This window comes from Malus sylvestris, chromosome 1 (genome assembly GCF_916048215.2).
Source record: "Malus sylvestris chromosome 1, drMalSylv7.2, whole genome shotgun sequence".
NCBI lineage: Eukaryota > Viridiplantae > Streptophyta > Magnoliopsida > Rosales > Rosaceae > Malus > Malus sylvestris.
Window position 1 is genome coordinate 22,879,638 of NC_062260.1, and position 117,255 is coordinate 22,996,892.

Genomic DNA, 117,255 nt, shown 5'->3' on the forward strand with positions numbered 1-117,255 from the left:
GTGTGCTGTTACGCTTGTCTCCACATGCTTCCTTGTATCCTTCTCACTTGCCCTATCTGTTCCTCAGGCAGATGCGGTATCTTCCCTGGAAGCATAAGATGTTGAAGATGAGTACTCGAGAGCAATGCCAGGTAAGTAATCAGGTAAGGGGTTCCAGACAGTCAGTTCCTGGCTGGAAGCTTGATTCCAAGTGCTGACTGATTGCTCTCTTTCTCCTTGTCTTGCAGGTAAGAACAAGGCCAAAGGAAAAGACAGGGAAAAAGCATGATATGGGATACTCTTGCTTTTAACCCTGATGATATGAGATATTCTTGCTCTAGTATAGCTTGTTTGCAGAGGTATTATCGGGGGGAAAGAAAGCTGAATATTTTGAAAGGCTTCGTTGGGAGTGCCCTCTCAGATAAGAGGAAGGGTTAAGCATTTTTGCAGGTCTGCCTGTCTGTTGGGGATGGAGGTCGACATATATAGGAGTCTCCCTAACATCAAGTAATAATGCTATTCTTTTACCCTGCTTGGTCATAGCACGGTAGTGGGAGCTGCCAGCTTCACATGTTTTAACTCTGTCAGAGCACTTTGAAAAAGTGGTTTGCCTCTTCGGTTTTCGAACAAGCAATCCTGTCGGGCATCTGGCTCTCGAGATTCGGAGAACGATGCCTCTTCGATTTTTGAGAAAGCAATCCTGCTAGGGGTCTGGCTCTCGAGATTCGGAGAGCGGTGTCTCTTCGATTTTTGAGAAAGTAATCATGTTGGGAGTCTGGCTCTCGAAATTCGGAGGGCGGTGCCTCTTCGATTTTGGAGCAAGCAATCTTGTTGGGAGTGTTTTCTCGAATGGGAGTAAAGGTTGGGCATGTTTGCTAGTCTACCTTGCCACGAAGCACAGAGGTTGACACACAGGGACTTTCCAATTATCCAGCAGTGGTACTGTCCCTTTACCCTCTCTTCGATTTTTGAGAAAGTAATCATGTTGGGAGTCTGGCTCTCGAGATTCGGAGGGCGGTGCCTCTTCGATTTTGGAGCAAGCAATCTTGTTGGGAGTGTTTTCTCGAATGTGAGTAAAGGTTGGGCATGTTTGCTAGTCTACCTTGCCACGAAGCACAAAGGTTGACACACCGGGACTTTCCAATTATCCAACAGTGGTACTGTTCCTTTACCCTTGTGGGTAATAATATGGTAGCTAGACCTTCAAAATTTATGTGTCTAAACTTTGTTAGTGTTGTTTCTTTGTTATTCTTTTACCCTTCTTGGTCAGAGCGATGTAGTGGGAGCTGCAAGCTTCACGTGTCTCAACTTTGTCAGAGAACTTTGGCAAAGTTATCTGTGGTACCCATGAGCTACTGTTGCGTGTGGGAAGTGGGTGATTGAACAGTACGATTGATGTGCTTTCCACTTCACCAGAAATTTTCGACAGAATGCCCCTAATTTCCGCAAAGCTGAGTGTGTGTGTGTGACAAGTGATGACAAGGCTGAAAAATTAGGTGCCTCTTCGATTTCTGAGATCGGCCCTCGTGGTCTCTGAGCAGCCCAGCTTTTGAGAAAGCAAGCCTCTTCGATTTCTGAGATCGGCCTTCGTGGTCTTTGAGCAGCCCAGCTTTTGAGAAAGCAAACGCCTCTTCGATTTCTGAGATCGACCCTCATGGTCTCTGAGCAGCCCAGCTTTTGAGAAAGCAAACGCCTCTTCGATTTCTGAAGCTCCGTCGAGTGCAGATTTTTATAGAGGCTGGCATTAAGTTCCAAAGAACACTTGAATCTCCACTAGTAGAATCTTCATTCTTGCACTTCTAAGATCTTGATTTGTCCGACCTCTTCTCTCTTCAACACCTTTGAAAATGTTTGGCCCCTCCGACCGTCGTTTTGACTTGAACCTTGTTGAAGAGGCAGCCACGCCTTCTTCAGACAACATATGGCGTCCATCCTTCGTCTCCCTTACTGGTCCTCTTACCGTTGGGGATTCCGTGATGAAGAATGATATGACCGCTGCGGTAGTGGCTAGGAACCTTCTCACTCCCAAAGATAACAGACTACTTTCCAAACGGTCTGATGAGTTGGCTGTTAAGGATTCTCTGGCTCTCAGTGTTCAGTGTGCAGGTTCTGTGTCTAACATGGCCCAACGCCTATTTGCTCGAACCCGCCAAGTTGAATCATTGGCGGCTGAAGTGATGAGTCTCAAACAGGAGATTAGAGGGCTCAAGCATGAGAATAAACAGTTGCACCGGCTCGCACATGACTATGCTACAAACATGAAAAGGAAGCTTGACCAGATGAAGGAATCTGATGGTCAGGTTTTACTTGATCATCAGAGATTTGTGGGTTTGTTCCAAAAACATTTATTGCCTTCGTCTTCTGGGGCTGTACCGCGTAATGAAGCTCCAAATGATCAACCTCTGATGCCTCCTCCTTCTAGGGTTCTGTCCAGTACTGAGGCTCCGAATGATCCCCCTCTGGTGGCTTCTCTTTCTGGGGCTCTACCGACTGCTGAGACTTCTCCTAAGCAACCTTTGTGAAGGCTCCCTATTGTTTGTTTATTTTGACTCATGTATATGTACATATTTGTAACTTATCAGGGATATCAATAAATAAGCTTTCCTTCATTTCAACGTATTGTGTTAAATACACCAAAGCCTTCTTCGCTAAGTTATTTGAATTTTCTTTTGTTGAAGCTTGTATGTTGAAGCTTGTATCCGAACGCCAGATTGATGATTTATGATGGAAGATGATCCTCTCGAAAATACTAATGCCTTATTTGATGCATTATTTTGGGATGCCCTTGAAGTTTTTTTTTTTATCTTGAAGGCATTTTTGTTCAAAATTTTTTGTTAAAGCTTGGTAACACCAAAATCACTATTCACCTTTGTATTAGCGTTATATATAAAATGTTTAATAGAGGATGATTATCTACCCTCATAATCTCTCTACCCTTCCATGCCCTTTATTTGAACGGTCACAGTTAAATCACGTCAACATGTTATATTAATTTTTTTATAGAGATAATAAGATAAAAAATAATATGTAAGATGAGAGAATGAAAGGAGATGTGAATAAAAGGGTAAAGAATCCTCCTTCATGTTAATAGTCACAGTCAGTCAGTCAGTCATCACCCTCTCCTCTGCCTGCCTCCTGTCAACCCTTTTCATATAATCCGGCACAGGAGATCTCAAAGTTACAGCTAACGTTGGCGTGGCACCATTTGTCTAAAGTGTGAAGTCATAAAGTTGTGAAACGTGTCCTTTATTGCTTTTTGCTAAATGTGAATCATGACCTGAGGAAAAAAAAAAATTTCCACCGATCCAATAATACCACCACATGTATGAAATTAACTTACTAATGAAAACAAATATTACCAACTTTTTACTATTTTCTGGTCCCCAAAAGAACTATTCTTACATGAAAAGTCGTTGATAAGATGTATTGAGGAAAGCCTTTAGATTAGCTTAGAAGGAAGTACTTAGTCTAAAGTTCAATGTAGGTTAAGTCGGACTCTGCTGAATTTGCCATTAATACTGGGTACGGTGGTGTTTTTCTAGTAAAGAGTAATGGTGTTATTTTACTTGAACGATAGTAAAATGGAGTCATTGGTAGAAGCGTGGTCAATAAAAGTTGTTAACTACAGTTGGAAAGTCAAAAGTAATTAGGATTTGATACTCAGTAATTATATCCAACTTCTAAACTACAGTCGGAAAGTCAAGAGTAATTATTTTTTTTAATGATTTATTTTATATATTATTTCTTAATGGCACAAGTGGATTGCCACGTCAGCAAATATATGGACCCTCCATTTGCTAAATCATCACTTAATGGTCAGTTTGACATAATCACTATCGGATATATGACATTGCAACAAATTCATAAGTTAAGGTATAACATTGCAATGTTTAAAACATGATGTATGAAATTATGGTGCGACCCATATTTGAGGTAGTTTTGTGTAATTTACCCTTATATTTTTTGTGGTGTACGATTTTCTTCCTTCCACATTCCTCCCCCTCCCTCCCCTTCTCTCTCTTTCCTTTTTGTCTCTCTCTAAAAAAAAAGTCAACACAACGTGACTTAATTATGGTCATTCAAATAGGAGGTGAGGAAGGAGATGAGAGAATCTTATTCTATTTTTCATACCATATTTGTACTACCTCTCTAATAAAGGTAGGATCAACCAATACAAATGGTTCTCACCTCTATTAGAAGAATTATACTAATATGATATAAAAATCTACAATTTTTTATAAAATAATGTACACTCCTATCCTTGTTTTAATGTAAAATGACATACAACTACTCAAAATATCGATAACATTAATGATATAAACCCCTATTCTAGAGCTGGCCAATATTCTACACTCTAAAGGCGTCTCCATAACTATTATCCACACCCGTTCCAACTCCATCAACCTTTCAGCTCTAAACATAGAAAAATCCTACTTTTTCAACCACAAGTCACAACTAGTTATCCGAAATCACCAAACCCCAATTGGAGCACATAAGCCAAATTCAAAATCAATGCACCAATTTGTCTTCACTCTTAAAGGTTTAATGTTTAATAGTCACAGTCAGTCGGTCAGTCACCACCCTGTCCTTTGCCTACCTCCGATCGTTGGCGTGGCACCATTTGTTTAATGTGTACCATTTGTTTAATGTGTATTGAGAGCAACTCCACTGTGGGTTGCTGCTCGGGGGACAGTGGACCAAACAGGGCATGATAGCCTGGTTGAAGCCCTCCAGCGTGGGGAGCCCAAGGGACTAGGCCGGCCCGAGCAACAGGCTTGTGAGGAATCGCCAGCCCGCAAGCCCGAGGTGGACCTGACACAGGGCTGACGTTAGCCTAGCGTCAGTCTCATTTTTAATTTTTTTTCTGTCAGGCGCGTGGGGGCGAGTCAGCCGACAAATTTCAGACCCCAGGGGCCCGCGATGCAGTCTGCCTACCGTTGGGAAGCCACGTGGCTTCCCACGGTCCGTTCGATCTCAACGGCTCTTTAAAATAGGCCGTTCGATTTGCAACGGTAATAAAAATAAAATAAAAAAACTTATTTAATATCCACCATTGGATCTGAGATCGACGGTTGATATTATTCTGCTTTATAAATAAATAAATAAAAGAAAAATAGTTTTAAAATTTTAAAAAGTTACTGTTGTGACATGTGGCACAATCTGGAGTGTTGGAATTCAATTTTTTTTTAAATCCAACGACAGAGATTAATTAGTTCAATAAAAAATTTAAAAAATTGTAAAAAATCTGAATTTTTTTTTAAAAAATTGTTTTTACTTTTCTATAAATACTTCTCATTATCATCTACCTTACACCACAATTTCATATTTTCTTAACTACTTTCAATCAAATTCCTATCTTTCTCTCAAAGTTTCAATCCATTTTTTTTCAACAAAATGACTACTACTGCAGGTACGAATTGGTCGCTTCTTGAAGATGTTGCATTGTGTACTAACTGGGTTGAAGTTACTCATAGTTCGCTTATGGGTAATGAGATGCAGTTGCGAGAAATGTGGAGTCTTATTCATGCTACGTGGCATGCCGTCATTTGTTAAAAATCTGATGGAAATCTATCCTCAAATATTGTAAACAAATTATGACACGTGGCGCGACGTGATTGGTTAATAATCTTATCTGAAATCCATCACCAATAATTGTATTTTTGGATAATGACACGTGACGCAATGAGAACGATTAAAAATCTTATCGGAAATCCATCACCAATAATTGTCTTTTTCGGATTATGACACGTAGCGCAACGAGAACGATTAAAAATCTTATCCGAAATTACTAATAAAATTATTTTGTATTATTTTATTACCTATAGCCAAGGGGAGGGCTCCCACACTAGAGGTGCAAAAAGCAGTTACTGTTCATTAAGGGGAGTTACTGTTCACCTCCCACGCTGGAACTGCTAAGAGGAAAGCCTCTGAATTGGCTTAGAAGAAAGTATTTGGTCGAAATTTCAATGTAAGTCAAGTTAGATTTGATTGAATTCGCCATTAATATTAGGTACGGAAGGTATTTTCTTAGTAAAAAGTAATGTTGTCATTTTACTTGAACATTAGTAAAATGGAGTCATTGATAAAAACACGGTCGGTAAAAGTGGTCAAAGCGTGAGCACGTATAAGCCGAACCACAGATTAACAACAGTTTACAAATGTTTGTAAACTACGGTTGGAAAGTCATGAGTAATTAGGATTTGATACTCAGTAATGATCCAATCTGCATAGCCAACGAAATCTTACATCATCAAGATTAAGTAGGAATTGTTGGAATATAATCATGATGATGTTAGCTTTACTATATATGTATTTGATGTATGGAGGTGCACCATAAGAATGGTGTATAAGAGGTATGACTTAATAAGGGTTATACCATTCTATAAGTGAACTGTCTTATCAAAGGGATAAAACCATTCAGAGAAGTTTCACAACTCTCTAGAAATGGTACGATGAAGTCTATAAAGGGAGGATTCATTGCTCAAACAAATCAATCCAACGTGAAATGCATTTTCTCTTCTTCCCGTTGGTGTTCTATTTCTCCTTTGGCACTACCGCATAGTAATCAATAGTCTAACGACATTAGAGATTGATCTTGTGATCCATCAAATTGTACATTGAAAAGTATTAGTGAGGGGGTCCCTATGATTTGCACGTGATGTTTACTGACCAAATGGTGAATGCAAGAAATGTGAGTGATGTTTGGAAGGTAGGGCTGCAGTTGGAGCATGGAATTGAAGGTGAGGTTGAAAGAACAATTAGAAGACTGATGGTTGAGAAAGAAGGGGAAGAGATCAAAGGGATTGAATTAAAGTGGATGGAAAAAAGCAAATCATTGCCTCAAAGATAGGGGTGGGTTCAAAAAACCGAAAACCAAACCGAACCGAGGCCGAAAAAAACCGAACCGAAAAAAACCGAACCGAAACTGCCAAACCGAACCGAACCGAATCTGGTTGGTTCGGTTTCGGTTTTTGAGGTCCGGAAACCGAACCGGACCGAACCGAACAGAAAAAAAAAATCATTTATAAAAAAAAAAATATGTTGGCCGCGTCAAGGTTTGAACCCCTAACCTGCGGGTTGGGGTAAGATGCTGCTAGCCAACTTAACTGTAGGCTTTGTGTTGTTGTAATTGTACCAATAATATATTTATAGGTTTCTTATGTTTAATGCTTTATAAAATTTCTTAACTTTACAAACCCTAGCCGACGTCTCACTCCCATTTCATTTCAGATCTCACACTTCTTTCTTCCGTCCGCTGCTTCCTCAGTCTCTCTGTCTCCCTCTCTCTGTCTCCCTCTCCCTCTCCTTCCTCTCTTCCTCCAAATCACTTTCTCTCTAGTCTTTTCATGTCCTCCTCACGGATTCCTTCTTCCAAATCATGATTTTCGCTCGCCCCTTTCAAGACCCGACGAAAAGAGGAACTGTTAGAGCTTGCGATGATCATGGCAATTTTGCTGCAGCAAAGGTTGTGGGTTTTATTTATTTGTCAGTTCATGGGTTTTTAATTTTATGATCATGGCGATTTTATGGTTACCCATTTGAAATTTATGTAATTTAAGGTGAAAAAGTTTGTATTTTTCTTTGAATATGTTTCGGAATTTTCTAGATCTATTGTGGACTTGACTATGAATTTGAATGTGGGCACTGGGCATGCGATATTGGAGTCCGATTATGACATTTAGACGAACTTATTTGCTTTTTTTTTGTGTTTTCGATATGCATCTTAATTTGTTGAATTATTTCATGATTTTGTAAATTTTAAATTTTTAGAATTTTGAATCCTGGCGATGTACTTGAAGAATATATGTTTCTGTATTTGCTTAAGTTTTGAAAATTTGAACTCGATCTGCTTGATCATAAGTAGTTGAATTACTTGAATATATTCGGGATTTTGAGGTGAGAAAATGTATATGTTTGGTTAGTGAGAAAATGCATGAAGGTGAAAGGTTAGTACCTAAAATTGCTAAGTTCAAGTTTTTCGGTTTGTTGTAAAGTTTTAGCAAAGACCCATTGGGATTTTCATATGGTTCTTCCTCTGTGTAGTCTTAAAAAGGGAATTAAATTCTTTTGCGTCTCTTATTTTGTTTATGGCTTTGTATTTGTTTTCCATAGAGGAAAGGCTACTTTGAACAATGACCCAAATACTAGGCACTCTGTGAACCAAATAAAGAAATGGATGCTTGGCATATAACTCAAGTAATGTTGTGGTTGTTTTGCATTTTTTGGAGGAAAAAAAAAAAAAAAAAAAACCAGAAAAAAACCCGAAACCGAACCGAAAAAAAAACCGAACCGAAAAAAATTTGGGCCGAACCGAAATTTCGGTTTGGTTTCGGTTTTGGCAAAAAACCGAACCGATAAGAACCGAACCCAGCCCTACTCAAAGAGGTGGCTCTTCCTACCAATCTTTGGATGGCTTGGTTAAACACATCTTATCATTATAAATCGTTTGTTTAAGAAACTCAGTATGAATTATTCAATAAAATTAAAATTAAAATAAACCGACATATGGTTAATCAAAATATCAATAATATTAATGATATAAATAATAATTGTGGATCCATGAAATATTAATGTAATTATCAGTATCATTAGACATGTGACGTAACGAGATAACATAACCTAAATTGCACTCCTTTTTATAAAGTCATGAAGTTGTGAAACTTTTTTTTTTTTTTTTCTGTTAAAGGTTAAACGCTTAACTTGAGGTAAAACAACAGTTTCCACTGACCCAATAATCTATATATACATGAAATTCATAAGCAAAAACTAACATTCTTTGACCAAAAAAAAAAAAAAGCAAAAAGAAACATTCTCGATTCAAAAATGGAACAAAGCAAAGGCAGGAGAGTGATCATCTTCCCACTGCCGTTTCAAGGCCACATAAATTCTATGCTAGAACTGGCCAACGTTCTACACTCCAGAGGCTTCTCCATAACCATTATTCACACACGCTTCAACTCCCTCAACCCTTCTACCCTAAACCCACAGTTCACGTACCATTCAATCCCTGTCGACTTCTCCGAAACCGAGGCCGCCTCGAGGGATCCCAAAGGTTTTCTTTATCTTCTCAATGTTAGATGTGTCGAGCCTTTCAGAGAATGCTTGGCCGGATTGTTATCGGATGACGTTAAGTTGGAAGGCCCCGTTGCTTGCTTGATCTCGGACACTCTCCTTCACTTCACTCGACCCATTGCGGAGAGTTTTAAGCTTCCGAGGATCTTGTTGGATGTCTCGTGCGCCACTAATTTTGCTGTTTTGGCTGCGTTTCCGCTTCTCAAGGAAAAGGGTTACCTGCCAATACAAGGTACATCAGATATATGCTTCTTTCTTTCTATGTTGGTTACAACAAAATAACTCAATACCACTATTAGTTGCACAAAATAGAGTTGCTAAATTTATTTTTTTTTGACACAGATAGTGCTTTTATCGGAATAATTGTCAAATATTACAAAATGTCTTTTTACTCGCCATTGGTACCTAGTATTACTAATTCACTGGTTATAAACACGAGTGGACTGATGATAATATACAAATACTTGAACAACTTATATTTGGCTTTCTATTATATTGGCAATAATTAGATTCTCGACTAGAAGAGGTAATCACAGAACTATCACCTATCAAAGTTAAAGACCTGCCAAAGGCGCCCGGTTCCGATCCTGAGAATTATTATCAACTGGCCATCCAAGTGTCAAATGAACCAAAGTCTTCTTATGGACTCATCTTAAATACATTTGAAGATCTTGAAGGACATGCTCTGGCCAGAATCCGCCGACACCTGCCCAATGTTCCCATTTTCCCAATAGGTCCATTTCACAAGTGTTGCCGTACAATATCCTCTTCAAGTAGTTTATTGGCACAAGATCAGAGTTGCATTTCATGGCTGAACACTCAAGCGCCAAAATCTGTTGTTTATGTTAGCTTTGGGAGCATTATACAGATAGAGGAAGCTCAATTTTTGGAGATAGCTTGGGGGCTGACCAACAGCAATCAACCCTTTTTGTGGGTTGTTCGACCCGGGTTGGTTAACGGGTTTGATTGGCTCGAAGCGTTACCTAACGGATTTTTAGAAGCATTGAACGGGAGAGCTTACATTGTGAAATGGGCTCCACAAAAAGAAGTGTTGGCCCACCTAGCAGTTGGAGTCTTTTGGACTCACAATGGTTGGAATTCTACAATAGAGAGCATTTGTGAAGGGGTCCCTATGATTTGTACGCCAGGTTACATTGAGCAAATGCTGATTGCAAGAAATGTGAGTGATGTTTGGAAGGTAGGGCTGCAGTTGGAGCATGGGATTGAGAGAGGTGATGTTGAAAGAACAATTAGAAGACTGATGCTTGAAAAAGAAGGGGAAGAGATCAAAGAGAGATCCTTAAAGTTGATGGAAAAGGCAAATCGTTGCCTCAAAGAAGGTGGCTCTTCGTACCAATATTTGGATGGCTTGGCCAAGCACATTTTATCGTTATAAATCGTTTGTGTAAGAAATTAAGTGGTATTGCAAGTAGCCATTTACCATAGTGGTAAAAATGAGTTGAGCTCTTACATGAGGATGTGAGTTCGAACTTCATCGGTGACTAAATAAAAGAAAATCTATCGTTTAACAAAAAAACAAAAAGTACTAAGTGGTATTATTTATTCAATAAAATTGTTGGGTTGCATTATGTGTTTACATAAATAGAGGCTTTTAGCAATGTGTTAACTACAGTATGTGTATAAAATAAAATCTCGACAAAAGCCAGTCTTCACTTTACTACCAGATTTGCACGTTTCAACTTAATCTTCAACTCATTCGAACATGTGATGTAGGTCACAATACCAACAAACCAAAACAATAATGGTTCTAATTAGATCTGGTAAATTTTTAAACGACACGAAAATAAAAGGTTTAGGGTAGTTACTAAGTCACCCGTTAATAACGGGTTTACACAGAGGTAACCAATGGGTAACCCATTTCGACCCGTTAAGAAAAAAATATTTTGATGATTTTAAAATTAAGCTACTAAACAAACTTACTATAAAATATAGTATATTAAATATGTATTATTGTATTACTATTCTACATAAATTAAAAAAATAAAAAGTTTTATTTATTTTTATTATGAGAGTTTCTTATCATTACTAAGATAAATTTTACTTGACCTACTGTCTTAAATTCAAATCAACTTGTATAATGTTAGTATAAGCAAAATGATAGTCTTTCAATTTCAGAGTCAACGACGTAGCAAAGCTTTTACTCTCTCTCTCTCTCATACAATCATACTCACAAATGTTTTATCCTCTTAAACGTGAGATTAAAACATTATAAAACACATTAAAAAATTAAATATCAAAGTAATTTAAAAATACTAAACAAATTAAAAAATTATAATAATTAATTTACAAGTGCAAAAAATGTGAAAAAAGAATATGCAAATACTTGTGATCACACCCTCTATGCTTTGAGATGGGTACATCATTGTTTGAATTTTTAAAACCGTACAAAGCCTCATGAATAGTATTTTTAGGGGAGTTCAAAATAAATAAAATTTCATAATAATTAGTGTACAAGTGAAAAATGTGAAAGAATATATAAATGCTCGTGATTGCATCCTCCACGCATAGATGATGGATACATTGTCGTTTAGAATTTTAAAACCCTCCAAACCCTCATGAATAGTGTTTTTATTTGAGTTCAAAATTAATAAAATTCGTAATAATTATTTTATAAGTGTGAAAAATGTGAACAAAAAAAATATACAATCACTTATAATGATAAGCTTTACAACTTTCGTGAAGGGATCCAACTCCGAAATCTAACACCATAATCCATGAACCTTAGATTTATATTTAATCGTCGATTATCGTTTATGCTTTACTCTTTCACTAAATTTTGTTTTTCATATTTTCTCTTTTGAAAACATGATCTTTTAGCGGATATAGAAACATGAACGGTTCGGGTTGTTGATATTACGTTCCAATATGTACGGTTACCTGAATATGAGTCAATGTTATATAGTTTTTGGAGACTTTACAAACTCTGAGCAATATTTTCACTAACAGTGAAACTTTGAACGTAATATCAATGATCTGAATTGTTCATCTTCCTGCATCCTCTAAAAGATCATGTTTTCAAAAAAGAAAACTTAAAAAAAAATTGGTGAGAAGAATTGAGCGTAAATGTAAATGATAATCAATGGTTAAATTTCAATCTATAGTTTATGTGATTATAGTGGCAAATTTCGAAGTTAAACCCATCATGAAAGTTGTAAAGCTTGTCTGTACGAGCGTTTATATATATATTAATATCTTTCACACTTCTACATTAATTAATATTTATGTGATACGTGAAAGACAAATGTGACACACCCCGACCGAGGCCAAGGCATGTTGGCCGTCACGTGAGAGTGACGTAGCCATGTGCACAGTGTGGAAGCGATAAAGATAGCAAATATACGAATAACTAAAAACCACATTACTAGAGTACACTACTAAACAGAAAATGATAAGAGTTAGTTACAATAGTAAACACTCCTAATCAGAGCATAAAGTCTAGGTGCAGTCCAATAGGACAAGTACTAGTTACACAGTACCAGGAATGTCCTACTATTATTCAAATAGGTCAGAATTGCCGAAGATCCTGAGCCACCAACAGCAATCTTACTTAGAACCTGGAGTGGCGTAAAATAGAAAGCGTGAGTGGGCAAAAACAAATGTTTTAAAAACCATTTCATTATTCAGCATAACTAACCCCTCGCTGTAAAACATGTATAATTTTTCTAGAATCAAGATATGAGCATATACATACATATACATATACATATATCTATATAGATATATATATATATATATATATATCTGAAATCATATCAATTTAGTTCATGCTTCACATAATCATTTTCATATGTATGCCATGCCAAAATATAACAAAGTAAACAATCCGGGTAAGAATAATTTCATAGAAATGTGATATGTTAGCCGGAACTCCTGTGGTAGTCTGTACGGCTGAATTCCTAGCTCAAACTCAATCTAGCCGGAGTCACTTCTATGACCTATACGGCAATATACTGCACATAAGTCGGAACCACTGAAATGGTATGTACGACAAGGTTAGGTGTAATATAGTTATGCTTAATGCTACGCCCTTACGCTAGTTATGCGATAAATCGTTAGTCACCTACGAGTCAGAACCACCTATAGTGGTCTGTACGACAAGACTGTGCACCTCAATTGGATCCAATGTAAGCATATGGTGCGGGAGGTGACATAATATACAGGCTTGTGCCAACTCTCTTTGACTAAATCGCAATCACCTTGGTGCAGGTTATGAGTTCAATGTTCATCAATACATTTATAATCATTCTATTCATAACTAAGGCCTTTGTTTTAATCACATCTCATATAGACAATCAACATGTTCATCTCATTTATTGAATGGTTGCATCTAACCTCTCGTTAGACTGCCTATGTACCCTAAATAAGGATCAAGTCGTTCTTAGTTCACCTAATCAAACATAACTTACCCGAACTTACTTGTGCCTCCACAACACCACATTTATATATATATGCAACCATGGAAATGCATATTCAGAATATAAAGTCATTTAGCATATTGTTTCAAAGCATACTTTCATTTAAAACACATTTCTGGGAAATAAATCAAGTATATAAATATATACCGAAAACAAAAGCCCACTCACTGTTATGTCGACGGGTCGTAACCCCCGAGTCGCCCGTGGATACACTCGTCCTCGGAATAAGTCTCACCTATATGCGAATTAACTATAAAAACGTTATTTTAAAGCATATAGGCAAAACTAGCTAATAACTTCTCATACATAGCTCAAAATGGGTATATGAATATACCAACGTGACCTACACAACCTCACGAACATCTTGATATTTTTAGAAAAAATTTCCTATAGCTTACGCGCCCTCACGCGCCGGGGAAGGCACGGCATCACGCGCCCTCATGCACATCACCTTCAACCTCCAGACGCCGGAATAGTGCCACCGACGCCGGATTCTGGGCAGACCTGCAACTGCCCATTTCTCTCTCGTTTTTGCACCATTTTCTATGAAATTTTCACCCAAATGTCACAAATTTCAAGAGGAAGAAGGTTATACCTCTTTGGAGCCTCAAATCCTTCGAAAACACATCAGAAAAATCTCAACAAAATCGACCACCTTCGAACCTCGTGATCCCGACGTCAAAACCAAGCTAACGAAGCACTCCGAGCTTCATGAGAACCTCCTAGAGTTCGCTGAAGGCTTGGATTGTCCTAAAACATAACCATTCAAAAGTTCATGAATAGTGTTCAACTCGAAGCTTGAGTTTTCAACGTGAAATCGAACGAGTTCTTACCTGAAATTGGTACTTTTGAACTTGTAGGGTCCTCACGAACACAACGGTACCATTTTCTTCCTCGATATATGAAGATTTGGCTCAGTTTCAAGGTGGTCCGTACGAAGGAGAGTGAAGAGAGAGTCTGCGAGATGAGAGAGAGAGCACGGGAAAGAGAGAGAAGGGTATGTATTTGTGTGGTCCAAAAATGCACACCAATCCCAACTCTTTAATTTTTTAGTTCTAATTGGGTCCAATTAGTTAGGGATAGAACTAATTGACTCAATTCTTTAATTCCACACAAACATACATCCGACGCTCAAGGGTAAATCTATCTTTTCACAACCACAATGATAAAATAAAGTACATTTCTGGGACGGGCTGTGACAAATGTGTTTTTATGTTTTGAAGTAATATTTATATGATAATGTGGTATGTATATACTAATTTAGTATTATGTTTTTTATTTGATTATTTACTGGTTTAAAATAAATTTTCTTTAATGGGTAATGGGTCGGACCATATTATCTATTAATATTAACGAGTCGAGTTTCGACTTGGTCATATTACCTGTTCATTTTAACAGGTGTTACACGACACAACCCGTTAAAATATCGAGTATGACATGAAAACGACACAAATATGAAAAACACTACACGAATGCCAAATCTAGTTTTAATAACATGGAAGAAAGTTGTCTCAGAGCCTCCTATAGGGCATCCAATTCGTCACAGTGAATGCTTCCAATCAATATACATATATAGTAATCGTCATACTTACCTTGTCTACTTTTGTGGATCCAAATTATAGGCATACAGGAATTGTGGCAAAAAAACTCTTTCTGTGTGAGTTCTCTCTTCCTGAGAGTCGTTCTCACTATTGTGTGAGTGGTTTCCCTTCCGTCTGATTATGTCACTGTCGACCCTTGCTGCGGCGGAGATCAGTAACAGATCATTCCTTGTAAACTTTTATGGAAGGCTTTTTGAAAAACTTTGCAGTTGTAGCCCTGTTGGTAGGACTGGGGGATTATTCTTGTTCTGGAATTCTTGTAAGGTGGATGTTAATGTTATCTCTTCCTCTTCTTGTTTTTTACACTGTGTGGTTATTGATTTTTCTCAAAGGTTGAACATTATTTCACTTTTGTGTGTGCATAACCACGAAAACATTTACAATCTATCATGTTGGAGGACATTTTATTGCTTAGTCCTAAAGTTAAACCGGGGTGTTTAATGGCAGATTTTAACAACATTATGGACATTTCTGAAGAAAAAAAAAAGGAAGTTGCCAAGTTACTACAACTTTTATGAACAAATTCCTCCAATTTCTTAACAACGGTAACCTCTTATCTCTTAATGCTTCTGGGGTGCCTTTTACTTGGTGCAATAATCAGGAAGGTAGTAATAGAATTTATGAAAGACTTGATCGTGCCTTGGGTAATTCATATTGGTTAAATGAAAATCCTAATTATAATCTTCATAATTATCCTATTTTCGGGTAACTTTTAATTGAACAAACATTAGCAGTAGACATAATAATTCCTTCAAATTTGAAGCGATGTGGCTTTTGCATCCTGATTTCAAGGAGTTTGTGAATGATGCTTGGAAGTGTAATGGTGGTTTCAATCCTATGAATAATTTTAGAGCTTGTGCAAAAATATGTTTAATTACTTAGTAAAGAATTGGAATAAGACTACTTTTGGTAATTTGAAAGTTCACAAGGAATGCATCCTTGGTGAACTGGCTGTGATCCAAGAGACCATTATGAGAAATAAAAATGTTGATGTTGAATTGGAACTCGAAACTAAGATAAGTGAAGAACTAAATTCGATACTAAAGCAAGAGGAAATTATGTGGGCACAAAAAGCTAAAGTCAATTCTCTCCAGTTAGGTGATAAGAACACTAGGTTTTTTCAAACGGTAGCAACTATACGGAAGAAAAGACACGAAATTAAGAGGATGAAGGACAATAATGGATTTTGGTGGAATGCGGATGAAGGACTTGAACAAGTTTTTGTGCAGGAATTTAAACTGCGTTTTTCTTGTGATTGTCCTCCTTCACCCGTTGATATTTCTTCTTGTGCTAATATTATTACCCCTTGCATTGATAATAGTCAAAATGAAATGCTTCTCAAACCTATGGAGGACATTGAGGTTTGGGAGGCGATGAAAAGCATTGGTGCACTAAAGGCACCAGGGCCTGATGGTATTAATGCAAGTTTCTACCATGAATGCTGGGATACCATTAAAGATTTAGTTAGTGCAATGGTGAAGGATTTTTTCCTTAATAATTTCAGTCTAAAATTGATTAATCATACCAACATAGTTCTTATTCCCAAAGTGGAGAATCCGGAGGTGGTAAGTAACTACAAACCAATTAGCCTTTGTAATGTTAGTTACAAAATTATTATGAAAATCATTATCAAAAGGTTAAGACCTTTGCTTGATTTGTTCATATCTAACTGTCAAGGGGCTTTTGCCCCAGGGTGTTCTATTCATGATAATATCTTGATAGCTCATGAGATGTTCTCTAGCTTTAAAGTTAAAAAAAATGGAGTTTTAACGAAAAGCCCACGGTACTGTTCACTTTAACGAAAAACCATATTTTTACACTAAAAAGTCAAACTTGGTAGTATTCACTTTACCCTTTATTTTGTCCTTATCATTAAAACTCAAAGTTTTCAAGCCCTTTTCATTAGTTTTCCTTAAAAAAAAAGGAAGGATTGGAGCAACGGGAATTAAATTAGATCTTGAAAAGGCCTATGATTTCCTTATTGGGATTATATTGTTTAGGTGCTTTTGAGATTTGGTTTTGCGGTAAGGTGGGTCGATTTAGTTATGGTGTGCATTAAGTCCTCTTCATTCTCAGTTTTAATAAATGGTTCTACCCATGGATATTTCTACCCAAAAATGGGGATTAGGCAAGGGGACCCTTTATCGCCTTATATTTTTATGCTTTGCATGTAACATGTAATTAGACATTTTAACAGTATGGCCAATAACCCTAAGTCTCATATTGGTATTTTATCCTCTCCCAGGGGATTTAGAATTTCTAATCTAGTGTTTGCAGATGACTATCTTTGCCAAAGCAACTACTAAGGGTGCGCGGAATGTCCTCCAAATTTGTAATATGTTTGCTAAAGCTTCTGGTCAGCAGGTAAATTTTCACAAATCATCTTTATACTTTTCAAACAATACTAGTGCTCAAACTAGAAATGCAATTGTCAATATCCTACATATACAATACAAAACAACAATTGGTAAGTACCTGGAAATTCATAACATTGTGTTCTGGAGAGATCTAGTTAATGAACAAGAATTATTGAGAAGAGTGAAACAAAAATTAGTGGGGTGGAAGGCAAATACTCATTCTAAAGTAGGTAGATTAATTCTTATTAAGTCTAATCTAACTGGTATGCCTAACCATATCATGTCTTGTTTTAAGTGTCCTCGTGTAACAAAGAATTTAAACAAGGAATAGGAAATTTTATCCTTTAGCTTGGGATAAAGTTTGCATGGCTAAAGACCAAGGGGGTGGTTAGGAATTAGAAGTGTGGATCATTTCAATAATGCTTGTTTGGCTAAGTTAGGTTGGAAAGTTGTAAAAAATGAGAACAATTGGTGGGTGGAAGTGGTTAAAAGGAAATACTTAAGGAATAATATTTTTTTTAGTTGTAAGGTGACAAAACTATTCTATAGCCTAGAAAGGAATTTTAAATAGTAGACATGTTATCCACATGGGAATGAGATGGGTGGTGGGTAATGGTAGGGACACCTTTTTTGGACCCATCGTTAGGTTTTTCCTTATCCGCTTGCCCACCTCATTCAAGTTAATCAGCATCAGAATATTAATTGGGAAGCTAAAGTTTGTGCTTTATTGATAATGGGAACTGGGACAAAGTCCAACTTTCTCAAGTATTAGATTTAGATGTTGTGAAAAAATTTTGTTTGGTAACTATTCCCTTGCAGAATATGGAAGATTACTTCATTTGGGATCATTCATCAACTGGTGATTTCTCAATTAAATCAGCTACTTGGATTCAGAGTAATCAAAACCATGAAGTGAAGAGACAAAAGCTCCTTAAGAGGTTGTGGAGGTTAATCATTCCCCCTAAGGTAATTTTTTTTACAAGGTTGCTTATTCAAGGAAAATTGCATACTAAGGTAAGATTGAGTAAATTCATTAAAAATGCTAACAAAGATTTCCTGTTATGTGCCAAGGAGGAAGAAACACAAAGTCATCTTCTTCGGAATTGTGATTTTGCAAAAGAAGTCTGGAACAGATCCCCGTTAAATACACGACAAAGTAATGTTGGTCATACAAATGATTTTTTAGATTGGTTAGAATTAATTAACAATGATGAATGCAATGGTTTGAGTGAGCTTAGTAAGGCTCTTCTGAATTGTTGGTAAATTTGGAATGACAGGAATAATAAAGTTTTCAGAAGCATAAGTCCTCATCCTGTCAGAAGTATTGCCATTGCAGCTACAGTGGGTTTATATTATTTTGAGGCCAATTGCAAAAGGACTAACAAAAGCAACCTTTGTAATCAAGCAAACATTCGTTGGAAGCCTCCGCCCCGAGGAAGTTTGATCAGAAGTCTCCGGCTCGCGAGGGCACCAGTGAGGCCACCGTGCACTAAACGGCTGAACCGACACTGATGACGTTGATGAGACAAGCACCTGGGACGCCGTAGGAGTAGCCTCAGTAAGGGGTGTAGGCTCCCCAATCAATGGAGCACTCACGGCTAGAGCAATAGATGATAATAATGCGGGAGGCGCATTGGTCACACTCAGACGACGAGTGATCAACTGAGACATCTATACACTTTTTGAACCATAAAAATATAACATTATAAACTAATCCTTTCTTGCATTTGAAACTAGAAGAAAAAAGCAAAGAAAACTAAACAAATAAACCATGTGTGAAAAAAGCAAAGAAAACTGAACAAACATTAACCAAAGATTAAAAAGTGTAATGAATCCAAGGAAGCACGATTGATTAAAAAGAGTCAAACCTAAACCAAGAGACCTATCCTAATCTGTCAAACCCCAACCCAACTTTCTATAATTTGATCTCCCAGGCTTAGTGTGTTTAATCACAACAATTATTAATCGAAGGCAGCATGATGGACTGTTTTTTTACTGCGTATAATTTGATCTCCCAGGCTTAGTGTGTTTAATCACAACAATTACTAATCGAAACGACTAAAGAAAACAAATTACCAAATCCATAGTCCTTTGCAAACAGAGCCAGTCAAAGTTCGTACCTCTACTTATCAAGAACTCAATTCTGTGTACACACGAAGATCGACTTAAGACAATATCAGATCACTATCCAATGCTCAATTCACATCCAAATATCCAATTTCCTCAAACAAAAAAAATATACGATTTAAGCAAATAACCTGCAGACAAGATTCACTTTAATCAAAATCCACATCCGATTACTGGTTTTCTCATCAAAATTCAAGCATCAGCATATGACTTGCAGAAAACAAACAGAAACCAACACGTCAAAGAAAACTGATCCTTTCTTGCATTTGAAAGTAGAAGAAAAAAGCAAAGAAAACTGAACAAATAAACCAGGCCCTGTTTGCTTTGGAATTTTGGGAAAAACAAAAAGTACACACTGCCTGCAGTAACATGTAGCAATGGACCTTTGGGGATGAAAGGAAAGCATTTTCCTTCTGGTCTATGGTGAGATTAAATTGTTAGCATCTAATCAAACTGCTGTGAAAAAATACAACAATTGTGATTGACATATAAGTAGGAATGAATCTTCCCAAACTCCCTCAGTCCTAACATGAATTGTCAACAGACCTAAACCAAGAGACCTATCCTAATCTGTCAAACCCCCAACCCAACTTTCTATTTGTTAGTATGTATGTACATTTTGTGTGTGTGCATGTGTATGTGTGTGTGTTTGAGAGACAGAGGAGAGAGATGGAGGTGTTGCTTCCTGCAATTTAAAAATACAATATACACCAAAAAAAGCCAGATATGTTTTGATAGGTTAAAATTTCTAAATGACATCACCAGAGGAAGCCTTCGTTGCCAGGCTAGCATATCAGGACGCTTAACCATGCAAATTTTGTCAAAGCATACTACAAATATCCTTTTGTAGATGAAGCCCATTCATATTGGTAAAACCAAAAGACTGATAGATTTCTTGTTTTTGCCAACAAGTCCTCGACATCAACGTGTTCCCACAAGGCATTCTGTTGTTTTGTTGTTCGACATGAGAAGGAATGAAGGCAAAAGACAAAGTGATAAATGGGAGGTACACTAAAAAAGAATGACTATGACCTTGCATCTAATAATAATATCAAAGGATGAGAGGATGTCTCCCATTCCTCTCTATCTCATTCCAACTCATCTTGTAATCTCATGCATTCAGACAACACTCACAATACACACACACACATTCAATAAATTAAATATAATTAATTAACATAAGCATATGGACATTCTAATTGTAACATATATGTAATATGCACTATTTTAAGGGGTGTGCTATCCACACACCCTTTTTTACTTCTTACACATCCCTTGTTAATTTATGTCCGTTAATCTTCTTCATTTCATCCGATCTGACGGTCGAAAATTAAAAGGGTGTATGAGAAGTAAAAAGAAGTGTGTGGATATCACACCCCTATTTTAAATGCATTTTCTCGAACTAATAAGGAGACACATGCAGAGATAAGAAAGGAAATGTTCAGTTATTACGTAAATATATAGAGCTCTCATATAGCTTCAGCCTGAATTAGAAATATATAGAGCTAGTTGATTGCAATTAAAAGAGTGTAGACGATAAAAAATTGTGCCAAAAGCTTATTTGTTTTGTTCTGTTTGTATCTTTGTTAGTGTGAGAGAACTAAGATTTTGCTAGGCAAATGAGAATTTGATGATGTTAGAGAAAATTTAAACATTCATAGAACAAAATCAACAGACCCCCAAATCATATCCAAATCAAGAAAGCAAAATGATATCCATAATTCTCTAAACAACCGCAGCTTGTTCCTTCCAACAGACAAACTGGGTGCAGAGGCAAAATTTTCAAAGCATATCATAGGAAAGTACCATTTAAAGGCAGCAGAGACAGTCAAAATTTTAATTTCTATTCTGGAGATATATATTATGTATCTTCTCAGCTTTTTCATGCTATTTTATTTCCATTTTGTGGTGTTCTAATCTTGCAAAAGTACTGCACACATGCAGCGCTTCTTAAAAAATGGAAAGAAAAAAAAACAGGGAAACTATGCGCCCAATCTAATTTTAAAGTAAGTTTGAAAGTCATTATACCTTCTGTTAGTTTTTCCTGACAGTTCCTTCTATAAGTGTTCCCTCCTTAAGGTATAACAGTTCCTGAAACATTATATGGCAAACCAATGTCAATTCTTAAGAAAAATAAGATCACAGAATCTCAGAACAAACAATGAGAGAACATTGCAAGCAACAAAAAACAAGAATAAATTAAATGTCAAAATCCAACTGACCCAAGCTTCTTTCTCAGTCAATAAATTAAAATTTTCAAAGCATATATCTTTAGAATTAAAGAAATTTGAAAGGGAACAAAAGTTTAGTTCAATTGTTGCCGGCTTTGGAAAAGTTAAATACAGAAAGCATTTTCTGCAGAAGTTCGAATCCGGTCCATAGTTCAACCATGTTGCAACTGTATACTACTTTGGGAACAAACAGAAACCAACACGGCTGCACCCACCCTAATTCGAAACCCACATAACCTCAAACCCTCACAAATCCGAAACTCTATCAAATCAGAACCAACATCCAATTTTATCTGGAGATTTAGACAAAGTACTCAGAAATAAACATGCAATTTGACCTTAAACCCTAAATAACAAAAACCCATCGAAAATCAGAAATCCTTACCTTGATTTTGGGACTTGATTCGCGTCGGCTTCGAGAGTCGCGTGGCGGCCCGTTGTTTCGCATGGTGGTTGGATTTGGGTTCAAGATTTGGTGTTCACGGGAAAGAGAGAGGGAGAGATGAGCGAGAGGGAAGAAATAAATAGTTGGAGGTCCACGGGAAGAAAGACTTGGGGAAAGAAAGAGTTGGCGTCCAAACTCCAAACTCGGAAATTGAAAAAAACCACCTATTTTTACTATTGAACCGCCAACATTATCACAACTGACGCTTCCTAGGTATACAATTTGGCGTTGCGCAAAGTTGTTTTGCGCGACGATCACATTAAGGCGTTGTGCAAGGTTTTTTTTTTTTTTTTTTTAAATTATTATAAAAATTATTAAAAATGTGACTTTCTTTCTTTTAAATTCAATTTGTTTTTACATAAACCCCACAATAATATATTTTTCTAACAAAAACCCACAATAATTTTTGTTGCATATATATCATTCAATTTCTTAAGTGTTATAAGTACAAAATAAATAAATTAAAATCTACTTAGTAAATATATATATATATATATGTATATATATACCATTGAACTTGATGGGAAACGCATTGTACGAAACTAATTACAAATATCTAACCGTCAAACATGTTTATATATGCTTCGAGATCGCATACGCCAAAAATCACAAAAAACAAACATTCAGATATCAAGTAACGTTACAAACCTTTTCGACAGCTATAAACGATTAATCACGATTTAACGGTTATTTTAACACTGATTTTGATGATTTTTTACAGCTACGCTCTTTAACCCTATATGAATACAATGAACTAATTCAATCGTCAATTTAAAACATTTACACAAGTGAATACCACAAAATCTTATGTTATACTTAATGAAAGTATATATAAACTCCATGTGTTAGTGAATCTCTCGTTTTAATGGGAAACGCATTGTACGAGACTAGTTTCAACAATCAACCGTCAAACTTGTTTGTATATGCTTTGAGATCGCATACGCCATCGCAAAAAACAAACATTTAGATATCAAATAATGGGACAAACCTTTTCGACAGTTATAAATGAAAAATTACGATTTAACGGTTATTTTAACTCTAATTTTGATGATTTTTTACAGCTACACTCTTTAACCCTATATGAATACAATGAACTAATTCGATCGTCAATTTAAAACATTTACACAAGTAGATACCACAAAAGAAAAAGGCAATGCAAGAACCCCAAAAGAAAAGCAAAAAAAAAAAAAAAAACTTTGCGCGACATAGGTACAATTGCGTTGCACATAGGTAGCTTTGCATGACGCAATTGTACCTACGTCGCGCAAAGTTTTTTTTTACCATTGAACTTGATGGGAAACGCATTGTACGAAATTAGTTTCAACGATCCAGCCGTCAAACTTGTTTTATATACTTCGAGATCGCATATGCAAAAAATCGTAAAAAACAAACATTTAGAGATCAAGTAATGAGACAAAACTTTTCGACGGTTATAAACAAAAAATCACAATTTAATGGTTATTTTAACTCCAATTTTGATGATTTTTTACAGCTACACTTATTGACTCTATATGAATACAACGAACTGATTTAATCATCAATTTAAAATATTTATACAAGTGGATACCACAAAATCTTATATTATATTTTATGAAAGCCATCAAAGGAGACCACCTCCATCAGCCATCCAAGGAGGCGTTGCACTGTTATTACCCGTCTTTAATAATCTCGTTCAACCTAGCCTGCAGGGGAAGTATGTGAAAAAGAGAATCACATGATCACATATGTTAAAGAAGAAGCATTCTCATTTATGGGCTCCGCCACACCAAAAACTAAAACAAATCAACCTGTAAAATGACAAACCTTTGCTTCGTCCATCTCAACACTTGCACCTCAACATAGAGGAGTCCATCCCACATACAGGAGTCCTTGCTAACAAGGGAAACCTTAAGAAAGGGAATAAATTCAGTCATGCACCTCAACATCCTAAAGCAATCACAATCATGTAAAAAAATACTATAGACCAGGATTTGTGTTAGCTGCCCTCCGAGATAAAGTAGGCCCTTAGCAAAAGCAGCTGCAGACATCTGTAAACAGATATCTTGTAAACAATGTAACTTATAAATGATGAAAATTCCAGGGGCTAATGATCATAACAATAAGGCAATTTACTTCATTTAAATAGAGGTCAAATAAGACAAGAAGAAAAAGGGAGCAACATACAAAAAATATATAAACCCATGAGCACTAATGAGACTATAACTGCACACGGCCCTCATCAGAGTTGTAGATTTTAAGATCATGACGATAGGTGCTATGGAGGCGAAGCAGGCCAGTACCTTCACCTGCAGTTGTGTACAAATTCATTATGACAAGAAAATAATTCTGAAACAAAGTCGCACTGTGTGAGCAACCTTGTAGCTCAATCTGGGTCTGTTGAAATGCATGAATTAAAATCAGACATCACACCTTACATCCTTTAAGATCAGACTCAGTTATATCCACCACTTCAAACTTCTAGCCTTTCTTGTTTGAGAATCTGTCATACCTGTGGTTAATTGTTAGACACAGACTCTCGAGAGAAAATGCATACAAGAATTTACAAGTATTGATACAAACTTACATTTTAAATATGTCCATTGCAAACAAAGAAGCCTCGTCCCCACCAGTTCCCAATGAAATCTTTTGTCATATAAAAAATAAAAAGATAAAAGACTCGCAATGGAATAAAAATTTGTTGGGCAGGTGCTTAATACCTGCTCTGACCTCTTTCCTCGTGGATGGCTTGATCCTTAGGAAGCAGGGACTTGAGCAACAAATTGTGCTGCCCTCTTTCCTCGTGGATGGCTTGATCCAATTCGGTAGTTACCATATCAAGCATGTCTTTTCTTGAGAACATTCATCGATCAGAGTCCTCAAAGCATTAATCTCCTACAGAGCAGAGAAGCAAACAAATGATTTAGTTCGGTCTGCACAAGGATGAAGGTTTATGTTGAAGGTTTTGTTCTATGTTAGTACCTTGGTTGTGGCTCTTAGACGACTTATAAGGTCCATGGAAGTGCTGAGTTTCCGTAGCTCCTTGATCGCCCTTGCATACTCTTCTGCCGAGGCATCAGGCTGTCTTCAAGCAAAAGGTCCAACACCATTTCAATTCCAAAATTTGTTTTTTGTTCTTAGTCAAACACTACATTTAACTATAATTCAGCAAACACAGAATCAACGACATAGGTAAACCTGGTTAATGAGACTGAAGAAAACCACTCCTCTGCTCGATAAGTGATAACCTTTGCTCCATGATCTTGATAAGTTTTGGAGATAAATCAGGCTCCAATTCTAAATCAGCCGTTTCACTTTCTGTTGAGAATTGCAAGACAAAATGAATCGATAAGCAATAAACTCATATTAAAATTATACTACATGAATCTATAAAGCACAAAGGTAAATTCAATTCCTGATGGAAATAAAAGAAAAAGAAAGAGAAATTATAACTAAATACATTGAATTACAAAAAGCAGAAATTTCAAATAAAATAGATACCTCCTCAAGCACTGCTTTAACTTGACGAAGCTTTTCAGCCTCACTATCACTTTCTCGACCTGGTCTAGACAATGTAAAGCTTTTCAGCATGTGCAATCATATGAGAACCAGCTAAACAAAGATAATTAGGGTGTTTCCTGTTATGACTTTAAACATGAATTTCAAAGAATGGGAAAAGGGGTAGAAGGTGAGTTTCATACGATTACATCACCAATTATTTGTTATGACTTTAATGCACGAATAATAATGTAAATCCAAAAATCAGAAGCAAAATTAGCAAATGTATTGAATGCCAAAAAAAAAAAAAACAAATCAGAGAAATACCTAATCAAAGAATGGAGATGATCACATGATTTGTTGGGAATATTAGAGTTGGGTAGAAGAGAAGCGGTATTAAACCCTCAGCCTCCTGCTTTTTCCTTTACAAGTTTATATTAATCCTCATCCGAACTACAATAATAACTCTCGCTATCATCACTACTATCATTTCCGGATTCCCATTCATCATCATCTTCGTTTGCCTCTTCCGGTGCATTGTATTGAGGCAGATCACCAAGGTCAATTGATATTTCAAATTCGGGAACTCCAGGTACGTCAAACCGTTCTTGGGCAATATTAGTAACCCAGAGTGTTTCTTCACCAATTTCTATCGAAGATGATAACTGTTGGTCAGCGACATTGTCATCATGATCTAGTTCTGGAATATCATATAGCCCTCTTCGATCAATCTTCTGAACAACTTTCCAACCATTACCGGCTTTAGGGTAGTCTAGATAGAATATTGGTTTCGCCGTAGTTGCCAAAATGTATGGGTCTTCATCGTACCAATGTCTCGTAGTGTTTACTAATAGTAAACCATGGTCTCACTTAACACTTGTTCAGTTATGTGGGTTTGTATCAAACCAAAGACACTTAAACAGTATCACTTGACACCTGTCTTTGTAAAACAATTGTACCACACTAGTTAGTTTGCCATAAAAATCAATGTCTTCACCGTCGCCCGCACCCAGGACATGGAGATACTATTTTGAGTAGACAACTTTTCATCACGTGTTGCCCCCAAGAACTTGATCCCATTGACATGACAACCTGAGAACAATTCAACGTGAAGCGGTCCTCTTGCCAAGTTATATAATTCTTCATCGTAAGAGGGTGAATTCAATTCCTTCAATTTGTTCATCTAATATAACATATACAAAAAGTTAACATGTTAGTGTAACCAAATTTAAAAACAGGCATGAACAAGTTGGAAAATATGCTCAATTCAAACCACATACAACTTACATGTGCGTGAAACCACGAAGGAAACAAGTCACGGTGCTTCTTGGCATAGAAATGGGAAGGATGTTCCCGCTTTATCAACTGTTCATGCTCTTCAAGGTATGGCAAAGCCTCGTCACAATTGTTGAGTATGAACCAATGTGCTACCTCCATGTTCTTTTTTGTAAACGATTCGCCTTTCACAAGGTCGCGCAATTTGGGCAAAAACAGATAGTTTCTTTTTCTTGCGTTAAGGACGATTGAAAGTTGTCTCAACATCTTGAAGATACATTGCACAAAAAGTAAGTGACGCGTATGTGAGCCATGCCTCCACAACTGATCCTTCGGGCTTTGCCTTGTTTCGAACACACTTTTTCAACTCACCAAGATATCTGCACAAATAAAAGGTATGCTACAAATTATTCAAAGTGTTCGTTAATCATGAATTTGTTATATATATAGACGCTTAATTAAGTACCTTACTATTGGATACATTCATCAACAGTTCACTGGTCCGGCAAGCAATGCCTTATCTGGCAAGTGAATCATACTTGTAAAGAAAGCTGGGGGAAATATTTGTTCGAACTTGCATAAGACGTTCACAATGTTATCCTGCAATTGTTTAACATCCGACTTCCACAAACACCTTGCAGTCAACTGCGAAAAAAATCTCGATAACAACACAATTGGTTTCACCACATCAAGAGGCAATAAGTATCGAATACCAACCAGAAGAAGGCGTTAAAGTATCACATGACAGTCATGACTCTTCATGTTTGAAAATTTACACCCCTTCACGTTCACATGACAGTCATGACTCTCCATATGGAAACTTTACAGAAGAAATAAAGTTGAAAAATTCTTTCTTCCCATTCGGCTTAATTGTAAAAAAGGGATGGCATTTCTTCAATGTACCACCGACTCTCTTCATCCATAAGGATGACCTAATGCCCATTCGTTCCAAATCGAGGCAAGCTTCGATCGTGTCCTTCGTTTTTCCTTCAATGTCTAGAATTGTCCCGACCAAAGTATCAAACACATTTTTCTCAATATGCATAACGTCAAGGCTGTGTCTCAATTTTAACTTTGACCAGTATGAGAGCTCAAATAACATACTCTTATGCGTCCAGTTCAGATGTGTAGTTGGTTTGGGCTTACTGACCCCTTTGTCGAAATGACCAAATTCCATAAGGTTTAACTTATCCAAAATCTCATCTCCGGACCATTCTCTTGGTCTTGGGCGAGTCTCTTTTGTGCCATAGAAGGCTTTATCGTTCTGACGCCACTCGTTGTCCCAAGGGAACCATCTACGATGACCAAGATAACAAACTTTTCTCGCATGCCAAGACGATGTTACATTCTCCTTGCATATTGGACATGCCAAATAACCCTTAGTCATCCACCCAGAAACCATTGCATACGCGGGAAAATCGTTTACTGTCCACATCACATCACCACCGCTCACATGGTGAACATCTGCCTAGTATACTTATCATATGTACGAACACCATTTTCCCATAAATCTTTTAGCTCATCAACCAATGGCCCCAAATAAACATCAATGAACTTTCCTGGATCTTCGGTAATTAATAGAGTCAACATCATGTATTCTTTTTTCATGCACTTCCAAGACGGCAAATTATAAAGAAACATGACGACCGGCCAAGTGTTGTGGATTTGGTTTAAAACCCCGAACGGATTAAATCAGTCGGTGGCAAGTCCCAATCTGACGTTGTACGGGTTAGCTGCAAAATCAAGGTACATCTGATCGAATTCTTTCCACTCTTCATCTGCAGGATGCCTCATAACATCGTCATTTACCCGTTCCTTATGCCATCTCATGTCGGTTGTGGTATGCATCGACATGTACAATCGCTGCAACCTAGGCTTCAATGGAAGATAATGCATTATTTTTTGTGGAATCTTGGTCTTTCTATTCTGTGATGTCATTTTAAACCTCGACTCATTGCAGACATGGCATTTATCCAACTGTTTGTTCTCCTTATAGAACAAACTACAATTATTTACACATGCGTGAATTTTTTCATACCCCAATCTGAGACCCTTCAACACTTTTTGGGCACTTTTATGATCTTCAAGTAAACAATTCTCCTTTGGAAGCATCCTCTTGATAACTCCCAAAAAGTAATCAAAACACTTTTTTGACAAACGAAACTTGATCTAGCCATGCATCAACTCCACAATTGCTGTGAGCACTGAAAAGTTCTTGTAACCCGGATATAATTCTTGCTTGGCAATTTTCAACAGTTTTTCATAGTTTTTTAATGCCTCACTGTCCATGGTTGGACAACCATCATCTCCCTCTTCCTGATTGGTGTTGCTCAAGGCGTATGAATAAACGTCATTTAGAATATTCATAACTTGTTCACTAGGATCCACATTAGATTCAAAAATCTCCACTTGTGTCACATATGAAGACGAAGCTTGGTCTAATCGTTCTCCATGATGATACCAAGTACAGGTCTCCATCATCCCATTTCTTACTAAATGAAATCGAACATTTTCGAATGTCTCCCACATTGAGTTGTTACACCTCCTACACGGACATCGAATATGAGTTGAACCTAGGTTGTGTCTAGTTGCAGATTCAATGAACTCATCTATTCCATCCAAGTACTCAACAACACATCTATATGATTATGTATCCACTGTATGTCCATCTTGCCTACAATCCCAATAAAAGTATAAGAATTACAACTTGTCACCTTATTCCTCCGGTAAGGGCCCTATCTCATTCAGGAATACACAGTTATGTGCCGTAATTTACGATTCCAATGGATTAAATTTCGACGTGGGCTAATTTCGATAGCATCTCCTTACAGTTCTTCAAGTGCACGTCGTAGATACATAATATCCACTGTGTACTCGAAGAACATCAAGAAATGTTACCAAAATTTTCACAATCAAAACCTAATCTATGAACCACAAACTACAACACATAACTATACATTCCCAAACTGTCCAAAAAATGGGACAATTCAAGAATTAATTGGACCGCAGTCATGCTTTCACATCCATGCACGAAATCCAACTAATTCTCAAATGGGAAACTAAGCTTTTCTTGAAGAAAAAGTGTACAAAGTTAAGTAGTATTAACTTCGTACAACACAAAACAATTTTGTAGGTGATGTACAAAAATATGTGCATACAAATAAACTAAATCACAATAATTACTAAAACTAAATAAAATAGATAAAATTAATTTAGCGAAGAAAATAAAGATTTTAAAAGACTTTAAAATCCTAGTGTAGTCAATTAAAAGATTTTAAAGGATTTTAGAATCCATTCAAATCTAGGTGTAGTCAATTAAAGGATTTTAGAATCCTTTAAAATTTAGGTGTAGTCAATTAAAAGATTTTAAAGGATTTTAAAATCCATCAAAATCTAAGTGTATTAAAAAAATTAAGATTTTGGAGGATTTCAATAAATTGTGGATTTTGTGGGATTTGAGAGCCAAAAGTATATATAACCAAGACTAAAAAGAATACAACCTCACTCCTAGGATTTCAAATCCTTCCACCACAATCCATTCAAATTCTTTAAAAATCCATATGAATTTTGTAGGAGTCTTTAATCTTCTTTAATCCTATCAAATCTATCACTATTAAAATCCTTTAAAATCTTAGTTTGACTACACCCCTAAATTTCTCTTAGACTTCATTTTCATTGTAATATAAAGTGATTTATGCACCCTTTATTTCACTTTACGCATCTACACAAGAGAATCTGAAAAGGACTATTGCAACTAGAACTAAAAAGACCCAAAGAGGTCAGGTTTTAGTCACAAAAGAGTAACTGTGTCTAGAAATTGGCATCCAATAATCCACCAACTCAAACTTGGTATTGTCAGTAGGAACTTTTGGCATTTACAAGCAACTGGTTCTTGCAGCCAAATAGTCCAAATAGTTCATTCATTTTATAATCCTTCTAAAGTTACAAACTGAAAGTGCTTATTCATCATTATAATCAACCAGATAAACATTCATCTAATTAAAAAAAAATAACGCATTGTAGTTGGTTTGATAAGTTGTGTCCTAAAATTAGAAAAGTTCCCCAAGTGGTTTGACTGAGAGAGTGTGAGTCAGTTACCTGTTTAATGTAATTGGCTGGCCTAAAAGAGGAAGATATTGCTTTGGCATGCTGTCCTAGTACCACAAACATAACGAGAAAACATGATCATCTTATAGGACTGGAATGACAACCAAATCCATAGATGAAGGTGATGGGAATTTCTCTTAGACTTCATTTTCATTGTAATGTAAAGATGCAACAAATAGCAAGCATTCCCTCATCAAATTCAATTGATTCTATACCGTTATACAATAAACATTCAAAACAAATGATTGAAACTTCATATATATAAGCCATCAAAAGTATTCAATTCACGTTTCACAAAAAAAAAAATCAATTCTCAACAGCTAAATTAGATCTGCTTACTCCAAATCAAAGACCATCAAATAGCAAGGGAGGGATTGCATGATGAAAAGAGATGAAACATTTATATGTTGAATTTATGAGCAAGGAGGGATTAGAGAAGGTTTTGAAGAGAGATGGGGGAAGGAGGTAGCTGCTGCAACTGGGTTTACAGTTTTTGCCTCCCAAACTAATTAAGTGGAGCAGAAAAAGTCGTTGACTTTACGTGACGCTAGTCTTCGTTGCGCAAAACAGCTTTGCACGACGCAAGTGCACCTACGTCGCGCAAAGCTATTTTGCTCGACGCAAGTGCACATGCGTCGTGCAAAGTTGGCAAAAAAGCGGTAAAACATTCTTTGTTTAGTGCCAAGAACTTGCGCTATGCACAAAATGTCACGCAAACGGTATTTGCGCAACGACACTTTGCACGACGTATTGTGTTTTGGATCGCGTAAACATACTTTGCGCGACGAAATTTGCTCCGTTGCGCAAGGTTCCATCGGCCAAACATGTTTTTCTACTAGTGCCAATTGTGACCCTGAAGCTTTCTATCAATTGATAACCAATATGGCAAATGAACCCAAGACTTCTCATGGACTCATCTTCAATACTTTTGAAGATCTTGAAAGACAAGCACTTGGCACACTTCACCAAGAATATTACCCCAATATTCCAATTTTCTCACTAGGTCCATTTCACAAGTGCGGCCCTACAACCTCTTCTTCTTCAACTAGTTTGTTAGCACAAGACCAAAGTTGCATTTCATGGCTAAACACTCAAGCGCCAAAATCTGTTGCTTATGTTAGCTTTGGGAGCATTGCCAAGATAGATCAAGTTCAATTTTTAGAGGTTGCTTGGGGGTAATAGTGGCCAACCTTGTGGGTGGTTCGACCCGGATTAGTTACAAAGTCAGACTGGCTTGAAGTGTTGCCTAACAGGTTTCTAAAAGCGTTGAACGAAAGAGCCCATGTCATGAAATAGGCTCCACAAAAAGAAGTTTTGGCCCACCCAGTAGTCGGAGCCTTTTGGACTCACTGTGGTTGGAATTCTACATTGGAGAGGTGAAGGCGTACCTATAATTTGTACACCATGTTTCAATGATCAAATGTGCAAGATTTGTGAGCGATGTTTGGAAGGTAGGGTTGCAGTTGGAGCATGGGATTGAGAGAGATGAGGTTGAAGGAACAATTAGAATGATGGTTGAGAAAGAAGGGGAAGAGATCAAAGAGAGAGCCTTAAAGTTGATGGAAAAGGCAAATCTTTCCCTCAAAGAAGGTGGCTCTTCGTACCAATCTTTAGATGGCTTGGTTAATCATATTTTATCCTTATAAATCATTTGTTTTTGAAAATGGTAATCCATCATCTTTATCATATCCTTCAGAATTCTTCCATTTTTTTTTCTCTTGCCCGCTTACAAATGGTTGATTATCTTTTTCTTTATACAAAGCACCATTGATGAAATAAGAATCAAATACAGAACCTCGAGTAAAAGATTTATGCATACTAATAAACATGCTCAAGAGTAATGTACATACTAATAAACAGTAAACCACTGGGCTTAGCAATCCAATCCGCCACCTTTGCAAACGAACTCTTGGAATTTTTTTTAGTATAAATCTTCATTCTACATTGTCTCATATTGGTCACTACCAAAATGTTTCCTCACTTTATAAGACTTTGTCCCTATTAGAAAGTGATTGAAGTGTTGGACCTTGGAGAGTAACATTGGGCTCAAACATTGGTTTCAGTGGCGGAGCCAAAATTTTTTGTTAGAGAGAGGGTATTTCGAACTCATAGCATGAGCAATCGAAATGACCTTCACAAAACTGAAAGAGCCATTAAATTTAATAAAGAGAATCAAAAGAAGTGTATAATACAAGTAAGTGGGAGGTAGAGAGCAAGGTAACCACTAAAAAAATTGAAATTATAGGAAGAAAATAGACAGAAAAAAGTACGACAAAGAGGAAGGCTACAAATAATAGTTGATTAGGTTGCTTTAGAAATAAAGTGGATTTTAAAACCTCATCCCTGAGTTTAACTAATCCACAAAGACAAAGCAAACAAAATTGTTAGAAAAATATAAGATACGATGTCGTTCAACTCAACTTCTTCACGATGACAATTCATCTTCTTTCTTATGTCTCATGGTTCTACAACTGCAAGCTTAAGGCCGTTAGAAATTTCTTAAACAATGGTCAGGATGGGCCCGTGACCACTCTGGTCCCTTAGTGGCTCTGCCCATAATTGGGTTTTGAGCTTTGAGGTGTGCTAATTAATTGATAATTAATATATAATTAATTATCAACAGATGAAGTCTGAAGTGATGAAAGAACGCCAGAGAGCAAAACACTCATCTGAGAAGATGTCTCCCAATAGACGAATCTCATTCTCATACTTGTTACGAACATGCATAAACCTATTATATATACATTCATCTTTCATAGTTGGATTTAGATCTCGATCTCTTATTATTTTTAATTAAATAAATGTTTAAATCTAAGGAAAACTAATGAAAAAGGCTTGAAAACTTTGAGTTTTAACGATAAGGACAAAATAAAGGGTAAAGTGAATAGTACCATGTTTGACTTTTTAATGTAAAAATGTGGTTTTTTGTTAAAGTGAACAATACTGTAGGCTTTTCGTTAAAACTCCCTTAAATCTATGATCTAAATCTCCAATTATGTCATAAAATAATGAATGTCTATTATTTTTAAGTAATCTAACATATAGCAGTACAAATCATAATCATGAGACGTAGTTGTTAGTATTAATATTGGATAATCAAACGTGCTAACAACATAATGGTTTTTTAATCAAAGTGGTACCAGATATTGGCATAACTCCTCATTTTGATCTCTGAAATTTAAAATTCATAGAACTGGTTCTTGAGTTTGTCTACCGTCAATCATTTTGGTCATTCTATGAAAAATCTCCGTTAAATAAGGTAAAATGACAAAAGTATCCTCAAATTTTGTCAAATCACTAAGGTCCGCTACTTGGACATTTTGTGAATCAACGATTCGACCGTTAGATCGTCACCAAACCTTAATACATTATAATACGTAATATTTGAGGGCCATAGGAACTTATGGATTGGGAATTCGACATACGGATCTTTCCGAATTAAATTTGTAAGTTCGTAAAATAAAACGTCAGCCGTCACTTAATTTTAGCAATTGGCTGAGATCCGACATTTGGATCATTCCGAAACTTTAGGATGTTGTTCTAGAAGCTTATTGAAACTCTTGGGAAGTTACGGATTGGAAATCTAAGATGCGGATCTTCTGGATCGAGTTACGTAGGGCTGTGGATCCTACAGTCGGCCTTTGATCGACGTATGACTTTTGGTCAATGGGTTTCAAATCATTTTAGAACGTCATTGGGGATTTGTTTTATGTAAGTTGCGTGTTCTATCGATAAGAATTCTGAGACGTGATTTGATAATTGTTCTAGGCGACAATCGTTCGTGATGCCTTGATATTCGTGCTAGGGAGTTGTAGAGCAGACTCTAGGTGATTGGGTCTTTTCCTTTTTATAGTGTGTATATATATGATTGATAGTTTCCACAAATGCTTTTAAATTGATTTATGCATTTTACGTCATGTCTTATATATTTTTTTTTTAAATACTATGATATGGTTGAGTTTTAGATTGCATCATGGCATATCCATATGCATATTACCTGCATATAATTGTTGTGAATGCTTTGAAATGCTAAGGTGAACGCAGGATGCGCAGGTAAGTCTAGGTAAAGTTATGTGGTGGATTGAAATGGTTGAATCATTTTGGTATGCACATATTTATTTAGAGCTCATCAAGGCTGCATCCCGGTATTAGTCCTCCCGCCCGGGGTAGGGTCAGTCTTCACATGATTGTTCACCTCCCGCACCGCACGCTCACCTTGGATCTAAGTATGGTGTCAGCCTGTCGTACAGACCACAATAGGTGGTTCCGACTCGTAGATGACCCGTGATTTATCGCACAGCTTTCACATGATCGTAGCACTTAAGCGTACACATTTATACCCAGCCTGTCGTACAGGTCCACTAGGTAACTCCGACTCGTGTGTTAGCCTAGGTTGATGAGCTACAGGTCCAGTCGTACATGGCACGTCAGGTGACTCCGACTAGCATGCTAGTTTATACTGATTTCACATCTAGCTTACATTTATTATTGTTAAGATATTATGACATGGCATACTTTAATTTTCGCTGCTCTGGTGCATTGGTTTTCGTACCGATGTAGTATTATTTTCTGAAAACTATACAGGTTTTACGGTAAGGGGTTATAATGTTTTCAAAGGTTTTTATTAAAACTTTATTTTCAGGCCCACTTACCCTTGTATTTCGCCCCTCCAGGTTTTAGTAGCTGAGCTTTCGTATCGACGAGGATTCTTGGCAAATATTGGTATAGGCGATTACCTTCAATGGTATAATTCTCTATCCACTTTACTATACTTTACTTATGCTCTGTCATCACGTGTGAAATGAGTTCATTCCCGCTCACAGCGCACTCTTAAAGTTAGGCACTTTTAGGTTTAAATTTATTCACATTTTCCACATCACTACACTTTATGACTTCGTCACCTTCCAGATGTCGACCAGCACAACTCGATCCGGAGTCCTAGTGGACATCTCGGTCGGGATGTGTCATAATGTATCTACTGTTTTATTTTAATGGTGATAATTTTTCTTGGTTTAAGTTTTACGAAATAATTTAGGCAATGTTTAACTTTACCAAAATAATGTAACTACTATTTTAATTTACCTACAAAATAAATGCTATTTGATTTCAAATTAATTTACCTGCATTTTACATATAAATATAGATAAATTATTTTTAACACGCAAATATAATAACAAATAAGAAATGTCTATTGTATGTAATAAAATAATTTACCTACAACATAAAAGAATATTAATTGATTTTTTTTTTTTTGTATATATATTTGTGTTACTAATATTTGTGATACAAGAAAGGTAGAATTTCCATATGGGGTTAATTGCTAAACATAATTAGGGTTTTGTGGCATAAGTTGTAAATATTTTGTAATAATTGGTTATATATTTCTCTACATAGTAGTCTATTTGAAATTTGGGTTTTATTTGAATGTTTAACATTATGTGAGTTTTTGTTGGAAAAATAAGATTTCAAGAGCTTTTCTCTAAAGAACCCAAAAAATTACTGGCATATTGTTCCTTCGGTTGCTTGTACTTGCAAGCAAATGCTTTCCAATAGCCTTACCCCAACTCTCCATTAGCAGAAACTCCTCTGAATATTTTCTGATGTCTTGTTCGAGAAGTAAACTGCGAAGGGTTTTCAAGTGTTCCAATGCAAAGATCCATAACTTAGTAATTAGAGTTTTTCCATTTACATAATAACAAAATGGTCATTTGTAGAAATATGGTCAATAGACCTAAACTGATAAGAAAAACACATTGGAGTTTTGGTGCGGTGGGGGAGAGGGGTATTTATAGTGAAATTACGGGAGCATTTTCGTAATTGTGTGGCCGTGTTTTATGGTTCCGGTTGTTTCAAGAGGAGGACGGAGGAGGAGGGAAGTGTTCGGTAGTCTTTGGTTCGACGAGGAGATTTCCAGAGAGAAAAGAATAGACCATCTTGGAATATGGCACGTGGCGGAAGATCAACGGGGGCGCATATATTACTGATGGGACTGTGAAGGAATACGAGGGTACTGCCAATAGACAAAAGGAAAAATTTGAAATACATCTAATTTTATAGGTTTATTTTGAAATATGTTTAATTTTTAGTAATTTTTTATTTTTAAATTAGATCTAATTTTTAATTACTTTGAATCCATATCGAAATTTCTAGACAAAATGAAAGGCCCTACGGAAAAATAAGCGCAAAGCCCAATTGGTAAATATAAACAATGATTTTCCTTGTATATCTTTGTTAGCAACCACAGAGAAAAAAAAAAGGAACGACAAAAGGAGCTGGTGGTTGACATGTGGGGTGAGTAAAAACATCAACTTCAACAGAGCCATCAATAAGATAAGGTTCCAGGATTGCGTCATGCGTGAGCAAATTTCCCATATTATATATTTTTCTAACGCACGTTATATGATATTATATAAATTAAAGTAGTTTTTTCCCCTTGTTTTCTTCCACTTGTATAATAACGTGTGTCTGTACATTAAAAATCTCTTTTTCTCGAGCTCCGCCGCCTCATCAGTCAGCATTCACAATAAGTTCAGAGTCACAAGCTAAGCAAACGTAAACATTGTCGACTGGAAAATGGAACAAAGCAAAGGCAGGAGACTGGTCCTCTTCCCATTTCCCTTCCAAGGGCACATAAACCCTATGCTGGAACTAGCCGATATTCTGCATTCCAAAGGCTTCTCCATAGCCATCATCTACACCAACTTCAACTCCCTCAATCCTTCAACCCTAAATCCACACTTCACCTACCATTCAATCCCTGTTGACTTGACAGAAAACGAGGACTCCATGAAGGATTTAATCGCTTTTGTTTCTATTCTAAATGCTAAATGTGTTGAGCCTTTCAGAGAATGCTTGGCTGGGTTGTTATCCGATGACGTTAATTCGGAGGGCACCATTGCATGCTTGATCACCGACCTTCTCTTCGACTTCACTCGATCTGTTGCGGAGAGTTTTAAGCTGCCGAGGATAATGTTAAGGACCGGGGGTGCCGCTTCCTTCGTTGTTTATGCTGCAATTCCACTTCTCAAGGAAAAGGGTTACCTACCAATATCAAGTACAATCTCCAGCCAACAAAACTCTATTATCAAATGTCTTTCTTTTATCTCATATTTGGCTTCCTATTTTGACAATAATTAGACTCTCGACTAGAAAACTTACAATTGGCCTTCTATTTTGACAATAATTAGATTCTCGACTAGAAGAGCCGGTAACGGAGCTTTCACCTATCAAAGTTAAAGACCTACCCACGATGCCCAATTGCGATCCTGAGGATTTCTATCAACTGATAACCAACGCGACAAATGAATCCAAGGCCTCTTGTGGACTCATTTTCAATACTTTTGAAGATCTTGAAGGACATGAACTTGCCACAATTCGCCAAGAATATTACCCCAATATTCCAATTTTCCCAATAGGTCCATTTCACAAGTGTAGCCTTGCAACCTCTTCTTCTTCAAGTAGTTTATTAGCACAAGACCAAAGTTGCATTTCATGGCTAAACACTCGAGCGCCAAAATCTGTTGCTTATGTTAGCTTTGGGAGCCTTGCCAAGATAGATCAAGCTCAATTTTTGGAGATTGCTTGGGGGTTGGCCAATAGTGGCCAACCCTTTTTGTGGGTGGTTCGACCCGAATTAGTTCAAGAGTCAGATTGGTTTGAAGTGTTGCCCAACGGATTTCTAGAAGCATTGAACGACAGGGCCCATATTGTGAAATGGGCTCCACAAAAAGAAGTGTTGGCTCACCCAGCAGTTGGAGTCTTTTGGACTCATTGTGGTTGGAATTCTACATTGGAGAGCATTTCTGAAGGGGTCCCTATGATTTGTATGCCATGTTTCAGTGATCAAATGGTGGATGCAAGATTTGTGAGTGATGTTTGGAAGGTAGGGCTGCGATTGGAGCATGGGATTGAGAGAGGTGAGGTTGAAAGAATAATTAGAAGACTAATGGTTGAGAAAGAAGGGGAAGAGTTCAAAGAGAGAGCCTTAAAGTTGAAGGAAAAGGCAAAGCTTTGCCTCAAAGAAGGTGGCTCTTCGTACCAATCTTTGGATGGCTTGGTTAAACACATTTTATCGTTATAAATCGTTTGTTTTTGAAACTAAAATCTAGATATTGTTTTAAAATTCCTTTAATGTATGATGTATTATATCAATAATTATCATGATTCGTCTGTCTCATTATGTTTAAGGAAAATGGTTGTCCATCATCTTTATCATATCTTTCATAATTATCGTATCTTTTTTCCCTTGCGCCATTACAATTGTCCAACTACCTTTTTCTTTATACAAAAGACTAATTAAAAAAAAAAGAATCAAATACAGAACTTCGAATGAAAAATTTATGCATATTAATAAATAGTACACCATTGGGCTTAGCAAAGATACCTACAATTATAAGCATGATTTATCGTTCAAACACTTCATCACTTCCCCTCCAATCGAAACTATAGTTGTTGGATTGTGCCAGCCTGCAATGGTTGGTTAGGGGCGCACGGCCACACTTCTTCTCACACTCCACACTTTCTACATACGATCCAGACTCCCCATACTGTACACCCCACATCAATCTTGTGTATACCATTCGCCTGTTGTTTTCACATTAGAAGGTGACGATACTTTCTTTTGCACTATTAACCCCATCCTAAGAATGGTCTTTCTCTGGGGGTTGGTTTTTAGAAATGGGGTCAACACTGAAGCTTTGATGTACCATTTCTACGCTTTCCCGTCTCGTTTCTGCCGTTTTTCCTTAGTTTGTACGTCTTTGGGCGTAGTCCTTTTTATATTCTACTTATCAAGAAAAAAAAAAAAAAAAAAACTCGACGTGAATCTTCCATGACATAACCTAACAGCAAAAGCAAGTCCATGCTTAATATGGATAACGATGTCGTTGAATCACTCAAATAACAAAAAAATTTGAAATCTTATCTCATGTGAAGCCTACAAAACGTCAATTTATGTTTCATTTGTAAAAAAATTGTCTTTTTTCATCAACATGTGTTGTACTTTTATTGGTAGAATTCTGTTCTAGAATAGACAGTGGGAGTGCTTTTGAGAGCTTGAAAAATAAATTTGGAATACAGGTTGAACAAGATTTGGGGTGCATTCATAAATTTTGTTATTATTGTTAAAACTATGAGACCCAAAATAGTTATTTCATATTAGAGTATTATGTTATTTAATAATAAATTTTAATGTAAGGTGTTCAACAATATGTAAAATGCTATTTAGAGTGCTAATAACAGCTTTTGAGAAAAATAAAAATTAAATATAGCAATGTTATACCTTTGAATGGAAGCTCACAAGATTCAATGATTTTTAGGGACACAAAAATAAGCCCAGTAGGATGATGTAACTTTGGCCATCAATCAACCGCATGTTCAAGCCAAGCAACCACATATTCCTTATCCATACGATAGTAGCACACTAAATTATAAGACTCTAACGAACTATAATTGTGTTGAACTCTCTCATGATTGATATGGCACATGAACTTGTATGACTACTGATCTAATTGACTATGACTCAATATGATGAGGCCTTTTATGTAGATGTAAAAGTGACTCTTCATAATAATTGTGTCTTTTCTTGACGAGTCAAGAGTTGCATCTCTTCAATCCAAAGGCAAAGGTTACACTCTTTCTCTTTAATTGAACAATCACAACTTTATTCATGAATAATCACAACTCATCAAATATAATTTTCATTCACAAAAAATAATTGAATTCATTTTGAAATAAATTTTCCAAAGGACGAGTAAATGTTGTAATAAAATATACGAAATAAGTTCACAAGGTAAGCAAAACAGTCGCTCTTACAAATTCAAATGGAGCAAAGCAAAGGCCGGAGGGTGATACTTTTCCCACTGCCTATGCTAGACCTGGCCAACATTCTACGCTCCAAAGGCCTTCTCCACAACCATTACCAACACCTCAATATGTAGTCACAGTCACCACCCTGTCCTCCACACCTGCCTTCAATAATTGGCTTCGCACCGTGTGTGTGGTGTGTAAACAATCTATTGGCATTGTCGAACAAATATCGCGGCCCATCATGACTCACCACATCACATTATTGGCATTGTTGTGAATGTTACCACATATTAATAGTTGTGAAATTTTATTACAAAATGTCTCGATAATAATAGTAGTGAACCTCTTACATTTAAATTGTTTATTATTTGTTATTTTTTTTGATGTGATACTCTATTTTCTAACAAATTCTCTATTGTATATGCAAGTAAAAGTAATTAGCTATCATTTAAATTTGTCTTTAGTATTGGGAAGAGCTTAAGTCAGGGCTTTGAGTCATTCACCTCTCACTTAATAATGAAGACAAATATTACTAGATCATGGTCAATGCTAAGTAACTTTTTATGAACTATTTCTCAATGTCCCCACAAATACTTGATAAAGGATCGGCTCCATATAATGCTGGCCAGGTATATGTGTGTAACGTGTTTTAAACAATCACAATCCATATTATCATTCTCTAGGATTTTAAAGTAGTTTGATATTGCACTCAAAATTTCCAGCCTATTGTAGGAATGTGATTCTTATATGAGTTCAATATATTAGTATCACACTCACTTTTTTCAGCTTCATGTGGAAGGCCTTAGTGTAAGTGTAAGTTGTTCTAAATGTTGTGCGTTCAAATTTGGGACCCAATAAAATAAGAGTAATGCTATACTTACTATTTTTTTCAAATCACATTTGTACCACCTCTCTTATAGAGATAGGACTCACTAATATAAATGGGTTCCACCTCTATTAGGTCTTCCACAATGGTTTTTGGTGAGTGAGTGTGATACCTATATGTAAGAATCATGCGCCCCAATCCCGACATACATCCAAAATCAACACATGACGTCACCACATCCCTGTTTATCTATCATGTCTCACCTCCTAGAGAAGACCAAAACACAATCAATGATTCAACCACGCAATCATTTTCTTTTGTTTCATGGCTGCATCTAACCTTTGTGTTAGACTGCTTATGTACCCTAAGAAGAGATCAAGCCATTCATAGTTCACCATTCACCACACTCTGACATTTATCACAGTACATTCTAACAGAAAGGCATAGCATTCCTCAATCAATTATTGGGACTTGACAAGCATGAATTACCAGATTCAGGGCTACATAACGAACCCACATGACATTCAAGATTTTCATTTCATCAATCATATAAATCATTATGTTTTCAACATAATATCACAACCCATAGCATGTAACATATCAAATAACCAACAAAGCACAATATTATTCTTTAGTTACATTGATCAACTGATTTGATCATAATAATAACAATCATACCAACATCATTCCACAATCACTTCAATTAAGCAATTCCATAAATCAAAGATGCGCGATATTAACATTTAACTACATTAATCAATCAACAAGATCACCTTTCATTTCACAGAATTTAATAAAGGAACTCTACATGACTCCTACCTGGATTCCAATTAATAATATGGTAAATTAATTTATAAACATGATGTCTACTATGAGTAATTCTCATTCATTCGAATCTAGAGTTCTGACTAACTTTATGAAAATGAGTAAGAAGGGGTATTCCAGACCACTCAACGAAATCCAACTAAAATATGGTCGCCTATCAAAATGTACCAAGTACAACTAATCTTTATAACCCTAGGTAGGCAGTGATCACCCATCGCAGATATACCAAGCACGATCACCCTTGAAAAACGTATGGTCCCCATCGCATATATACCAAGTAGGACCGTATCTTAAATCTAGGTGGTGATCACCTATCACAGATATATCAAGCATGATCACTCCTAGCATGCGTATGGTCCCTCATTGAGGATAAACCAAGCAAAACCATATGCGTAGTCTAATAACGTAGGCAATGATCACCCATCGCGGATATACCAAGTAGGACTGTATCCTATAACTCTAGGTAGTGATCACCCATCACAGATATACCAAGCATGATCACTCCTAGAATGTGTATGGTCCTCCATTGCAAATAAACCAAGCAGAACCATAAGCATAATCTAATCGTGCAACGGTGATCACCCATCGTCGATATACCAAGCATGATCACCCTGAAATACGTATGGTCCCCTAGCGCGGATATACCAAGTAAGACCATCCATGTACCACTACTACATGGTGCAGTTAGATCAACACACAACTTATCCCTAACTTAACCCCTACGATTTACAATGTAGGCACCTGCACTTTCAATTTCTCATGGCTACTAACTATCTTGTCATACAAGCATATAATTTCTACATAATACTTCTAATAAGATTCTAGGCTCGCATTTCTATACTAGCAACTGTAGATTTCATTCGTATAATCTAGAAGTTTAATAAACATGTATGTCACAATAAGATGTCACTTGCACGTAAATCAAGGTGCACATCGCCTAAGATAGCTCTCTAACCAAGATAGACCCACTAGGCTCCATTGGCTATCTAGTAATGCTAATTTTAATACTTAAGAATGATTCAAAACATTTTGGACAAAGTTAACCCCTAGTAATTTAATTAGGAAGATCTGGCCATTGGATTTTCGATTTGTAAGTTTTTATGGTTCTTAAATATTACGTACAATAACTTACTAAAGTTTGGTGACGATCCAATAGTCAAATCATCATTCGCTACAATGGTCAAGTGGCGTACCTTAATGAAGCTGGTTCAAACGATAGATTTTCATTAATCTGGTGTCAAATATGGAATCGGGGTATCAAATGTAGCCTAGAAGGATCAAGTGGTTCCTCGGGCCATGCGCTACCGCAAGTGGTTGCCGACCGCCCGCCGCCCGGTTCGCCGAAAAATTCACCTAACCCCAAAATTTCCAAAATTATACCGAAATAAATATCTTGCAGAGATGAGTAAGTTTTATACCTAGGCCGATGTTCAATTCAGCCGGGAAGTGGCCTGAAATTCCTTCGAACTGCTGGAAACCCTAAAAATAGTGTCACTCGATTCAACGTCCAAAAGAACTCCAACACTACAACCACTGCTTGGGCCTTGTTCCTGGGTTCAAGAAGAGTGGATTAATAGTGGTGGTTGATAGACACATATTTATTACAATTGTTACCCTATTATTTCTTTTTTGTTAGTGCCTCATTCAGACTATTTTTAGTAAATTACTTTAGTTTTTGTAATTTATAAGGATTACGAGGTTTATTGATAAAAGTGGAATTTAACATGGTCTTAGTACATCCTCTATGTTTTAGTCTTCCTAATTACATTGACTTCATCCATTTAATTAAATGTTATCACTACTACAATATTAGCTTTAGGTGTCGGACGATCCTAGCGGTTAATAAGTCATTCTGATGGATAAAAGATATCTGACACATAATTTATTTACTGTCGGATTCAAGTTACTTTCTGTCGGATATATCCGACATAAATTCCTGGCGGATTTTTCCTGATAGATTTAACCGCCATAAAATTATTATAGCCCTCATTATTTTTGAAATCTTTATTTTTTAATATTTTTTAACATATTCTGGCGGTTTCTAAGTTAATGGTGACGGTTATAATCGACAGAAATTGACTATTTTATTATTTTAAAATGTTACATTGATTAAAAATAAATAAATACATAAACAAATGGTTAAAATTTTTTTTTCACTCACAGTCCCGTTACCTAATCTCTGAATGTTTTTTTTTTTTTTTTTGCAATTTTTAACACATGCTATCTCGAAGTATATACAAACATATTTGACGGTTGGATCGTTGAAACTAGTTTCGTATAATGCATATCCTATCAAATTGATAGATTTAACAAATATTTAAGAGTTAATGTTATACTTCCATTAAGTATAAAAAATTATCCACTAGTGTAAATATTTTAAATCGAAGATCGAATTCGTTCAATGCATTCTTATAGGGTCGAGGAGTGTAGCTGTAAAAAATCATCAAAATCGGAGCTACAATAACCGTTAAATTGTGATTTTTTGTTTATAACCATCGAAATTTTTTGTTTTATTACCTAATCTCTGAATGTTTGTTTTTACGATTTTTTACGTATACAATCTCGGAGTGTGTAAAAATAAGTTTGACGGTTGTATCGTTGAAAAAAGTTTCATATAATGCATATTACATCAAAACTGTAGATTAAACAAACACTTAGAGTTAATATTATACTTCTATTAAGTATAAAATAAGATTTTGTGGTATCCACTAGTGTAAATATTTTAAATTGAAGATCAAATTTATTCATTACATTTTTATAGGGTTGAGGAGTGTAATTGTAAAAAATCATCAAAATCGGAGCTAAAATAACCGTTAAATTATGATTTTTCTTTTATAACCGTCGAAAATTTTTGTTCCGTTACCTAATCTTTGAATGTTTGTTTTTGACGATTTTTTACGTAAGCAATCTCGGAGTGTGTACAAATACGTTTGACGGTTGGATTGTTGAAAAACGTTTCGTAGAATGCATGTTGTGTCAAAACGGTAGATTAAACAAACACTTGAGTTAATATTATACTTCAACTAAGTATAAAATAAGATTTTGTGGTACCCACTAGTGTAAATATTTTAAATTGAAGATCAAATTTATTCATTACATTCTTATATGGTTGAGGAGTGTCGCTGTAAAAAATCATCATAATTAGAGCTAAAATAACCGTTAAATTATGATTTTTCTGTTATAATCGTCGAAAAATTTTGTTCCGTTACCTAATCTCTGAATGTTTTTTTTTTACGATTTTTTACGTAAGCAATCTTGGAGTGTGTACAAATAAGTTGGACAGTTGGATCGTTGAAAAAAGTTTCGTAGAATGCATATTGCGTCAAAACGGTAGATTAAACAAACACTTAGAGTAAATATTATACTTCTATTAAGTATACAATAAGATTTTGTGGTATCCACTAGTGTAAATATTTTAAATTAAAGATTGAATTTATTCATTACATTCTCATAGGGTCGAGGAGTGTAGCTGTAAAAAATCATCAAAATCGAAGCTAAAATAATTGTTAAATTGTGATTTTTCGTTTATAACCGTCGAAAGTTTTTGTTCCGTTACGTAATCTCTGAATGTTTGTTTTTTACGATTTTTTACGTATGCAATATTGGAGTGTGTACAAATAAGTTTGACGGTTGGATCATTGAAAAAAGTTTCGTAGAATGCATGTTATGTCAAAACGGTAGATTAAACAAACACTTGAGTTAATATTATACTTTAATTAAGTATAAAATAAGATTTTGTAGTATCCACTAGTGTAAATATTTTAAATTAAAGATCGAATTTATTCATTACATTCTTATAGGGTCGAGGAGTGTAGCTGTAAAAAATCATCAAAATCAGAGCTAAAATAATCGTTAAATTGTGATTTTTCGTTTTTAACCGTCGAAATTTTTTGTTCCGTTACGTAATCTCTGAATGTTTGTTTTTTACGATTTTTTAGGTATGCAATCTTGTAGTATCTACAAACAAGTTTGACGGTTATATCATGAAAACTAGTTTCGTAGAATGCATAAATTTGCCTAAATTTTGAAGTGGGAAAAGTAATTTGTGCTAAATTTTTATTTATGTTTTTCAAGTATTTATTAGACAATATTTAGTTTGTGCGATGACATTTTCATTGTACAATTCTCTTTTTGTTTCTTTATCGCATATTTTACATGGATTATTATCTATTAAACCAAAAATGTAAAAATTATCTATTAAACCAAACAATTATTTATTTAATTTTTAAAACATATTCTATTTAAATACATATTATTTATTTATTTATTAAACCAAATAATAATTATTTTATTTTTTAAAATCGTAACAAAATTTTGGGGGAAAATTTAAAATTTTCAGGGGGAATTTTGGGGGGATTTTTGCCGCCATTTTTCTTCTGTCGGTTATAACCGCCATTAATGAAAAGTTTATGTTGGTTTTTATTCTAAAAAATTGTTTCTGTCGGTTTTAACCGACACTAATGAAAATTTTCCACAATATAACCCTTCATTCTCTTCCTTTCGCCGGTGACTTCTCCCTTCCCCCTTTTCTCCTCTCCTCATTTCCTTCTCCTTTTTATATTTTTTTATTAAGCTTAGAAGCGCACCCACGAGGCCATGGGAGATGATCCTCCGCAGAACTGCATTTTGATTTCCATCTAAGGCAACCAGAGCTCGATCCTCATCGATTTTCAAGACCGACCTTATCAGAAATGGGGTTCTCTGTTTCTAACCCAGCAGGTGACTGACGGCATTGAAATGTTGTATTAGTAAATTCCGACGTACCGGAAAGATGACCTCCCTGGGCTGAAGAAACCCAATTCGAAACTTTTGTCGAATGTATGCAATTTTCAAAGTTCACGAAATGGGCATCATTAGCAAAAACCCAGGTTCCAAATTTTACATTTTCTCATACCTCTGCATTCTTTGCTTTCTTGCTATGATTTGCTCTGCATCCAGTTGAATTTCACAGGGTCAATCTTTAAAAAATCATCAAATCATTTACCAGACATGCTTGTCAAATATTGGGGACACTGACATGGAAGTAGAGGATGGTGGTGATGAGCCTCAATTTGTACCGGCAAGTAAATCGTCCATTGAGGAGTTGAAGAGGACGACAGTCGAAACCTCAACAATGTGTTCTATTTGCAGGGAGGAGATGATGATTAGCTTAGAAGCAACTCGGATGCCGTGCTCACATCTTTACCATGGAGATTGTATTGTGGAGTGGGTGCAGAGAAGCAGGATTGCCCAATTTATTATGCAATTTGGTCTTTTTGAACCTAATTATGCTCTCATGTTTTTTAATTTTTTTTAAATATATTCTCTATACTGCTTTTGAAGATTGTATGTTTGATTGAATAAAGGCTTATCCATGAACTAGGAAAACACACCATAATCTGTTCGCTTCTTTTCTTTCTTTTGGCTTTATACAGAAAGCAAGCAAGTTCCAAAGTGTGGTCAGAATGCTTTTCAGAAAAGCACATTATTAAGCCAGAAGGCTCAGAACTTCAAATAAAACACCAGTTAGAAGTTTAATTATAAGCAGTAAACCATTTGCCAGTTAGAAATTATATTTTCGGTTGGTTTTATCCGACAGAAAATGCTGTTATTTATTAATTATTAATATATTCTCTGTCGGTTTTTTCTGACAGATATTTCTGTCGGTTATATCCGACACAATTTCTGTCGGTTTTAGAGTATTTTCTGTCGGAAAATTCATTTCCTAACGCTGGCAAATCTGTCGCTTATTATATCCGTCACTGCATCCATTTTATGTCGGATTTTGCTTAAAATCCGATAGTAATAGCATTTTCTTGTCGTTTTTATTTGTGCCAATAATGGGTAATTTTGTAGTAGTGTATTTTATTTTTAGGTTGAAGACCAATAGGCGAGGTGATTTTTTTACCAATGTGGACCAAAAACCAATTCCAATCTGTGGCTTTTAAGTGAGGCAGTGGAGATACTTCAAATGAGGAATTTCAAATTGTTTGAACTCCTATCCTTTTAGAAAACTTGGACTAGAGGCACATATAAAAAGGAGGGAAAGCAGCAAATATAACAGGTGGGGGACTCCTACTCCTTGGCTTTCTGGCGTGAAACACAGAAGGCAGCAGTAGAGCACCAGTAATTCGGTTCTTTCCAAGTTTTATTTTATGCATATTTTCCATAGGACTACGATGAAATCTTTGTTCATGGGGTTCTAAACTCTTAGCTAAGGCTAAGAGGAAGCCCTAATTATGATTACTCTAGTTATTTGATTGTTTAATTTGTGAATTTCATATTGATGATTAGTTTTCATTCACTAGTAGAAATGCAATTTTGATATTTGGTTCTTTGTGCTTGACCATAGCCTAGGATTTTGATATTAAAATTATTTGCATATGAATTTATTTCTGACCATGAATTGGATTCTATCAATGCTTTGTGAATGAGAATCATGAACTTATATTTTGATCCGCCCGTAGACGAATATTGGATTGTGTGGCTTCCTAGAAAATTAGCTATTTGTTTGACGTGACCAAGTTGATAAGTGGTTAATTTGTTTCTCACTTTGTTTAATTGGATTTCTACATGTTTGTGTATACCGGACCATGGATATAGAGACTGTAGGAATAATTGAGTTTAAGCCTGGCCACGGTAAAATTCACATCTATTTGGGAAATTATTGGCATGTGTACCTAACCACAGACATATGTACGGAAGTTGTTTTCATTAATTTGATAATTCATGAGTTGACAATTGGATACTAGGGTATGGCAATTAGTGGTGGAATCAAAACCTTAGTGTTTTCTTATATTTGTTCTCAATCATATTTCTGTTTAATCATCATTAATTTTAATTAATCTTCGATACAAACTCAATCTTTATTTCAACTTGTTAAGTAATAGTTATAGGATTAAATTGTCAAATCAACTCCGGTGGATTTGATCTCGTATTTACATGTTTCCACTACAACTGATTCGTGCACTTGCGAGTAAATTTGGGTTGAATTAATCTATTTATTAGGTTAGTTTAAAATCACATCAGTGGTTGTCAGTAAAGGTTGCAAGAACAGCAGATCGCTGTCGTGGCACTCTCAAAGTTGTCGACTTCGATCTTCACAAAATATGGCCAAAATGGCTCGGGTTTTTGGCGTAAATGGAAGAAGGAATGATGTTGTGATGTTTTCAGGTGGTGTATAGGTAGATTTCATCAAAATAATCGATGGAAAATCGTCGGAATTCGTCGCCAGAAACGGGTCCGTGTCAAGGGGGTCTGGGTCTCCTCTCCTTTTTCCCTCATTTCCTTCCCTCTGATTGGTCACCCTCTCCCTCATTTTCTCTCACGCGTCTCTTTTTTTCCCTCTCTCTCTCGCTACCATCCGGCAGCTTCTAGTCCTTATTTTATTTTTTTTTATTTTTTATTTTTTTCACAACTAAAACATCTCTAATATCTTCATTTTAACTCTGATTCACAAACAATTTTCACCTATGTGCTCGTAGGATCAAGCTCTGTCCAATTCTACGTAATATGACCTCGTAAGGTCTACAAATTTTTAATAATTGACCAAAATTGAAACTTCGTAATTAGTTTAATTAAAATATAAAGTTAATATTATTATTATAAATTTCTAAAAAATAATATAAAATCTTGATAATATAAATACGTAGTTTACAATAATAAAATCCAGAAACGGGTTTTACAGTGGCGATAATAATTATATATTAAAAATCAATTAAAAAACTAAATTAAAACAAAATTACCGAATTCATCTCTCTCTCCCTCTTTCTCTCTAAAATTCTTCATCTCGCACAGCCCCAAACTCAGTGGTTGTGGCCACTGTTCATCGCCTTCTCTGATGATTTTCCTGACGCACCCAGACGACTCAGACGACGGCTTCACCACCGTTCCCCGTCAACGTCAAACCACTATCATGGCTCAATGTTTCCCTTGGAACAACCCCAAGTCTCGGCTTGGTGATTTTCAAACCCCAAGCGCTCGAATTGAAGAGCCCCGTCAGGGAGGAGGAAATCGAAACCCAAGTCTCTGCAGCAACGCTCACTCTTGTCATCGCCAAAACTGAAACCGTGAAGCTACAAGATTCAGGAGACCTCGAATGTGACATAGCCGCGCCGAGCTCTAAGCTGTCGGGGATGAGGAAATCCTCAGCCACGGAAAAGAGTAGAGGTCGTCCAAGTCGTCGAAGGTGAGCTCTAACTCGCAGTTTCAGCGGCACCTAACCCAAAGCCGAGATCGAACATAAATGCGTTGTCAGAGGGCACTGTGACCATGCCGTTGTAAGATGAGAAAAATTCAGGTTTAAGAGGAGGGATCGTGAGGGAACGGCGGTGAAGCATCACTTTCGTCTGAGTCTTAATTGTGGCCGGAGTGCCATTTTAGGGTTTCAGAGTGGTTTCTTTGAGAATTTAGAGGGAAAGAGGGAGATACGAAGACTTAGATGATGAATAGTTGATTTGGCTATCAAATTAAAAAAATTGAGATTTAATAATTAAATATTAAATTAATTGAAAATTTTAATAATTCAATAAATTTTATTAGTTGTTAAGGCCATGTGGTAGAAGTTGACAACAACGTTAAATGCGGAATATATTGTTACCACGTCAATACTTAATCGCAAACTTAACAAATTTTCTAACGGTTGTTTGAAATGAAATTATGCTAATGGTATGAGATTGAAATGTTTTAAAGATGTTGTATAAGATTACATGCATAAAAGTTTATAAAAACAAGTATCAATTCAAAATAATTTCATTTATTCAAGGATTAAAAACGTAATATCCAAAATAAATCGCCAACTAATAATCCAAAACATAAAGGAAAATTGTTCAAAATCAACCAAAAAACAAGGTGGGGTTCGGCCACAAGGTGGAATTCGGCCCCAATTGTCTTATTTTAACTGAAAAATAAGTCTATGTCTAAGATTCTAATCTTCCATAGGAGTGGTATCCTCCTGAAAATCAGAAACCTCCATCTTTGTAGTCTCCGGTTCGTCCACTTGCAGGAAGTTTGATTCAAACTTCGTACGACGAGAATGATATGCATCCACAACCTTCTTGGGAGCACGGCAAATACGGGACCAATGGTCCTTGGAACCACAACGATAGCACATATCGTCATTCATTGTGGCAGGTGTTTTGCCCTTATTCTTGAAGTTTGGGGCCTTGGGAGCGAGGTTTGGGCGCTTCTGGGCTTTGTTTCCTCCCTTGGATGGGCCTTGGCTCTGTTGACCTTGGTGGGATGGCTTCTGGCCGCCCTTACCACGCCTCTTTTGGCGTTTTGGGTGTTGATTAGTGCTATAATGTGCTTCAGGCACAGCAGTAGCCCCAGTAGGTCGAGCTTGATGATTCTTCATCAACAGCTGATTCTGCTTTTCAGCAAGAAGTAAAACAGAGATCAAATCCGAGAACTTAGTGAACTTCTGAGCTCTATATTGTTGCTGCAGGACAATATTAGAAGCAGAGAAGGTCGAGTAGGTCTTCTCCAGGAGATCCTCTTCAGTCAAAGTTTCATTGCAAAACTTGAGAAGTGATCGGATTCGACAAACTTCAGAATTATATTCATTCACAGACTTAAAGTCTTGGAAGCGCAAGTGCTGCCAGTCGTGTCTTGCTTCAGGCAAGAATATGTCCTTTTGGTGATCGAAACGATCAGCCAAAGCGACCCATAATGCACGTGGATCCTCCTCAGCAAGGTACTCAGTTTGTAGAGCGTCATGGATATGTCTTCGAATGAAGATCATAGCAGTGGCTTTTTCAGCCTCGCCAACAGGTTTATCTGTTGCTTCTTCAATAGCAGGACGTAAGTTCTTTGCAGTGAGGTGGAGCTTCACATCTTGAACCCACTTGAGGTAGTTCCTTCCAGAAACCTCCAAAGCGGTGAAGTCGAGTTTGTTCAAATTCGACATGTTCCTATCACAAAATGGATGAACAAGATGTGGTTAGTGTAATGGAGAAAAATCAATCCATTCACATAGGAGTAGAACATACAGGTTCTAATAGACATGTATTGGTTTAATTTTGCATGAAAAACTTCGGGTTTTCATGGGTGATATATTTAAGTGAAAACTTCGGGTTTTCAAACAAGGCATGTGTATAAGAAACTTCGGGTTTCAAAGTAATTATGAACTTCAGGTTCATATATTCCTGCAGGCAAACACAAATATATATGCAAACAAATATGCAAAGAATATATGCAAAAATATTGTATAATGATAAGTAAATTAATGTATTTTTGGTCTTCGGGGCCAAATTAAAGTGTGGGTGAAAATATAAAAACCCATATTTAAAAAAAATTAAATAATAAAATCTCGGGGCCTAAAAATATAGGCCAAGAACCCTCGGGTGGGATTACAGGCCCACGGGGTGAGAAGAGGGGAATGGGCTGCTGTGTGCAGCCCTAAAATTTTTTTTTTTTTTCTCGTTTTTTTTTTTTTTTTTTTCTCAATAATATTATATGCATGTATAATTTTAATGAATCACATATTTACGTTGATGCATATGCAAATAATAGTTTCAATGCATGTACATATGTAGGATTCAATTCATGACAAATATCAAATTCACATAATTGTAGCAATTTTGATTATGAAGCATACACAATTTATGTAGAATCTAAAATACGTAAAACGTAAAGTTGGGTCATGCATCATGGTGAATGTTCATGCTATCAGGGCTTGCAAAATATCGAGTTAAAAGCCGTTGTTTGGAAAGAACCTGATTGCGTGATGATATGGATGAACTGGTTTGATGCAGAAAAAATTTCCAACGTCAGATTCCTAAGCGCAGCGGTAGGAGCGTGCTGATAACGTGTTGTGGTCTATTTTATCTGACAGATGGACTAGGGCCGGCGGCAGAGAGAGAGAGGAGAGAGATGTGTGTTTGTAGAATTGTAGGGGAATGTGTGTGTTGTTATCCCTCCTACATTGTGCCTTTATTTATAGTAGTAAAGGGAGAGAAGATATTCCTTCTTCTCCAAGTAATACAAGTTGTAATAGGAAAGGATAACTAGAATCAAATCTTATCTAGGATTTACACAATCATACTTAAACTAGGAATGTTTACAACAATCTACACTAAGGGGGAGGGGTTGAGCTTAGCCTCACTGAAATTGGTACCAGACGGAATATCTTGTAAGTAAAAATAATAATATGCTAAACTGACTAGTCAAGCCCACTAGTCAACTAAAACTGATTTGTTATTCAATAAATCAAAGATTTAATAACCAACTTCAATTACCATAAGATATCCTAGTCAGCAAAGCCTCATATCGATCTAAGTTATTAATGTGTCAAATGAGCAAGATTGTGAACACATACAATTAAATAGTCATGAGATAACTGTGGCATGTATATGTATGTGAGACATATCACACAATGTAAATAACTTTGAACACAAGATATTTGAGCAAGAATAACAATAACACGAGAAGTTTTTGGCCTGGAAAAACCCACCTCTGGGTTAAAAAACCAGGGATTAACCACTGAGTCCAATCCACTAGTGTAAATAAAGGTTCATACAAAGACCATACAAGCTCTATTCCTAAATCCTTATCTATGGAGCAACTTTACCTTTGTGCAACCTTGCCTTTCACGAGATGAACTCCTTCGGTCTTCACGAAGTGGCAGCTCTTCTTGACCTTTTCACCTTGTGGCACCGATATCAACTTATGCAAATGATGTTATCATGAATTAATGCAAATCTAGATTCAATTGAACTGAAGGAAAATCTAACCTGAATCCAAAAGCTTGGTCTAAAAACAGATTTAAAGCTTAAAACCAGACCAAGAATTTTATGTAAAATCTTAAAACAATACGACCCTAATATACAATTATTGGATGTTTAATGCATGAACTTGGTTTTGTACTTGGAGCACGGGATTGAGAGAGGTGAGGTTGAAAGAACAATTAGAATACTGATGGTTGAAAAAGAAGGGGAAGAGATAAAAAAGAGAGCATTAAAGTTGATGGAAAAGGCAAATCTTTGCCTCAAAGAAGGTGGCTCTTCATACCAGTCTTTGGATGGCTTGGTTAAACACATTTTATCATTATAAATCTTTTGTTTTCTGAAACTAAAGTCCAGTTCTTGTTTACTGAAACTCCTTTTCTGTATTATGTAATTATATCATGAATTATAATGATTCGTTTGTCCCGTTATGTTTAAAGAAAATGGTGGTCCATCATCATTATCACATTTTTTAGAATTATTCTATGTTTTTTCCCGTGCCCCCTTACAATTGTCGAAAAATGTATAATTAAGACTACCATATAAGGGAACTTTAACAAAAAACTTCTAGTACTGTTCACTTTAACAAAAAATCATATTTTTACACTAAAAAGTCAATCATGGTACAATTCACTTTACCCTTTATTTTGTCTTTATCGTTAAAATTCAAAATTTTCAAGGCTTTTTCATTAGTTTTTTTTTTAATAATAAATTCCATCACCTATGCATAATTCATGTTTTTAGCAATTCATACAATGACTAAAATAACAACACTTTCAAAGCCAGACAAACAAACAATAACGTCAAAAAAATGTATAGTATTATGAAATATGAGATACTCTGGATGCTTCTATCGTTAGATTTTAATTAGATTTTAATTTTTATAGGTAAAATATAATCTGACTTAGATAAATCTTGAACAGCTACAGAAACCTCCAATCCAACAAGTCACATGCAAAACCAAATGGGTTTTTTTTAGAGGCGTTTTGATATAGGCGCCTCGTTTTTTAATTTTGTTTAGACTAAACATACATTCCTTTTGAAATTTTGATCAAACATTTTCCTAAAATTTTGGTTATTAATTTCAGTTTTTCACATAAGTTCAGTTTTGTTTAGAATTTTAGTTTTTCACGACTTCTCCTGGGCATTTCGTTTTCTTTTTTTTTCTTTTCCTATTATCCCTATATTTATGCATTTATTATCCATCTCTATGCATTTTTTTATTGTTTGTTATAATTTTTACTTTTTTGTGTGAATATAGTAGAATATTTATAAAAAAAAAAATCAGATCTTATTATTTAGAAGATCCAACACATAATAAAGATTTGTTTGATTATATAGCTATGTCTAGTTACCTATAATATGGACACATTTAGTTTTATAGTGGATTTGATTTTTTGTATTTCTCAGTACATTTGGAATGTATATGTACCAAAAAGGTTATCTGATAGAGACATTTGGTTTTGTGGTACATTTGGGATTTTTTGTTCATTTGGTCTTTTGGTACAGTTGGAATCTAAACATACCAAAATGGTTACCTAACAATGGGCACATTTGGATTTATGGTACATTTGAAATTTTGTACATTTGGTTTCTTTGTAAATTGTATATTTGAAATCTAAATGTACCAAAAGGGTTACATAATAATGGGTACATTTGGTTTTAGGAAACTTTAACGAAAAGCTCCCGGTACTGTTCACTTTAACGAAAAACCACATTTTTACACTAAAAAGTCAATTCTGGTACTATTCACTTTACCCTTTATTTTGTCCTTACCATTAAAACTCAAAGTTTTCAAGCCATTTTCATTAGTTTTCCTTTGGTTTTATGGTACATTTGAATTTTTGGTGCATTTGGTTTCTCGGTACATTTGAAATCTAAATGTACCAAAAGTCAATACTTTTGTTCTCAAATATACCATAAGTTTTAAGTATATTTTTTATATATCTATACATGAAAAAAAATATGTATTGAAGACTTTTTATTGAGACATTTTTAATAGAAAGAGATTTTTTTTTAAATACCGATAATCAGAAAATGAGGAATTAGTTAATTAATTTTTTTTTATTTTATTAAAAATGTCATTTAATGCGTGGAAGGGGATTGAGAAAATAAAATTTCTATATTATAGGCAATTAGTTGCTAAGTTACCTTATGTGTCTATATAAATGAACTTATATTAATGATGTGGAAAATAAATAAATAAAAAATTATTGAGGTGGCAATTGATCAAAACACATTAATCAAATCTTTAAAAGGAATGAATGTTTAATCTAACAACTATAGAAAAGACGGAGGGCATTCTAATTTTCTCTATTTTTTACTACCAATTAAATTTTAGGAAAATTTATGAAAAGAGCTTGAAAACTTTGAGTTTTAATAATAAGAACAAAATAAAAGGTAAAATGAATAGTACCATGTTTAACTTTTTAGTGTAAAAATATAATTTTTCATTAAAATTAACATTACCGCAGGCTTTTCGTTAAAACTTCACAAAAATTTTGGGCTGGATAGTAGCTACCCCAAATTAGTGCACTGGGCAGCCCTTCTTGAAATTGATATTATTTTGTTTTTCCCAAAAACTGAAGTTTCAAGAAGTTGATGGAAGCTCATGGAACCGAACTCTTTGTTTTTCTTTTCTTTTTCTTTTTCTTTCGGTTTTTCCTGGACCATACAACTGTCTGTAATTCTCAAAGAACCATGAAAACACCTGAACCTTCTTTGGCAACCTATAAATACAACCACTGTCGCACCCACCTTTGTCAGATAAGATCGTCGAAAGCAATCTAAGCAAAAATCTCTCGTTCAAATTCTTCGAATTGACGCCCAGCAAAAACCAACTCTAACCCATCATCCAATGGCTCTCAGTCTCTTTGGCAACGGCCGACGAAGCAACTTCTTCGACCCCTTCTCCCTGGACATCAGGGATCCATTCGAGGGCTTCGGCACTCTGGCCAACATCCCCTCCTCCGCCCGCGAAACCACTGCCATTGCCAACACCCGCATCGACTGGAAGGAGACCCCGGAGGCCCACATCTTCAAGGCAGACCTCCCGGGGATAAAAAAGGAGGAGGTGAAAGTGGAGGTGGAGGACGGGAGGGTCCTGCAGATCAGCGGCGAGAGGAGCCGGGAGCAGGAGGAGAAGAACGACAAGTGGCACAGGGTGGAGAGGAGCAGTGGCAAGTTTATGAGGAGGTTCAGGCTGCCGGAGAACGCGAAGATTGATCAGGTGAAGGCATCGATGGAGAATGGGGTCCTGACTGTGACTGTGCCGAAAGAGGAGGAGAAGAAGCCTGCTGTCAAGGCCATTGACATTTCCGGCTAAGCTCTTGTGGTGTTAATTTTTGCTTCTGTGTATTTCCGAGTATCTGTGTGTGAGATGAGTGATCTGATGTGTCAATTTTCATGTATGGCTTCTTATTCTAAATATTATTATAAATCTTTATAAAAGCTGAGTCCATTTTATTTTTGAAGAAGTGTCTCTTGGAGAAGATCTATTTAATTTTATACCACGAATATGGAGATCTACTTACTACGAATAAGAGTCCTATGGTGGTCGAAATTCCTAGCTGCTATTTGTGGTTTGATTTGTGAACAAGGTTATAATTTCAAATTTTGAATTGGTGATTGTTTCTCTTGGTTTTAGTTTGAGTCTTCGATCAATTGATGTTTTTCTTGAACATGTGATTGATTGAATATGAAAGTTTTAATTTTTTTTTGTTTATGTGGCCGATTCAATTTATTTATTTTTAGATATATTTTATGGAAAAATTAGTTGTCTGGTTGATATGGTTACAATGTATATCAGATTGCATGGTTAGTTTTATTTTGTGTTTTTGAGTCTTAACTCGTTGTAGCATGACGGTTTGAACATTCAGGTTAAGATCTATTTAATATTATTCCAGGACAAAGCCGAAGTACAAGGCCAACAAAGATACAAGAAGCACACAAACTTACAGACTAAACAACCAAAGGTCCAGACCAAAGTACAATGACAAGCAAAATGGACCAGCCGAACAAACCAAAGCCCAACCAACAGCGTGGCCCAAAACAAAAAAGATACGGTCGGATGTGTGTTTGTTATCTGCAAGAAACACTGCATTTGCAAAGCTCCTGTCGCAAATTATCAAATTGCCGGCTCACCATCCCGGTTATCGAACTTAAGGCTTGCGGCGTACATGTGTAGTGTAGGATTAAAACTGTAATTATATTAGCTTATGAAATTATTCTATATATAAGCCTAAGTCGTCTATAGACCTAGTGTAGATTTTACGAATTGTGAAATTGTTGATTTTAAAAACTACCTAGTTTACGTCGCACACATGCTTAGTAATTAATAAGCTAATTACATCATTCGATTAAATACGGGGTATGTTAACTCGTCGGCCGAATTTGGTCGGAAAGTAAAATATGTTGATGTGACGTTAGGCATATTACTGACTTATTGATCTTGCGACTGCGGCTGAAAAAGGAACACGTCTCGATCTTCGGGTTCTAGAGTCTAAAAACAAGGTTGCTAGTTCTGTGAAGTTCAATATCAAATTCGACTTTTAGTGTGCCGAATTTAGTAATATGATAACACCTCGCTTCGCCTAAAAAACTGAAAATATAACCTTTTCCAACAAGGATTAAAAAATTATTGTCAACCAAGATTTGGATAAATAACTAGTCGGTTTGAAAGTAATGATGTTTATTTAAACTAAAGGTGTTCCTCGTATTGGGGACATCAAAGAGACACAAAGAAAACATCATATTGGGGACATCAAACCTTCAGTCCTCTCTCACCTACTTGTAAAATTAGATTCACAACATAATTTAGTATTTTTTTTTTCCTTAAATACGGTTTTTTTTTTTTTGAGAAAAAAATCTATGTCCAATTTAACTGATACTTAATTTAATTAATTTTATAATTACCAATTTGGATAAAATAAAATAAAATTAATTATAAAAAAAATAAATCAATCAATCAAAAAAGGTTTGTAAGTGCCAACTATGTTTTGGGCCGAAAGGTACTGTTTGGTACGCAGACGGGACGGAACGGATGATGTAAATATTGAAAAAGATAAGGAGAAATTTTGTCATAAAATGTTATAAATTTGTGTTCCCCGAATGTGGAACGGGTCGTTTTAGGAGAAAGAGGTGGAACGAAAAATCAGCCAAATTTCGTCCCATGGACAACCCGTTCCACATTTTTAAGCGCAATCAAACGTGGGACGGAACGGCTCTCGTCTCACGTACCAAATGGGACCAAAAAGTAACTAAAGGCACTTTCGAGAAGTTGGTGGAAGCTGATGGAACTCTCTGTTTTTATTGTTTTTTTCCCTTCTGGATAGCTGCAGAACTTTCTGTAGTTCTCGGAGAAACCTTCTGTGCCATCCTATATATATACAACTCACTCCACAACCCTCCTCATCAGATAGAATTATCCAAAGCAATCTAAGCAAAAATCTCTTGCTCAAATCCTTCGAATTCACACCCAGCAAAAACCCAACTCAAACCCACCATCTAATGGCTCTCAGTCTCTTTGGCGGACGACGAAGCAACGTCTTCGACCCCTTCTCTCTGGACATCTGGGACCCTTTCGAGGGCTTCGGCGATCTGGCCAACATCCCCTCCTCCGCCCGTGAAACCACCGCCATCGCCAACACGCGCATCGACTGGAAGGAGACCCCGAAGGCCCACATCTTCAAGGTGGACCTCCCGGGGATAAAAAAGGAGGAGGTGAAAGTGGAGGTGGAGGACGGGAGGGTCCTGCAGATCAGCGGCGAGAGGAGCCGGGAGCAGGAGGAGAAGAACGACAAGTGGCACAGGGTGGAGAGGAGCAGTGGCAAGTTTATGAGGAGGTTCAGGCTGCCGGAGAACGCGAAGATTGATCAGGTGAAGGCGGCGATGGAGAATGGGGTGCTGACTGTGACTGTGCCGAAAGAGGAGGAGAAGAAGCCTGAGGTCAAGGCCATTGACATCTCCGGCTAAACTAAATTCGCATAACCTCGATCGGCTACTTTTGAGCTCTGTTTTGGTGTGGTGTTAAGTTCTGCTTGTGTGTATTTCCGAGTCTCTGTATGTGAGATGAGTGATATGTTATGGTGTGTCAATTGTCATGTATGGGTTCTTCTTCTAAATATTATAATAAATCTTTATAAAAGTTTACATTATATTTCCAAGAAGTGTGTCTGGGAGAAGGTCTATTTAATTTGTTTTCCACGAATATGAAGAAGATGACTGTTCACGGCGCGATGATCTTGCTCTTAAAGTCTAGAACTTTAACACTTGCGCATAGAATTGATAAAGATTCTTTCGATCTTCACACCTGCTATTGCTATTAGGAACCAGCTGCTGAGCTGTGACCTACGAAGATTGCAGAGGAGTATCAGGCAAAGAAGAAAGTTAGAGATGTAAATTTTGTATGGGAGAAGTACTGCTCAAGTCGACAGTCCAGCAAAGGCGACATTGAAGACATCTTACTTACTCCAAGAGCATATGGCGAATGCTCGAAGTTGCTTAATTAGGACAGGGTCCTATAGTGGTCGAAATTCCTAGCTGCTGTTTTTGGTTTATTTTCAAGGTTATATTTTCAACTGTTTTTGGTTTAACTCGTGAACAAGGTTATATTTTCAAATTTTAAATTGGTGATCGTTTCTTTGTTTCTTTTGGTTTTTAGTTTGGATATTAAAAGTTTTGTACCGTTTTAATATAGGACGTGGATTGTCTGCCCTTCCACTCTCGTGCCTTTCTGTGCCTTCCTGTTTGTGTGATCACGGTGGTTAAATCACGTTAATATTTTATATTACTATTTATTTTTGTCTTATTATTTCTATAAAAAAATAATATAAAATGTTGACGTGGTTTAATCGTGACCACATAAAACGAAGGCACAGAAGGGCATTGGAAGTAAGAGGGCAGATAATCCTTGTCCTTTTATATAAAACAAAGCTTTTAGTACTTCCATGGTCATCTTAACCCTGGAGGCAAAACGAGATTGATTCCATCCTAAACTAGGTCAATTACTTAAGTGAAATCAACCGTTGTATTTTACTTGTACACTAGAGCTGACATCCTTTGTTGTGAATTTTAGCAAGGTACAACAATGCGCATACACGTAGACACTAGACATATGTCCAAGTCATCTTGCAATTACTTTATAGGTACTAGACATATGTCCAAGTCATCTTGCAATTACTTTATAGGTACAGTGAAATGATGATCGAACCCTAAATTCTAAACCCTAAACCCTAGGGAAAAGTAATTGATGACAAAAATACTGAGAAATAAAATTTGACTTCCTTCAACTTTCGACCTTCCCTAAGTAGATATTGATAAAGCAGCTTTTTCAGCCTTGTATCGGTCGTATTCTTGAATTTGGAAGGAAAAGAGGAGTAATGCTTCCTAGCATGGGACATAGAATAAGACCTAGAATAAAACCACTTAGATTAGAATAGCATTCACATAAATGTTCTAAAATAGAGTTAAATCGAACATTGAAGAGATTAGTTGGTCGTTATTGGGATGGGTTCAAACAGGACTGCAATAAATAATAAAAAATAAAAAATAATGAAGGAGCGGAACCTTCATTTGACTCAAGCCAACCCCAGGTCGGGACGAGACTTTCTTTGTGCTACCAATTAGTGAAATTCTATCTCTTTCTTACACAACTAAAAAATGGGCAACAACTCTTGAGTCAAAAGCCTTCTAAGTTATGCTGATGATGATTATTTAAACCGTACAAAGTGCGTTTCTAGAACGGTTTATGTCTTTATCATTAGAGATATTGCAATATTGTGCATATCAACCAAACAGGACTTAGTGGCTACGTCTTTAAATCACACTGAGATTTTAGCCTGTGCAAAGTATCGCATGAATGATTTTGGCTAAAGCGCGTGATTGATCACATTAAAACTTTATGTGATTTTTCTTACATCGTTGATGTTCCAACAACGATTTATGAAGACAATGATACGTGTATCGACTGGTCATACGCTTGTGTGTTTTAATAACCACTCTGAATATGTGAAATATCGATATCTTGTATTAACTCAATTTTTCTCTGTAAGTCTACTAGTTATCCCATAGCAAGGTTTTTACCGATAGTTGACAACAACAACCACATCACCTAATCACGAAGAAATGATGCAGCTACTTCTTAAGTTGTACATACTTAAGTAGGAGTGTTGTGAATAGAATCATTAATTAGAAATGTGATTGTGTAAACTTAAAGTAGAATTCCACAAGGATTTGGAGATCAAATAATTATAGGCTTTGTATTACTTATAAGGCAAGAAAACTCATCATAATTAGTGAAGAAAACCCATCATAATTAGTATTAAAAAGTCACATGCTAAGGGTGAATACGCCATTCTTATACACTTGAGCCCTTCTTTCATGTCGTCTCATTCCTCTCTCACGGTCGCAGGTCTGTTGTCCCTAATTATGGTGTCTCCTCTCTAATTTCTCAACACGTGTACCACCCATTTCGCCTAATCTTCACCCCATTAAATTTTTAATAAAACTAAAACCTAAAAACAAAGAAACTAGCAGTGACTATGTCCTCATCCACCCCAATCCATGCAGTCCCGTGCGCCAGCAACCTAAGCATTCACCCATGCTAGCCTCCCCATGCGCCAGTGGCTACCCTTACTTGTACTTGCCATCACCAAAATCCTCTTCCATCCAAAGGCGGATTTATTAAGGGACCTAGGTGGTTTCAGGACCACCCGAATACTCGGATAATTGAAAACTTCCGAGGACCACCCAAGTTTGGGCAGTGAAGGGAAAGAGCAACGACTGCATAATGTTCTAGCTTTTTGCAAACTAGATGGAGAGAAGAAGAACAAGAAGAAGACCAATTCTTTTTTAAACGGTATCCTAGGTCACGTGCTATAAAGTCACATTAATCATTTAAGTAAAGAGTAATGCTAGGGGGATTAAATTTGTAAAAAATATTTGCAAACTAAATGATGTGTCACTAATAGGAAATGAGCACGTTTATCAATACTTAAGTAATAATCCAATCATTAACTTTCATGTCATTTAGTTTATAAATTTTGTCTAAAAATTTAGTTTTTCTAGCATTACTCTTAAATAAAACGGTGAGCACTGATGTGGTGTTTGAAAACTCATTCTAGGTCACGTGGGAGGTTGAGAGCCTCACCATTTTTTTAATAAAAAATAAAAAAAGAGTTCGACTTTCAAAGAAAGTCCACCCCAAGCAATATAGTTCCCTAATCCCCGGACTTGGATCCCATCCAAATCTAAATTGTGAGGATTCTAGGGATCCGCACATTTTAGTCATTCATCGTGCATCGTGTAGTAAAAAATCATCTGACTTTTTTTTATTTAAAATTAAACACAATTAGTACCTAACGAAAACTGGCCGCACGATGTACGATAAACAACTAGGATGTAAGGATCCCTATGATCCCCACAAAGTGGATCCGGAGATGATCCTTTTCCCTAATCCCCAATTCCTACCCCGCTCAACTAAAGGTCACCATCATCAGCACAGAACCAATCTCTAGTCTTCACACACCAATCGGCACTTCAAGATCAACTTGGTATTTAAATTCATTCTATGCGTTGAAGAAATGACTTTTCTCAATTGTAAGGGATTAGTAATCTTGCTAAAAATGATGAAAAAAGGGTTACATGAATTGTTGTTTGTACAAAAATTATGAATAAAAAGTTGTAATTTATCGTTTAATGTTTCAATTTTACTTTCATCTAATTTTTTGGAGTTTTTTGTGAAACTTTATAGGCCTAAGCATAATCTATCACCGATATGATCCCAACTTAACCACGTATGGCTTAGTATTGGGTTTTATCCCAAAATGACTGGTAATATTAAGGGTGAAAACTCTTATATATTAATAGTGTTGCAGTCCTATTAGATTAGGAATTTGATTGTGTAAATCCTAACATATATATGATATTCTTATGTGATTCTACCATATCTCTTAGACTATATATTATCTTTTTAGAGTTGTAATCCTATTGGGGTAAGGAATTTACCTTCACTACTACTATAAATAAAGGCACTATGGGATGATATAACACACACCTTACAATTACACATCTATCTCTTCTCTCTCTCTATGTGCCGCACCCCCTCTCTCTCTCTCTCTGGCATTCATAATTGTTCAATAAATTATTCCTACAATACATTATCAGCACGCTCTTAACGCTACGCTAAAGAGAGTTTATTCTTCATTCAGGGGAGTATTATGTTTTAATCATTCTTTTTATGATTAATTTATTATTTTATTGAATTGACCTACATGCTATTGATTCAATTTAATTTCTTATTTGTTGAACGTGATACAACACATTGGAGATGCAATTCCGGATTTCCGAGAAGCATGTTCTACAAATTTAAAGGCTTTTGTTGTTTTATGCCAATCAGGTATATTTAAAATAAATGAAGATATTTGAAACGACCATGAAGCGTGAAAACATTTCTCATGATACATGAACCACTTAAAATTATATTTACCTTTCAATATATATATACGTTTCATGCATTATGCAATTTTTGTTATTTGAAATTTGTGAGTCAAAAAATTGAAATAAATTAGAAGCAAGGGTTTTTTAAACCCTTCAATGGCGGATGAGGTGGTGTTGTTGGATTTCTGGCCAAGCCCATTTGGGATGAGGCTGAGGATTGCTCTGGCAGAAAAGGGCATCGAGTATGAGTACAAAGATGAGGACTTGTGGAACAAGAGCCCATTGTTGCTGCAGATGAACCCGGTTCACAAGAAGATCCCGGTTCTCATTCACAATGGAAAACCAGCCTATGATTCCCTCATTGCGCTTCAGTACATTGATGAGGTTTGGAATGATAAGCCTCCACTCTTGCCCTTTGACTCTTACCTCACAGCCCAGGCCAGGTTCTGGGCTGACTTTGTCAACAAGAAGGTGATTTTTACTCATTAATTTACTTATTTTTTTTGTTGTTTTTTTTAACAAGTGATATTATCTACACTAAAAAGAAGGGGATAGGTTTAGCCTCACAATGGGCTAGTAATAATTTGGTTCAAATTCGCCCTTTGCAAGAATCGAATCTAAGACTTCTCACTTACAAGTGAATAAGAATATTATTAGACCATAGTACAAAGTGGCAATTTCACAACATAATTAAGTTTAGTATATTTTTTCCTTAAATATGCTTTTTTTATTTTATTTTAAAAAAATCTATGTTCAATTTAACATGATACTTAATTTTGTAAGTACCAATTTGGAAAAAAAAATATTAAAAAAAGGGGTTTTTAAGTACCCACTATGTTTTGGCTGAAAAGGAACTAACCCAAAAAAGCTCCAGATCTGCTGTCTCTTAAAATGTATCTAATATGAGTCTCCTTGTTAATATGTTGACATGTATTCTTTAACTTGACTTAAAATTTAAGTTTGTTAATTTTATTTATTTAACATTTAAATTAAAAAAAAAACTAAAATAATAAAAAACTGTTGGGTTAACGAAATGAGCAAATCCAAATAGGATTCTTCACCTTCTTTTTTGGTTTGCTGCAACAATCGCAAGGATCAGAAAGAACAAGGCGAGTTTGCTGTGCATTTTTCTCCTTTGAAACAATCGTAGTTCCAAATCTAGCATCCACACCAACAAACTCACTTGCCTCAACTCCATCAATCCAAGTTCGAACTTTTACCAAAACGAAATTGTTCTCGCTCCCAGGCTTCTTCGAAGCAGAATCATCATCATGCACTATATCCCCGGCAGTGATGGAGCTCGGATTACCGACTAGTAGAATAGTCAAAGCTGAAACAAAAACCAACCCACAAAGCCCCTTTCTTTCTCTCTCTTCCTTCCATGGCTACAATCTCTACAAATCTGTGATGCAGAGGAGGAAGAACCAAAAGTGTTGTTCTTTCTGATCCTCGCGATTGTCGCAGCAAACCAAAAAAGAAGGTGAAGAATCCGATTTAGATTTGCTCACCTCGTTAACCCAATATTTTTTCATTATTTTGGATTTTTTTAAATTTAAATGTTAAGTAAATAAAGTTAATAGAATTAAGTTTTAAGTTAAAGAAAAAGAGATAAATAAGACACATTTTAAATGACAGCAGAACTGGAGCCCCCCAAAAAAGGCACTTCCGAGAAGTTGGTGGAAGCTGATGGAACTCTCTGTTTTTATTGTATTTTTCCCTTCTGGATTGCTGCAGAACTTTCTGTAGTTCTCAGAGAAACCTTCTGTGCCATCCTATATATATACAACTCACTCCCCAACCCTCCTCATCAGATAGAATTATCCAAAGCAATCTAAGCAAAAATCTCTCGCCCAAATCCTACGAATTCACACCCAGCAAAAACCCAACTCAAACCCACCATCTAATGGCTCTCAGTCTCTTTGGCGGACGACGAAGCAACGTCTTCGACCCCTTCTCTCTGGACATCTGGGACCCTTTCGAGGGCTTCGGCGATCTGGCCAACATCCCCTCATCCGCCCGTGAAACCACCGCCATCGCCAACACCCGCATCGACTGGAAGGAGACCCCGGAGGCCCACATCTTCAAGGCGGACCTCCCGGGGATAAAAAAGGAGGAGGTGAAAGTGGAGGTGGAGGACGGGAGGGTCCTGCAAATCAGCGGCGAGAGGAGCCGGGAGCAGGAGGAGAAAAACGACAAGTGGCACAGGGTGGAGAGGAGTAGCGGCAGGTTTATGAGGAGGTTCAGGCTGCCGGAGAACGCGAAACTTGATCAGGTGAAGGCGGCGATGGAGAATGGGGTGCTGACTGTGACTGTGCCGAAAGAGGAGGAGAAGAAGCCTGAGGTCAAGGCCATTGACATTTCCGGTTAAACTAAATTCGCGTAACCTCGATCGGCTACTTTTGAGCTCTGTTTTGGTGTGGTGTTAAGTTCTGCTTGTGTGTATTTCCGAGTCTCTCTGTATGTGAGATGAGTGATATGGCGTGTCAATTGTCATGTATGGATTCTTATTCTAAATATTATAATAAATCTTTATAAAAGTTTACATTATATTTCCAAGAAGTGTCTCTGGGAGAAGGTCTATTTAATTTGTTTTCCACGAATATGAAGAAGATGACCGTTCATGGCGCAATTCTCTTGCTGTTAAAGTCTAGAACTTTAACACCTGCGCATGGAATTGACAAAGATTCTTTCGATCTTCACATGTGCTACTGCTATTGGGAACCAGCTGCTGAGCTCGTGCGTCCTACGAAGGTTGCAGAGGTGTATCAGGCAAAGAAGAAAGTTAGAGATGCAAATTTTGTATGGGAGAAGTAATGCTCAAGTCGACAGTCCAGCAAAGACGACATTGAAGACATCTTTCTTACTCCAAGAGCATATGGCGAATGCTCGAAGTTGCTTAATTAGGACAGGGTCCTACAGTGGTCGAAATTCCTAGCTGCTGTTTTTGGTTTATTTTCAAGGTTATATTTTCAAGGAAACTTTAATGAAAAGATTTCAGTATTGTTTATTTTAACGAAAAATCATATTTTTATATTAAAAAATTAATCATGCTATTATTTATTTTACCTTTTATTTTATCTTTACCGTTAAAACTCAAAGTTTTCAAATCATTTTTATTAGTTTTTCTTATTTTCAACTGTTTTTGGTTTGACTCGTGAACAAGGTTGTGTTTGCAATTTTAAACCGGTGATTGTTTCTTTTGTTTCTTTTGGTTTTTAGTTTGGATATTAAAAGTGTTGTACCGTTTTAATATAAAACAAAGCTTTTGGGTACTTCCATGGTCATCTTAACCCTGGATGCAAAACGAGATTGATTCCATCCTAAACGAGATCAATTATTTAAATGAAATCAACTGCTGTATTTTACTTGCAGACTAGAGCTGACATATCTTTTGTTGTGAATTTTAGCAAGGTACAATAATGTGCATACACGTAGACACTAGACATATGTCCAAGTCATCTTGCAATTACTTTATAGGTATAGTGAAATGATGATCAAACCCTAAACCCTAGGGAAAAGTAATTGATGACAAAAATACTGAGAAATAAAATTTGACTTCCTTCAACTTTCGACCTTCCCTAGGTAGATGTCCATATAGCAGCTTTTTCAACTTTGTATCGGTCGTATTCTTGAATTTGGAAGGAAAAGAGGAGTAATGCTTCCTAGCATGGGACATAGAATAAGACCTAGAATAAGGCCACTTAGATTAGAATAGCATTCACAGAAATGTTCTAACATAGAGTTAAATCGAACATTGAAGAGATTAGTTGGTCGTTACTGGGACGGGTTCAAACAGGACTGCAATCAATAATAAAAATAATAAAAATAAAAAGAATGAAGGAGCAGAACCTTCCTTTGACTCAAGCGAACCCCAGGTCAGGACGAGACTTTCTTTGTGCTTCTTTGTGCTACCAATTAGTGAAATTCTATCTCTTTCTTACACAACTAAAAAATGGGCAACAACTCTTGAATCAAAAGCCTTCTAAGTTATGCTGATGATGGTTATTTAAACCGTACAAAGCGCGTTTCTAGAACAGTTTATGTCTTTAAATTCATTCTATGCGTTGAAGAAATGACTTTTCTCAATTGTAAGGGATTAGTAATCTTGCTAAAAATGATGAAAAAAGGATTACATGAATTGTTGTTTGTACATAAATTATGATAAAAAGTTGTAGTTTATCGTTTAATGTTTCAATTTTATTTTCATCTAATTTTTTGGAGCTTTTTGTGAAACTTTATAGGCCTAAGCATGATCTATCACCGATATGATCCCAACTTAACCACGTATGGCTTAGTGTTGGGTTTTATCCCAAAATGATTGGTAATATTAGGGGTGAAAACTCTTATATATTGATAGTGTTGCAGTCCTATTAGATTGGGAATTTAATTGTGTAAATCCTAACATATATATGATATCCTTATGTGATTCTACCATATATTTTAGACTACATATTATTCTTTTAGAGTTGTAATTCTATTGGGGTAAGGAATTTACCTTCACTACTACTATAAATAAAGGCACTATGAGATGATATAACACACACCTCACAATTACACATTTATCTCTTCTCTCTCTATGTGATGCACCCCCTCTCTCTGGCATTCATAAGTGTTCAGTCAATTATGCCTACAATACATTATCAGCATGCTCTTGATGCTACGCTAAAGAGAGTTTATTCTTCATTCAAGGGAGTATTACGTTTTAATCATTCTTTTTATGATTAATTTATTATTTTATTAAATTGACCTACATGCTATTTGTTGATGCACAAAACCGGAGGGGTCTTGGAACAACGTAAATCCGACCGTGAATCTGCAAGAAAGTAAATAACACAAGATGTATCGTGGTTCATCCCAATGTTCGGGCTATGTCCACACTGATATTGTATTTCTCTGTTTATCAGAGGATTGTGAGGGTGAGAGCCTCTGTAATGTGAGAGTGATGCCTCCCTTTAGGGATCTGAGACCCTTCCGTTTGTGAGGGTGATGATGCCCCTTTTATAGACTAAGGGTTCCTCACTTATTACACATTTCCCCCTTCATTTATTACATAATTACATTTGAGTCCCCTGAGTATTTATACGAGGTCTAAATACAGAGGCCCTAAGTATGGTACAAACAGTAGTCCCCCAAGTCTTCAGTCAAGAGAGTCTTTTGGCTGGAGACTTGAAATTCAGTCCATGTGTGGGCCGAAGTAACTAGATGTCGTCTAGGACTGATACTCGATATGAAGCGGTGCTCAATCTGAAATAATGTTCAACTAGAAGTAGCACATATTGCGAGGCTGCTCGGTTTGTGGCTTATGTTGCCTTGGTTGGCTCGGCTTGTGGCGTTGAAGGTGAGGGAGTCACTTTTATAGAATAAGGGCTCGCTCCTCAATACATAAGTGATGGGCTAGAGTTGATGCTCGCGGCGAGACGGTTGCTCAGCTGGCGACGATGCTCTCTAATTATGGTGAGGGAGTCCCTTTTATAGAATAAGAGATCGCTCCTCAATACATAAATGATGAGCTAGAGTTGATGCTCGCGGCGAGGCAGTTGCTCAGCTGGCGACGCTGCTCTCTAATGATGGTAAGGGAGTCTCTTTTATAGAATAAGGGATCGTTCCTCAATACATAAGTGATGGGTTAGGAGTGATGCTCGTGGCGAGGTGGTTGCTTAGCTGGCGGCGATACTCTCTAATGAAGGTGAGGGAGTCCCTTTTATAAAATAAGGGTTCGCTCCTCAGTACATGAATAATGGATGTTCTCTAATGAAAGAAAGGAGTCACTTTTATAGAATAAGGACTCGCTCCTCAATACATAAATAATGGGTTAGAGTTCCCCAAGTATTTTTCATGAGGCCCAGTTGAGGCCCAATATATGGTACATAATGTAGTCCCTTAAGTTTTCAGTCAATAGGGTCTGTTGACTAGAGACTTCAAATTGAATCCATGTATGGGCCGAAGTGGCGGTTGTTCGGAGATGGTATTTGTATATCCTTGTCACACCCCGGACCCGGGGTAGGTGGAAAATTCGATCCCAAGTCCAAAACGCGAACTAAAAACTAAATAAATAAAATAAAACGGAAACGGGTTGGAAAATAAAATTCTTCTTATTTAAAATAACTCAATAATTCTTTACAAGGCTAAATAAATAAATACAAATTCTAGCCTCACATCTATCTCGTCTCATCCCATCTACCCTTTTAACAGTTTAGTTAGTAAACCTGCATAACAATAGAGGGGTGAGCTTCAACAACTCAGTAGGGACATAACCTTACCACAGTAAAATTGACAATACTAAATTACGTGTTATAAAATCATGTAATCAAGTACCAAATCATTCTCGATAACAATGCATGAATGCAATGCAAAACTCTTCATCTCTGCCCGTTAATTCATATAATAAAACATGTGAACCTGCACGTCCCATACCGTGCATTTTACCTCTGCAGTGGTGGTTCGAATGTTTTAATATACAAATTAACCCCCTGTAACTCAATTGTCCCAATTTCCCCAACTCTTCGTTGCCAGTCCTGAATTACCCTTAAAGAATCTGTGCACTGTGGGCTCACCTGAGACATGATACCTGCTAAGAGTTTGGCTCAACTACACAAAAGATATTTCCAACTACCCTCATTTCCAGAATTCCTTCCTCAACACCGAACTTCCAACTATTCTCACACATGAGTGATGCACAAATAATCTCATTTCATCATTCACATGTACCACAACATATTCTCAGCGAATATAACTTCACCAATAATTCCGTAACCAATAACGAGTAAACACACAAGAGCAGTATTTGTCCAATTAGTAAACCATATCACATTAATCAACCAACAAGATCGATAATAATATAATGTTTCACGAAATTTAATAAAGCCAATCTCCGTAAAGGTCTGCCGTATTTCCCCTACCTAGAGTCCAAAGCAAGCAAACAATGTCCCTTACCAACACCTCAATTAAACACAACCGTCGTGGTAACTGGAGTCCCTGATCCAAAAATAAACTATATCATTGTATAATCCCTATATCTAACAACCAATATAAACTCCTTTATTTTAGAATTCTGATATTAGGCTTAACATCACCTTATCTTAGTTGGACCCTTAAAACATTTTTCTTTCTTATTTGGGTCCTAAAAAATTTCTCAATTATATACATGCTACCAACAAGCATTTGCCCACAAAACAATTCTAAAATCACAGTTTTGTCCCAAGCCTTTGGGTAATAACAAAACTACCCCTAACTTTCAGAGAACTGTAAAATGGCCCAAAATCTGAACTTCTATTTCAGTTTGGTCCCTGCAGCGTGAATAGTGATATTCATGGCTATTTTCAAGATTGGTTCCTCCTGTCTTTCAATCCAAAACATGTCCAAACCCATTTATCATGATCTCTAAGTACCAAATCACCATTCAAGTTCACCAAGTTCCCTTAATTTCGTAACAGCCACAAAATATCAAGGTTTAAAAACCATGAAATAATTCTAGGGTTTGCAGCAGCTAGCCCATAAAGAAATTAACCTCAATTCGTTTAGTTAAGCTTCCAATAAGCTTAATCCACCATAAACAACATTTAAATTTGAAGATTAAAGTTTGTGTAGGAATAAATCCCAAAAATGGCAACTTTCAAAATCTGCAGTAAATCCATAAATTATTACTTGAGATTTGTAGTACTCTTCCCCATGAAAGCAGAATCAAATTCGGACTTCCAAATCAAAAGTTAAGAGAAAATTGGTGTTTGGTTGAGACAAGGAGATGAAGCTCATTGCTTCCTCTTTGCATCTTTCCGTGAAGAGAAGAAGAAAGACCATCAGGTCTTTCGATCCAATATATAGGTGCACCTGCACCGCTTTCTTCATTTGTGGTCCAATGTCCACTTGCCACGTTTCAACATAATTCTATCTTTTTCTTAAGGTCCAACTAAAAACTGCCAAGTGGTAGACTTGGCACTTATTTAAGAACCCGGATCATATCATTTTGCTGCCACCTTCAGAAGCTGTCATGTGGTGATTCGCCATTGGTCCAGCTTGTAAATTCAATTAAAACCTACACTCCGAAAAATCATCTGAAAGATTATACAAAATCGCAATGACATTCACTACCTTCATATGAAAACCTTTTGAATAAATAAGCACAACATATTTTTTCCAAATATTTCTCTTATTCGATAATAAATTCTTGGGATATTACAATCCTGCACTAAAGCTTTGTAGGTGAAGCTTTGCAAGTGAAGCTTTGAAGCTAGAGCTCTGTAAATGAAGCTTTCGAAGTTGGAGCTTTTGTAAATGAAGCTTTTGAAGCTAGAGCTTTGTAAATGAAGCTTTCGAAGCTGGAGCTATGTAAATGAAGCTTTCGAAGCTAGAACTCTGTAAATGAAGCTTTTGAAGCTAGAGCTTTGTAAATAAAGCTTTTGGAGCTAGAGCTTTTGTAAATGAAGCTTTTAAAGCTAAAGCTCTGTAAATGAAGTTTTTGAAGCTAGAGCTTTTGTAAATGAAGCTTTTGAAGCTAGAACTCTGTAAATGAAGCTTTCAAAGCTAGAGCTTTTGTAAATGACGTTTCGAAGCTAGATTGACATGAGTGATTTTCATGAATGTTTATGTTGATTGACATGAGTGATGCTCATGAATGTTAACATGAGTGATGCTCATGAATGTTGACATGAATGATGGTCATGAATATTTATGTATGATTGACATGAGTGATGTTCATGAATGTTTATCTATGATTGACATGAGTGATGCTCATGTATAATTTTGGAGTACTTGACATACTTTTGATCACCTGGTTGGTGATAATAGCGGCAGGCTGCCGAATAATTTTGGGAGTACTGGGCGTACTTTTGATCACCAAGATCACCTGGTTGGTGATAATAATGGCAGGGTGCCGAATAATTTTGGAAATACTGGGCGTACTTTTGATCACCTGGTTGGTGATAATAGCGGCAGGGTGCCGAATAAATTTGGAGCCATAGGGCCTGGCTCTTTTGGGCATATGGGCCTTCGCCATCCACATAATATTGCAGCCCATTATTTTGGGCTTGCCGTTTTTTTTTTATATTTTATTTTATTTTATTTTATTTTTATGATTACCCTCTGATTGGGTTATACAGATATCTCCAAAATATAAGAAAAATAAATTACATCATTCAAAAATAAATCTGACCCTCTGCTCAATGGGTCACGCCCATAATTCTCTTTTCTGCATGCCATCACCACAACAATTATGTCTGCTTTTTTTTTTTTTTTTATCTTCTTTTGCTTTGCTGCTTTTGTTTTTCCCACTCCATTTCCTGCAACTTTCAAAACGTCAAGGTTGGCAGAGCCCATCTGCAGACTTGCTTTTGCTTTTTCTTTTCACTTTTATAGGAGTGGTTGAGATGTCTGAGGGCCTTTCTTTTTCTTTTGTTGGATAAGTGCGACAAAGCATCAATATGCTAGCACATGTGAATATCTGGTAAAGCTAAGTCTTTTGTTGGGAAAAGTTATTCCCTTTGTCTAAGTGGGTTGTTGAAGATAACCCATCACTGCAGCTCCACCACAAGTCTGCATCTTGGCTTCCATGCTCGCCGACAGTACCGTATGGACTGGATTCTAGCGTTCGGTTGCAAACTCGCAGCCATTTGGATCGTCACCAGGAAGCCTTGAATTGAAACACACATCGTTTTACTAAAAACAACAGTTTTCTCTTCCTTTCCTCAGAAACAACTTAACACCTAAAACAGAGAGGGAAACATCATACGGACGGCAAGGTCACCGAGAAGCTTGTAACGGAGAGACTCGACCTGAGCAATAGCGCACAGCCCTCTGTTGTTAACATTCTCAGCGTAAAGCTCAACGCTGTTTTTTGGAAACTTAAACCTCTTCTGTACAACAGAGGTTAGCTCCCTGATCCTCATCCCCTTTTCTCCGAAAACGTTTTGGGTTCAAGTGGCTCGGATGATGATCTCGGTTTGCATCGGCATAACCCTAACTTCAACACCGGAATAGCCGTATTCGGCGAGATCTCTCGTCATCACCTCGCTCAGCTCGGCGAAGAAAACGCCATTAGCGATGAACTTTCGCTTCTTGCTCATTTGGGTCGCAGTCGCCATGGTTGTGGGTGTGAAAGTTGCAGAGATGGGATCTGAAATGTGGTGGCAGGAGAGGATTCAAGGCCTCCTGGGTATCTACAACATTGTTCAACTTGATGCCAAACTGAAAGTACAGGGCCTCACTATCTCGTTTGCAATCATGAATGACTTTGGTGATATAGGAAGACTCAAGTGCAGGCTTATAGGCATTGATCAGCATCACCCCTCCCCGAATGGCATCAACCAGATATATAGCATTTGGAAATGCAAGCTGCATGATACAGAGAGTTCCATAACGACAGAGGTTAACTCCCTCGCAATCGAAACCAATGACAAATGGCCTTTCAGTTGAGGGCTGGGCCAGGTGAAAGAGGAATGTGAGTCTATAAAGGAGGAGGTACAGAGGTCATGCGATCGGACCATCCACGCCAATCTTTAATTTTGCCTCCAAACCAACGAAACCTTGATTGTCTCTTATTCTCTCTCTTCTCATATGCTGATTGAATGGGTGTGATTGTAACTGACAAATAATGGTAGAGAGAGAAAGAGTTTGTGGTGTTTTGTTTGAAAAGGTGAAAGAGATCAGAAGCAAGAGCAAGGTAGAGAGAGTTTTGGTTGTCTCTTGGGTTTTGCAGATCCACGGCGAAGGTGAAAATTGAGATAGGACCGACATAGCTTTTCATGTCGCTTCCCACAGACGGCGCCAAATGTTGATGCACAAAACCGGAGGGTCTTGGAACAACGTAAATCCAACCATGAATCTGCAAGAAAGTAAATAACGCAATATGTATCGTGGTTACCCTAATATTCGGGCTATGTCCACACTGATATTGTATTTCTCTGTTTGTAAGAGGATTGTGAGGGTGAGAGCTTCTTTAATGTGAGAGTGAGGCCTCTCTTTGGGGATCTGAGACCCTTCCGTTTGTGAGGGTGATGAGACCCCTTTTATAGACTAAGGGCTCCTCACTTATTACATATTTCCCCCTTCATTTATTACATAATTACATTTGAGTCCCCCGAGTATTTATACGAGGTCTAAATACGGATGCCCTAAGTATGGTACAAACATTATTGATTCAATTTAATTTTTTATTTGTTGAACGTGATACAACACATTGGAGATGCAATTCCGGCTTTCCGAGAAGGATGTTCTACAAATTTAAAGGCTTTTGTTGTTTTACGTTAATCAGGTACGTTTAAAATAAATGAAGATATTTGAAACGACCATGAAGCATGAAAACATTCCCCATGATGCTTGAACCCCTTACAATTATATTTACCTTTTGATATATATATATATACGTTTCATGCATTATGCAATTTTTGTTATTTGGAATTTGTGAGTTAGAGAATTGAAATAAATTAGAAGCAAGGGTTTTTCAAACCTTTCAATGGCGGATGAGGTGGTGTTGTTGGATTTCTGACCAAGCCCATTTGGGATGAGGCTAAGGATTGCTCTGGCAGAAAAGGGCATCGAGTATGAGTACAAAGATGAGGACTTGTGGAACAAGAGCCCACTGTTGTTGCAGATGAACCCGGTTCATAAGAAGATACCGGTTCTCATTCATAATGGAAAACCAGCCTATGATTCCCTCATTACGCTTCAGTACATTGATGAGGTTTGGAACGATAAGGCTCCATTCTTTCCTTTTGACTCTTACCTTACAGCCCAGGGCTGACTTTGTCAACAAGAAGGTGATTTTTACTCATTAATTTACTTATTTTTTGTTGTTGTTGTTTTTTTTTTTCAACAAACGATATTATCTACACTAAAAAGATGAGGGTAGGTTTAGCCTCACAATGAGTTATAATAATTTGGTTCAAATTCGCCATTTGCAAGAATCGGACCTAAGACCTCTCACTTACAAGTAAAGAAGAATATCCCTATACCGTAGTTAGTACAAGGTGACAATTTCACAACATAATTAAGTTTAGTATTTTTTTTCTAAAATATGCTCTTTTATTTATTTTTAAAAAATCTATGTTCAATTTGACATGATACTTAATTTTCTATGTACCAATATGGAAAGAAAAAAAATTAAAAAAAAGGGGTTTATAAGTACCAACTATGTTTTGGGCCGAAAATGAACTAACCCAAAAAAAGGGACTTTCGAGAAGTTGGTGGAAGCTGATGGAACTCTCTGTTTTTATTGTTTTTTTCCCTTCTGGATTGCTGCAGAACTTTCTGTAGTTCTCGGTGAAACCTTCTGTGCCATCCTATATATATATACAACTCACTCCACAACTCTCCTTATCAGTTAGAATTATCCAAAGCAATCTAAGCAAAATCTCTTACTCAAATCCTTCGAATTCACACCCAGCAAAAACCCAACTCAAACCCACCATCTAATGGCTCTCAGTCTCTTTGGCGGACGACGAAGCAACGTCTTCGACCCCTTCTCTCTGGACATCTGGGACCCTTTCGAGGGCTTCGGCGCTCTGGCCAACGTCCCCTCCTCCGCCCGTGAAACCACCGCCATCGCCAACACTCGCATCGACTGGAAGGAGACCCCGGAGGCCCACATCTTCAAGGCGGACCTCCCTGGGATAAAAAAGGAGGAGGTGAAAGTGGAGGTGGAGGATGGGAGGGTCCTGCAGATCAGCGGCGAGAGGAGCCGGGAGCAGGAGGAGAAGAACGACAAGTGGCACAGGGTGGAGAGGAGCAGTGGCAAGTTTATGAGGAGGTTCAGGCTGCCGGAGAACGCGAAACTTGATCAGGTGAAGGCGGCGATGGAGAATGGGGTGCTGACTGTGACTGTGCCGAAAGAGGAGGAGAAGAAGCCTGAGGTCAAGGCCATAGACATTTCCGGTTAAACTAAATTCGCATAACCTCGATCCGCTACTTTTGAGCTTTGTTTTGGTGTGGTGTTAAGTTCTGCTTGTGTGTATTTCCGAGTGTCTCTGTATGTGAGATGAGTGATATGGTGTGTCAATTGTCATGTACGGGTTCTTGTTCTAAATATTATAATAAATCTTCATAAAAGTTGAGTACATTATATTTCCAAGAAGTGTCTCCGGGAGAAGGTCTATTTAATTTTTTTCCACGAATATGGAGAAGATGACCGTTCATGGCGCGATTCTCTTGCTGTTAAAGTCTAGAACTTTTAACACTTTCGTTCGCTCTTGACATGTGCTACTGCTATTGGGCGCCAGCTGCTGAGCTCGTGTCTCCTACGAAGATTGCAGAGGAGTATCAGGCAAAGAAGAACGTTAGAGATGCAAATTTTGTATGGGAGAAATAATGCTTAAGTCGACAGTCCAGCAAAGGCGACATTGAAGACATCTTACTTACTCCAAGAGCATATGGCGAATGCTCGAAGTTGCTTAATTAGGACAGAGTCCTATAGTGGTCGAAATTCCTAGCTGCTGTTTTTGGTTTATTTTCAAGGTTATATTTTCAACTGTTTTTGGTATAACTTGTGAACAAGGTTATATTTTCAAATTTTAAACTGGTGATTGTTTCGTTTGGTTTTTAGTTTGGATAGTAGAGGTGTTGCACCATTTTAACGAGGATAAAACAAAGCTTTTGAGTACTTCCATGATCATTCTAACATGGATGCAAAACAAGATCGATTTCACCCCAAAACGAGATCAATTACTTAAGTGAAATCAAAGTTGTATTGTACTCGGTACACTAGAGTTGACATATCCTTTGTTGTGAATTTTAGCAAGGTACAACAATGCGCATACACATAAATACTAGACATGTGTCCAAGTCATCCTGCAATTACCTTACAGGTACAGTGGAATGATGTTCGCCTTCTAAGTTATGCCGATGATGGTAATTTAAACTGCAACTGTACAAAGCGTGTTTTTAGAACGGGTTATGTATATTCCATTAGAGATATTGTAATATTGTGTATATCAACCAAACAGGACTTCGTTACTACGTCTTTAAATCACATTGAAATTTTAGCCTATGCAAAGTATCGCATGAATGATTTTGGCTGAGGCACGTGATTGATCACATTAGACCTTTATGTGGTTTTTCTTACATAGTTGATGTTCCAACAACAATTTATGAAGACAACAATGCATTTATCGACCAATTAAAGAAATGATCCACCAAAGGCAACATTACAAAGTATACCGTCACGAAGTTTTTCTTCACTCATTGGCAACAAAAGCATCAGGAGATCAAAGTTAAGCAAATCCGATCCTAAGACAACTATGCTGACCTCTTCATGAAGTCAATACGAAATCTACTTTTCAAAAGCTTGTTCATGAAATTAGACTGCATAATCTTTTAAATTTATGTCACTGATAATTCTCTTGGAGAGTTTTATCGAACTCAGGAGAGTATCTTATAGTATACTTACATGATCTTAACATACGTTTTTCCTTATGATCAAGAGTAGTTTTCCTATTGAATTTTTGCTAACTTGACGAATTTTTTTGATGAAGTACCTACACTTGACTGGTCATACGCTTGTGTGTTTTAATAATCATTCTGAATATGTGAAATATCGCATCCTGTATTAACTCATTTTTTCCCCCGTAAGTCTACTGGTTGTCAGAGCAAGGTTTTTACCGATAGTTGACGACAACAATGCTACTTCTTAAGTTGTACATACTTAAGTAGGAGTGTTGTGAATAGAATCATTAATTAGGAACGTGATTGTGTAAACTAAAAGTAGAATTCCACAAGGATTTGGAGATCAAATAATTATTGGCTTTGTATTACTTATAAGGCAAGAAAGTCCATCATAATTAGTATGAAAAAGTTACATGCTAGGGGTGAACACACCATTCTTATACATACGAGCCCTTCTCTCTATGTCGTCCCCTTCCTCTATCAACGGTCGCGGGTCTGTTGTCCCTAATTGTGGTGTCTCTTTTCTAATTTCTCAACACGTGTACCACCCATTTCACCTAGCCTTCACCCCATTAAATTTTTAAGGGACCTAGGTGGTTTCAGGACCACCCCGATGCTCAGATAATTCGTTATGAGAACTTCTAAGGACCACCCCAGTCTGGGCAGTGAAGGGAAAGAGCAGCGGCTACATAATGTTCTGGCTTTTTGCAAACCAGAATGAGAGAAGAAGAAGGCCAATTCTTTTTTAAACGGTATCCTAGGTCATATGCTAGTCACATTGATTATTCAAGTAAAGAGTAATGTTAGGAAGACTAAATTTGTAAAAAAAAATTGTAAACTAAATGATATATCATCAATAAGAAATGAGCACGTTTATCAACGCTTAAGTAATAATCCAATCATTAACTTTCATATCATTTAGTTTATAAATTTTGTGTAAAAATTTAGTTTTCATAGCATTACTCTTAAATAAAACGATGAGCATCGATGTGGTGTTTGAAAACTCATTCTAGGTCACGTATGAGATTGAGAGCCTCACCATTCTTTTAATAAAAAATAAAAAAGAGTTCGACTTTCAAAGAAGGGTAAATTACACAAAACTACCTCACTTATTGGTCGAACCACAATTTCATACCCCCATGTTTTAAAAATTACAATGTCATACCTCATCTTATGAATTTGTTGCAATGTCATATCTCTGTCAGTTTTTTTGTCAATTTATCTGTTAAATGCTGACGTGGCTTGAGGCGATGCCCACTCCCTAATCCAACTGGATTAAAAAATTTAATTAAATATAAAAACAAATTAAAAACAAATTCATTTCAATTATTTTGTAAAAAACGTGGGGCCCACCATGACCCTCAACCTTCTTCCCAGTCTACTAAGCCTTCTTCTCCAGTCCACCGACGATCTCCATATCCATCATCTGCCACCACACCATCATCCCCACCACCACTTCTGCCTTCTTAATCGTCGTCAAATCTTAATTTTCTGGTGCGTCTCTGTCACCGCATCCAAACATCGCCAGAACCCTAATGTCTCTAGGAAATCCCAACCCCCAGAACCAAGTCGGCTCAGTTTCTGCTGAAAAGCGATCCGGCGACGTTGATTGTGTGACGACGGCCTGATCAGAAATGACAAAGCCCTCTCACCAAATCATCTTCCACTCCTCCGATTCTCACCGGCGACGGCCTGGCAGTTATTGTTCTTGCTGTTGCGGAACTAATTCTTCACCAAAATCGAACGATTGGGAGATCCAGGGCAGTTCACGAATGGTATAGACGACGACGACGGGGAAGGAGAATGGGCGTACATGAAGAGGTGCGTAGGGGAGATGAAGCGTGTGAAGAACGTCAACAACCTAGAGGAGAACCTCCAAGATGTGGACGACGCGAAGCCAGATGATGAGGAAGAAAATAACGGCCCAGCCTCCTCTCCCGAACCCCAAACTAAAACACAAAAAAACCCGATCGATTGGTGCTAAGAATTTGAAATTTAGGGTTAGAGTTTGGATGGAATTGGGGTATTTTGTATAAAATTGGTTACAGGGATTAATTTGGTGAGGGTGATAGGTGTGTAGGAGGGGGAGGGGGAGGAGCGCCATGGGAGGGAGTTGGAGATGGAGGAAGAGAGGGGGGGAGTTGCAGAGAGGTGAGAGGGAAGGAAGGGGATTTTGGTGCGGGTTTGGTTTCCTTTTTTCTTTTCTTTTTTTAATTTTTTAATTTTTTTAATATTTAGTTAATTTTTTAATCTAGTTGGAATTGAAAATGGACCCCATCTCAAGTCATGTCAGCATTTAACAAAGAGATTGACAGAAAACCTAACGGAGGTCTGATATTGTAACAAATTTGTAAGATGAGGTATGACATTGAAATGTTTTAAAGACGGGATATGAAACTATGATTGGCCTAATAGTTGAGGTAGTTTTATGTAATTTATCCTTCAAAGAAAGTCCACCCCACGCAAATTAACTCCCTAATCCCCGGATTTGGATCCCATATCCAAATCCAAATTATGGTGATCTTAGGGATCCTCACATCTTAGCCATTCATCGTGTATCGTACGATCAGAAATTATTTGACTTTTTTTATTTAAAATTAAACACAAATAGTACCTAACAAAAACTGACCATATGATGTATGATGAATAACTAGGATATGGGGATCCCTATGATCTTCACAAAATGGATCCTGAGATGATCCTCTTCCTTAATTTCCACCATCATCAACACAGAACCAATATCTTCTCCAGTCTTCACACACATATCGACACTTCAAGATCAACTTGGTATTTATATTTATTCTAAGAAGAAATGGCTTTTCTCAATTGTAAGGGATTAGTAATCTTACTAAAAATGATGCAAAAAGGGTTACATGAATTGTTGTTTGTACAAAAATTATGAATAAAAAGTTGTAGTTTATCGTTTAATGTTTCAATTTTATTTTCATCTAATTTTTTGGAGCTTTTTGTGAAACTTTATAGGCCTAAGCATGGTCCATTACCAATATCACTGATATGGTCCCAACTTAACCACCTATGGCTAGGTGCTGGGTTTTATCCAAAAAGGACTGATGATATTAGTGGTGCAAACTCTTATATATTGATTGTATATTATTTTGTCATATGATCTATGTAAGATCTTATTCTCCAACACTTTTTTACTAGGACTTCTTGATAATAAAATCCTGAATCCACCACTATCCCCATCTACACTTGAGAATTTCAAACAAGTGGAGCTTTCCAATTGTCCTTGATAACAAGAGGATTCTTGGTTGGGTAATGTAAATTCATGATAAAGATGAAACTGTGAACATCTAGTCATGTGTTTGCAGCTAGGATGGTAAAGAGGATTCCTAGGTAATTGTTTGGGCCCAAAATATTGGTTTGGGCTCAGTTTAGAACATTCTCGACTCAGAAGCGTTGTTCAAGGGCCGGATACAATAAGGAGTCTCGGCGGGATGAGGATGTTGAAACTTGGGAATGAATGCGGCTTGATAAAGGGTTGAGTTCAAAGTCCTAATAGGAGTGGACTGGCTGAGATAAGATTGGATCGGGGTGAAGAGTCCTAATCCGAGTATAGGTTTGATTCGATCAAAAGAAGGTTTGCAACTATAAATAGAGGGATGGGTACATCATTTAAACTCCTTTCAATTCAACACACAAACTGCCATGCGGAAATTCTCGCTCTACGTGAAACCTCTCAACAACCTTAAGATTTTTATTTTCTTTTTCGCCGACACATCTTCAGTTTGGATAAACAGCACTGTGAAGGCAGTCAGTGATACCTTCAGTTTGGATAAACAACAGTATCACCGTAGAACCAGCCGACAACGGAACCCCTTCAATTTGGATAAACAGCACTGCGTCGAGGCCGACTGGTTATCTATCCAAGTCTCAGTCGAGAAAGACTTTCAGGTCTTTATTGGCAGAGGTCATCTCATTAGCCTTTTCGGTGAGGTGAGGTGTTACAGTCTACTAGGGCTCGGTACATTGAACGCCGAGTTGTTTTATGATTGGATACTCACAAGTAAGCTTTAGAGTTCGGCATTCTAATGGCCGAACCACATTTACCATCAAGACATATATCTGTTTTGAGTATCTGTTCCCCTATACTCTGGTGTCGATTCGGCGTGCTTATACCCTTACAAATATAATCACTGTGACCGAATCCGGCTCCGACGATTTATGAACTGCATAAAGTTAGCAGCCTTTTCTTCAGGCTATAGAACCCAAAGGCTGGGACGTGTTCCTTCCTTGAGAAGTCAGCCGCACGCTTAACGCAACATCAACACATTTTACTCTTCGGCCAAGCTCGGCCGACGAGTTGGCATGCCCCGCATCAACCGAATGACGTAGTTAGCTCATTAGTTACTCAGCCTGCGCGCCACGTAGGCTTGGTAGTTTTTAGGGTCAACAGTAATGTAAACTTCATGATTAACATGAAATTGTAATGTATTATAGTGAAAGTATGGTTAGTCGAATGCAATTAGGTCTGTTATACTGTTAGAATTTAGGCTTTAATTTTCTAGGAGATGAGGTAGTGAAGGTTACTAAGAACACAGATCCTCTCCTAATCTGTGCAACCAGAGCCCGAAGATCTCTCTAAAAGTTATAATAATTATAGCCGTTATATCAAATTTCAGCGGTCCGAATCCATTGATCCCCGGGCTCTAGTTGCACAAATCCGGAGAGGATATGTGTTCGGTTACTAAGGAGAGGATCTATATTCGGTTACTAAGACTCGTTGGATACTAGTTTCTCTAATTTTGTTTATAGCTTTTATTTTTTAGGAAAACTAATGAAAATGGCTTGAAAACCTTAAGTTTTAACGATAATGACAAAATAAATGGTTAAGTGAATAGTACCAGAATTGACTTTTTAGTGTAAAAATGTAGTTTTTAGTTAAAATAAATAGTACAGCGGACTTTTCGTTAAAACTCCATTTTCTTCTTTTTTTTTATATTAAAAATCAACATAATTAAATTTGAGATTAAGTGTTTAGATACATGTAAGAAATAAGCGAAGAGACATAAAAAACTTCAAATTGGGGACATCAAACCCTAAGTCATCTCTCACCCACTTTAAAATTAGTTTGACAACATCCATTTAGTAATACGGTCTAATGATATTCTTCTTTACTTGTAAATAAAAAAATTTAGATTCGATTCTCGTCAAAGACGAACTTGAATCACATATTGCTAACCCATTGTGAGGCTTAACCCACTCTTCCACTCTTTTGAGTATAGATAATATCGTTTGTTTAAAAATTAGTTAGACAACATAATTGAGTTTAGTATTTTTTTTTCTTAATTAACATGATACCTAATTTTATAATACCAATTTGGAGTCTTTTTATAAGTACCAATTATGTTTTGGGCCGAAAAGGAACTAACCCAAAACAAGGCACTTTCAAGAAGGTGGTAGAAGCTGATGGAACTCTCTGGTTTTTTTTGTTTTATCCCTTCTGGATAGCTGCAGAACTTTCTGTAGTTCTCAGAGAAACCTTCTGTGCCGTCCTATATATATACAAGTCACTTCGGTACCCACCCCATCAGATAGAATTATCCAAAGCAATCTAAGCAAAAATCTCTCACTTAAATCCTTCGAATTCACATCCAGCATCTAATGGCTCTCAGTCTCTTTGGCGGACGACGAAACAACGTCTTCGACCCCTTCTCTTTGGACATCTGGGACCCATTCGAGGGCTTCGGCCCTCTGGCCAACTTCCCCTCCTCCGCCCGTGAAACCACCGCCATCGCCAACACCCGCATCGACTGGAAGGAGACCCCGGAGGCTCACATCTTCAAGGCGGACCTGCCGGGGATAAAAAAGGAAGAGGTGAAAGTGGAGGTGGAGGACGGGAGGGTGCTGCAGATCAGCGGGGAGAGGAGCCGGGAGCAGGAGGAGAAGAACGACACGTGGCACAGGGTGGAGAGGAGCAGCGGCAAGTTTATGAGGAGGTTCAGGCTGCCAGAGAACGCGAAGCTTGATCAGGTGAAGGCGGCGATGGAGAACGGGGTGCTGACTGTTACTGTGCCGAAAGAGGTGAAGAGGCCTGATGTCAAGGCCATTGACATCTCCGGCTAAACTAAATTCGTATAACCTCGGCTACTTTTAGGTTTAATGTCATAATTATGTTAAATGACCATGGTTTGTTGACATTGTTGTGGTGTCAGCTCCTGCTTTTTGTTCTTGTATTTCAGTGTCTCTGTGTCAATTTTCATGTATGGTTTCTGCTTGTGAAATATTATAAACCTTAATAAGGGTTTTGAGTACACTTATTTTAATTCAATCAATTCAAATTAACTCATAATTTCAATGAAAAAACAATTGCAAAATTATCTATCCTACCGGAAAGAGTGGAGATGCAAGAATTGGACGGAGGTACGTGTCCGTCTTTTCTTCCTGGTCGTGCTTCCTCACCCCACTGATCTGGAGGATCCGACCATCCTCCACATGAACCTTCACCATCTCCTTCCGGAGCCCCGGCGCGTCCGAATCATACGGATGACGACGACTGGAAGGAGAGTGGGCGTACATGAAGAGGTGTGTAGGGGAGATGAAGCGTATGAAGAACGTCGACAACCCAGAGAACCTCCAAGATGTGGATGACGCAAAGCCCGATGATGAGGAAGAAAATAACGGCACGGCCTCTTCTCCCGAACCCCAAACCAAAACACAAAAAAATCCGATCGATTAGTGCTAAGAATTTGAAATTTAGGCTTAGGGTTTGGATGGAATTGGGGTATTTTGTATAAAATTGGTTACAGGGATTAATTTGATGAGGGTGATGGGTGTGTAAGAGGGGGAGGGGAAGGAGCTCCATGGGAGGGAGGTGGAGATGGAGGAAGAGATGGCGGGAGTTGCAGAGAGGTGAGAGGGAAAGAAGGGGATCTGGTTGTGGGTTTGGTTTCTTTTTTTATTTTTATTTTTTTGATTTTTTTTGATTTTTTAATATTTAGTGAATTTTTTAATCTAGTTAGACCATCTTCAAATCTGGGTTAAAAGCCAAATTATCCCCCCCAAACACTCTCCAGCTCATGTTAAAATTTTACGCTAAATGCCAAATGTTATTTCTGGGCCAAATACCCCCCCCAGCTTTCCCTCCGGGCTAAATGCCAAATGTTTATCGGAATTTAAATTTTTTTAGATTAAAATGTTCATAAAATTAATTTACAATAATCTACATATTTATTTATTTTTTTTAAATTTGATTTAAGAAAAAAATTAGCCTAAGTTCATTCTTTAATAAGTTCGGGCTAAAATTTTAGGGCAGAAGGGTTGGAGCAGAAAAGATGTTTCTGGGCTAAAAGTCAAAATTTCCGGGCTAAAATATTTGGCTTTTAGCCCAAGGGTTGGAGATGGTCTTAGAATTGAAAGTGGGCCCTATCTCAAGCTATGTCAGCATTTAACAGAGAGATTGACAAAAAACCTAACAGATGTCTGATATTGTAACAAATTCGTAAGATGATGTATGACATTGAAATATTTTAAAGACGAGATATGAAACTATGATTGGTCTAATAGTTGAGGTAATTTTGTGTAATTTACCCTTCAAAGAAAGTCCACCCCACGCAAATTAACTCCTTAATCCCCAGATTTGGATTCCATCCAAATCCAAATTATGGGGATCCTAAGGATCTTCACATCTTAGTCATTCATCATGTATCGTGCGGTCAGAAATTATTTGACTTTTTATTTAAAATTAAACACAAATAGTACCTAACAAAAACTGGTCACACGATACACGATGAATGATTAGGATGTGGGGATCCCTATGATCTCCACAAAATGGATCCTGAGAGGATCCTCTTCCCTAATCTTCACCATCATCAGCACAGAGCCAATCTTTTCTCCAGTCTTCACACACCTATCGGCACTTCAAGATCAACTTGGTATTTATATTCATTCTATGCATTGAAGAAATGGCTTTTCTCAATTGTAAGGGATTAGTAATCTTACTAAAAATGATGAAAAAAGGGTTACATGAATTGTTGTTTGTACAAAAATTATGAATAAAAAGTTGTAGTTTATCGTTTAATGTTTCAATTTTATTTTCATCTAATTTTTTGGAGCTTTTTGTGAAACTTTATAGGCCTAATTATGGTCCATCACCAATATCACCGATATAGTTCCAAATTAATCACCTATGGCTAGGTGTTGGATTTTATCCCAAAAGGATTAATTATGTCCCAAATTAACCACCTATGGCTAGGTGTTGGGTTTTATCCCAAAAGGACTAATAATATTAGGGGTGAAAACTCTTATATATTGATTGTATATTATTTTGTCATATGATCTATGTGGAATCTTATTCTCCAACATTTTTTTACTAGAACTTCTCGATAATAAAATCCTAAATCCGCCACTGTCCTCATCTACACTTGAGAATTTCAAATAAGTGGAGCTTTCCAATTGTCCTTGATAACAAGTGGATTCTTGGTTGGGTAATGTAAATTCATGATAAAGATGAAACTGTAAACACCTAGTCGTGTGTTTGCAGCTAGGATGGTAAAGAGGATTCCTAGGTAATGTAAACTTCATGATTAACATGAAATTGTAATGTATTATAGTGAGAGTATGGTTAGTCGAATGCAATTAGGTCTGTTATACTGTTAGAATTTAGGCTTTAATTTTCTAGGAGATGAGGCAGTGAGGGTTACTAAGAACACTGATTCTCTTCTAATCTGTGCAATCAGAGCCAGAGATCAATGGATCCAGGCTATTGAAATTTGATTCAACGGTTATAATTATTATAACTTTGAGTTTTAACGATAAGGAAAAAATAAGGGGTAAGTGAATAGTACCATGATTGATTTTTTTAGTGTAAAAATGTAGTTTTTAGTTAAAGTGAACAGTACCGCAGGCTTTTCTTTAAAACTCCCTTTTCTTTTCTTTTTTTTTTAATTAAAAATCAGCACAGTTAAATTTGAGATTAGGTGGTTAGATACGTGTAAGAAATAAGCGAAGAGACATAAAAAACTTCAAATTGGGGACATCAAACCCTAAGTCATCTCTCACCTACTTTAAAATTAGTTTGACAACAGCCACTTAGTACTACGGTATAGTGATATTCCTTTTTACTTGTAAGTGTAAAGTTTTAAGTTCGATTATCGCCAAAGGCGAACTTGAATTACATTATTGCTAACCCATTGTGATGTTTAACCCACTCTTCCACTCTTTTAGTGTAGATAATATCGTTTGTTTAAAAATTAGTTAGACAACATAATTGAGTTTAGTTTTTTTTTTTCTTAATTAACATGATACCTAATTTTATAATACCAATTTGGAGTCTTTTTATAAGTACCAATTATGTTTTGGGCCGAAAAGGAACTAACCCAAAAAAAAAGCACTTTCAAGAAGGTGCTAGAAGCTGATGGAACTCTCTGGTTCTTTTTTGTTTTATCCCTTCTGGATAGCTGCAGAACTTTCTGTAGTTCTCAGAGAAACCTTCTGTGCCGTCCTCTATATATACAAGTCACTCCGGTACCCACCCCATCAGATAGAATCGTCCAAAGCAATCTAAGCAAAAATCTCACTCAAATCCTTCGAATTCACACCCAGCAAAAACTCAACTCTAATCCGGCATCTAATGGCTCTCAGTCTCTTTGGCGGACGACGAAACAACGTCTTCGACCCCTTCTCTCTGGACATCTGGGACCCATTCGAGGGCTTCGGCCCTCTGGCCAACTTCCCCTCCTCCGCCCGTGAAACCACCGCCATCGCCAACACCCGCATCGACTGGAAGGAGACCCCGGAGGCTCACATCTTCAAGGCGGACCTGCCGGGGATCAAAAAGGAAGAGGTGAAAGTGGAGGTGGAGGACGGGAGGGTGCTGCAGATCAGCGGGGAGAGGAGCCGGGAGCAGGAGGAGAAGAACGACACGTGGCACAGGGTGGAGAGGAGCAGCGGCAAGTTTATGAGGAGGTTCAGGCTGCCGGAGAACGCGAAGCTTGATCAGGTGAAGGCGGCGATGGAGAACGGGGTGCTGACTGTAACTGTGCCGAAAGAGGTGAAGAGGCCTGATGTCAAGGCCATTGACATCTCCGGCTAAACTAAATTCGTATAACCTCGGCTACTTTTGGGTTTAATGTCATAATTATGTTAAATGATCATGGTTTGTTGACATTGTTGTGTGTCGGCTCCTGCTTTTTGTTCTTGTATTTCAGTGTCTCTGTGTCAATTTTCATGTATGGTTTCTGCTTGTGAAATATTATAAACCTTAATAAGGGTTTTGAGTACACTTATTTTAATTCAATCAATTCAAATTTTCAACTCATAATTTCAATTTAAAACAATTACAAAATTATCTATCCTACCGGGATGATTTGAGATGCAAGAATTGGACGGAGGTCCGACCATCCTCCACATGAACCTTCACTATCTCCTTCCGGAGCCCCGGCGCGTCCGCTTTGAACACGTGCGGCGTCGGCGTCTCCTTCCAGTCGATGTTCGCGCGGGCTAACGACGCTTTGGACCCGGACGACAGGTCCAAGAGCGACTGGAACGGGTGGTGGATCGGCTCCCGAATGGGTTCGGAATCACCCAGATTATTTCAGAATCTTCTAATCAATAATGCAATTTTGGATTTTGTATTTTCGGATAAGGACCGTTTGAATTTGGGCGAATTCACGAAAAAATCTTTAAAATTTTATTTTTTAATGAAAATGATAAAATAAAGAAGTAAGTGAATAGTATTAAGAATGATTATTTAAGTTAAAAATATCTTTAACGTTAAAAGTAGATCGTAAGTTAAAAATATATTTGACGTTAAAAGTAGACAGTAGGTTAAAAATATCTTTAACGTTAAAAATAAATAGTATTATAAATGTTTCATTAAGATTTTTTTTATTAAATCAGTGATTGGATTTCTACGGAGTTTGATTGCGCCGCACGTTCTCCATTTTCATCCTCTACGTTTTGGCGAACATCGTAAAAATTAAAAAGCCCATGGACTCAAGTAAGGCCCAATGGCTCGAGCCTATGCTCACTTAGCTCGTTTTATTGAAAGTGCGACATGCGATCATTATCTAACTAACAAATATTAAACTTAATGTAGACGTTATGTACAAACTAAAAAAAATAATGAATTTACAATGATTCTTGACCGCTGCTATCGCTGTTTTCCGAATCATATTCAACATCGAGTGCAGCGACTTTCGAAGCACTAATTCTCGACGAAGTGGATCGAATTTTGTAGAGCAAATTCGAATGCGCACTAGCGACCATAGCGCCCTGTTTTCCTTCCTCTTCCTCTTTCTTTAGGTCACCGGGGGGCAAGAAGCAGTCCATGGACAAACCCTTTATGTTAAAATCGACCTCCTCAATTTCCCAAGCCTCCTCCATTCGCGTTCTCGAATGGCCTTCCGTGCTGTCACCAAACCTAAACAACGATGCACATGTTTTGCCCCCGTGCGCGATGCTGATGCCTTCGACGTTCCGGTAGTCTTGGACGTAGGACTCCATTGTGGTCTCCCAACAAATGCCGTGGTCGTTGCCGGCGGATTTGATTCGGAGGAGGTGGGAGTCCTCTAGTTGGACTAGGAGGCCGGTTTTTTGGCTGAAGTAGCCCCAAACCGTGTGCCTTATTATCTCTACGTTGGTGCTGCTTCTTGCTTTTAGGGTTGAGGGTTCGGCTTCTAATTTTAGTGTGAAGCAGTCTTCGTCCTTGATCGCTTTCTCTCCAATGCAAATTGAGTTGCTGAATAAGTTGGCTGTTGACCTCGGATCAAGACCCTGTTGAGTACAGAATGTAGTATCAATATTTGTGCATTAAGGTTTTTTTTCTTTTCAAACTAACGATATTATCTACCATAAAAAGTGAGGAAGTAGGTTAAGCTTTATAATAGGCTAAGAATAACATAGTTCAATTTTGCCTTTGTGTAAATCAAATCTAAGATCTCTTACTTACAAGTAGAAAGAAATATCACTAACCGTATAATTAAGTGGCTTATGCATTACGGTATTTTTTTTAAATGGACAATTGGTGGCAAATCACGATTATCCACCCCTTTTGGGGGTCGGAAAGACTCATATAGGCATTTTCAATCTTCCTCTGGCTACTAGTTTGGTTTCCACACCAGAAGCGGGTTTCGAACCCGAGACCTCCACACAATTTTTGTAGTTTTCTAAGAAAATCTCGCAATTCGTCATTTACCATTGGGTTAACAACTCGTGATTTATGCATTAAGGTATTTAATTGTGTTTTTTTTTATTAAAAAAAATTGGACTTTTTCAAAACAAGCAAAGAAAAATAAAGCTAGCTAGGTATGGAAAGTGCTGAGAAACGTGCAGTTTTGGCCCACATGAAAGTGGGCCATAGATTTATACTTGAGAATAGTTTGATGGGGACATACCAACTTAGAAGTCAGGGCTTCCTATGGGCAAAGTCAAAAGAAACCAAAAGAGAATAAAAGAAAAAAGTCCTCAAACACCCTCTTTGGCTAAACTTAATGAACTATGAGCACTTATACGCGGCTAGACACACATACATCAACCAGTGACAATAATTTCATTAGATATCTCGTTAAAGTGTATATATAATTGATTATCGTTGATGCATTGTGAGACATTTCAAAAATCTTAACGGATGACAATCATGAAAGCATAAATCGTGATTATGAATTTTTCTATAACTCTGTTATCTTGATCGAACGGTGAATACAAAGGCATAACACCAAAAAAACACCCGGAAAGGAAGGAGAGGTGGAAGGAATTAGTACCTGAAGGAGACGCCGGAGAGGGCGAGGCGGGCCTCGAGAGGCATGCGAGTGGTGCCATGGTGTTTGGCGCCAAGCCACCTTTCCATCACTCCCTGCACTGATCTTGCAACCAGACACCACCAATTCCAAGCACCAAAGTTCTGGTCTCTTCTGCCACAGCACAAACCCACCCATCTCACCGCCGCCGCCCACTGATCTCAACAAGCTCTTCACCTTCAACTTGTTATTGCCACCATTCAAGGTCCTCTCTCCAGTACAAAACTCTGACGCCGTCATCTTCACCTTTCCCATTGCGTACATGCTGTCCACTGAATTCAAAGCCTTCTCTCCTCCAACTGCTGCTATGTATTGCTTGACTATGTACTTAGCCATTGAAACTTCCTACAAATCATAAAACACAAAATTATTAAGGAAACTTCATATGTGACCAAAAGTTATATGTCAAACGTAACTTTCATGGGACTTGACGTCAAATTCCTTAACGTTTATCTTGTCATACTAGGAATCTGGACCACTGATCGTATTCGTTCTTATCAGATTGGGTGGTCCAAATTCTAGTCTAACAACATAAGCATTAATATAGTGCATAGTCTGATAAGAGAACGTTGTCATACTATTATTTTGAACAATGAAGTAAAAATTACTTACAATAGGTTGATCTTTGATGGAGCGGCTGATGGGTTGGTGATCTTTTGGAATTGGTAAGGGAATGAGAGGGGCTCCAATGACTCCAAGCAAGAGCTGGACTTCGGCGTTTTTGCTTCCAAAAACCGCGTTGGCTGACTGTGATTGGTCGCTGTTTGAGGGTTTCATCCAAGACTTCATGTTATGCCATGAAGTGGTGGCGTTCTTGTGATTACCTGAAACATACATCTCTTCTGGGATTGGGACCTCAAGGACTGTTTCAAGCCCATCTTCGCAGTCCAGATTGGGACAAAGCTTCCTCATGACGATGACAAGAAGGATCAGAGCAGATTGAGTGGCAAAAGAGAGTTTAGGAGGAGGGAGGAGGGAGGAGGGGCGTGGGATTGGTGGAGAGAGCTATTCTATGTAGGACTAGGAATACTAAGAGCTATTGAGGTGGTTGCGAGTTGAGTCTTGGATTCAAAGGGAGGAAGTAGGGAGGGGTCTTTGCACTCTGCAGCTGTTAAACATTACCAACCCACCAATGGCTCTCACTCTAACGTGGTTTGCTTTGTCTATGTCGTGTTTGCACGCTCCTCTCTCTCTCTCTCTCTCTCTCTCTCTCTCAAACTTGGTTTATTCTTATTTTATAATTGAGGTAGATTGGCATCCAAGGAATAAACTTCTCATCTGAACTCAAAGAGTATGTTGAATTAAAAAAGGGATAAAAGAAAAGTAGTGTTAAAGCTATTAATTAAAGGTAGACTTATTGCTTTGTGTGACCTTGATTTCAACTACCAACCAGGACCGTTTAGGGTTGTAGGAGTTGGATTACGATGACTTTTCGACAGTTAAAGTAAAACTTAAATTAAAGCAATAAGTATTTTTTGTCAATATGAAAGCAAGAAGCTCAAGGATCTTATGAATAAAGAATGGGAAAACAAAGAGATCATGGAACTTAATAATCAATATGGACCTACTTGATCAAATTTCTGATTTTTAGGAATGGAAAATAAGGACTTGGTTGATCCAATTCTTGATTTAGAGAAAAATATCGTTGTATAAAGAAATTATGGATTGTAAAGTCATATTAATACAATAAATATTGAAAAAATGGAGAATTGAAAATAGAATTTGAGGTGTAAAAGTAAATGCAGTCTTAATCACTTGAACTCTAAGCTTCTTCCAAAATTTATATATTTTTATATTCTCCAAAATAGGATGTAGATGATTCTCTCGTACATTCCTAGTAAATAAACATCTCATAAACCTATACTTGATACTCACTCTTTTATCATTGCGATATATATGTTGGATTGACTGCATACAGTAAAACAAGGCTCATTCACAATACACCCAAAAAGAAAGGAAAGAGAAGAAGAGAAAAAGATAAAGTAAAAGAGGTATATAACTGTGGCATGTGTTGAATATAAGTTTCATATCGGAGAATTAAGAAAATAAAGTATAACATATAAATGTATGATTTCACTTTTAGTGACACCAAATTCTTTTATGATAAAATCTAACATTTAACAATAATGATTAAGTTGGAATAATATTTGTATCATCAGGAGTGGATCAATGATCCGTTCCTCTGAATATCTTACAGCATCCACATTGCCAGCTTTAACCGCAGCATATAATCTGACCCTAAAGCTTTTTACCCATTAAAACGGACAAGAATATAATCATAACCATCATCATTGGATGATGCTGCCGGAGAATGCGACTGACATTTTTATTGAGTTGACACTCAATCTAATTTTCTCTCTATTTCAATATTTTTGCTGTTGTTGAAGAGATTTTTCAATGTGACCGTCATACAAAGTGGTACATCATGTGTCTTTTTATAAATAATGGGTTATGTGTGTTAAAATATTAATAAGTTAAAAATTAAAAAATTTCACACTTGCATAAAATCATGTTGTATATCATTCGTATTTCCATCACAACTAAAAATTTCTCATGCTGCTGCATTGCATTAGCTGTATCTGTACGTGCTTAATTATTTTTGTTTATTTTTTTAGTGAATTATTTTGCTTTGTTTAGCTAATTAAGCAATTTGTCTTTAGCAAAACAAGAAACCGGAGGATACAAAGCTCCTGGATTAAAACCCTAAATTAACTGAGTCGGTGTTGTGGGGTTGCGACACGTGTTGCTCTGCTCTCAATCATGTCCAGCACGTTCGTATGAAATCTTGAAAATATTATTGTTTTTTTTTCATTTATTTGGATTAACTCTTATAATCCCTTGGAGTGGCGACGAGGTAACTATGTCTTGTTACAAAAAAAATGTATTGTTGTTGCAAACATTCCAAGGGAGTTGAGAGAAGTGATCTATCAAGATATGTAACGTTGTCTTGTATTGTTGTTAGCGATATTCATATTTAACCAACAATACAAAAACATAAACACAAAAAAAGCATAAGGCATTTGCTAGACTCTTATATATTAGCATATGAGTTTATTATCTGATCCAAATAATTAACCATTTTCTTAAAGCGCTAGTCTTTCATACATATTTTATGCTTAGGGTAGTGCTAGGGAATGTAGGACGTATATTTGAATGCACACTCAGGTCAACCACGGAGTAGGGGTGGGGGCGGGCATCATTCTACTAAGATAAACACTATCGAGTAGTACCTTTTAATGAGAGATATGAACAAGAAGCTTCAAGAAAACTAGTGTGACTATCTATTTATATCATATTTGATAAATCATATGAAGTGATTGTTGATAATTGAATTAGTACTTAATTGCTGATTAACGTAGGTATCAAATTTAGCATTCAAAAATATTTATTTATTTTTAGTACAACGATAGTTCTACTGCTAGACTAAGAAAGCGAAGGACTTCAACCCATAATTTGGTTTTTATTTCTCACTTCACCACTTGCTGCTACGGGTACTTCTAAATCAAATTATTAAGCCATTTGATTATTATGATTTTCCTGTCATTAAAATCTTTCTTTTTTTAAATTAAAAGCAATTTGATATATAAGAAAAACGAATAGAGAAAGAAGGAAATCTTGAAGTTTCAATGACTGAGACGCGGATTGAAAATTAGTTACAGAAAACAAAGAAAGAAAAGTCTAAGGTTCACTTTCATGCTGGGCCACTTGATGAACTGAGAAACAAAAACCAATGTCTAAAAAATATTTAGATATTATCAAGAGACTAAGTAGGTCACCGAAATTTCTGATGAATTTTCAGGAGTTTTCATCTGACTCTATCTCATTGAACTCTCATATAATTTCCTTGAAATATACCATTTTTCCTAACTGGATTGGTGGAAAGTCTCTGGAAAAACACCATCTCGATAAGTTTCTTTGTATACAAGTAATGCAGCTGTCAGTGTTTACTTTTCTTTATACAAGCTGTTTTCAAGTTTGGAGGACGAGGCAAACTAATACAGGACCTATTGTGGGGGAGCAACTTGTATTATATGTCTATACCGTCGTTATGACATCTCGCATCAATGATAAAAGACACATTATATTATAATATTAGTACATAACACACGGTGACTGGTATGTTATGCCTTGAAAGTCCTTGCCATGGAATGCACTTACTATTAACTGTATAAACCCTAAACTTAGAAGCTCATATACATCGAATACAAGATCTCGGGTGCAGTTATAATAATCACTCAATGCAACTTATGAGCATAGCAGGCGTCACAACTCGCGCAGACCACCATAATAACAAACAAACAATTATTTCAATTTGTTTTCTTTTCCAATTTTTTGCACTAGGAAACTATGATTGATTCGTCCACTTAAAAATACAAAAACAAAGAGAATGAATTCCTTACCCGGCCTAAAGAATTGGAGATTATTTGGAGTGAGTTCCCACCGCGACACCCAGCACGAGCTGTGTCTGTGGCATATTAAGATGGCGATCGCCAATCACGGCACCTTCCATGCAGGAACTCGTGCATGGACCAAATATTATCTGTTTGTTTATGAATTTGACATCTCCAATGGAAAGTGCAGACAGCAGTCACCTCCCGGGGTGCTGACAATGTTCGTCTTTTCCATCTCATGACTTTGCTTTTTGGACCCCTAACCACGTGTCCCATGTTACCATATTATCCATTCCTAAATTCCATTTTTTTTTTTTACATATTTTTATGGGATTCACGTATGTTTATGTATATTTGCTAGCAAACACATGACAAATCGAGAATCGAATTAGTTTTAACATCCGTGTGTTGATAAACGTTGTAGAAGCCAGAGATTGAAACAAGTTTAATGCTCATCCCGACATATTTCAAAAGTTTCTTCCAAAGTTTTTGGATATATGCTATTGGAAAGGATATGATTCATGATCGTAGAACATTATGTACAGGAACAAACACTCTTAAGGAATTGAGCTGCAAGCCTCTTAAATGTCTCGAAAACTTTAAGCAACGATGTCTCATGAGGCATGCCAAGTTTCTGTACGAGTATCCTTACCCAACTTTTTGTCAAACTTACCAAATTTCAGGGTCATTGATAGAAATATAAGCAGTAACCATTCAGCTTGAACGTCAAACCATATTATATGTGTTTGACCTTGCAGATGGTCAATCCCAATGGCCGATTGCTAGAACACTACTCGGTCTCAGCAAACACATTGCTTGCAGAGCCAAGGCAATTCAATAACCAAGTTTAAGTTGAAATGGCTCCTCTGAATCCCCAGTTATCAAACTTTTCACCCAGTTCCAATATCTTGCGTCCAAGAATTAAAAATTCTAACTTGCAGAATAAGAAATTTCCCGACTAGTTTTTTATGTTTGAGAATTTCTATTTAACCCATCCTACCCAAAAAAGAACCGGATTGGACAGATACTCCAAATACGCCCCATGGTAAGAGGGAAACTTCGGTATGATTGTTTGACTAGAAAACTCTCATACCAATTAGATTAACATGGGGTAGGTTGAGACCAAAATACAGAGAACAAAATACAGAGAATCTCATGCTTTTAGAAGAGCATCCCTTCGGATGGCCTAATCCGAGTGCCCCTAAACAGAAAAATCTTACCTGCTTATACAGCAATACTACACAGTGAAGCATCTGCCACAAATCTTATACATATAATTGGTTGTTTTTTTTCTCTAATAAAGCATCTTTGAGTTACGACAAGAAACTACTATGGTGATGCAAATTCAATTCAAGTTTTGACAATGGAAACATAAGTTACACAACCTGCTGAAGCTAAGGCTACTTAATATATAAACAAGTAGACAGAGAGAAACAGCTAACTCCAACGTAGTTTTCGGAGGCACGGGTACAAGGAAGGTACCATTGAGGGCTTGTTTGCTACCTCTCTATGACCACCGAAGTAAAATGCACAACCCTCTACACAAGGTTTTCATGAGGGCACATTGAAGTGAAACAGCCACGAGATGACAAACGCAAAGACCATACAAGCTAGTAAGAAGTTCAGGAAGCGGTGACCCTGCCAGAAGTTTCGGCTCTCTGGTGTCTGCACAGGGGCACCTGCTACTGCTGCTGCCAGTGCGGCTTCATCATGCCACTGCTCCGCCAACTCAGCTTCACTCAAACCAGATACATTACGTGCGGTTGATCCACATATCTCACAGGTTCTGCAATCATATATATTTAATCCGAAAGTTGAGCAATAATAACACAAACATAAAATTGTAAAGGATACCCCAAAGAAACATGTGAAGAACAACTCCTTTGTTTGGTTACAGGTTAAGCAATCTGAACTAAAGATTTGATATTGAATAGAAGATATTTCTAATTCTAAAGTCAGAGCTGAAGAAAGAAGCAGGTGCATAGGACACCTGTCATTCAGCATCCCTCCTGGGAGCTCTATGAAACTTTTTAGTTAGGGCACAGTTATTAGCATGAAACGCCATTCCCTGTATTCATATAAGAAGGATTAGATTAGAAGTTATCACATATCTCATGCCACAACTGGAAACCTGATGTCCAGTTTTTTTAATAACACAATGAATTCATAATAAATGAATACATCAAATGGAACAACTTCTTACTACGGTGTGGTAAAAAGCACGCACATCTCCGTGCTCTATGCTTGGTTAGAGTCACAAAACCTGCGTGTAAGACTTGGATCTTACCCAAAACAATAACCTACATGTTTGATTTCCTATGGAAACGAAAAAAAAAAAAAAACCTATTTGGAATTTTGCATAGACGCACAAACATTTTAATCTTAATTACAAGGAACCAAATCAAGGAATAGATACAGCAAAGCTTTTTACGATAATGGTTTTAGGATGTCAGAAAAGTTCAACAAGAACCGAATGAGATTTTTACTTTAATATGAAATTTTAAATCTTTATCTTTTCCAGTATGTACTTATTTTTTACCATCTCAATCAGATTGATAATGGTTTCTGCCATAATTCCCTTTAAAAACATACCAAGCATAAAGAATCTATGAGGTCATCAGGATTTGATAAGCAATGCACCTTACAACTCTGCATGAAAAGCTTGTCACTTATAGCAAGAACTTAATAGATGAAAGGAACAAAGTCGTGAACGAAAAAGTAGAATGCACTACCAAGCATAAAGAATCTATGAGGTCATAAGGATTCGATAAGCAATGCGCCTTACAACTCTGCATGAAAAGCATGCCAACTTATAGCAAGAACTTAATAGAAGAAAGGAACAAAGTCGTGAATGAGAAAGCAGACGCACTACGCAATCAATTTCTATTTCAGTTATTTTCCTTCCTTTTTCTTTTTGACACAAATAGAAGGACACCAGGCAATTTAAAGGTTTTTGTCTAATGGGAGTAGGAAAGGTAAAAAGAAATTCAACCTTCAGAAACCTTCAAAGTTATAACATTACAAAATTCCGAAGAATTCAAGAGTAGGTTAATAATTTCGGAACATAATACGGAGCAAAACACGGAGAGTAGCTTGAGGAGAACAAGGGAATATAAGCATGTTTTACTAGAAGCAATGGAAAATGTAAGCTCGAGTGAAATAAAGATATTTGTTCCCCAATTAGCTTTCGCCCTGACGATACACAAAGGTATTACTGGGATGATTGTTGTTTATACATACTTGATCTTGTAATGGATTCAAACAAAATTATATAAACCTAGAGACTAAAATGCAGAATTTTTCCACTTAATTTATGGTGCTTTTGACAAGACAAACCTACTTCATTCGTTGATCAATCTTCATAAGATGGCATCTTACAACAGTGTGAGCCGTCAAGTCGGAAAATTCGTAGTGGGTCAATATCAGAAAAAGGAAACTTGGTAAAAGCACATTATTATTTCCAAAACATCCATCATGAAGATAAATGTATGTGGAAAACACATGTTCAATACAGGTTTACTGAGTCAAGTAATTTCAGTTAACAAATCATATCAGAAGAATGTGCAGAAAAAACAAATTATTTGACCTTTACAATGCACACATCACCAACCAGCTTCTCCAACTGGGATGGCGGAAAAAGCGTCGGAAAGGAGTGAGAGAAATGCAAAGTGCAGGCATTCCAACAAGGCAAGAATGGGAGAAGAATCATGCATGTGCACAGTTGGAATTCCATGCAGGACTGCGGGTGCTTTGGACTTTCGCTTTATTAAGCTTTATGCTCTTGATTTACACTAATATGCTTTTTCTTTAAAGCACCACACAAACTTATTCTAATTTAAGTTTGCATTATCATGTGCAAACTGAGTTAGGCGGGTTGGTCAGAACAGTGTGCTCCCCTTCCAAATCCCTTCCCCGTAAATTAGCGTAGATTAGAATATAGCTTTAGCAAAAGTTTGCATTGTTAAGTTCTTCTCATTAAGTAAAACAATTTTTCCTGCATTATCCCCAAATTATACTTCATAATTACACAATCCTCAGAAAAACAACATAACAATTTAACCTAGCATTTCAACGAAATCACTGCTAACAGATAAAAGTAAATAAATTAACAGCTGGGTAATCTCCAAAACACTGAAAGATTTAACCTTTGGATGTAAAAAAAACTTACTTATTACCCTTGATCTTGAACCAAGCCTCAGCACACTGCTTGTGGGCAGCAGCCAAATCAGCCTTACAAGAACACCCCAGCTCAATAGGAATCCCAGATTCATGATTCGTTGCATCCAAACTCAGGTGACAAATCCTGCAATCCCTCTCCACTTTCGCCACGTGAATCTTCACCTCCTCCAGATCCACCTCCGCCGAACTCTCCGACGAAGATGATTCCCTCTCCACAATCTCAGACCCTGACTCACTGGAGCACCTCTTCTCCCCGTCCTCCGACCCCTCGGAGCCGGACTCAGGGTAGCTACGTCGACCCGTGGCGGCGCTGCGGCGTCCCACTTCCCCCTCCTCCACATCAACAACCACATGGGCTTTGTCTACGGCTGCCATTTGCAAAACCCAGAGAGAGAATCCTCATGTAATGGCTCTGTGCGGCCGGGATCATCAATGCCCACAGAGGTTGAAGAAGCTCTCAACCCAGCAGGAAGTGGGTTTCTTAGACTTTCAGCAACTGGGTTCGGTAGCAGTAGGTAACCCTCTCTCTCACCTCACTCCTCACTCTCGGTGTCAGCGACCAAAGTAAGATCTTTTATATAGGACAATGGAGATAAATAAACGCGCACACTATTAAAAACCCGAAATGTTTGCAGTGAGCAGCTGAAACATAATAACATATACAGCTTCCTAATTTGTGTCCCCCAAAACAGACGACTTTGACCCCTCGCTCCCTGCTGCTCTGCTTTTTTGGTTAAATTAACAGCATTAGTGTGTTGTTCAGTGATCATAAACAATAAATAACGTGCCACCACATTGCATATTTAACTTTGCCTTTTGGGTTTAACAAGTGATGAGGGAGATTAGTGTGTGTTTATTTGCTAATCTCTCTACTTAATCATTTCAGTTGAGAAGATAAAGGAGGAGGTTTTTTTTTTCTCTTTGCTTAATCATTGTAATTGAGAAGATAAGAGGAATAAGATTCTTCCTTAAAGCAACTTATGTTAAAGCAACTTATGTGAAACGATGTATTATTACCGTGACGTTTTAATTTAATAGGAGAGGAGAAGTGATTGAGGTGACTTCAGAAAACTGTCGAGCAGAGAGCACCGAAGTTGCATGCATCAAAAGCAGATTTCACTGTATTCTTCACCCAAAGCTGCTTTTTTCAATCTGCTTCTGTTTCGCTTGCGCAACTGACATGAAGACCCCATACTTTTCTTTGAGGACAATCCACTTTAACTTGTGGAAAGACAGACATGCCCATGTAGTTCTGATGTATAACTGATAACACTAGTTGTCTGAAGGGTATTATTGACTGTTCACAACATTAATTGATTGAGAAAAACATAGGCTAGCACTGTGGGCATGAAACAGCTGTTCCTTCATCATGCAATTTAGGGTAAGTTGAAAATTTTCTTTTTAACCTCATGTTTGCCAAAATCCTAAATTAAGCTTTTGGTCAAAATTAAAATATGTGGGGAGGGGGGTGGGGGACACTGACAAAGGAGTTGTCTGTGTAACGGAAATAGATTATCTCTGGATCTCTCTTTTTAAAGTTCAGGGATTAAATGATCTGAGCCTTTGAAATTTAATCAAACAACTAAAAATAGAGAAGTTAGTAAAAACTCTTAAAAGTTATAATAATTTTTTACCGTTTGATCAAATTTCAAGGACCAGGATCACTTGATCTCTGGGCTTTGGAGGAAGAGATCCGGTATATTTCCTCCCAACAGGATTCTTTCCGGATCCTTTTGGTGAGGATTTTAGAAATTCGTAAATCGTGTCCATTCATCGATCGATGTATGATGAATGAATATGATTCATAGGTCTCTGGGATCTTCACAAAGAGGATCCGGCGAGGATCTGGATTCTATTTCCTCATCCTCTGAAAACCAAATTTAATGATTAAATATTTGAAAAAAAAAATATGGTGGGAATGTTTGACCATGTCATCTATAGAGCAATTTTGACAAAAAGATGAAACGGTTATATTTTGATCAAATCAGGCAGCGATTCCCATTTTCTCTTCAAATAAAACATGAGGGACATACTCTTAAATGGAGAATATGGGTCAAGCTTGAAGCTTGTTTTGAGTCTAAGATCGACTTTTGATCCTATTCAGCATGTTTCTGAAGGGCCACGTATCCACTTGTTTTAGCCCCTTTTTATAAGGATCATAGACCAAGCCAGGTAAGGTAAGCCCAAAATCTCTTCTTTATGGGAGATGATTTTCGGCACTTCTTCTGCAACCCCTGTTTATTTCTAATCTTTGAATTGAACAGATCAAATGAGAATTAAGGGAATTAAGGGACATAAAGATATGAGCGTATAGTTTACAAAAGTAATGATTTTGATATTCCGTATAATGACTTTCACACTCATTTTAACTTCTAGCACTCCCACCTGAATGTGAATAAACTCGAAAATAATCGATTTGGAGTGCCAAAGTTTTATCAATCATGTTTTCGGATTTGAGATAAAAGCACTTGTATAAAAGCATTTACTAGTCAACAGCTTCTTTGCTCATGACAAAAGGGGTAGAGAAGTACCTACATATATATCTTTGATGTAATGCCCTCTTAAACGAGATAAGTCAAAAGTGAAAAGCCTTCTAAATGAAACTGGAGACTTTTACTTAATCTGCTGTAAATTAACCGAAACACCCGGAAGACTGAGGAAGACCAGCCATGAGTTCTAGCTCAATCCCTCAACTTCAGTTGGCATTGCAAAAGTTTGTCTAGGCACCTGGGTTGATAGCACGTCCGTCATCATTCCCATCAACTTGTTTCTTCCTTCCTCAAAGCGCATATGGTCATTCATCGGAGTGTTTGTTGGCAACCCCATTTGCAAGGTAGTGGCAGCTGCTTGAAAGACTCTCTGGCTTGCTACGTGCTCTGGCATCCTTATCCCATTACTCTCAAGGCCACCCTTAATCCATGCAATCTTGTTCAAATCCGTAGCAATGGAGATTAATTCGTGGCTGGAGAAAGGGAGAGGCTCATCATACTCAACGAACTCAGGCCCCAACAACGAGCTTTGAGAATGCCACTCGACTCGATCACAGCAACCGTGGCCACAGCGTTCAGGAACCATAGGCTCATTGCATGCACCTTCAAGGAAGTTGTCAAAGCCGAAATCTAGTTTAGTTATTGGGACCAAGGGGCCATGACTTGGGACTGTCCTTGAAAACGATGAAGCATTTGCTGGAACACTTGGACGGTTATAAACACTAAAAGCACTAACGCGTGCCACTGGACAACAAATGGTGGACTGGAGAGTCGGATGGTCTCTTGGCTCGACAATAAGAGTAGAATTGTGCTTTGATTCGGCAGCGCCAGAACCCTCCTTTGCATGACTTCTTACGTCGAACTGGTTTGGTCTATTTTCCATCAAGACCTCTCTTCCTTCATGAGCCTTGAATGAACTGATGTTCCCAACTGACAGGGTTTCTTCTGAGGATGCATTTTTTCTGTCAAAGGTGTCATCTTCCATCATTTCCCCAGGTCCAGTATTAAACCTTCCTTTATCAAAGCACTTGCGCCTTAGTGTAGAATTCCAATGGTTCTTGATTCCGTTATCTGTTCTACCTGGAAGAAGCTTTGCAATTACTGCCCATTTGTTCCCATGGATAGCATGTGCTGAAACTATAATACGGTCTTCTTCCTCTGCATTAATAAAAGTTACATTGAGAAAACTTCAGAAAAAGCAATGAAGCAAATAAATATGCAACCTTAGACAGAAAGGTATGCCAGTATCAAACTCATTTAACATATTTCACAGAATGTAATGACAACAAAAGCAATCCATGCAAGGACAAGATTACGAAGTTTGCAGGTAAATAATTTCCAGCTTTATTTGATTCACTAACCTGAGGTCCTGAACCAGCGGCAACATTTTAGCAACAAGAGAACCAGCATGATACAAAATCTTAATGCAATTCCGAACAACATAAACCGAGGTTAACCCAAGGACATTTACCTTAATCAACCAATGATCCCTAGGGACTAATAAAATAGATGAACCACCTAATTAAAATGATTTGGTGCACCAACCCTACATGTACACAACATCCTTTAAAATGTATCACCAAATTGTGACCACAACTTCAAATACGTTCTTCCATCGTGGTGTTATAAATCATTCTGAACTTTCCAAATATTCAGTTGCATTCATTCCTTAAACATTGTCCAAAAGTTGCACATAAAGAAGAATCAAGAAAGCTGAGAATCCACATACATACAAAATCACAAATTAACAAACAGATAGATCACGACAAAAACGAGATATGTTAACATTATGGAAACAACATACTCGAGACTGAAAACCACACTAAGAAAAAGACCGCGCTAATTGGAGCGTTTATGTACACATTGGACAGTCCAAACACAATACCAATTCCAACATCAACAAAACAACAACAACAACAACAACAACAACAAAGCCTTTTCCCACTAAGTGGGGTCGGCTATATGAATCCTAGAACGCCATTGCGCTCGGTTTTGTGTCATGTCCTCCGTTAGATCCAAGTACTCTAAGTCTTTTCTTAGAGTCTCTTCCAAAGTTGTCCTAGGTCTTCCTCTACCCCTTCGGCCCTGAACCTCTGTCCCGTAGTCACATCTTCGAACCGGAGCGTCAGTCGGTCTTCTTTGCACATGTTCAAAATCACCGGAGCCGATTTTCTCTCATATTTCCTACAATTTCGGCTACTCCTACTTTACCTCGGATATCCTCATTCCCAATCTTATCCTTTCTCGTGTGCCCACACATCCCACGAAGCACCCTCATCTCCGCTACACCCATTTTGTGTACGTGTTGATGCTTCACCACCCAACATTCTGTGCCATACAACATCGCTAGCCTTATTGCCGTCCTATAAAATTTTCCCTTGAGCTTCAGTGGCCTACGACGGTCACACAACACGCCGGATGCACTCTTTCCATCCAGCTCGTATTCTATGGTTGAGATCTCCATCTAATTCTCCGTTCTCTTGCAAGATAGATCCTAGGTAGCGAAAACGATCGCTTTTTGTGATCTTCGCTAGATTGCTCCGGTCATTAGTGTGGATAAGTATATAAATGGATAGAGATAGGAAAGCAAACACAAGATGTACGTGGTTCACCCAGATTGGCTACGTCCACGGAATAGAAGAGTTCTCATTAATTGTGAAGGGTTTACACAAGTACATAGGTTCAAGCTCTCATTTAGTGAGTACAAGTGAATGATTTAGTACAAATGACATTAGGAAATATTGTGGGAGAATGATCTCGTAATCACGAAACTTCTAAGTATCGGAGTGTGGTGTCGTCTTGACTTGCCTTATCTGTCTCATAGGTAGATGTGGCATCTTCTCTAGAAGTACTCTTCCTCCATCCAGGGGTGGTATCTTTAACTGGTGGAGATGCACAAGGTAATGTATCAATTTCACTTGAAGCTTACTTGTAGTTTCAGGCTTGGTCAAGCGCGATACAAACCATGTAGTAGGAGTCCCCCAAGTCGCCGAGCTAGGGGGTCTGCTGAAAGAGGTGACAGACAAGGTAAGCAATCAGAGCTCCGACTGATTGTTCACCTTCTCCCCATCTTGCAACAGCATGAAGGATAAAGAGAAGAAAAATGAGAAGAGATGATATGAGATACTTTTGCTTTTGAAGAAGTAACTTTCCACAGGCTTATTCTTGAACTGAGCTGGAGGGTTTTCTGGTTTCCTCCAGAGTATAAGGCCGACTGAAGAATTTGAGGGTCAAAACAAGTCCATCAAATCTAGAGTACGTTCCACCCTGCTGATATGGGATACTTTTGCTTTTGACAGAGTAATGAATGTATCGGCACGTGTGCTGTTACGCTTGTCTCCACATGCTTCCTTGTATCCTTCGCACTTGCCCTATCTGTTCCTCAAGCAGATGCGGAATCTTCCCTGGAAACATAAGATGTTGAAGATGAGTACTCGAGAGCAATGCCAGGTAAGGGGTTCCAGGCAGTCAGTTCCTGGCTGGAAGCTTGATTCCAAGTGCTGACTGATTGCTCTCTTTCTCCTTGTCTTGCAGGTAAAAACAAGGCCAAAAGAAAAGACAGGGAAAAAGCATGATATGGGATACTCTTGCTTTTAACCCTGATGATATGAGATATTCTTGCTCTAGTATAGCTTGTTTGCAGAGGTATTATCGGGGGGAAAGAAAGCTGAGTATTTCGAAAGGCTTCGTTGGGAGTGCCCTCTCAGATATGATGAAGGGTTGAGCATTTTTGCAGGTCTGCCTGTCCGTTGCGGATGAAGGTCGACATATATAGGAGTCTCCCTAACAACAAGTAGTAATGCTATTCCTTTACCCTGCTTGGTCATAGCACGGTAGTGGGAGCTGCCAGTTTCACATGTTTTAACTCTGTCAGAGCACTTTGAAAAAGTGGTCTGTGGTATCTGGCTCTCGAGATTCGGAGAACGATGCCTCTTCGATTTTTGAGAAAGCAATCATGCTGGGGGTATGACTCTCGAGATTCGGAGAGCAGTGTCTCTTCGATTTTTGAGGAAGTAATCATGTTGGGAGTCTGGCTCTCGAGATTCGGAGGGCGGTGCTTCTTCGATTTTGGAGCAAGCAATCTTGTTGGGAGTGTTGTCTCGAATGTGAGTAAAGGTTGGGCATGTTTGCTAGTCTACCTTGCCACGAAGCACAAAGGTTGACACATAGGGACTTTCCAATTATCCAGCAATGGTACTGTTCCTTTACCCTCTCTTCGATTTTGAGAAAGTAGTCATGTTGGGAGTCTGGCTCTCGAGATTCGGAGGACGGTGCCTCTTCGATTTTGGAGCAAGCAATCTTATTGGGAGTGTTTTCTCGAATGTGAGTAAAGGTTGGGCATGTTTGCTAGTCTACCTTGCCACGAAGCACAGAGGTTGACACACAGGGACTTTCCAATTATCCAGCAGTGGTACTGTTCCTTTACAGTTGTGGGTAATAATATGGTAGCTAGACCTTCAAAATTTATGTGTCTAAACTTTTGTTAGTGCTGTTTCTTTACTATTCTTTTACCTTTCTTGGTCAGAGCGATGTAGTGGGAGCTGCAAGCTTCACGTGCTCAACTTTGGCAGAGAACTTTGGCAAAGTTATTTGTGGTACCCATGAGCTATTGTTGCGTGTGGGAAGTGGGTGATTGAACAGTAAGATTCATGTGCTTTCTACTTCACCAGAAGTCTTCGACAGAATGCCCATAATTTCTGCAAAGCTGAGTGTGCGTGTGACAGGTGCTGACAAGGCTAGAAAAGTAGGTGCCTCTTCGATTTCTGAGATCGGCCCTCGTGGTCTCTGAGCAGCCCAGCTTTTGAGAAAGCGAGCGCCTCTTCGATTGATTCGGAGAACGATGCCTCATCGATTTTTGAGAAAGCAATCATGCTGGGGGTCTGGCTCTCGAGATTCGGGGAGCAGTGTCTCTTCGATTTTTGAGAAAGTAATCATGTTGGGAGTCTGGCTCTCGAGATTCGGAGGGCGGTGCCTCTTCGATTTTGGAGCAAGCAATCTTGTTGGGAGTGTTTTCTCGAATGTGAGTAAAGGTTGGGCATGTTTGCTAGTCTACCTTGCCACGAAGCACAGAGGTTGACACACAGGGACTTTCCAATTATCCAGCAATGGTACTGTTCCTTTACCCTCTCTTCGATTTTTAAGAAAGTAGTCATGTTGGGAGTCTGGCTCTCGAGATTCGGAGGACGGTGCCTCTTCGATTTTGGAGCAAGCAATCTTATTGGGAGTGTTTTCTCGAATGTGAGTAAAGGTTGGGCATGTTTGCTAGTCTACCTTGCCACGAAGCACAGAGGTTGACACACAGGGACTTTCCAATTATCCAGCAGTGGTACTGTTCCTTTACCCTTGTGGGTAATAATATGGTAGCTAGACCTTCAAAATTTATGGGTCTAAACTTTGTTAGTGCTGTTTCTTTGCTATTCTTTTACCCTTCTTGGTCAGAGCGATGTAGTGGGAGCTGCAAGCTTCACGTGCTCAACTTTGGCAGAGAACTTTGGCAAAGTTATCTGTGGTACCCATGAGCTATTGTTGCGTGTGGGAAGTGGGTGATTGAACAGTAAGATTCATGTGTTTTCTACTTCCCCAGAAGTCTTTGACAGAATGCCCATAATTTCCGCAAAACTGAGTGTGCGTGTGACAGGTGCTGACAAGGCTGGAAAAGGCTGGAAAAGTAGGTGCCTCTTCGATTTCTGAGATCGGCCCTCGTGGTCTCTGGGGAGCCCAGCTTTTGAGAAAGCGAGCGCCTCTTCGATTTTTGAGATCGGCCTTCGTGGTCTTTGAGCAGCCCAACTTTTGAGAAAGCAAACGCCTCTTCGATTTCTGAGATCAACCCTCGTGATCTCTAAGCAGCCCAGCTTTTGAGAAAGCAAACGCCTCTTCGATTTCTGAGCAGGCGCCTCTTCGATTTCTGAAGCTTCGTCGAGTGCAGATTTTTATAGGGGCTGGCATTAAGTTCCAAAGCACACTTGAATCTCCACCAGTAGAAGCTTCATTCTTGCACTTCTAAGATCTTGATTTGTCCGACCTCTTCTCTCTTCAACACCTTTAAAAATGTCTGGCCCCTCCGACCGTCGTTTTGACTTGAACCTTGTTGAAGAGGCAGCCCCGCCTTCTCCAGACAACATATGGCGCCCATCCTTCGTCTCCCCTACTGGTCCTCTTACCGTTGGGGATTCCGTGATGAAGAATGATATGACCGCTGCGGTGGTGGCCAGGAACCTTCTCACTCCCAAAGATAACAGACTACTTTCCAAACGGTCTGATGAGTTAGCTGTTAAGGATTCGCTGGCTCTCAGTGTTCAGTGTGCAGGTTCTGTGTCTAATATGGCCCAACGCCTATTTGCTCGAACCCGCCAAGTTGAATCATTGGCGGCTGAAGTGATGAGTCTCAAACAGGAGATTAGAGGGCTCAAGCATGAGAATAAACAGTTGCACCGGCTCGCACATGACTATGCTACAAACATGAAGAGGAAGCTTGACCAGATGAAGGAAACTGATGGTCAGGTTTTACTTGATCATCAGAGATTTGTGGGTTTGTTCCAAAGGCATTTATTGCCTTCGTCTTCTGGGGCTGTACCGCGTAATGAAGCTCCAAATGATCAACCTCTGATGCCTCCTCCTTCTAGGGTTCTGTCCAGTACTGAGGCTCCAAATAATCCCCCTCCGGTGCCTTCTCTTTCTGGGGCTCTACCGACTGCTGAGACTTCTCCTAAGCAACCTTTGTGAAGGCTCCCTCTTGTGTGCTTATTTTGACTCATGTATATGTACATATTTGTAGCTTATCGGGGATATCAATAAATAAGCTTTCCTTCATTTCAACGTATTGTGTTAAATACACCAAAGCCTTCTTCGCTAAGTTCTTTGAATTTTCTTTTGTTAAAGCTTGTATGTTGAAGCTTTCTGAGTGGAGCGTGTAGGTTGGGGTAGTGTTCCCTTAATTTCCCGAGTGAGGAAAACTTCTCGGTTAGAGACTTGGAAAATCCAAGTCACTGAGTGGGATCGGCTATATGAATCTTAGAACGCCATTGTGCTCGATCCTGTGTCATGTCCTTCGTTAGATCCAAGTACTCTAAGTCTTTTCTTAGAGTCTCTTCCAAAGTTTTCCTAGGTCTTCCTCTACCCCTTCGGCCCTGAACCTCTGTCCCATAGTCGCATCTTCTAATCGGAACGTCAGTAGGCCTTCTTTGCACATGTCCAAACCACCGTAACCGATTTTCTCTCATCTTTCCTTCAATTTCGGCTACTCCTACTTTACCCCGGATATCCTCATTCCTAATCTTATCCTTTCTCGTGTGCCCACACATCCAACGAAGCATCCTCATCTCCGCTACACCCATTTTGTGTACGTGTTGATGTTTCACCGCCCAACATTCTGTGCCATACAGCATCGCCGGCCTTATTGCCGTCCTATAAAATTTTCCCTTGAGCTTCAGTGGCATACGGCGGTCACACAACACGCCGGATGCACTCTTCCACTTCATCCATCCAGCTTGTATTCTATGGTTGAGATCTCCATCTAATTCTCCGTTCTTTTGCAAGATAGATCCTAGGTAACGAAAACGGTCGCTCTTTGGTATTTCTTGATCTCCGATCCTCACCCCTAACTCGTTTTGGCCTCCATTTGCACTGAACTTGCACTCCATATATTCTGTCTTTGATCGGCTTAGGCGAAGACCTTTAGATTCCAACACTTCTCTCCAAAGGTTAAGCTTTGCATTTACCCCTTCCTGAGTTTCATCTATCAACACTATATCGTCTGCGAAAAGCATACACCAAGGAATATCATCTTGAATATGTCGTGTTAACTCATCCATTACCAACGCAAAAAGGTAAGGACTTAAGGATGAGCCTTGATGTAATCCTACAGTTATGGGAAAGCTTTCGGTTTGTCCTTCATGAGTTCTTACGGCAGTCTTTGCTCCTTCATACATATCCTTTATAGCTTGGATATATGCTACTCGTACTCCTTTCTTCTCTAAAATCCTCCAAAGAATGTCTCTTGGGACCCTATCATACGCTTTTTCCAAATCTATAAAGACCATGTGTAAATCCTTTTTCCCATCTCTATATCTTTCCATCAATCTTCGTAAGAGATAGATTGCCTCCATGGTTGAGCGCCCTGGCATGAACCCGAATTGGTTGTCCGAAACCCGTGTCTCTTGCCTCAATCTATGCTCAATGACTCTCTCCCAGAGCTTCATTGTATGACTCATTAGCTTAATACCCCTATAGTTCATGCAATTTTGTACGTCGCCCTTATTCTTGTAGATAGGCACCAAAGTGCTCATTCGCCACTCATTTGGCATCTTCTTCGTTTTCAAAATCCTATTGAAAAGGTCAGTGAGCCATGTTATACCTGTCTCTCCCAAAAGTTTCCACACTTCGATTGGTATATCGTCTGGGCCTATTGCTTTTTTATGCTTCATCTTCTTCAAAGCTACAACCACTTCTTCCTTCCGGATTCGACGATAAAAAGAGTAGTTTCTACACTCTTCTGAGTTACTCAACTCCCCTAAAGAAGCATTCATTTCATGTCCTTCATTGAAAAGATTATGAAAATAACCTCTCCATCTGTCTTTAACCGCGTTCTCTGTAGCAAGAACCTTTCCATCCTCATCCTTGATGCACCTCACTTGGTTTAGGTCCCTTGTCTTCTTTTCCCTTGCTCTAGATAGTTTATAGATATCCAACTCTCCTTCTTTGGTATCTAGTCGTTTATACATATCGTCGTAAGCCGCTAACTTAGCTTCTCTGACAGCTTTCTTCGCCTCTTGCTTCGCTTTTCTATACCTTTCACCATTTTCATCAGTCCTCTCCTTGTATAAGGCTTTACAACATTCCTTCTTAGCCTTCACCTTTGTTTGTACCTCCTCATTCCACCACCAAGATTCCTTTTGGTGTGGGGCAAAGCCCTTGGACTCTCCTAATACCTCTTTTGCTACTTTTCGGATACAACTAGCCATGGAATCCCACATTTGGCTAGCTTCCCCCTCTCTATCCCACACACATTGGGTGATTACCTTCTCTTTGAAAATGGCTTGTTTTTCTTCTTTTAGATTCCACCATCTAGTCCTTGGGCACTTCCAAGTCTTGTTCTTTTGTCTTACTCTTTTGATATGTACATCCATCACCAACAAGCGATGTTGATTAGCCACGCTCTCTCCTGGTATAACTTTGCAATCCTTACAAGTTATACGATCCCCTTTCCTCATTAGAAGAAAATCTATTTGTGTTTTTGACGACCCACTCTTGTAGGTGATCACATGTTCTTCTCTCTTCTTAAAGAAGGTGTTGGCTAAGAAGAGATCATATGCCATTGCAAAATCCAAGATAGCTTCCCCATCCTCGTTTCTCTCCCCAAAACCATGGCCACCATGAAAACCTCCATAGTTGCCTGTCTCCATGCCCACGTGTCCATTTAAATCTCCTCCTATAAATAACTTCTCCGTCTGAGCAATTCCTTGCACCAAGTCTCCAAGATCTTCCCCCGTGCTAGACTAACTGCATATCTCTCAAGGTTCCATCTTTAATCTTGAAATCGTATTCGACACTAACGAAATGCTTGGCTCCTCGATCAACACACTAGACTTACGATATACCAACATTAATCCCACCCCTTTTGTGTGCTACTTAGAACCATATCCAATGCCGATAATTTTTCGAAAAACGACATACTACATCTTTGATTAAACAAACAAGAAACCAAGAAGACACTTCCGACATATGTAACAAACAAGACAGTGACAAGAGTTCACAAACAGCTTCGAATTCGAAAAATCGACACTCGAAAATTCATAATTCCACTTGGTTAAGCACATCCTAATCGAATTTCAGTAACCGTCAAAATCCAAACACAACAAAACCAATCAAACACAAACAAAGAAAATATCAAAACGAAAGTGGCGGCGATAAATTACCAGAAAAGGGTTTACGCTTGACGCAGGGGTCAAGCTGATTACACCACCTCAGCCGGCACGACTTCCCAGACCGTCCGGGAATTCCTCGGGCGATCAGGCTCCAATTCCTCGCCCCGAAGTTGCTCACGAGCCGGCTCAGCACCGCGTCCTCCTCGGGCGACCACGGTCCCCTCACTTTCCCGTTGGGCACTGCGCCCTCGTTCAACTCGGCCTCGGTGCCGGGGCGGTCGTCGGCTTCTTTGGGGACGGCGTCGTTTGGGGCCGTCATTGGTGGTCGGTTCGGGAGGCTTCGGTTGGCTTGTTTTATGAGTACCTACCCAGCAGACCAAACCTCTGCCTTTTTAAATGCAAATAGGATAGCGATTCAGGTGGGACTGGCCTTTTGCGAATGTTTCGGATTCTGGTTTTGTACGGCAGTTTTTTAAATGACCAACGTGTCCCCGTGGGTTGCGGGACGACGTCGTTTGCTTGTTATGAAACTTGAGTCTTCGTGTTGACTTTGTTTGGACTATAGCTTTTTAATTTGAAAATTTTAACGAAAAGTTTCCGGAATTGTTTACTTTAAAAAAAAATCATATTTTTACATTAAAAAGTCAATTCTAGTACTATTCATTTTACCTTTTATTTTGTTCTTATCGTTAAAACTTAAAGTTTTCCAATTGTTTTCATTAGTTTTTCTTTTTAACTTTCTAAAGATGGGAGGGAAATGGAATACGACAATAAATGAATCTGGGACGGCTTAGCTTTTGTCGTAGTCTCATTCATACATAAATTAGTAAGGCTGCGTTTATTGCACCAAATTATCGGACTGAACTCATTTCAGAAGTTAAGTTGGATTGGTTTAATTAAAAGAGGCAGATTTTCTGCCCTCCTGTTACCGTGCCCTTCCCATCCCCTCTTATTTGTGCGGTCACAGTTAAGCCACGTCAACATTTTATATTCCTATTGCTTTTTGTCTTATTATCTCTATTGAAAAATCAATATAAAATGTTGACGTGACTTAATCGTTACCACACAAATAGAAGGAGATGGGAAGGGTACGGTAACAGCAGAGCAGACAATCTGCCTTCTTAATTAAATGGTTTGTACAGTATCAAAATAAGAAACAAAATAATAACAATTAATTCTCTTTGTTTCTTTTTCTTCTTTTTTCTTTTCTTTTTTCTTTTCTAGAACTCTCTCTACCCTCGCCCTCTCTCTCTTCTTGTCCAACTCCCTCTCTATCTCTCTCTTGATGGTCTCATTGATCCTCCATTTCAATCGATCAAAGCTCCCAAATTCCACAACTTTCTTCCAATCACAAAACACAAACCTCAAAAAATTAAAGCCCAGAATTCTCTATTTCAACAACCCCATAATCCAATCCCAAATCAAAGTGAAGAGGGTCACTAAGTTGTTTGATTTTCACTATAACACTAGCCCTCCCCGCTAACAATCATTTGTTTAAATTATTTCAAATAAATGTCTACATAGTTTCTGATTGAATCGATTTTTGTATAAATAATTTATAACTTAAAACTTAAAATATAAACAATTTGGATCGTTAACAATGCAAATTAGGCCGTACAATCAGTTCACGTTTCTATTACTCTATTCTTTGAAAATGAGTTGGAGAGGTTAAGGCCCTTTATAATGGACATGGATCCTCTCCGGATCCATAGATCCTAATTCTAGGGATCCATCAATCCGAGCCATTGAAATTTGATCCAACAGCTACAAATAGGGACCCACTTTAAAAATTATAATAACTTTAGCCGTTAAATCAAATTTTAATGATCCGGATTAGTCGATCCCTAGAATTAGGATGCATGGATCCATAGAGGATCCATGTCCCTTTAAAATATTTTAGCAACTCAATCAGTCAGTCTCTCGATTGTGAAACCACACAATTTGCTTGAATTATTGTGATCTGATTGCTTCTAGATGTTCTAAGACTTCTGAAAAATAGACGTTTTTTTATTCTTGTTCATGTTCTTGTAAATTTGAAGTAAGCGTGCACAACTTCAATTAACAATATATATATTGCTGCCCTACACAGAAGAAAGTGAGAGGAAAACTACAATATCTGAAGCGTGTTGAGGTAAGCATGTTTTATTTTGATTTTTGAGGTCCTTAATTGTGTTCTTAGACAGTGACACAGAGCAAATGATGCGATTACGATGTCTGTTTACAATGTTGCTAATTATACTCGTTCACCCTCCTCTTCAATTACTCGTCAAATATGTGTAACCTTAGATGAATAGTCAACCATGTATGTTTAGTGACATTCGTTTTTTTACTTTGTTGAAGGAAATTTTTTGCTCAAATCGACAATTGTTATCACAAAACAAAAGGCGTTGAAATGATAAAGAGTAATATAGACGGTTTGACTTGATCAATGTGTTGAATGTTTCTTACCCAATACCTCAACATAACTTGTTGGAGAATGCACGAAAAATCTCACATCGAGAACTTGACAAAATAATCTCCAAAATTTACACGTGTAGTTTCACTACTAATAGCACTGAGACTTTTCATGACAAAAACTCAGCACCTGTCAAAGCATAAAACTTAATTATGGTGCCCCTTCTAGAAAATATTGTACTTATTACAGGTTTAAGATTCTGAAAAATGTATGCGCGTAGATGCCTAGGTTCAATATTGACATTAACGTTGAGCCTTTTAATTTGTCCAAGCATTAGGCGTATTAAGGAGTAGATGTGCTTAAGTTAACGAGTTAATTTCGTTCAATGTCCATTTTTTCCTTGTCTTTTGGCCTCAATACAATCATTCTTTCTACACGCATTTATATCCATAATTTTGCCTCCTCCCCAAGAAGTCAAGCGTCACCATATTTAAATAAATTTGGTGATCGGAAGCTTCAATGGAATTTTGTCTTTTCAAACCTCTAATTTGACTAGGCTTGTTTGGATCAGCCTCTCTCAGCAGGCCCTTCAATAATATATCTGGCCCTCTCTTCTTCCTCTTTCACAATCACAACCAAATCATCAGCTCAGATAAAGAAAGAAAACCAATAAAATTTAAACGACAGAGAGAGAGAGAAAAAATCCTGAAAATTACCACAACATGTTCAGCCCTTTCAGTTGTGCCAGTTTTAGTCACCAAGTAGAAGAAGATGATGAGCACATGATTTCAACTTCGCCTCCATCTCCAAGAAAATCATCGAGATCGAGAAGCGCTGGCCTGATTTACAGAAGACACAACAAGGACAGCAAAAACCCATATTCGGACCGGGGCCTTGACAAGTTTTCTGCACTTGTAGCTGACCTAGAAGAAAAAAGGCAGAAGATTTATGAGCAAATTGACCCGAAAGACAAATCTTTTGTGCGGTTCGTGTTCAAGGACGAGATTGATACAAGTGCTCCGGTTCCAATCGTGATCAAACTGAAAGACAAAACAAAGACAATTAGTGATCGTGAAGAGAAGCATGCAAACCCTAATTCGGAAGCCTTTGAAAATATTGACCAATCCCACATCGACAAGAAAGACATGAAGCAGAAGCAACCGAGATCGGAATCTGATCAAGGGAGCAAGAAGGGGAGATTTTCAAGTTGGAAAATGAAGTTGGATGAGTGGAGAAAGCCGTATTATTATTTGCCGGTCGTTGTGATCTTTATTTTGGTGCTGTTGACCTTGTTTGGGCGGTCGTTTGCCATATTGTGTACGTCTATTTTTTGGTACGCGGTTCCAACTGTGAAAGAGAGCTCGAGTAATACAAGGAGGCCGGCGGCATCAAAGAAGAAAGATTATGTTAGAAGATTGAGTAAGATGTTAGTTAATGAGGGAAGTACAGACGCCGTGGCTATACCCCCATCTCAACGACACAGTCACGAGAAAAGTTTGTGATATCATGGTCGATGATTGTGAGAGGGGAGAAATTGAACACAACATCACAATACTGGTGAGTATTCTTAATTACTTGAGCTGCAAGCAGGTTTCAATATTTATTTGATGTGTTGATAAATGTAAACAATGTGTAATATATGAGATTAGAGTATTTCCACGTAGGTTTAGTGACATTTATGATTGAAATTCATTTGTTTGATGATGATCCAGTTATGGTACTTTGATGTAAGTTGTAGAGAATGCACATTACTTTAATTTGAGTGGATGTTCACCGTAAATTTCTAAACAAAAGCTTAAGAATTCGATTTAGGATTAAGCTACTGTATATGAATCAATATAATCGTCTGGCGTTTTTTACCAGTCAAGAACAATTTTTTGAGAACAATTCAAGTCAGATAACCATTAATTTATCTATTTATATATTGGACAACAATATACTTTGAAAATTCTGGTTCTGATCCTTTTGCTAGAATATATTGTATAGTCAACGTTTCTCCTCTTAATTTTCCTCATTTTTTAAGGTTCTCCTCTTCATTCTTAACAAGCAATTTCCATATGTTTCTTATGTATTTGTTTAAGGTTTTTTTTTTTTTTGGCTAAAATAGTC

At 37.6% G+C, this 117,255-nt stretch overlaps 13 protein-coding genes, 5 long non-coding RNA genes and 1 pseudogene across 19 annotated transcripts; 12 read left to right on the top strand and 7 right to left on the bottom strand.

Moving 5' to 3' along the window:
- Window positions 1-8,736: 8,736 nt before the first annotated feature.
- LOC126633461 (UDP-glycosyltransferase 76B1-like) lies at window positions 8,737-10,654 on the top strand. The gene is made up of 2 exons (XM_050304077.1): window positions 8,737-9,283; window positions 9,561-10,654. Exons 1-2 carry the CDS (start codon window positions 8,803-8,805, stop codon window positions 10,445-10,447), a joined length of 1,368 nt encoding a protein of 455 aa, XP_050160034.1. The 5' UTR covers window positions 8,737-8,802; the 3' UTR covers window positions 10,448-10,654.
- Window positions 10,655-17,010: 6,356 nt separating this feature from the next.
- LOC126633519 (uncharacterized) lies at window positions 17,011-18,589 on the top strand. The gene is made up of 3 exons (XR_007627083.1): window positions 17,011-17,452; window positions 18,265-18,411; window positions 18,517-18,589. It is a non-coding gene; the product is annotated as an uncharacterized LOC126633519 (long non-coding RNA).
- Window positions 18,555-22,427, bottom strand: LOC126633486 (uncharacterized). The gene is made up of 3 exons (XR_007627076.1): window positions 22,189-22,427; window positions 21,601-21,663; window positions 18,555-19,123 (listed from the first exon to the last, which is right to left on the bottom strand). It is a non-coding gene; the product is annotated as an uncharacterized LOC126633486 (long non-coding RNA).
- Window positions 22,428-23,678: 1,251 nt separating this feature from the next.
- Window positions 23,679-25,822, bottom strand: LOC126633494 (uncharacterized). Of its 2 annotated transcripts, none has more exons than XR_007627079.1 (9): window positions 25,726-25,822; window positions 25,423-25,542; window positions 25,207-25,305; window positions 24,955-25,119; window positions 24,812-24,870; window positions 24,658-24,736; window positions 24,412-24,533; window positions 24,052-24,275; window positions 23,679-23,930 (listed from the first exon to the last, which is right to left on the bottom strand). It is a non-coding gene; the product is annotated as an uncharacterized LOC126633494 (long non-coding RNA). The 2 variants fall into 2 exon arrangements; XR_007627078.1 differs by having other exon boundaries at window positions 25,207-25,309.
- Window positions 25,823-31,809: 5,987 nt separating this feature from the next.
- Window positions 31,810-32,774, top strand: LOC126614724 (UDP-glycosyltransferase 76B1-like; annotated as a pseudogene).
- Window positions 32,775-37,530: 4,756 nt separating this feature from the next.
- Window positions 37,531-39,296, top strand: LOC126633433 (UDP-glycosyltransferase 76F1-like). The gene is made up of 2 exons (XM_050304046.1): window positions 37,531-38,158; window positions 38,292-39,296. The coding sequence occupies exons 1-2, from the start codon at window positions 37,678-37,680 to the stop codon at window positions 39,182-39,184; spliced, it is 1,374 nt and encodes a 457-aa protein (XP_050160003.1). The 5' UTR covers window positions 37,531-37,677; the 3' UTR covers window positions 39,185-39,296.
- Window positions 39,297-39,427: 131 nt separating this feature from the next.
- On the bottom strand, window positions 39,428-41,087 carry LOC126633506 (uncharacterized). Its single transcript, XR_007627081.1, has 2 exons — window positions 40,918-41,087; window positions 39,428-39,886 (listed from the first exon to the last, which is right to left on the bottom strand). It is a non-coding gene; the product is annotated as an uncharacterized LOC126633506 (long non-coding RNA).
- A 15,883-nt stretch (window positions 41,088-56,970) lies between these two features.
- LOC126618961 (18.1 kDa class I heat shock protein-like) lies at window positions 56,971-57,714 on the top strand. Its single transcript, XM_050287201.1, has one exon. The coding sequence runs from the start codon at window positions 57,122-57,124 to the stop codon at window positions 57,587-57,589; it is 468 nt and encodes a 155-aa protein (XP_050143158.1). The 5' UTR covers window positions 56,971-57,121; the 3' UTR covers window positions 57,590-57,714.
- A 1,930-nt stretch (window positions 57,715-59,644) lies between these two features.
- On the top strand, window positions 59,645-60,419 carry LOC126618971 (18.2 kDa class I heat shock protein-like). The gene has a single exon (XM_050287212.1). The coding sequence runs from the start codon at window positions 59,773-59,775 to the stop codon at window positions 60,235-60,237; it is 465 nt and encodes a 154-aa protein (XP_050143169.1). The 5' UTR covers window positions 59,645-59,772; the 3' UTR covers window positions 60,238-60,419.
- A 4,438-nt stretch (window positions 60,420-64,857) lies between these two features.
- LOC126618997 (glutathione S-transferase U19-like) lies at window positions 64,858-67,778 on the top strand. Its single transcript, XM_050287247.1, has 2 exons — window positions 64,858-65,172; window positions 67,462-67,778. Exons 1-2 carry the CDS (start codon window positions 64,858-64,860, stop codon window positions 67,513-67,515), a joined length of 369 nt encoding a protein of 122 aa, XP_050143204.1. The 3' UTR covers window positions 67,516-67,778.
- On the top strand, window positions 66,490-67,248 carry LOC126618981 (18.2 kDa class I heat shock protein-like). The gene has a single exon (XM_050287224.1). It carries the CDS (start codon window positions 66,605-66,607, stop codon window positions 67,067-67,069), a length of 465 nt encoding a protein of 154 aa, XP_050143181.1. The 5' UTR covers window positions 66,490-66,604; the 3' UTR covers window positions 67,070-67,248.
- Window positions 67,779-76,991: 9,213 nt separating the features above from the next.
- LOC126618988 (18.1 kDa class I heat shock protein-like) lies at window positions 76,992-77,747 on the top strand. Its single transcript, XM_050287234.1, has one exon. It carries the CDS (start codon window positions 77,106-77,108, stop codon window positions 77,568-77,570), a length of 465 nt encoding a protein of 154 aa, XP_050143191.1. The 5' UTR covers window positions 76,992-77,105; the 3' UTR covers window positions 77,571-77,747.
- Window positions 77,748-80,342: 2,595 nt separating this feature from the next.
- LOC126623030 (uncharacterized) lies at window positions 80,343-86,040 on the bottom strand. The gene is made up of 2 exons (XR_007623560.1): window positions 85,667-86,040; window positions 80,343-80,944 (listed from the first exon to the last, which is right to left on the bottom strand). It is a non-coding gene; the product is annotated as an uncharacterized LOC126623030 (long non-coding RNA).
- On the top strand, window positions 84,511-85,346 carry LOC126623029 (18.5 kDa class I heat shock protein-like). Its single transcript, XM_050291719.1, has one exon. It carries the CDS (start codon window positions 84,697-84,699, stop codon window positions 85,156-85,158), a length of 462 nt encoding a protein of 153 aa, XP_050147676.1. The 5' UTR covers window positions 84,511-84,696; the 3' UTR covers window positions 85,159-85,346.
- Window positions 86,041-88,521: 2,481 nt separating the features above from the next.
- On the top strand, window positions 88,522-89,312 carry LOC126623023 (18.5 kDa class I heat shock protein-like). The gene has a single exon (XM_050291707.1). It carries the CDS (start codon window positions 88,664-88,666, stop codon window positions 89,123-89,125), a length of 462 nt encoding a protein of 153 aa, XP_050147664.1. The 5' UTR covers window positions 88,522-88,663; the 3' UTR covers window positions 89,126-89,312.
- Window positions 89,313-90,010: 698 nt separating this feature from the next.
- Window positions 90,011-93,055, bottom strand: LOC126623784 (uncharacterized). Its single transcript, XM_050292792.1, has 3 exons — window positions 92,442-93,055; window positions 91,794-92,174; window positions 90,011-90,807 (listed from the first exon to the last, which is right to left on the bottom strand). The coding sequence occupies exons 1-3, from the start codon at window positions 92,739-92,741 to the stop codon at window positions 90,163-90,165; spliced, it is 1,326 nt and encodes a 441-aa protein (XP_050148749.1). The 5' UTR covers window positions 92,742-93,055; the 3' UTR covers window positions 90,011-90,162.
- A 4,419-nt stretch (window positions 93,056-97,474) lies between these two features.
- LOC126633030 (uncharacterized) lies at window positions 97,475-101,124 on the bottom strand. The gene is made up of 2 exons (XM_050303579.1): window positions 100,389-101,124; window positions 97,475-98,006 (listed from the first exon to the last, which is right to left on the bottom strand). Exons 1-2 carry the CDS (start codon window positions 100,772-100,774, stop codon window positions 97,772-97,774), a joined length of 621 nt encoding a protein of 206 aa, XP_050159536.1. The 5' UTR covers window positions 100,775-101,124; the 3' UTR covers window positions 97,475-97,771.
- Window positions 101,125-102,851: 1,727 nt separating this feature from the next.
- Window positions 102,852-113,163, bottom strand: LOC126631167 (transcription factor MYB25-like). The gene is made up of 2 exons (XM_050301325.1): window positions 112,803-113,163; window positions 102,852-104,046 (listed from the first exon to the last, which is right to left on the bottom strand). Exons 1-2 carry the CDS (start codon window positions 113,068-113,070, stop codon window positions 103,076-103,078), a joined length of 1,239 nt encoding a protein of 412 aa, XP_050157282.1. The 5' UTR covers window positions 113,071-113,163; the 3' UTR covers window positions 102,852-103,075.
- A 2,390-nt stretch (window positions 113,164-115,553) lies between these two features.
- On the top strand, window positions 115,554-117,019 carry LOC126625518 (uncharacterized). The gene has a single exon (XM_050294591.1). It carries the CDS (start codon window positions 115,869-115,871, stop codon window positions 116,646-116,648), a length of 780 nt encoding a protein of 259 aa, XP_050150548.1. The 5' UTR covers window positions 115,554-115,868; the 3' UTR covers window positions 116,649-117,019.
- Window positions 117,020-117,255: the final 236 nt, after the last annotated feature.

Coding starts and splice junctions, on each gene's coding strand:
- LOC126618981 (XM_050287224.1), top strand. CDS start 66,605: ATGGCTCTCAGTCTCTTTGGCGGACGACGAAGCAACGTCTTCGACCCC.
- LOC126633433 (XM_050304046.1), top strand. CDS start 37,678: ATGGAACAAAGCAAAGGCAGGAGACTGGTCCTCTTCCCATTTCCCTTC. Junction 38,159..38,291: donor GGGTTACCTACCAATATCAA/GTACAATCTCCA, acceptor GACAATAATTAG/ATTCTCGACTAGAAGAGCCG.
- LOC126618971 (XM_050287212.1), top strand. CDS start 59,773: ATGGCTCTCAGTCTCTTTGGCGGACGACGAAGCAACGTCTTCGACCCC.
- LOC126631167 (XM_050301325.1), bottom strand. CDS start 113,070: ATGACGGCCCCAAACGACGCCGTCCCCAAAGAAGCCGACGACCGCCCC. Junction 104,047..112,802: donor CAAGCGTAAACCCTTTTCTG/GTAATTTATCGC, acceptor TTATTAATGCAG/AGGAAGAAGACCGTATTATA.
- LOC126625518 (XM_050294591.1), top strand. CDS start 115,869: ATGTTCAGCCCTTTCAGTTGTGCCAGTTTTAGTCACCAAGTAGAAGAA.
- LOC126618997 (XM_050287247.1), top strand. CDS start 64,858: ATGGCGGATGAGGTGGTGTTGTTGGATTTCTGGCCAAGCCCATTTGGG. Junction 65,173..67,461: donor CTGACTTTGTCAACAAGAAG/GTGATTTTTACT, acceptor AAGGTTGCAGAG/GTGTATCAGGCAAAGAAGAA.
- LOC126618961 (XM_050287201.1), top strand. CDS start 57,122: ATGGCTCTCAGTCTCTTTGGCAACGGCCGACGAAGCAACTTCTTCGAC.
- LOC126633461 (XM_050304077.1), top strand. CDS start 8,803: ATGGAACAAAGCAAAGGCAGGAGAGTGATCATCTTCCCACTGCCGTTT. Junction 9,284..9,560: donor GGGTTACCTGCCAATACAAG/GTACATCAGATA, acceptor GGCAATAATTAG/ATTCTCGACTAGAAGAGGTA.
- LOC126618988 (XM_050287234.1), top strand. CDS start 77,106: ATGGCTCTCAGTCTCTTTGGCGGACGACGAAGCAACGTCTTCGACCCC.
- LOC126623023 (XM_050291707.1), top strand. CDS start 88,664: ATGGCTCTCAGTCTCTTTGGCGGACGACGAAACAACGTCTTCGACCCC.
- LOC126633030 (XM_050303579.1), bottom strand. CDS start 100,774: ATGGCAGCCGTAGACAAAGCCCATGTGGTTGTTGATGTGGAGGAGGGG. Junction 98,007..100,388: donor TTCAAGATCAAGGGTAATAA/GTAAGTTTTTTT, acceptor ATATGATTGCAG/AACCTGTGAGATATGTGGAT.
- LOC126623029 (XM_050291719.1), top strand. CDS start 84,697: ATGGCTCTCAGTCTCTTTGGCGGACGACGAAACAACGTCTTCGACCCC.
- LOC126623784 (XM_050292792.1), bottom strand. CDS start 92,741: ATGAGGAAGCTTTGTCCCAATCTGGACTGCGAAGATGGGCTTGAAACA. Junction 92,175..92,441: donor CCATCAAAGATCAACCTATT/GTAAGTAATTTT, acceptor TATGATTTGTAG/GAAGTTTCAATGGCTAAGTA. Junction 90,808..91,793: donor CTCTCCGGCGTCTCCTTCAG/GTACTAATTCCT, acceptor TGTACTCAACAG/GGTCTTGATCCGAGGTCAAC.